This window comes from Periophthalmus magnuspinnatus, chromosome 2 (genome assembly GCF_009829125.3).
Source record: "Periophthalmus magnuspinnatus isolate fPerMag1 chromosome 2, fPerMag1.2.pri, whole genome shotgun sequence".
Classification (NCBI taxonomy): domain Eukaryota; kingdom Metazoa; phylum Chordata; class Actinopteri; order Gobiiformes; family Gobiidae; genus Periophthalmus; species Periophthalmus magnuspinnatus.
In genome coordinates this window covers 2632459-2776637 of record NC_047127.1, presented here as the reverse complement: position 1 = coordinate 2776637, position 144179 = coordinate 2632459, and the positions used below count along the sequence as shown (strand labels likewise).

Below are 144179 nucleotides of genomic sequence, written 5' to 3'. Positions count from 1 at the left end.
ATGCGGCTGAAAAAAGAAACCCCACAGCATCCCACCCGCCGTTGCCGTGGTAACCGCCTCCAGTGCCCGTTCTGTGCCGCAACAGTGGAGCGTGTCCAAAGATAGGAGCATGAGTCGACAGATTGACTCAACACTTGATAAAAACACACATGGCACGATGCCCTCGTTCAATATTTAGTCCTGACGCTTCCACTCAGGATTCCAGCGCGAGAACGAGACGGTGTCACAGTCTCAGCTGGAGGTCAGAGGTCAGTATGAACGATAAACGAGGGATGCCACATAGAAAACAGACATATTGGGTCTCATATGTGTTAGGGATTAGGTCCACAGTCCTGCTATTTTTAATCAGTCAAAGGGCTTATAGTTAATAATAAAAAATAAAAATAAAAATAAAAATAAAAATAAAAATAAAAATAAATAAATAAATAAATAAATAAATAAATAAATAATAATTGTATTTATAAAGCACTTTTAATTCTATAAAATCTCAGAGTGCTACAATAAAACAAGAACTTTAAACCAATACTAATTGCTAAATACTAAAAAAAAACCCATCAACATCAAGCTTTTCTAAATAAAAAGGTCTTTAGATTAGCATAAAAAAAAAAAGTCCAAGCTCTGTGTGTCTGACCAGTGATGCATTTATGGGTCAGCAGAAGGAATTTTGTATTCAACCCGTGTTGAAACAGGGAGTCACTGCAGTGATTTGATAATAGTTTAATAGTTATTTCAGTTATTTCAACGACTGAACACTGCTTTGTGATACTTATATATATATGCCCATATTACACTGTTCTGATGTCGTTTCCTCGTCACAAACAGACCTGGAGTTGTGTTTTGTTTCACTCACACATGTTTAACGCACAAACCCTGCAGATTTAGGCTGAGTTCTTTCTTCTCTCAATCTGAAAACACTCTGTTCCAACTGATTTCACCCCTGGAATTGCCAGTCTCCACTGAACTGAAGGTAAAAGGAGCTCATCGTCATGACATCACAAGGTGGAACGGAGCGTTTTGAGCTTTGTAGATGTAGACAGACTAATAATAAAGGGTTTCTTAAACATGTGAATGAAACAAAACACAACTCCAGGTCTGTTTTTGAGGAGGTAACAGCATTAGAACATGGATTAAACCTCACATGAGTCAATTTTGCGTAATATAGGACCTTAAATGTGAGTTGCGGCAGTGATCACAGAGACTCCAACAGCAAATTCCAACATAGAAATTCCGCTTTTCCTCCCTGTCCACGCTCAATTTTAAGCTTGTAAGTATGTTATTATGGCTCTACATTGAGGTAGCCTGTTATTACGACCTGCAGAGACTCAGACAGACACAAAAATATTAGTAAGATTTCAGAGTTCTGGACACTGGAGGTGGTAGAGGAGACGCCGAGGTCACAAACTGAACCGTCCTTGTGTCCGCGATGGAGGTTAAAAACTGACGAAGGCTCTGGAGAAACAGTGAGGTCGATGGGAGTCTGCGTTCACACTCGCTCCATGTCATGTTGTAGACACATTGGAGTTTTATGAGAACATTGCGTAACCCTACTGTTTTTTGTCGTCAGGTTTTTCGGCGGCTTTGTTTTGGACATCAAGCGAAAGGCGCCGTTTTACCTGTCGGACTACACGGACGCCGTTAACCTGCAGTGTCTGGCCTCCTTCCTCTTTCTGTACTGCGCCTGTATGTCTCCTGTCATCACGTTCGGCGGTCTGCTGGGAGAGGCGACGGAGGGACGAGTGGTAAAAACAAATATATATAAATATGTATAACTCTGCTCATTTGGACCATACCATTTTTATTTAAAACAGTTACTAAGGATGCACCAATTCGGTTTTTCAGTTGCGATTCTGAAAAGTGAACCTAGAGCAGGGGTGTCAAACACATTTTCACTACTTTTTAAACATGTTAATTAACTGTTTCTGTATTTATTACTTATTCAAGTTACAAATATTACATGTGCATTTGCCTAGATGTAAAAATATGCCTGTGTAACTGCGTATCTCCTGATAAAATGACATTTTAAGACCATCATACCTTAAATTTACCCTGTCGAGGGCTACATAAAATGAAGTGGAGGGCCACATTTGGCACGCGGGCCTTAGTTTGACACATGTGCTCTAGAGATATTATAATCACTTCTGAAAAATTGTGACTCTGACTGTATATGTCAGTAGGGAAAAGTCCTCAAAATGTTGGTTATAACAGGAAGCTGACAGCCATGAATAAATAATGCTGTGTGATTCTTCTCCCGTGTGGATTAAACAAGTCGACCAGAAGGAGTTTTTAGCGTTAAATCTTTTTAAAGGGCCCGTATTACACTAGTTTCTAATGTTACAATGTTGTTTCCTCGCCACAAACAAACCTGGAGTTGTGTTTCGTTTCATTCACACATGTTTAACACACAAAAAACCCTGCAGATTTAGGCTGAGTTCTTCTGTCAAACTGAAAACAATCAATCTTAATCTGTACAGAACTAAAGGCAAAAGGAGCTACCACTTCATGACATCACAAGGTGGAACAGAGCATTTTGAGAGTTGGAGATATAGACAATAGTAATAAAGTGTTACTCCAATGTGTAAGTGAAACAAAACACAACTCCAGGTCTGTTTTTAAGAGGAAACACCACTATGACATGACTTAAACCTCACAAGAGTCAGTTTAATTGGTAATGCGGATGGCATGATGTTACAATAAAAGCAGTAATTTGATTGACTCTTCCATTAAAATCATTATGTAGTTCATTGCAAAGCAGCTAACAATGTTAAACTGACATAACAGAGAGACTTCCTGTGTTTTCAGAGCGCGATCGAGTCCCTGTTTGGAGCGTCCATGACTGGGATTGCCTACTCCTTATTCGCTGGACAACCCCTCACTATCCTGGGGAGCACAGGGCCTGTCCTTGTGTTTGAGAAAATCCTCTTTAAGTTCTGCAAGTAAGTCAGTATAACAGTTCTCTTGGGGCTAAAGATCAGATAATATTTTTGCAGTGTTTTTAAATTGGATTTATTCAGCAAAATTGACTTTTTAGGGCTTTTAACCATGTACTTGGAGCGATTCATGTTTGAGTTTAATCTTTAATCGACTACTTTCCTTTTGTACCAGTTTTCTTATCATAGATTTATAGATTTTTTACACTTGCAGACAGGATTTTGCCCTATTCTGATAAATATTCACCTTCATAAATGTGTTTTTTTCTCAAAGGGAGTACGGCTTGTCCTACCTGTCCCTCAGATCGTGCATTGGCTTGTGGACGGCCTTCTTCTGCCTGTTGTTAGTGGCGACCGATGCCAGTTCTCTGGTCTGTTACATCACGCGCTTCACTGAAGAAGCCTTCGCCGCTCTGATCTGCATCATCTTCATCTACGAGGCCCTGGAGAAGCTGATCCACCTGGGAGTGCACTACCCCATCAACAAGAACAACAACCTGCAGACGCTCACCATGTACTCGTGAGTGTCCCAGTGTGCGCCGGCTTTACTTCTGCGAGCGCAAAAACAAATATATGGGAGTTACATTTATTTCAGTTTCAATTTCCGACCATGAACACGCTCACTCACCCACACAGACTGTATAAAGAAGTGGATTAAGTGAGTGTGACGTCACCCACAGCGTTCAGCTCCGGTCAAATGAAGCTCATCGAGGCTAGAGCAGTTATAGCGGCTAATTTGGAGCCGACTGTTAGTGTCATAGCAACCAAAGAGCCAATCAGGAGCGAGGCTGTTGAAGGTAACGCTGCTTCTCACCCGCACCGCCCGTTTAGCAAGGTGCAGGCTCTTAGCAACGTGATAAATCAAACCAGTTGCTAACGCTAGCAGGAGCAACCTTGGGGAAAAAAGGCGCCTGATTTGTCTGTTATTAATGTTCATAATTTGATTCACAGACACAATAACAAAATAAAAACACCAGGATCATGTAGAGCAGGTTAATACGAACATTTAAGACCAAAATGATGAGTGTGACAGCAGCAGGTACAGAGAGAGGACACAGTTTTTGCATAGAAAGTGAACTGGAGCCAGAGTCGATGGAGCCAAATGATGGCGCACCCATGATCACTTCCTATTTGGAACACTAGGCCAGCACGTTAGCTATGTCCATTTATACATAGTCTGTGGTCACACGTCGCAGTCATACTTGGCGAGATGGAGGAAGGAACTTGCTCAAGTCCATGGCAACAGAACTTCAGTCTTCTAATCTTTGGGTTGATGAACTACCCAGCGACTTGCCTCTCAAATCCAGACTCATCTCTCTCTCTATATGTTTTATACAGATTGATCAGTCTGGTTTCCACATCCTCTGTTACATCTCAAGCCCGGTCAAACATGATCGTCCAATCAGCAATCACATCCGTTTTTTTCTTTCAGTGACACATGTGAAACGAAGGAGCTCATTTGTCTCCTCTGATTTACAAATATAATCACATTTCTCTCCCCTCAGATTAACAGAGTTTAGGCTTTGCTCATTTATTCCGCAGAAATCGCCATGTTTTTCAGCCCCTGTGAGATTTTTTCCCTTTATTATTCCTGATACAGATGGACCATGCGTGTCTCTGATTGGCTAATCCACCTGTCAGTCACATCCATTTGAAAACAGAGAGATGTGAATTCTGGACGACAGGCAACAAAACAACTGCCTTACCTTGTCTGACGTTTTATTTTTTGAACATTTTCCTTCTGTCAAACATACAGAGGTGTTGATAATGACTCTATGTTTTATATTTGAAATTATCTGAAAAGACCTGTGTATTTAAGTTAGTGATAATGTTCATTCTTAACAGGTGCGCCTGTGTGGAGCCCAGCCACCCGAGTAATGAGACCGTTCTATTGTGGGAACAGAGGAACATCACAGCCTCGGAGGTCAACTGGACGAGTCTGGAGGTCGCGGTGAGCCAGAGTAATTATGTCACTGAACGCTAGAACGCGGCGCACGGATGCCAAACGATGCTATTCTGTTTGTAGGTTTATTTATATAGACATAACTGTTATTGGATTTCCTATAAGCCTATTATCACATCACTTCATAACATTTGAACTGAGCTGAGTGGCTTTGCTGTCTCTAGGATCACATTTGTTTTATGCGGATTTTGTTGAGTCATCAGGCTCCGCGAGTAGAGGAGGGGGAGCTGAGCGGAAACAGCACCCCTAGGATACAGTGTGCAAACTTCATTCTGTCATCGTCAATACACATCTACAAAAAGCCCTACAGTTGATGATGATGATGTTTAAACAGGGCCCATTGCAGTTTTCCATGTACTGTACACACAAAAGGGTTGAAACTGGTTCTGTACTTTTGTTTGCTGTGGTCAGGAGTGTGAGAAGTTACACGGGGAGTTTGTGGGAGCCGCCTGTGGAGCACATGGGCCGTACATACCTGATGTTCTCTTCTGGTGTGTGATCCTCTTCTTCTCAACGGTCTCCATGTCTGCATTTCTCAAAGAGTTCAAATTCAGTCGCTATTTCCCCACCAAGGTATGGATTTTTATTTTTTATTATTTTTTATTATTATATTTTTATTTTATTTGTATTTTTTTAATTTAATTTTTATTCATTTATTTATTTTTATTTTTTATTTTATTTTAAATTTTTATTATTTTTATTTTACAGAAAAAATTAAATTTTTATTTATTTATTTATTTTCTTCCCTTTTTTTTTTTTTTTTTTTTCCAAATGTTTTTCAAAAATGTTCTTTATTATATTTCCTTCACAGCTCACTGACTTAAATTTCTTTGACTGCAGTGGCTTGTGTTTGTTTGGTGTTTGCTGCCATCTGCTGGTTGGAGACAGAATTCAAAAAGCCAGATGGCGTGTCTCTTTTTCCTGTTTCAATCTGTAATAACTCTAAATATGAAGCCTCCTCTGCAGACACCAGTGTGTGGTCCTCTGGCGCCACCCTCTGGATACAGTGAGATATGGTTGTAGTAGAGTTGACATATATTTTGATTTTCTTGCAGGTTCGGTCCATCATCAGTGACTTTGCCGTCTTCATCACGATCCTCACTATGGTTCTCGTGGATTATAGTTTAGGAATTCCATCGCCCAAGCTTCAAGTTCCCAGCAAGTTCAAAGTAAGTCAGACGAACTAGAACACAAAAAAGTACTACACAGACTAACTAGTACACAGCCTACTAAGTACACAGACTAAATAATACACAGCCTAGCATTGCCAGTGGTGGATGAAGTACTTGATTTTGTTACTTAAGTAAAAGTACAGTTAGAGAGGTAAAAAGTTACTCAAGAAAAAGTAAAAGTATCAGATGAAAAAATCTACTTAAGTAAAAGTATTTAAGTACCTGTTTAAAAATGTACTTTAAGAGTAACAAGTAAAAGTATTTCACATTTCAAGTGTCGTTCATTTGTTAAAGTGTAAATGTAATGATATTGATAAAAAAAATAAAATGTATTTTGGTCACAGTAACAACACGAATCTGTTTCTTAACTTTTCTTACGAATTTTGTGTATTTATTTTTGTTTTGCTCAAAGCCCAAGCTTGAACTCGAAAACTTTAGTCAGGATGTTTCCACAAACATGGTAAAAATAACCCCTCAAATCATATGAAAAATACTTTTTACTTTTCAGTCTTGTTCAAAAATGTAGTAGAGTAGAAAGTACAGATACTGCTCTCAAATGTACTGAAGTAAAAGTAAAAAGTATCCACTGTAGATACTTAAAAATTCTACTTAGGTACAGTACTTTACTCCTCGTACTTCATCACACCACTGACTACACTACGTTTAATACATTTAAATGTTTAATCCTCTGTTTCTTTGTGAACCACAGCCCACCCGGGACGACCGTGGCTGGCTCATAAACCCAGTGGGACCAAACCCCTGGTGGACGACCATCATCACCTTCATCCCTGCTCTGCTCTGCACCATCCTCATCTTCATGGACCAGCAGATCACAGCCGTCATCATCAACAGGAAGGAGCACAAGCTCAAGGTCTGTGACTCTGTGTGTTTATGTTCAGCTGCTAAAACACCTCCATTTGGAAATCAGAATCAGAATCATTAGACTTTTATTGCCATCGTTTGTGAACACAGTTTACAAACTAGGAACTTACTGCGGTGATAAAGTGCAACATAAAAACACACTGAATAAATACAAATACAAATAAGGCCACTTGATGACATCACAAGGTGGAACAGAGCATTTTGAGCTTTGTAGATGTTACAGACTAATAATAAACTGTAAGCAAGTGTGAATGAAACAAAACACAACTCCAGGTCTGTTTTTGAGGAGGTAACAGCTTTATAACACGGCTTACATCTCCCCAGAGTCCATTTCGTGTAATATCTGACCTTTAACCTTTACATTCGTTTGCATTGTGTTGTACAGAAAGGCTGTGGTTATCACCTGGACCTGTTTGTGGTGGGGGTCATGCTGGGGGTCTGCTCTGTGATGGGGTTGCCCTGGTTCGTCGCCGCCACGGTGCTGTCCATCTCCCACGTCAACAGTCTGAAGCTGGAGTCCGAGTGCTCCGCTCCGGGGGAACAGCCCAAGTTTCTGGGGATCAGGGAGCAGCGGTTCACCGGCCTCATGATCTTTACACTGATGGGCTGCTCCGTGTTCATGACCTCTGTCCTCAAGGTCAGACACCGCACACGCTGACCACACATCTCATACTCATACCGGGATGACATTTACTTCCATATTTGCAAGCCCACGTTGATTTTAGCGATCAACCAACCCAAAGTTTATGTTTCTAATGAGATAACTGGCTTGGGAACCAAAACAGAAAGAAAGTTAAAACATATACACTATGTAAACGTTTCACAGTTACATTATATAGTCTGTATAATCCTTCAGTCGTCCAGGTATGATCCATAGCAAAAGAAAAATTAATTATCAACTGGACAAAAGCTTTTAGAGTGAAGACATTTTGCATTTTGCTCACAAACAAGGTAATGTGGTCCACTCCGTCCAGTGAGCGTTACACTGCAGAAACAAAACAGTTACTTTATAAGAAAATGTACCAACACCATCGCAAGAGCAGCTCAGGACTCCAATCGGCTGTACATCTCCAACTCAAAGACACTAACCGCTCCTTTGAAGATAGTGAGGTACAGATCTGAGCCGAAGTAAAGAAATCTATGTATTTGAACCAGAATGGGGGCCTCAGACGTCTCCTATTTATCTAACGCCATCCTCAGACCTAAATCTAAACAAGGAAAACACTAATGCTAATGCTAATAGCCAGTATGCTAATATGTGTGAGAGCAGCTAAACGTCTTCACTCTGAAAACCTTTTGTCCCGTGACCGTGACAGAATTATTTTTTGTCATTCTTATTGAAAAAGTAATTTTAACAGTGTAATAGTAACTCAAAGTTCTGTTTCTATTATATCGTTTTCAGTTCATTCCTATCCTCCTCCTCTTCTCGCTCTCTCCTCCTCCTCTGTCTCCAGTCCTCCTCCTCCTCTCTCTCACTCTGCTCTCTCTCCTCCTCCACTCCTCCTCTCTCTCTCTCCTCCTCTCTGTTCCCTCTGCTCATGACGTTCTTTTTCAGAAAGTTCTTTAAACTGTATAAAAGTAACTCACACTCTTTCTATTCTATTGTTTTCAGTTCATCCCTTTTCTCCTCTTCCCCTCTCTCTCCAGCTTCTCTGCTCCTCCTCCTCTTTTCTCTCTCTCCTCCTCCTCTCTCTCTCCTCTGATCTTCCTCCTGTCTCCTCCTCCTCCTTCTTTCTCCTCCTCTCATATCATTCATATTCACAAAGTTCTTTAAACAGTGTGATCTCTGTTCCCTCTGCTCATCCTATTCCTCCTCCCTCTCTCTCCTCCTCTGTCCAGCTTTCTGCTCCTCCTCCTCCCCCTCCTCTTTCTCTCCTCCTCTCTGTTCCCTCAGCTCATGTCATTCTTAATCAAAAACGTCTTTAAACAGTGTAACAGTACCTCACTTTTCTCTTTCTGTTCTGTCGTTCCAGTTCATTCCCATGCCTGTGCTGTACGGCGTGTTCTTGTACATGGGGGCGTCTTCACTCCGGGGCATCCAGGTGAATCTCGTGTCCTTCTACACATGTTCATTTAAATAAAAGCTCTCGTTTAAACCGTCTCTTGTGTGAGTGCAGTTCTTCGATCGTCTGAGGTTGTTCGGGATGCCAGCCAAGCACCAGCCGGACTTCATCTACCTCCGCCACGTCCCGTTACGTAAAGTTCACCTGTTCACCATCATCCAGCTGAGCTGTTTGATCCTGCTGTGGGTCATCAAGACGTCCAGAGCCGCCATCGTGTTCCCCATGATGGTAAATAAACTATAAACGTATAAAGAGGGATATGAAAACCTGCTGCTCACGTTCAACGCCCTCCACACCAAGCTCCTCCATCTCTATGAGCTCCTCCACACTGCCACAGCGGCCTGCTCCCTCTGCTCCTCCTCCTCTCTTTAGCTCTGTACTCTCTGCTCCTCCTCTCTCTCTCTCTCTCTCTCTCTCCCCTCTGCTCCTCCTCCTCTCTTTAGCTCTGTACTCTCTGCTCCTCCTCTCTCTCTCTCTCTCTCTCTCTCCCCTCTGCTCCTCCTCCTCTCTTTAACTCTGTACTCTCTGCTCCTCCTCTGCTCCTCCTCTGCTCTTCCTCTGCTCCTCCTCTCTCTCTCTCTCTCTCTCTCTCTCTCTCTCTCTCCCCTCTGCTCCTCCTCCTTTCTTTAGCTCTGTACTCTCTGCTCCTCCTCTCCTCCTCCTCTGCTCCTCCTCTCTCTCTCTCTCTCCCCTCTGCTCCTCCTCCTCTCTCCAGCTCTCTGTTCCCTCTCCATCTCTCTCCCTCTGCTCCTCCTCCTCTCTCTCCTCTTCTTTCCAGCTCTCTGTCTCTGTTCCCCTGCCCCTCCTCTCTCCTCTTCTTCTTTTCAGCTCTCTTTTCCCTCTGCTCCTCTTCTCCCTCTCCTCCTCATCCTCCCTCTCTCTCTCCTTTTCTTCTCTCCAGCTCTGTTTCCTCTCCCCCCCTCTCTCTTTCTCTCTCCTCTTCCTCCTCTCTCTGCTCCTCCTCTCTTCAACTCTCTGTTCCCTCTGCTCTGCCTTGCCCTCCTCCTCCACCTCCTCTCTTTCTCCCCTCCTTCTCTTCATCTCTCTGTTTTCTCTGCTCCTCCTCTCCCTCTTCCTGCTCTTCCTCCTCTCTCTCCTCCTCTTCTTCTCTCCAGCTCTTTGTTTCCTCTGCTATCCTCCCCCCCTTTCTCTCCTCACCTCTCGCTCTCCTCCCCTTCTCCCTTTTCTTCCTCCTCTTCTCTTCAGCTCTCTGTTCCCTCTGCTCCCCCTCATCCTTCTCCTCCTCCACCTCCTCTATTTCTCTCCTCCTTCTCTTCATCTCTCTGTTCCCTCTGCTCCTTCTCCTCTCTCTCCTCCTCCTGTCTTCTTCTCTCAGCTCTGTTTCCTCTGCTCTCCTCCCCTCCTCTCTCTTCTCTTCCTCCTCTTCTCTTCAGCTCTCTGTTCCCTCTGCTCCCCCTCGTCCTTCTCCTCCTCCACCTCCTCTCTTTTCTCTCCTCCTTCTCTTCATCTCTCTGTTCCCTCTGCTCCTTCTCCTCTCTCTCCTCCTCCTCTGTCTCATCTTCTTCTCTCAGCTCTGTTTCCTCTGCTCTCCTCCCCTCCTCTCTCTTCTGTTCCTCCTCTTCTCTTCAGCTCTCTGTTCCCTCCTCCTCCTCCCCCCCCCTCCTCCTCCTCCTCTTTACACGGTGCAGTTTGAGTCTGTGCTTTATTCCTTTGCTTTTACAAGAGTAACAGTACCACATTACAGTTACTCCAGATCAGTATTCAGGACATGTACTTTTACTACCAGTATTCCGTTACTCCTCACACTCATACACTTGTGTTATATTTACATTTCACTGTCCTGTCCCTGTGTCTCAGGTCTTGGCTCTGGTGTTTATAAGGAAACTGCTGGATTTCATCTTCTCCAAACGAGAGCTGAGCTGGTTGGACGACCTGATGCCAGAGTGGAAGAAGAAGAAACTGGAAGATGCTGCACAGGAGGTAAAACACTTTCACGTTCACTTTCGGCTTGAGATGCTTCCACTGCTCTAAATATTCTGGAGTTTGCCTCATTGGACAGTTTAGCGTTTCAAAACTGCCCATAATTTAACGTTCAGACACAGGGCGGAATTCTACAGTGAAGTTGTCAGTTGAAAACACACTTTAAGCTTAATATGGCAATTTTAGTAATGTCTGGGTTCAATATATTGAGTTTTCTTCAGTTTAATCTTTACTAAAGGTCCTATATTACACAAAATTGACTAATCTATCTAATTATCTGTTTGATTTTAGGAGGAGCACAGTATTATCGCGGAAGAAGGCATTGTCCAGGTCCCACTTGAATGTCACTTCAAGTACGTTTTTCCATCTTTTTTAATTTTACTCTGACAAGTTTTAAATCCAACTCTCTCCGTGCGTTTGAACTTGACACATCTCGTTCTCGTAGGAGCGATCCTTCCACTGTGAACATCACCGACGAAATGTCCAAAGGATCTTTCGGAAACGTGTGGAAGAACGTGAACCCAGAGACCGCCAAAAAAGAGAAGGAGCCCGGGTCAAAAAGGTGAGCGTCTTCCACCTCACGACTCGAGATTGACACGCCGCTGTGTTAGATTTAACTGGAGCAAAGATCAAACCAGCACAGATATATATTTGTTTTCAAAATGCTATGGAGTTCTCTGCCTTTCATCCCGTTTTTTTCCCGGAAAACGATGGAAACTACTAGCGTTGAGATGATCTTCAAACATTTGCGTCCTCCCTGACTTCCCACAGTGTAGACTAACATCTCCCGCCTGCTTCTCTCATTCCACTCCTCCCTCAGCTCCCCCTCTTAACCTTTCAGCAGCTCTCATCCCAAAGGTGAGTTTTTCCCGTTCCCTTTGGCACGAACTGGTTGTTGTACTGATATTAGCTGGAGTACTTTTGCACGGAGTAGTCTCGAAACAGGGAAATAATTAACGTTGCATGTTTGGGAGCGACCATGGACTGTGTAAAGAAGTGGACGAAGTGAGAAAACGCCAAGATCAGGAACATTTTAAGACCAAAATAACAAGTCTGACAGCAGCGGTTACACAGAGAGAGGCCACAGTTTTTCAATAGAAAGTGAATTGGAGCCAGAGTCGATGAAGCCAGACACACGCTCATGCTGTCCATTTATATAAACAGTCTATGGGAGCAATAGAAATGTTTGCATGCTAACAGTTTGAGGTTAAATATAAGTTATTTAGTTATTGTCTGTCTGAGGGGTGTAACAACAACATGATAGATTTTTACACTGTGTTGCATTAAATTAAAAGCTTCTTCATGTTAATTTCCTGCAGCAGAACCTTAAAAATCTTCAGAGAACCACATAGACATGGTCCTACATTTCAAATTATCTTCAGTACCAGCACGTTTATTCAGTCGATATCCTGGTTGGACATAGAAACTGGTGTAACAAGACTATTTCCTGGAACGTCTTTTAATTATTTATACAAAGTTGTTTTGTCGTTACTTGATAGTTAAGTAACAGTTACATAACACATTTTGATCTGTTTTGTCTTATTTTAGGAAATAAATGCAGTTTTAAATATTGAAATTGGTATCGGAAATGAAAAAAATCAGATCGGGGCATCTTTGATTAAGTTTATATTCTATTAAAAGCTGTTTCTTCTCAATCTGATGAAAATAATGTAGTTATTATCTTTCATTTGACACCGTTAACTTTCTAGAACTTTCCCAGGTCCCATCAGGAATCAAAACTGGAGGTGCGAGGTTCTAAAGGGCTTTGGATGTAGCTACTAGCCATGCTGTTCCAGTGTGTTTTTAACTACAAATTAACTTAATCTAACCTAGCCAGACCTACAGACAAAATACACAATATGACACAATGAGATCCAGACGTTGTTACACCCCTCATGTGTTTGTATGTCTAATGATGCATGCAAATGTGAAATAGTTATGTTTTCTTACTGTGTGCTCACTTTAAAGTATTTTCTAATCTGTTTTAATGCTGTTTCCTCATCACAAACAGACCTGGAGTTGTGTTTTTTGTTTCATTCACACACGTTTAACACACAAAAAAAACTGCATATTTAGGCTGAGTTCTTCTTTCAAACAGAAAACACTCTGTTCCACCTTCATTTCTAGAATCATTTGGATCATTTCACCCCTTGGAATTGACAATTTTCACTGAACTAAATGTAAACGGAGCTGTTAACTTGAAAACTACCACTTCATGACATCACAAGGTGGAACAAAACACAACTCCGGGTCTGTTTTTGAAGAGGAAACAACGTTAGAACATGACTTAACGCTCACAAGAGTTCATTTTGTGTCATATAGAACCTTTAAAATTCACTCTGTTTTGTCCCGGAGCAGTTCCAGTAGCGGTGGGAAGCGCCACAAGCGGCGGAGACATAACAAGAGCTTGGACAGAGAGACGAGTTTGTGAGGAAGAGGTGGAAGAGGAGGAAGAGGAGGAGGAGGGTTTGCTGGTGGTGCCACTGTGCTGTCTGCCACATTTAAAACAATTCCGTGCCACTCACCTTTGTACTGTGCTACACTGTGTATCGTCATGTCTGTCTGTGTGCTGCTTACGTGTAAAATCTTATTATATATTACATACATGACCAAAAGGAGCATTATAACTGTTTCTTTTAACTATATCAAAGTTTAATCGAACCAGCAGCGGAAGAGAAGGCCAAAACGGAGCCGCTGGATAAACGGGCCAGTACTTTCAAATATCAAAATTTTACACATTGTTTGTACTATGTATGTTTTTTATATTTATATTCTAACTCCTGCCACAGAGACACCACGGACGAGTGGACATCGCACGCAGTATTTGACCTTTTGACCTTTTGCACCTCACACACACACACAAAAAAAAAAACTTTTGCCAATACAATTCCACTGATATCCTCTATAGTCAAAATTGTTAGCGTTTTGGACGTATATTTATATATTCTGTATATTTCAATGTTTTTGTGATAGTGAGCGCTCATATCATTCCAGTATTCCCCAACGCTCCGAGTGTCCGTTCTCCTCAAAAGTCCCTCGTGGTGTTTTCGGGGGATGCACTTGGAACGCTAGCACTTCACAGCTCCAGCATGGCGGCATAGTTCGGGTACCTCCGAGTATCTCCAGCTACTTTTAAGTCTTGTAGGGTGAACGTCAAAAGCTCAGTGTTTTCTGCCTGCGTATACTCTTTTTTGTCATCTATGGACTTTAAATCTCCTTTTCCTCCCCCCATGAATCCTAGTCTGTTAGCATCGGAAGCTAATCGCTAAAGACCCGCGCAACATCGGCCATGTCCGTCTTTGCAGGAACTTCTTCTGTAGATGCAATAATACTTGTTTCTGGGAAGGGTTTGACATGTAAAAAAAAACAAAAGACTTAAAAATGTACAATATATAGTCTATTTTATTCATGTAAAATGTAAAACTAATATGTTACTAACTGTCATGTCGGGGCAGGTTTTGTTATAGACATAGATTTCCATTGTCTAACTGATTGCTTAGTTGATTAGATTGGGTCAAAATACCTATAATATACATTTTTGGACCACTTCTGTGTGGAATTTTGCCTTAAAATATTTAGTGCAAGCTGTAGAATTCTGTTGAATACTTAAAATCACCTGTATAGAAAGCTACGAGTCCAAGACCTGTTGTTGAAGTGTGGGGTGTTTATGGAGAGAGTGAGCGGCTGAGAGCTTCAATAAAGACATGATGATGATGATGAAGATGATGAGGTGATGTCGTGTTGTGATATTATTGTGTGACAGATAAACAAAACAATACATTTAATTTATTTTATTAAGCAAACATCAGTATTTACAACGTGAAAGGTAGATATTTGCAGTTAGGTGCTAGAAGTAATAATGATGATTTACAGGGGCGTCGCACTCGAGGGGGGTAAAGTGTACTGTTAACCCGGGGCCCAGTGCACAAAGGGGGCCCCTCACAAAGTCTGTAATGTGTATTTTTCATTAGACGACACGTAGAGCGGGCCCCCCTAGATGATTTGTACCCAGGGCCCAGAATTTGGCGCTACACCCCTGGATAATAATAATGTAAAAAAAAAAAATTGATTAGTTTGATAAGTTTGTTGTGTTCATGTGTGAAAACATTGGGTTTTGTCATATAAATAAGTAGTAAAAAAAAAAACAGTCTTCTGAACGGCTCTTTGAAATTAACGGGTCTAAAAGATTCATATCCTGTAAAACTCAAATTCACACTGGGCCAAAATGTAAAACTGAGACAAATTCACGGGACAAACTCGATTTGTCGATTTGAATTTTATTGAAAAATAGACTGTACGTGATATGTGATGTTTAACCTTTTCATATGAAGTTTAGTTTTGCTTAAACACAAAATCTGGAACAGCTCAAGCTTGATATTACAAACAATTATTAAATTTGAAATAAAAGACACATCAGTAGTCATTTCTTATTTAGATAAATAAAATAAATTATGTCTCTCTCTGTAGCCTTTTTCCTTTTTAAAGTAAACCTTTTTTTTTTTTTTTACAAGCCAACAAATAAATAAATAAATAAATGAATGAATAATGTCACTCACTGAAAATCCAACTTTCAAACTATTAAACTATTATTAGTCCAGGCCTTGGAGTAGAAAAATGCATAGAGAAAACATATATTCAAGCTCAATTTGCTAAACTAAAATTTACTCTGTCATTGGTCTCAACTGAGCACCAGCGAACTAACAAAGCATTCTGGGATTTGTAGTATTAGTGGTGCATGTGCTCTATACCAGCGGGCCAGCTCTAATGCACATTTGATATGATCTCATAGGACAAATATAATTACACCGCGGGCCAGATTTAGCCCCCAGGCCTGAGATTGACATATGTGCTGTAAAAGAACCAAAGCAATAAACACAAACACGTATATATCCACAGAACAGTGAATAATCTATATATGTTCCACTGACTTGTGGGTCGCAGGGCAAAGCCAATGCCAGCCGGACCCAGAACCCCCGCCCCCCTCGACCCAATACACCCGCCGGGACGACACTCCACTCTGTCCATCTCGCACTTTGTCCCATTTCCCAAGTGTTTCCCTAAGAAAGTGTGTATAGCATTAAAATAAGCACTCTGCTCAGTCTAGCCTTGTCTGTGTACATAACTGTATTTATTGTTTTTACATTTTTTCCCCATTTCTGCCTAAACTTGAGTGATGCATTAAAAAGATGGTTAAATCTGTTTTGTTTTTGTTTTTTGTTTTTTTAATTGTTTTTTGCATGAGCGCACATAAAAAAAACAAATAAAAAAAACAAATGCTTTTCAGTTTCTTAGAAGTCGCACAATATTTCCACTGGAGGGCGTGGGTGAGCAGTTTGTATCTTGAAAACCTTTGGAGGAATTTCAGCCAATGTCCTTGAAGAATATCATTAAATTACGACACCAAACGCCTGATAAAAATGTCTTTGATGCTGATGCTGAACACTGTTGAGTCAAGAGGATGTGACACGTCTGATGGAGTTATCGTCGTGTTATTACGTGAGGATTTTCGAGTAAAAGTTTTGACAAAGCTTTGACTTGACAGTGTTACATGTAAACGTTTCCAAAATTATCTTTCAAACAGAACCCAGGCAGTACAAGCTGATGGGTTTTAATAATTTTTTTTTTACTTTAAGGTAGCAAAGGGGTACCCCAAGGCTCAATGTCAGGCCCGCTAGTTTTTACAATATTTATTAATTTGATTGGCTGCAATTTAAGAGAAAACCTCATACGTTTATATGCAGATGATGCTGTTTTTGTTTGCAAGTGCTCCCTCTGCAGCAAGTTTTTAATGAAATCCAAAATTTCCTCATAAATCTTAAATTATCATTGACAAAAAAAAGTAATGTGCAAGCTACAAATCTTATGGAGCACTGATTGAAAGAGTCACCACCTGTAAATATCTTGGGAAGAGAATAACATTGTATAAAAATGTATTTAAAAGAGAATATTTGATAAACTGTCTGAATATCTCACTTGTTTAACTTTAACACGGGAACTTTTAATACAAGATCTCATGATTATCCAAACAAAGTGAGAGACAGAACATTAATAGTTGTGTTTTTTTGCTAACTACATCATAAAACAAACTGAAGAGTGACAGATTCTCCATACACAAGAACTGAATGAAAAACATGTTTAATGCAGAGCAAATAATCAGTAAACCTTGTGTTTCCTGAGTAAGCGATTTGTGTTTTAGTTCCCATTTCATGCGTAGAAAATAATTTAAAAATTGTAGAAAAAACATTCAATTTCAACTTACACACTATGGAAGAGTTCCTGTGTTTTTGCATTTTAAAATATAAAATAAAAATTGCAAAACGTTATGGCTTTAATTCATAGTGTATGGCTTTTTCCAGGGGTTTTTCCTCCAGCTCGTTCATTGGATCTCTTGGCTCTTCTTGCTGAAACAGGGAAAACGTCGGTGTTATTGACCTGGTTGGACTAATAAGAGTTACGCAATCTCTGGACGTTACCTTTCGCCTGATGGATTGGATGTCATGACCCATAACAGATACTCTTTGGCTGCCATGGAGTCCAGTACCTTGTTCACGTCACTGGTGAAGCTGCCGTCCACGTGCCTCCTGCTGAGCTCGCTGCTGCCCCCTTCAGATCTATGTGTACACAGCCACAAAGTCAACATCATGGGCCCCTTAACTCAGCCCACGATGTTCCAAAACTGCATTCCCGCGTTAATATTCGATCGCTCTCATTTCACCCATTTTGGATTTTTTTTTAACGATTTATTTCAAATGATTAGAAAGGCAATCAGAGGAAAGTTTAGTTGATTTATTTCAGAACAAGCACAATAAAGAGATAAAGCAGAGGATTGGCAGGAAAATGGCACAAAAAGCAAAGGTTTTTCCACACAGAATCACAGTCTGTTCTCGCTGGTCATTGGCCGGTATTAGTGAAGTTTAGAAGGGAGCGAGAGAGAGGGCCTACTCTCTTTGGATCTGTCCCGACTTGAGCCGAGCCACGAAGTCCTTGATGGCCTGGTCCTTGAGGTACGAGCTGACGTCGCTGGTGAAAGTTCCATCTGCGTGTCGCTTCTCTACAAAACTAAAAACAAACAATATAGTCCATTATCAGCTTCTACTAATGCGTTTTAGATGGGAATCAATTCAATTTTATCACAATAATGGATATCTGCAGGGCCGTTGGCAGAAATTTTAGGGCCCGGGGCAAGAAAAATGACATGAGGCCCCCCAATTCTGTTATTTGGTTCAATGAAAGAGAGAGAAACATTTTTACATTTTACACATTACACTAGTGGAACTTTTTCTTATATTTATACTTTTTGAGCAATTCTGTTAACTGGACCAAACGTTGTAGACTCTTATCTTTCAATTTTTTGTCCAGTTTACAGATTTTTATTTTTATTTTACAATGGATAATACCTGGACGATATTAAGGGATTACACAGACGTTTTGAGCTAATTCTGAACCCTTCTCTACAATCACAAAACTATCCATTTAAACACTATAATGCACTTTAGATTATAATGGAATAAGTCTATAAAAATAAATAAATAAATACAATTAAAAATAAAATAAAATAAAATTAAATAAAATTAAATTAAATTAAATTAAATTAAATTAAATTAAATTAAATTAAATTAAATTAAATTAAATTAAATTAAATTAAATTAAATTAAAATACAATAAATAATGAAATGATGCACCAATCCAGCTTTTTCAATTCCAATACCAATTTCGATACTTTATACCTGATATCAACTGATACCAGTGCAGAGACTAAAAACAGCATTTATTTTAAACTTTAAACTAAAATAAAATGAGACAAAACTGATCCAAACGTGTTATGTAGCTGTTACTTATCTCTCAAGTAACGACAGAACAGCTTTGTATAAAAAAAAAGTTCATATTATGAGACTTTCTGGGCCGACTTCGATCAGTAAATAGTCTTATATTATACTCAGAATATCGACTGGACCGATATTTGGAAGTCGATATCTGACCCAGCAATTTTTCCAGTATCAGATCAGTGCTACACTAAAAATAATTACCATGTGGTTCAATAAATGTCAGATTAATCATATGTTTTTTTCTCAAATTCTAAGCTATGGACATTTTTGTTGCGTTAGTTTTGTTGTTTTCAAACTTGTGTGCGATATTCTGGGTTTTTTTTGTACACTCATGTCTTATTTAAGGTTAATTTAGAAGAAAATGTTTACTGGAGCTGTTATGATGATTCTGTGTTTCTATAGCAACAGAACTCGATTAGCAGACGTACGTAGCAGGTCTGCGGAGGAGGCGGACGCACTCACCCGCTGCGCTTGTTGTTCATGAGCCACCTGACAAAGTCCTGGGCCTTTCTGTCCTCCAGGTATTTGCTGTAGTCGTTGGAAAAAGTCCCCTCTGAATGTCTCTTCATGTCCGACACCTCCTTCGGCTCCTCCCCCAAACTCTCCTCCGCTTCAAAACTAGAAACAGAACGGAAAGAGAAAGAGAAAGAGTTTAATCTGCCGTTTCTGTCCTGGATCATGGAGATTTAATAAAAACGCAGACTTCAGACTCGATTTTGAAACTTTAGATTGACTCTTTGAGCGACAGAGAGGAGGAGAGAGGGAAAGAGAAAGAGGGAGGGGGAGAGAAAGAGGAGAAAGGGAAAGGAAGGAAGAGAGGAGGAGGGATGGGGAAGAGAAGAGACGGAGAAGAATTTTAATACAAGATCTCATGATTGTCTACGAATAAAAAGAGGATAATAGAGAGGAGGAGGAGAGGAGAGAGGGAGGAGGAGGTAGGGAGGAGAAGAGGAGAGAGGGTGAGAAAGAGAGAGAAAAAGGAGAGGAGGGGAGACAGGGAAGAGAAGAGGTGGAGAAGAACTTTTAATACAAGATCTTATGATTGTCTACGGCTAAAAACTGAACGATAGAGAGGAGGAGAGAGGGAGAGAGAGGAGAGAGAAAGAGGAGAAGATGAGAGACAGGGAAGAGAAGAAACGGAGAAGGGCTTTTAATACAAGATCTCATGATTGTCTATGGCTAAAAACTAAACAATAGAGAGGAGGAGAGAGATAGAGGAGAGGGGGAGAGAGAAAGTGGAGAGGAGGAGAAGAACTTTGAATACAAGATCTCATGGCTGTCTATGGCTAAAAACTGAACAAAAGAGAGGAGGAGAGAGAGAGCAAGGGAGAGGAAGGAGGAGAGAGAAAAAGGAGAGAGGGAGAGAGAAGAGGAGGGAGAAAGAGGAGAGGGTGAGAGACGGAGAAGAGAAGAGAACTTTGAATACAAGATCTCATGATTGTCTACGTCTAAAAACTGGACAATAGAGAGGAGGAGAGAGGGAGTGAGAGGAGGAGAGAGAGAGAGAGGAGGAGAGATCTAAAGGAGAGAAGGAGAGAGAAAGAGAAGAGGATGAGAGGGGGAAGAGAAGAGGTGGAGAAGAACTTTTAATACAAGATCTTATGATAGTCTACGGCAAAAAATTGAACAATAGAGAGGAGGAGAAAGAGAGGGAGAGAGAAAAAGGAGAGGGTGAGAGAGGGTGTGAGGGAGGAGGCGAGAGAAAGAGGGGAGAGGGAGAAAGATGAGAGACGGGGAAGAGAAGAGACAGACAAGGACTTTGAATATAAGATCTCATGATTGTCAATGTATAAAAACTGAACAATAGAGAGGGAGTGAGAGAGAGGGAGGCGGAGAGAGAAAAAGGAGAGAGGGAGAGAGAAGAGGAGGGAGAAAGAGGAGAGGGTGAGAGACGGGGAAGAGAAGAAGCACTTTGAATACAAGATCTCATGATTGTCTACGGCTAAAAACTGGACAATAGAGAGGAGGAGAAGAGGAGAGAGGGAGGAGGAGAAACAGCGTGAGGAGGAGTGATAGAAGAGAGAGGAGGGGAGTTGGGGAAGAGGTGAAGAAGAACTTTTAAAATATAAGATCTCCTGATTGCCTACAGCTAAAAACTGAACAATAGAGAGGAGGAGAGAGGGAAAAAGAGGGGAGGGTGAGAGAGAAAGATGAGAGACGGGGAAGAGAAGAGACGCAGAAGGACTTTGAACGCAAGATCGCATGATTGTCTATGGCTAAAAATGGAACGATGGAGAGGAGGAGAGAGGGAGGAGGAGAGAGAAAGAGGAGAGACGGGTAAGAAAAGAAACGGAGAAGATCTTTTTAATCCAAAATCTCATGATCGTCTCCGTCTAAAAACTGTCCGCGCTAAAACTGAAATGAGAAACTTCAGCTCTAGTTTTTTTTTTTTTATTTTACTTCCCAAAAACGTCGCACATTTGAATCACATTTAAACTCTCTCCACTTTAATAACGTGAGATAAACATTTACAATCAACCTGCTCCTGTTTTTAACGTTTTAAACAGACTTGTGCAGGTGTTTGTTCGGTTTTGTTTTGTCGATAAAAAAAAGATTATAAGCTGATACAAGTTTAAACAACCCTAACGCCTTATTTACATATTTCTTTAACTATAACGTCTTTTAACCTCTCCACAATCCAACTGATTTTCCACGCGTTTATGTTTTTTATCGCGTAATTTAAAGTCTAAACTTGAAGGCCGCTTTTCCAATAAATATGATTGCATTATCGGGGAGGAAATTCAGCGTCGTAAAGCAACAGCGGCGATAAGATAAAGCGAACAATATAACACACAAAGGCTGGTTTAATAGCCGTAAAATCTAAAGAATAAACAGCAGGTGTGATAAGGACGACAAAGGAGAGTTTAAGATGGCAGTTTACGGTAAAGTTTTAAATCTCTTTCGTGTTTTTTCTTCCGACAGTGCTGCGTTTGTACCTCATGGAGTTGTCCGGTTCCTGTAGAGCGGCTTCCCAGCTCCTCTGGACTAAACACAGGACGAGGACGATCCCGGCGAGGAGACAGCTGCTTTTCATCTTGAACCTGCGCCGGGAAAAACAACAACAACGTGTATTTAAGTCAGAACGAAGTCAAAATCAACATAAACTCTACGCGAAATCCCCTAGTCTTACCTGTTTGCGTTAGACTTGAGTGGATCCTCGGGTTGACGCCGGCGTTTCTAGTCATTCGTGGTTAATGGCGTCTTTTAAATAGTACGGGGCAGGGGCGGGGGGCGAGGGGGGGGCCGATCCCACCTGTTACCTCTCAGGGCATTAGTGCGCTCGGGCTTAAAGTGAAGGTGGTGGCGTTCAGGCGTGATGGCCACTGTTACCGAGGTGTTAAGATATCAAACAGCGGCTCATCCTGGCAAATACGAGGCTACGGAAACCGGTCCATCGGCGACTGTCATCTCTGCGTCATATGTGGACTCTGCCCGTTCAGCTCTAAAATGTGGGAAAAACACCCAGTTATCGCCGTTTTTTTACGAGCGCCAATAAAGGCCGATCAATTCCCTTCGCTCGCGTCCGCTTTTACGCGGGCCGACGCTGAGGAATAATCCGGCGACGGCGAGGAACTGGGCCGAGCTGATCTCCGCTAACGGCCCAGAGTCGCCGCTTGAGGAGAAGATTGAAAGTTAGCAAGACATAAACATGACTGGTAGTGTGTTTATATAAATGGACAGAGCTAACGTGCTAGCCGCCGCGTTTCAAATAAGAAGTGATCATGTGCGCGCTTCCAGCTCCATCAACTCTGGCTCCAATTCACTTTCTATTGAAAAACTGTGGCCGATTTCTCTGTACCTGCTGCTGTCAGACTCGTCGTTTTGGTGTTAAATGTTCGTATTAACTCGCTCTACATGATTCTGGGGTTTTTATTTCACTATTGTGTTTGTAAATCAAGATATGAACATTAATAACAGACAAATCACGCGTCTCATTTGTCAAAACGTACATATATCTAATTCCAAGTCTGATTTATTCAAGTTTTAACTCTGAAAAATGAGGCAAAATTTGAATTTTTGGCAAGTTTTTACTCAAATACTAAATAAAATATCTTAAAATGGTCTTAAATGTTCGTATTAACCCTCTACATGATCCTGCGTTTTTTATTTCACTATTGTGTCTGTAAATCAAAATACGAACATTAATAACAGACAAATCAGGCGCCTTCTTTTCCTGACGTCGCTCCTGCTAGCGTTAGCAACAGGTTTGATTGACAGCGTTGCTAAGCGCCCGCTCCCTGCTAAACTAGCGGTGTGACTGGGAAGGGGCGTTACCTTCAACAGCCTCGCTCCGGATTGGCTCTTTGGTTGCTATGATACTCGCGGTCCAAATTCCAAATACGAAACTCGACTCCAAATTAGCCGCTATAACTGCTAGCCTCGATTAGCTTCATTTGACTGGAGCCGAACGCCACTTCTTTATACCGTCTGTGGTTCAGATCCAGTGATCCTCAGGTTGACGGTGCGATTCCAGCTCCCACAGGTGAATGCTGCCGTTGTGTCCTTGGGCAAGACACATAAACTGGTGTGTGAATGTGTGAGTGTTTCCTTGATATAAAACGCTTTGAACCATGAAGGTGTAAAAATCGCTGCATAAAAAAGTGACTATTTACCATCGAGCACAGCATTACAAGTTTATTAACAGCAAAAAACACAATTACCGCATATTTAACAGAATAAATTATATATTTTAGGCTTAATTTACACAGTAGTAAACATGTACAGTGTCAGGTAGGATTCAAGTTATAGTATTTAATTTTAACAAATGCAAAAAATATATATATAAAACAAGGTTGGAACTTTATGCCGTGACAAATTTTGGAACTAATTAATTTATAAAAGAAAAAAAAAAAGAAAAATTATGCGAAACACCTGAGTAGGAAGTGGCTCATGTGCGTGTAGACGTGTTGATAGGCTGCTCCTCCGAGGCCGTGGTCTTTGTCCGTGTACCACTAAAAAAAATACACAAATCAAACAGTCAGGCTACAGTTTCATCGTCGCTGCAGTTTATGAAGTCTTGCACAAACAAAGTAATAGCTCCTTCTGACTCACCATGGAGTCAAAGTCCACCTGCTCCTCCACTAAAGCCTCGGAGATCTCCGCGGCCTGCTGGAAGTGGACGTTGTCTAAAGAAACAAGTCAGACGAGTTAGTTTAATGAAGGTCAGATGCTGCAGGTGAATAGGAAAAAAAACTTAAACTTAGACGTATCACTTTGAAACTCGACCTGTAGTTTACTTATATAAACGTAAGAAACAAATGTATTACAAGTTTTTCATCATGTAACGTTTTCATATAAAAATGCAGCGTTTTATGTGTAAAAATGGACAAAATGGAAGATTTTTTGGGACATTCAAAACAGAAACATGAAAAGAGCAGGTTTGAATTTTTTGTTGACATAAAATATTTAAGAGAGTTTTTTTTAGATATTTTATTTAGTATCTGAGTAAACTAGATTGAAAAATTGCCCAAAAATATTAAAATTTTACTTTTTGACATAAAATATTTAATGACAAAAAATATACAGAGAGTTTTTTTGATATTTTGTTTAGTATTTGAGTAAACTAGATTGAAAAATTGCCAAAAAAAAGAAGAAAAAAAATCGAAATTTACTATTTGACATATAATATTTAATGACAAAAATATACAGAGAGTTTTTTTTAGATATTTTATTTAGTATCTGAGTAAACTAGATTGAAAAATTGCCCAAAAATATTAAAATTTTACTTTTTGACATAAAATATCTAATGACAAAAAATATACAGAGAGTTTTTTTGATATTTTGTTTAGTATTTGAGTAAACTAGATTGAAAAATTGCCAAAAAAAAGAAGAAAAAAAATCGAAATTTACTATTTGACATATAATATTTAATGACAAAAATATACAGAGAGTTTTTTTTAGATATTTTATTTAGTATTTGAGTAAACTAGATTGAAAAATTGCCAAAAAAAATTCAAATTTTGCTGCAGTTTTTGGAGTTAAAACTTGATTTATTCAAGTTTTAACTCCAAAAACTGCAGCAAAATTTGAATTTTGAAGATGTGGAATTAGATATTTTAAAAAATCCTTCTGTATGTTCTGTCAGAACCTTATTAAGTTTAAAATTTGGTGGTTTATGTGCTACTTTAAAAGCTGAACTTTATGTCTCTTTGGGGAAGTTATAAGGCCCCAAATTCAGTAACTCTATGGCTATAAGTTGATTAAATTAAATATTAAAACATGTTTGGGTGCAGAGTGGACCGTTCTGTTGTTTCCACGTGAAAACCTGTTGCTAAGAGTCCAAACTAACCAAAAATGTAAAAAGTAGTGTCTCTCTTTAAGGTTCAAGAGCAGAAATAATCCACATTTGAGGCTTTATTACCGTCTGCCGTCCCGTGAACCAGCAAATATTCAACAGAGTGGAAGTTTTTCGCTCTGGCTGTGACCGTCGAGTTCTAAAAATGAAGCAGAGTGACGTCGATTTAGCACTTTTTCATTTTTTTACAAAAGCCTTAACAGTCTGACTTACATTATAGGCGTCTTGGTTCATGTGAGGAGGGTTCATGTAGCGCTCAGTGTAGATCGAGTCTGAAAAATAAACATTTAAAACATCAAAAATAACACACTCCCAATGCTACTATAACAGCTATTTGTCTATTTGTGTTATTCGTTTTGTTCTAAGATTATATTATTATTTTTGTTTATTGAAAATCTGTTTATTTTTGCAGATTTAATACATATTTTTAACGGTCATCTTTTTTATTTACGTTGAGAGCGGGATTTGAACCGCCAACCTTCAGTTCTAAGCCATTATCGCCCCTGTGTTAGCATTTCTTATGTTTCGCTAATTTGTTTTGACTAATTTCTTATTGCGTACCTTAGTATCTTTTCTCTTTCTGGGGCTTAGGTCGACCCACAGACTGTATGAAGAAGCGGCGTTCGGCTCCAGTCAAATTAAGCTAATCGAGGCTAACAGTTATAGCGGCGAATTTGGAGCCGAGTTTCATATTTGGAATTCCGACCGCGAGTATCATAGCAACCAAAGAGCCAATCAGGAGCGAGGCTGTTGAAGGTAACGCCTCTTCCTGCTCACATCGCTGGTTTAGAAGGGAGCGGGCGCTTAGCAACGCTGTCAATCAAACCTGTTGCTAACGCTGATGTTCTTATATCTTGATTTACGGACACAATAGTGAAATAAAAGCCCCAGGATCATGTAGAGCGGGTTAATACGAACATTTTAAGTAGTTACAGAGCAAGAGGTGATAGTTTTACACGATCACTTCCTGTTTGGAGCACGGCGGCTAGCAGGTTAGCTATGTCCATTCATATATACAGTCTAAGGAATAAACCAGAGTGCGCCTGGATGGATCTATGGTTTTTCCCCTTGTCTGTTTGCTGCTCACCTGGAAATAAATCTACGGAAATGCATCTTTGGACCTGGACATTGATTTTGTAAAGTTGTACGGCGTAAAAGCACGTTTCCACGGCGACTATAAAGTGATTATTTGAGTTTGTAAGTTCGTTTTTCGTTGACAAATGGTCACTACAACTAAAGAAGGACTGTTTTTCCTCACAAAAATGGCCTCTTTGGATGAGTCTGGGGAATTCAACAGACACCAGAACGAATTCTTACCATAGAATTTCCATTTGGAGACGGGAGCTACGGCCATTCCACATTTGAAAACCCCACTTCCTGCTCCCAGCGCCATCGAGGTGACGTAGCCTCCATAGGACTGCAAAAACAAACACTTTAGCGTGTGTTATTTTTCATTTTAAATCATGTTTTCTTTCTGTCTTACCCAGCCCCAAATGGCCACTCTGTCCTTGTCAATGAACCCCATTTTGATGAATTCCCTAAAACGCAAAACACTGTTAGCTCCGCGCGTAATTAGCCACGACTTCCTGCTTCCCACAAAAACAACAGAGCGAGGGAGCGTTTCCTTTCCTTACTTGGCTGCTGTTATCTGATCTTCCACCTCATAGGTTCCTAAACGTTGATAGAGTTTATGCATTATCTCGTCTCCTTGGTAACCACTTCCTCTCCCGTCGAAACTGGCCACTATGATTTTTTCGGTGCTGGCCAAGTACGTGGCCCAGTTGACTCTGTAGAGGTAGTCCACCTTCTGACTGCACGGACCTGCGTATCTGCAAACACGACGCAGAGGAGTGTGTTAATATTCTAGTTTTTATTGTAATCTTAACTTTATGATTTACTTTTTGGACTGTTTATATAAATGGACATAGCTAACCCACTAGCCGCCACGTTCCAAACAGGAAGTGAGCGTTTCCGGTTCCATCGACTCTGGATCCGCGCCACATGATCCTGGTGTTTTTATTTCACTTTTCAGTCCGTAAATCAACATGTGAACATTAAAAACAGACGAATCAGGCGCCTTCTTTCCCCGAGGTCGCTCCTGTTAGCGTTAGCAACAGGTTTGACTGACAGCGTTGTTCTCTGTACAGTCGGTGGCGATATATCGGTATCAGTATCGGCCAATGTCAATACAAAACATTTGCAAGGACTAAACCAGGACTGAACCAGGACTAAACATGGACTAAACCAGGACTAAACCAGGACAAAATCAGGACTAAACCTGAACTAAACATGGACTAAATCAGAACTAAACCAAGATTAAACCAGGACTAAAGCAGGACTAAATCAGGACTAAACCAGGACTAAACAGAGACTAAACCAGGACTGAACCAGGACTGAAACAGGATTAAACCAGAACTAAACCAGGACTGAACCAGGACTAAAACAGGATTAAACCAGGACTAAACCAGGACTAAATCAGGACTAAACCAAGATTAAACCAGGACTGAACCAGGACTAAACCAGGACTAAAATCAGGATTAAACCAGGACTGAACCAAGACTAAAACAGGATTAAACCAGGACTAAACAGGGACTAAACCAGGACTAAACCAGGACTAAACCAGGACTAAACAGAGACTAAACCAGGACTGAACCAGGACTAAACCAGAACTAAACCAAGATTAAACCAGGAGTAACATGGACTAAACCAGGACTAAACCAGGTCTAAACCAGGACTGAACCAGGACTAAACCAGGACTAAACAAGGACTAAATCAGGACTAAACCAGGACTAAACCAGGACTGAACCAGGACTAAAACAGGATTAAACCAGGACTGAACCAAGACTAAACCAAGATTAAACCAGGACTGAACCAGGACTAAACCAGGACTAAACCAGGAGTAAACATGGATTAAACCAGGACTAAACCAGGACTAAACCAGGACTGAACCAGGACTAAACCAGGACTAAACCAGGACTAAACACGTTGAATCACTGTTTGAGTTTTGTTCAGTTAAAACCTAAACATTCTTCCTGAAGATGTGACTCAGACCTCGACTTTGACGATGTTTAAATCCAAACTCAAACTGTTCTGTTTATCTGCTGTGACTGAAAGGGGTTTATTCTGCACTTTTCTCTTTTAATGTTACTTTTATGATGATTATTTATATTTTAATTTGTTGTATTGTGATTTTAATGTCCTTCTTATTTCATAAAGCTCTTTAAATTACTTTGTGCACTGTCTGGTTCTACTTTAATCTTTCTACTTCAACTTTCCACTGCATTATAAACCCAGGTGTTTTCCATGATGCAACTGGAAACGTTCCGATATATTGTCCGATCAAATTCCAAAGCTATTCCCAGTGCATCCCAGTACAAGTGCGGTTTTATGGTCTTATCTTATCTTACACGTCGATGAGAAGAGGATACTTCTTGGACTCAGCGAAACCTGGAGGTAACACCATCTGGTACCACAGATCTGCAACAAACACAACATTTTATCATCTTTTATTCAGTCAAACCAGTTCATCGTCTCGTCGTCTCTATAATTAGTCGTCACTTACCAAATCCGTCAATTTTAATAGTTGCTCTTTTCACTGTCGGCATCTGAATGGTGGAAATTAGGTTTGCAAATTCTGTGTTATCCTCCAGAGACTTCGCTACGAAATTAAAACATTTTTAGAACAAGCACCACTGGAAATGTTGAATTCAGTTTTTATTTGACTTACTAACTCCTTTGGTCACGAGAGAATGTTGCGGGATCCCAGGTCCTGCATTATGAGCAACAGTATTTTTAAATTATATATAAACTGTCAATCAAAAGTTGGACATTCAATGTTTTGGGGTTGTTTTTTTCCTTTTTTTCCCCTACTTTCTACATTTTATATCCACACAGGAGGTATCAGATATATGAAGTAAAATATATGGAATAATAATAATAATAATAATAATAATAATAATAATAATAATAATAATAATAATAATAATAATAATAATACACTTAAAAATAAAATAATAAAAAAATAAATTTAATTAATTAAAATAAAATAAAAATGGCACATATGTGTATATTATTATTATTATTATTATTATTATTATTATTAAATTAATACATGTATTTATTTATTTTTATATATATTTTTGTATTATATTTTATATTCAAATCCTCAAAATATCCACCCCCAGAGTTATTTAATTTTTTTTCTTTACTACATAATTACATATATCTCACTTCATATATTTGATGCATTCTGTCATTCTCATTCAGTGTTTTATTTTTTAATTTTTACCACTTTCTATGTTTTATACACATATAGAAGATATCAAATATGTGAAGTAAGATATATGAAATTAAAGAAAAAAAGTTAAATATTTCTACTAAATATTTTCAACAAAGCAAAGGGTGGATACTTTGAGGATTTGAGTATAAAATATAATTTTAAAAAATATTTAGTAGAGTTATTTAAAATGTAGAAAGTAGTAAAAATAAAGAAAATTTTTTGAAAAAAATAGAACAAAAATTTGAAAAAAAATGAAAAAAATTCAGAGAAATTGAAAAAAATAGAAAACTCATGTTTATAATATTAAAAATTCTAAATGAGCACATATAAACACTGACCGTTGCAGCTGAGCCGATACGAGGAGCCGTTTGAGCTCAAGTAGACAGAGTTATACAGACAGTCTGGATGACAGGTCAGACACGACTTTGAATCGGCGCCTCCGCTCCAACTGAAACAGACGGGATAGGGGAAAATGAAAATACAAGGTTAAAAAAATAATAATAAAAAATAAAGAAAGAAATTATTAATAATAATAATAATAATAATAATAATAATAATAATAATAATAATAATAATAATAATAATAATACACTTAAAAATAAAATAATAAAAAATAAATAAATTAAAATAAAATAAAATAAAAATGGTACATACGTGTATCTGTAGACGTTCCTTCCTCCAGGCTTGCCCTCATACTCATTACTGACGTAGTATCTGTCAAAATCCCATGTCACTTTGAGAAGTTCTTACATTAAATAATCATTAATAATATTGACACTTACACACTGTCTTCATTCACCAACAAAATACTGACGACCTCCCACTTTCCAGACGTGACTGGCTCAACAACGCCCTGAAAAAGAACAAACACTTCAGCAAATTTGGATGAATTACGACTGCGAGCGCCTGATTTGTCCGTTATTAATGTTCACATCTTGATTAAATAGTGAAATAAAAACACCAGGATCATGTAGAGCGGGTTAATATGAACATTTAAGACCAAAGTTCTCACAGCTCACCCCTCTAACACGATGGATGTGTTTGTATTTGTTCTTGTCGCTCATGATCAGGTAGTAGGTCGTCTTGTCTGCAGCAAACACCGGCTCTGAGGGGGAGAACTGCACACGGCAAATACATGAGATCAGAGACTCAAAACACGGAAACCGCACACGTGAAGCCTACCGTACCCGTCCGACCCAGCCCGTGGAACTGCTGATCTCCAGGCCCTGAGGAGAAGAGAAGGTGAGAACATAAGTAAAACTGTTCAGCTTGAAAGAGAACAAAAATGGAATTAATTTAGCCTCATCTGATCAAAACACATCTGTTATAGTCTATGATGTTCTGGAGTAAAGACGCAACGATCCGAGGTGTTCCGATCTGATTCTGATGCCAAAGCTTTGGATTTAAGTCTCTGCCGATGCTTGATATCAACCGATACCAGAGCAGAGACTGAAAACATATATTTATTTCCTTTAAACACACACAAGATGAGGTTAAATTGATCTGGAAGTGTTTTGTAACTGTTGTTTATCGTTTAAAGCGGGGGTGTCAAACTCAGTCCAAGGGCGACATCGGCAAAATGGTTGCCCTCAAATTTGCATAGATGTAAAAAATATGACTGTGTAACTGCGTATCTCTTGATAAACTGACATTTTAAGACTGTCATACATTTTAATTTACCTTCTTACGGGCCACATAAAATGACGTGGCGGGTCAGATTTCGCCCCAGGGCCTTGAGTTTGACACATGTGGTTTAAAGTCACTACAGAACAGCTTTGTAAATGATTATGAGGAGTTTTAAGACAATATTGGCCAGTAAAATGACTCATTACACCAGATTATCAGCCAAAATGAGATATAGATGGAACTGATATCTTTGAACCGATATCCAGCCACTCGAAATGTTTAATATCAGCCGGTATCACACTGACGCATCCCTCGTCTTGATGCCGTATCTTTTGGCTTATCTCAGTCGATTTGCTGCACGAGGATCTGTTTGGTTTTCACAAACAAAACGTTAAAGACGATCACGTACTGTATCGCCACTTCGTTCATATCACCCACAGACTGTGTAAAGACGTGGACTGAGTGAGTGTGACGTCACCCACAGCGTTCAGCTCCAAATGAAGCTCATCGAGGCTAGAGCGGTTATAGCGGCAAATTTGGAGTCGAGTTCCATTTTTGGAATTCCGACTGCGAGTATCATAGTGACCAAAGAGCCAATCAGGAGTGAGGATGTTGAAGGTAACGCCGCATGGGCACTTCACAATCCTGTCAATCAAACCTGTTGCTAACGCTAACGGGCGCGACCTCGGGGAAAGAAGACGTCTGATTTGTTTGTTATTAATGCTCATATCTTGATTTACAGACACAATAGTGAAATAAAAACCCCAGGATCATGTAGAGGGTTAATACGAACATTTAAGACCAAAATGAAGAGTCTGAAGCAGCAGTTAGTCCTGGTTTGATCCTGGTTCAGTCCTGGTATAGTCCTGGTTTAGTCCTGCTTTAGTCCTGGTTCAGCCCACGTTTAGTCCTGGTTTAGTCCTGGTTTAGTCCTGGTTTAGTCCTGCTTTAGTCCTGGTTTAGTCCTGCTTTAGTCCTGGTTTACTCCTGCTTTAGTCCTTGTTTTGTCCTGGTTTAGTCCTGGTTTAGTCCTGGTTTAGTCCTGGTTTAGTCCTGCTTTAGTCCTGCTTTAGTCCTGGTTTAGTCCTGCTTTAGTCCTGCTTTAGTCCTGGTTTTGTCCTGGTTTAGTCCTGCTTTAGTCCTGCTTTAGTCCTGGTTTAGTCCTGCTTTAGTCCTGGTTTAGTCCTGGTTTAGTCCTGCTTTAGTCCTGCTTTAGTCCTGCTTTAGTCCTGCTTTAGTCCTGGTTTAGTCCTGGTTTAGTCCTGCTTTAGTCCTGCTTTAGTCCTGCTTTAGTCCTGCTTTAGTCCTGCTTTAGTCCTGGTTTAGTCCTGGTTTAGTCCTTGTTTTGTCCTGGTTTAGTCCTGCTTTAGTCCTTCTTTAGTCCTGGTTTAGTCCTGGTTTAGTCCTGGTTTAGGCCTTCTTTAGTCCTGCTTTAGTCCTGCTTTAGTCCTGCTTTAGTCCTGCTTTAGTCCTTCTTTAGTCCTGCTTTAGTCCTGCTTTAGTCCTGCTTTAGTCCTGCTTTAGTCCTGGTCTGACAGCAGCAGTTACAGAGAGCGGAGCCACAGTTTTCTAATATAAACTGAAGTGGAGCCGAAGTGGATGGATCCGGGCGCGTGCACATGTTCACTTCCTGTTTGGAGCGTAGCGGCTAGCAGGTTAGCCACGTCCATTTATATAAACAGTCCTTCCTTCACATCACCACTTCCTCCATATCTCCACTTCCTCGTTCTGTTGTCGAGATAATGACGATACAGGGACCGTCCCCGTCTTATCTGTCCTCTGTGACCTGCAGTTTAAGCTCCACGTAAACCAACAGTCATCAGGAGAACAAACCTCAAACCTCAAACTGATCTTTTTTTTTTTTTTTTGCGTAGAATTATGAACATGTTTTTAGTAAAGAACAAAAGAAACGTCTGTAACATCTCCTGATCTTTTCTTCCGCCGTAAAATCCCCAGTTCCTGCAGCTGTCTGTGTGATTTGTGTCGACTGTAAAACGGCATAAATCTTGAGTCTCTTTAAAGTACTTTTACTGTGGAGTCCATCTTCCTCCTGCCCGCTCACAGTGAAGTACCACAAATACACGTTCAGAATACTTTTACTTTACTAATTTAAAAGAAATATATTTGGCTTTGAACTGCACAGGATTAGTGAGAATAAACAACAGCATCTTGCATAATTTAAAGTGGCCGTATCACGCTGTTTTCCGATCTGAGTTCTTCTCTCAAACTGAAAACGCTCTGTTCCACCTTGTGATGTCATCATGTGGTGATACAGGAAGTGCTCCGCTGTGTTTTTAAACTCCACACACCTTCATTTCTATAAGCATTTGGATCATTTCAGCTCTGGAACCACCACTTATCTCGACCGAGCTAAAGGTAAAACCCTGCATATTTAGGCTGAAAACGCTCTGTTCCACCTTGTGATGTCATCATGTGGTAATACAGGAAGTGCTTTGTTGCGTTTTTAAGCTCCGCCCACCTTCGCTAGAATCATTTGGATCATTTCAGCTAATCTGGAATTGCCACTTATCTGTACTGAACGAAAGGTAAAAGGAGCTGTTCACTTGAAAACTACCACTTCGTGACATCACAAGGTGGAACGGAGCGTTTTGAGCTCTGAAGATGTTCCTCAAACATGTGTGAATGAAACAAAACGCAACTCCAGATGTGTTTTTGAGATTATAACAGCATTAGAACATGACTTAAACCTGACAAGAGTATATTTTGTGTAATATAGAACCTTTAATCCTTAACAAATAAAGCATTTTGTCACTATTTGTTTTGTTTTTTACACTTTAATATAACGCAACTCGATGTAAAACTATTCTAAGTGATCAGACTACAGTACTCTGATTGGCTCATGCGTGAAAATACGTTACTAAACACATTTTACTTCTGGTATTCAGTATTCTGTAACTAAATACATACATAAATGAACATGAAGTCTCACTTTACACTTTAAAATATCTGCACTAAACTGGACACTTTATAACACCGGTCACTTTCTGATGCTGCTGTTGTTTATATTGTCTACCTCTAAGTATTTTATTTTTAAACATATCTTTTTTAAACTTTGTGCATGCCCTTATTTGTATTTATTCACTGTTTTTATGTTGAACTTTAGAGGTTCCTACTTTGTGACCTGTATCACTGACAATGCCAATAAAACTCTTCTAATTCTGATTCTGATAAATACATTTTCACAGTATTTTCCCATCCCTGTCACAGACTCTTACCTCGAAAGGCTCCCAGCTGCCTCCGCTCTGGTTGTAAATCTGCAGCAGGACGTGGGACTGGACTCTCTTTTGCCACTGAACGGCTATTCTCTCGTCCGTGGCCCATGTGACGGTGGCTAAATAATGCTCGCTACGGGGTTAAAGCACAATCAGACACAGCTAATGTCGTTTCCTCGTCACAAACGGACCTGGAGTTGCGTTTTTGTTTCATTCGCACATGTTTAACACAAAAAACCCTGCGTATTTAGGCTGAAAACGCTCCGTTCCACCTTGTGATGTCATCATGTGGTGATACAGGAAGTGATTTGTTGCGTTTTTAATCTCCCCACACCTTCATTTCTAGAATCATTCGGATCATTTCAGCTAATCTGGAATTACCAATCGCTACTAAACTAAAAGGTAAAAGGTAGCAGTTAGCTTGAAAGCTACCACTTCATGACATCACAAGGTGGAACGGAGCGTTTGGAGATAATAAAGCGTTACTCAAACATGTGTGAATGAAACGAAACACAACTCCAGGTCTGTTTTTGAGGAGGTAACAGCGTTATAACTCGGCTTTAGCGGGACTTTGGCGTACCTCGAAGCGTACGCAGCCGGGACCATCACTTCGCTGATTTTCGTTACATTATTGACGTCGACGACAAACAGCTTCACCGTCGGGTTGGTGGCACCTGCCTGAAAAAAACAAAACAATCACAGACAAAGTTTAATCATCACAAGTCTCAAAAAAACACCTGAAATATCCCCAAACGGTCAGCTAGCTTACTTTAGGATATGGAATGCTAACAGTCTTTGGGTACTGTCCGTCTCCAAACCACGTGTACTCGATGTGCGGGACCAGGGAGTCGTTGAAATGGGCGTAAGCGACAAACGCTCCTCCGGGAGACCACCACAGGCCCTGATGGGACGAGAACATCTCCTCTGCACAAGAAAACACGTTTGGATGATTTGGCTATTCGAAGAAATACGTAGGACTGGAATTCCCCTTCAAAATGTTGGGAAATATACTCGAGAAACAGGAAGTTAACAGTGTCCTCGACCTTTTCACCATCCTGGAGTGTTCTAGTTTGTTATAGATCATAGCATAAGTAATGTTTGTGTAATTTCCCCAATGTTTTAAGAAAGAAAAGTGCTCCAAGATCGCCTGAAATCCAGAAGTCTGTCCAAGAAGGAGTGAAACCACAGATATTCAGTGGAAGTAAATGAGTCGCTTAGGAACTGTACATGGACGCACACTTTCTATACGACCTGTTTGGCTCCAGAACGCACATTTTGTCAATGCTTTATGGTGTGATTGACAGGTGGATTAGCCAATTGAGGACATGAGTGATTCATCCGTATCGAAAAAGATGAAGATGAAACAAATGGGGGATGAAAAACATGGCGGAATCACTAAATTCTGTTAATCTGAGGTGAGATAAATGTGGCTTTTTTGGTAAATTATAGGCGACCAGTGAGCTTCTTTGTTTCACGTGTGTCACAGAAAAAAACGAATTCGATTGGACGATCACATTTTCAAGAGACCAAAAATAAACTCAAAAGAACAAACAAAAAACAAAAAAACAAAAACCCCAAAAACTCAAAATAACAAAAAATACATATAAATAAATAAACTCAAAATAAGGAGGAAAAACAAACTCAAAATAACAAAAAAATACACATAAATAAATAAACTCAAAATAAGGAGGGAAAAAAATCTAAATAAGGAAAAAAAAAACGAAAAAAACAAAAAACAAAATAACAAAAACAAAATACATATAAATAAATAAAATCAAAATAAGGGGAAAAAAACTCATAACAAGGAAAAACAAACAAAAAAAAAAAACAACAAAAAAAAATCAAAATAACCAAAAAAATACATATAAATTAATAAACTCAAAATTAGGAGAAAAAAAATAAAAATAAGGAAAAAGAAACCCACTCAAAATAACAAAAATAAATAACAATAAACTCAAAATAACTCAAAAAAAAAAAAAAAAAAAAGAACCCCAGGATCATGTAGAGGGTTAATACAAACATTTAAGACCAAAACGACGAGTCTCACAGCAGCAGGTACAGAGAGAGGATTGACAAGTTTTCAATAGAAAGTGAACTGGAGCCAGATTCAGTGGAGCAGGACGCGCAAACATGATCTCACTTCCTGTTTGATTAGCTACGTCCATTTATATAAACAGTCTATGGATGGAGATTTAAAGCCAGTAGCTGATTGGCTAAAAACCGGCCTAAGTGTAAATTTTTTGTGAAGTAATTCCGATAAACATATTTCGCAGGGACACTGGACATCGCAGAACTGACCACACCCTGTTAAAATATTAAAACAATGATGATAACACTGTGGGGAGTTAACCATGTCCTGTTTTGCAATGATCGAGTCGTCCGTTAGTCACAAAGTAAGATAAACCCACTTATGAAACTTGTGAAATACTGTATATTTGAAGTAAGTTTGGTGCAGTTCATACAGATTTTAGTGGGAATTTTACCTTCATACACCCAGTCCGGAACACCATTGAAAATCTCATTCTCTTTCCCATTGTACGTGACTCTCTCTGAAGGCACCTCGGGGCTAGTCTTTACGTACACGTCATTGTTCCACACGTAGGCCTGAGAATTACAACAAAAACATGCGTATCTGAAGAGGTCTGTGGATGGTGAAACCCACTCCAAACCTTTCACTTATTAATTCTGACTTGAGACGTACGAGTTTGTGTCCCTGCGGAGACCAGGCGAAGAACTGGACTTGGTGGTTAACGGACACGACTTGTCTGGAGAGGAGTAAAAATGCAAAAATTCAGTATGAGTCGGTGATGTTTGCGTGAGTTTAGACCATAGACTGTAGAAAAAAGTGGACTGAGTGCGTTCGGCTCCAGTCAAATGAAGCTAATCGAGGCTAGCAGTTACAGCGGCTAATTCGGAGCCATATTTCCAGTTCCGAGAGCGAGTATCATAGCAACCAAAGAGCCAATCCGAAGCGAGGGACTTTCTGCAACCATAGTTTAGCAGGGATTGCACGATTAGCGACGCTGTCAATCAAACTTGTTACTAACGCTAACGGGAGCAACTTCAGGGAAAGAAGGCGCCGGATTCGTCTCTTATTAATGTTCATATCTTGATTTTACAGACACAATCGCGAAATAAAACCCCCAGGATCATGTAGAGCGGGTTAATACGAACATTTAAGACCAAAATTTCAATAGAAAGTGAATTGGAGCCAGAGTCAATGGAGCAGGAAGCGCGCACACGATCACTTCCTGTTTGTAACGCGGCGGCTAGCAGGTTAGCTACGTCCATTTATATAAACAGTCTACGGTTTAGACGCACTTACTTTTTCGCCAGATCGTATAAAGAATATGTCGCAGTGAAGGAGTGTCTCCATAACTGTAAAGACAAAACAAAATATTAAAATTAAGGAGATTTGTGAGGAGAATTTTGACATTTTGAGGAAGTACCTTGGTGTAGTTGCTCATAAGTGCCACATATTTGCGATCTGCAGACAGCTGGTAATCGTAAGCCTTGAATTCTTGCTGCGTTGAAAAGAACATACACATTTGCTGAGTGAGGGGATCCACAGACGTTGGTCATGTTTTGGGATTACTCACAAATATCTCTGTACTCAAGAACAGAGTGTTTTCAGACGTGCTGGGGTTGTGCAGATAGACGGAACCGTTGGCTTTGTGGAGGTATTCGGTATCTACAGGTGACAGAGGAGTATTTTTACACTACAAACATGAGCAAAAGCAGCACTTTAGATGTTGTGTGTTGTGTTTTCACAGAGCAGACCTGAGATCCACCTCATGTTGTAGGACTTGGGTTTGAGGGAATTGTTGAAGACGTCATCCAGGGAGAAGAACCTCTGATCTTCACCTTTCCCATTGTCTTTGAAAAAAAAAAAAAACAGGTTAAATATTCCACTGTGGCTCTGTTACCAGCTCATCACAGTCATAAAACAGACAGATAAAGCGCGCGCATCAAGACAAGTGGAACATTCTTTGCGTCATCGTGCGTAAAAAGAGCACATCAGCGCGCTGCGTAAAAACTCACCAAAAATAACTACTTTACAATTCTCCTTTAGGATAGTGACGTAAACACAGTGATACGAGCCATAAAAGGACTTCCACCTTTGTTTTTTTCAGTGGTTTTTTTGATTGGTTCCTGTCTTAAAGGCGCGTGTGACCCCGGCTGTGCGCTAAAGTGCCGTGCGTAATTACGCAGACCAGGTACTCACCGTTTAAGAACACAACCGTGGGCACTACAATTAAGATGGTAACTACAGCCACACTCGCAACTCCCAGCAGGATTTTACAGAGGGAAACCTGACAAAACAAAAGCAGAATGTTACCAAAGCGCAGGATGAGGCACAATCAGGCAAAAGGAAACGGCAGAACACAGAACAAACCATTCTGCTGCTGCGCGTCCCGAGTCCAGAGCGCGTCCGATTGACAACTGTACGACACTGGAGTTATGCGGCTCTCGGGCTTTTCCAGTTAAATATTATCTCAGCTCAAGTTTCAAAGGTGGCACAATAAAGGAGCTGGGGCTGGAGTAAAGTTCACCGACCTTTAGCGCGTAGCCGAGCTGTGAAACTTAAGGAAGTGTGAGGTTCCCCAAACTGCGCCTCGCCACGGGCTGAGTCTCATTCATCCCAGAGGCACACGCGCCCTGACACGCGCCCTGACACGCGCCCTGACACGCGCTTTGGGCAGAGTGTGGGTCAGAAACACCAGAGCACAGTCCTACCAGTTTAATTTACATGTAGGGCTTAATGAACATGTAGGTCAATCTTCACCTGATCACATCATCTCAATGAATCTAGAGCTTAAAATGTAAATCTGTGCAATTCTATAGAATCACCGGGTTTATTAATGTTACCCACCTGGTTCTTCCTACTTCCTACCTACTCTTTCTTTCCTCTTCCTTCCTTCCTTCCTTCCTTCCTTCCTTCCTTCCTCCCTTTCTTTCTTGCTTGCTTTATTTCTTCTCTTTCTTCCTTTCTTTCTTTGTTTCTTCTTTCCTTCCTTCTGTCCTTTATTGCTTGCTTTTCTTTCTTTTCTTGCTTTCTTTCTTGGTTGCTTTCTTTTTTCTCTTTCTTTTTTTCTTTCTTTCTTTCTTTCTTTCTTTCTTTCTTCCTCCCTTCCTTCCTTTCTTTTCTTGCTTTCTCTCTTGCTTGCTTTATTGTCTTTCTTTTTTGTCTTTCTTCTTTCCTTCCTTACTTGCTTTCTTTCTTTGTTTCTTTTCTTCCTTCCCTCCTTCCTTCCTTCCTTCCTTCCTTCCTTTCTTCTTCCTTTCTTCCTCCCTTCCTTCCTTCCTTTCTTGCTTGCTTTTCATGCTTTCTTTCTTCCTTAATTCCTGCCTTCCTTCTTTCTTTCTTTCTTTCTTTCTTTCTTTTTTTCTTCATTTATCAGGGACCTTGTACAAATTCATTAATCTCACAAAAGAAAAGATCATTTGTACCAGATTTAGCTACTGCTGCTTTCAATGTGTCGTCCCTGGGCGGGCGCAGGTCCTGGGCGGGCGCAGGTCCTGGGCGGGCCCAGGTCCTGGGCGGGCGCAGGTCCTGGGCGGGCGCAGGTCCTGGACGGGCGCAGGTCCTGGACGGGCGCAGGTCCTGGTCGGGTGAACACACATTAAAATACACATTTGATTATAAAAATTACATTACAGTTACATTATAAAAGTTCATCATCAGCTCATCATTAACATTAACAGTAAAATACAATAAACGTCTCCATGTCCAGTGCAGTGTTTCCTACAGTCCAAACAAACGCACGAGAGGAAAAAATGACAAAAGTTCACATAATTGTCGACTAAAAGAACATATTTCTCAGTCTGAGTCAGTGGCAGCGTTACACACAAACAATAAATAGGATTATTAGCAGATTTTTGGAGTTTTAGGACAGTTAAAACACCCTATAAACAGCAAAGCAAAAGCGTTTGTTTTATTTCTGCTTTCCCCACACTTTGAGGTTTTATTTAATTTAAATGGCAAAAGACGAAGTTTAAATCTGTCAACTGGACAAATCGTTGTAGGAGTGAAGACGTTTCGCTGCTTCTTCACTGCTGGACACTGATTTATATCTGTCTGAAGGGAGCCTCAACAACCCTATCCAACCTTTAATGGCCCTCCTATTTTGCTCTCTTTTTTCTTTTTGTTTGCTTTGGGTCTGAGGATAGAGTTATTGATGGGGGGAAAGATGATGTCTAAGGCCCCCATTCCTGTTTAAATGATTGTCTTTCTAACAAAAACTGCATCTTCAGAGGAGTGTTTAGTCTCTTTGAGATGGAGATGAACGGCAGACTGTGGCCCTGAGCTGCTCTTGTGATGGTGTTGGTTCATTCTTTTATGGAGTAGCTGTTTAGGTTCTCCAGTTTCTCTTCTCTACACTGAATGGAGTAGACCACATTACTTTGTTTGTAGCTCGGGGTTTTGTCCTTTGGGTGAACCAGATTCTGTCTTAAAGCGTTTGTAAGTTTGAAATCGAGCAGAACCTCAAACTGTCTGAAAGTTCTCTGAAGTTTTTCGCTGTGTATGGAACAATTACACCTTTCCTTTTCGGTTCAGACTCCCTTTTGTCCCGTTTTTTTGCTCTTTTAGATCTACTGAAGACCCATTTTGGATCTCCAGAAGCAGAGAGGTCTTTCTCCACGTGTTCTTCCTCCTCCGGTCCTCTCGTATCGTCAGATTTAACCTTCGTTTTTTGCTATAATTTTTAAATCTTCTCCAAAAAAACAGATGCTGATAATCATATTGTGGCGTCAGCGTGAACGTAACCATCGGAACCAACGAAAAAGAACAGCAAAAAGCCATTCAAAAAGCTGTTATACACGTTTAGTCCGTGCGTAACGACACAACCCCCCCACGCCAATCACACCACGACCCCGACCCCCCGCTGTGAGAACTGTGTCATGTGTCATCGACAGGAATAGCAGCGTGTGTTGGTTCAGGAATAGTTTGGAGAAGAAGAAGAAGAAGAAGAAGAGGATGAGTCTGGTGTATTTTGGTCCGTGCCCGCCTGTTCACACACACATGTCCAGTGATGTGTGGCGTTAAAAGCCCATTAAAAGCTGGACAAATACCGCACACTCACTGTTTATGGCGAATACTGCGCACTCCGGACATCCTCAGCAAACACACAGACAGTGAACATCTTCCCTAATGCAGCACAGTCTGTTTGAAGAAAAAAAAATCTACTACTTTACTATTTTCATCCAATATTTCTGCTACAGTCATGTGTTTCATGTGGGAATGCATGGATCTAATACTTAATATGTGATTATATGTGTTTGTTTCAGCGGTGGAAGGCAGCGAAGTACAAGTAGTAAAGTACTTTTACACTGAATTCTTTTTACTTTTACTTCAGTACGTTTGAGAGCGGCGTCTGTTCTCTCTACTACACTACATTTCTGAACAGGACTGCGAAGTAAAAAGTACTTTTCGTATGATTTTAGTGGTTATTTTTACCATGTTCGTGGAAAAATCTTGACTAAAGTTTTCGATTTCAAGCAAAAACATAAATAAATACAGAAAATTCATGAGAAAAGTTTTTAAAAAATTGTTACTGTTGACCAAAATATGTGTCATTTTGAATCAATATCACTACAAAACTTAGCAATACTTCTACTTTTTACTCTTAAAGTACATTTTTAAGCAGGTACTTAAACACTTTCTCATGTGATACTTTTATCTGAGTGACTTTTTGCTTCTATATCTGCACTTTTAAGTAACAAAATTGACAATTTAATCCACCGTTGATTAGTTTCACAGTGAGATTTACCTGATCAAATTAAATTAACAGATTAAAAGTAACAGAACAGCAGATCCCGCAAGGAATTCTGGGTATGTGAGGATCCTGTGATGTCACTTCCTCTCAGCGTTTCCTCGTTTGATCATAATCTTAAACAAAGATCGAGGGTCAAATGCTGCGGTTAAACGCCTCTGGAATATAAAAATACTCAAGTAAAAGTAAAAGTATCACATGAAAAATCTACTTGAGTAAAAATATTAAAGCGCCTGTTTAAAAATGTACTTAAAGAGTGAAAAGTAAAAGTATTTCCTGCAGACTATGACGTTTATTCAAACTTCAAATGTAGTGATTTTTATACAGATTTGTACTGAGTTTATGTATTTATGTCACTTTACTACTTTTACTTTATTCTGTTTAAAAACAGTGAATGAAACTGATCTGATGCAAAACTCAGGGTTAATTAATGACTCAATTTTTACAGCTATTGTTGTTAAAATTGTGTTTTTTTTTACCTTTTATTTCACCAAATTAAAACTTATTCAGATAAACATTTTTACAAGAATGACCAGACAAACTGCTGGACTATGAAACCATCCCATGATGCACCTCTGGGTCCCGGTCACTGGGAGTAAAAAGTATTTAAGAAGTGTATTTTAGTTGGTTTGATTTACATTGAAGCTAAATAGATACACATAGATGTAAATATAGACATGAATATGTGAGTCAAATCTGTGATCTCTGACAGAATGAAATCCAGACTCAGCACTTACAGTTTACAGACACGGGCCACAGGCCTCTCCTCTGGGACCGTCTCCTCTGGGACCGTCTCCTCTGGGACAGTCTCCTCTGGGACAGTCTCCTCTGGGCCAGGCCTCTCCTCTGGGCCAGTCCTCTCGACTGGGTCAGTCCTGTCCTGTGTGTTAGCCCTCTTCTTTTCTCTGGGTCAGTCTCCTGTGGGTCAGTCTCGTCTGGGTCAGTCTCCTGTGGGACAAGCTCTTGTGGGACAGTCTCTTGTGGGACAGTCTCTTGTGGGACAGTGTTCTGTGGGACAGTCTCTTGTGGGACAGTGTTCTGTAGGACAGTCTCTGGTGGGACAGTCTCTTGTGGGACAGTCACTTGTGGGACAGTCTTCTCTGGGACAGTCTTCTCTGGGACAGTCTCTTGTGGGACAGTCTCTTGTGGGACAGTGTTCTGTGGGACAGTGTTCTGTGGGACAGTCTCTTGTGGGACAGTGTTCTGTGGGACAGTCTCTTGTGGGACAGTCTCTTGTGGGACAGTGTTCTGTGGGACAGTGTTCTCTGGGACAGTCTCTTGTGGGACAGTGTTCTGTGGGACAGTCTCTTGTGGGACAGTCTTCTCTGGGACAGTCTCTTGTGGGACAGTCTCTTGTGGGACAGTCTCCTGTGGGACAGTCTCTTGTGGGACAGTCTCTTGTGGGACAGTCACTTGTGGGACAGTCTTCTCTGGGACAGTCTCTTGTGGGACAGTCTCTTGTGGGACAGTCTCCTGTGGGACAGTCTCTTGTGGGACAGTCTCCTCTCTCGTTTAAACTAAAGCGTCTCGTCCTGCGCAGACAGAAGTGAAATAGCGGCATCTAGCGGTGAGAAGGCGCCAGTGACTGTCTCAGATTAATGACGCTCGTGACTCACCTGGACCAGTTTAAACATGATTAAATAAAACACATTTACATTTACACATCCCACACGATCTGTTTCACTTTTTCATCTCTGTCAAAGCGTCATCTGCGGCTAATAGTTTCTCTGTCTTCTGATTGGCTGAACCTTACCCTCAGGGGGCGGGTCAGTCCTCATGGCGGCCTCTCATTGGTCACCTTCAGCGTCACTCTGCGGACTTCCGGGTGACGTCAGCAGCTCGGATGTGATGTAGGAAATACTCGCACTTATCGGAAGTTACTACAGTTGAAGCAGTTTAGTTTATCTTCTGTCAGTTCTTTTATATCATCTTATCACAGATTATCACAGTTTATCACAGTCTGTCCGCGGTTTGTCGTGTTTCTCGATGGCATATCCAGGATACGGCGGGGTGAGTTTAGACACAGACTGTACCGCGGGGAAGGAGCCTGTTCTTACATAAGAGTTTAATCAAGATCTGTGTCTGTTTAGTCTCTGCTTTAAAGCTAAAAATGTGTTTGCTGCTTGTGCGTAAACTGGAGGTTAAACAGCGGAAATCTAAATATTCCACATTATGTTTTTACTGCCACTTCCGGGAATTTAGTTTAGAAGAGAAAAGAGAAAGTAGAGCAGGACATGACTGTTCCTGTATCTACATGTCTGTACATACTCATATACATACTCATATACATACTTATATACATACTTATATATATACTTTAGTTATGTACAGAGCATAAAGGATCATCTGCGGTGAAAAAATGAAATGTTTAAATACACTGTGGTCACATTATTCAGCCTGTCTTCTGTCATTTACCTCCTGAATCCCCCTTTACTCCACTTTGGGGTCAGAGGTCACCCGCATTGCACTGCGCATGTGCAGGACATGTGTGTAACAATTCCTTTTGAATCACACTTCATCTTCTTGTTTCAGTATGGAGCCCCAATGCCCGGAATGCCAGCTCAGGGGATGCCGGGTGGTCCCATGGGGGGCCCTCAGATGGGGGGCCCTCAGATGGGGGGCCCTCAGATGGGGGGCCACATGGGGGGGCACATGGGAGGCCCCATGCCTATGGGCGCATCCATGGGAGGCATGGCTCCTCAGGGAGGATATGCCCCGTACGGAGGAGGGTTCCCAGGATATGGTGGCGCTCCAGCTGCCAATGATCCCATGTGGGGGTACTTCACGTCCATAGCGGGACAGGTATCTGGAGCTGGGGGGGGGGGGGCTGTTCTGTAAAGAGTGTGTGGTGATAGTTGTGTGTGTACAGGACGGTGAGGTGGACGCAGAGGAGCTCCAGAGGTGTCTGACTCAAGCCAACTTCACAGGGAGTTACTCTCGTATGTGATACTCTTTAATCAGAAGATCACACTGTTGTTTTGTTGTGTATTAAAACGTCCAAATGAACTGTTCACAGCCTTCAGCCTGGAGACGTGTCGGATCATGATCGCCATGTTGGACGTATCCTTTTGACCTCTGAGGTCAGTCTGTTTAAGAGCTTTGTCTCATTCAGTGACTCAGTGCAGTTCTACGGGTGTGGCTCCAGAAAACTGGACTGGTCCAGGTTCCTTTTTAGTGACATAACACGGGCATCTGTCATTACCATTTGTACTTTATAATCAGGTATTTGTGTAGTGTTTGTCCCTTAATCCAGACGTCACCAGAAAGACTTCACAGGTAAAATGGGGTTCAGTGAGTTCAAAGAGCTGTTGGCCGCCATGAACGGCTGGAAGCAGAACTTCATAATGTTTGACCGGGACCGCAGTGGGACGGTGGAGCCTCATGAGATGTCCCAAGCCATTACCACTATGGGTGAGTGTCATTACATTAAACCAGCTGTAGACACTGAACACACCATTTACTCCACTTGTTTTACTTAATGAACTCTCACTAATCTATATTTAATTCAAAGACGTTGCTATTATCTTCTCTTATGATGTGTGATGATGGAACATTTGTTTTGACCCGTCCATTAACCTTCAGTGTTCTTTCTCTTCGTCAGGGTACCGCCTCAGTCCTCCGGCTTTGAACGGCATCTTGAAACGCTACAGCAAAAACGGTCGGATCTTTTTTGACGACTACGTGGCGTGTTGTGTGAAGCTGCGCGCGCTCACAGGTAACACATACACGGATGTGGTCTGACGTGTTCACTGGGCCTCTGCTGTTTTGGGGTAAATTTGGACTGGCGTTTCGAGACGGCGGATTAGTTTCCCTGCACCTGCCCCCTCGGACTCTTACTACACTTGGTCGTTATTTTACATGGATTTTTAGTAAGAGTGCAGGATTAGAACACAGTTTGACACAATTGGCAAACGGCAAAAGATGGATTTTTAAAGTAAAACTAATTTCTCTACAAAGATCCTCCAAGGGCTGTCTGCAAATATGTTTGAAAATACATGAGTCTGGTGTTAATTTAGCTCTTAAAGGTCCTATATTACGCAAAACTGACTCTTGTGAGCTTTAAACCATGTTATAATGTTTGTTTCCTCCTCAAAAACAGACCTGAAGTTGTGTTTTGTTTCATTCACACACGTTTGAGTAACACTTTACTATCTCCAAACGCTCTGTTCCACCTTGTGATGTCATAAAGTGATAGTTTTCAAGTTAACTCCTCTTTTGACCTTTAGTGCAGTAGAGATTAGCAATTCCAGGTCTGAAATTATCATCCAAACGATTCTAGAAATGAAGCTGTGTGGAGTTTAAAAACACAGTGGAGCACTTCCTGTATCACCACATGATGACATCACAAGGTGGAACAGAGTGTTTGAGAGAAGAACTAGCCTATGGTATGTTTGGTATGAAGAAACAACATTACATACATCAGAAAATGGCGTAATCTGGGCTCTTTAGCGTCGCAGCTTGACTCAAATGTTACTTCCTGTGGTCGTGTATTTGCAAAATTTGTGCTTTTAAACATAAACATAAATGTAATTATATTTTCTCTCCCCCATATTATTAAAATTTGAGTTTTGTAAGTTGCCAATATTAGGATTATCCATTCTAAATCTTTATCTGTTACTGGTTTTACAGAGAACTTCAGGCGGAGGGACCAGATGCAGCAGGGGGCAGTCACCTTCCAATACGACGACGTAAGTTTCCATCTTTTTTTTTTCCATTTCTTCTTCTTCGTCTTGTATATTGAGAGCGATGTCATTGGCTGCGGTCACATACACGCTTAAACTGTCATTATTATCAGATCTTTGGAGTTTTAAGACTATTAAAGTGGTCCCTCTGATCAGATTTTGGGGATTTTTTTACTATTTAAAGTCACATAAAGTCCAATATTACACAAAATTTACTCTTGTGGGATTGAAAGTGCGTTATAATGTTGTTTCCTCCTCAAAAACAGACCTGGAATCGTGACTTTATGATTTCTGTCTACATTTCCAAAGCTCAAAAAGCTCTGTTCCACCTTGTGATGTCATGAAGTGGTAGTTTTCAAGTTTTAACAGCTCCTTTTTACCTTTTTAGTTCGGTAGATATTGACAATTCCAGGGCGGAAATGATCCAAATGATTCTAGAAATGAAGGTGTGTGGAGTTTAAAAACACAGCGGAGCACTTCCTGTATTACCACATGATGACATCACAAGGTGGAACAGAGTGTTTCCAGTTTGTGAGAAGAGCTCAGTCTAAATACGCAGTTTTTTGTGTGTTAAACATGCCAGAAAATAGTGTAATCTGGGCTCCTTTAATGTGGCGTTACGTGCGTTTAAGTGTTTTTAAACGGCAGAAAAAGGTAAAACAAGAGTGTATTTGTAGCACCAAAACGCTAACGACGCAGCCTAGCATAAAAAGTGCGATGTTAAGGTTTTTAAAGCAGTGAACAAACTCTGAAACGGCATCAACTAAAACAATTTGAAATTATTATGAATCTATTTAAACGTGAAACATTTTTCAGATGTGATTTGTCATTTTTGGGGTTAAAATGTCGTATCGTTAAAGTGAGATAAACCTTTATTTGTCCCACAATGGAGAAATTACTACATTTTTATAGACTTTCAACTCTTCTGTTTTCAGTTGGAGAGAAAAACTCGGCCTAAATATGTAGAGTTTGTGTGTTAAACGTGTGTGAATGAAACAAAACACAACAGAGATCAGAAAACGGTGTCATCCAGGCTCTTTAAAGGTCCAGAAATCTGATTATAACCGGATTATAATCAGATTTTGGTGTGTGTGTGTGAACAAGGCCACTGTCTGTCCAGTGTATCCAAACAAATGAAGTAACTTTGCATTCTCATTTCCACTTTTTCCAGTTTATCCTGTGCACGATGGCCATCTGAGTGTTGTGCTGTTGACCGCTGACCACAGAGGTTTAAAGGGAGGCCAGTATTTCCGACTGAGGGCCCGGACTCTCTGACAGGTCCATATAAACCGCTTGCTGCAACTCTTAATTTCCACAGAAACACAGAGCAGGCTTTTCCCCAGACGTTTCTGTGCTGACGCTATTGGAAAGTCTTTTAATTCGAGCTGGAACAACCATAGAATCGAGAAAATATGTGGATTGATTATTGACAAAATGAACTTTAGACTACTGTTTGTAAAAGATGCTCTGATGTTCTGTTCTTCTATTGTGCCATAAAACATTACTAAACAGCTATATATTAAACTAACTAAAGCTTTATATAGTGAACACTCCTTTTTAATGTAGCTTTACTGAAATGTACAGTGAGACGTTTAAAATATCTGTGCCTTTTCTACTTCTGCATCTGTTTGCTCTGTGCCAGACCCACAGACTGTATATAAACCCTCTTCATACAGTCTATGGCCCACGTGCCTGACCCATAGACCGTATATACAGTATACGTGTTCTTTATACAGTCTATGGCCTAACCTCATATTAGCTCCATGTACAATGTGACAGATATACCCGGGTGACTGTGTATGCATGAACTCTAGAGTTTGTACTGTATGTATCTTTGTTATTCACAATAAACACTGTGCCAGTATGCATTCACTTTATTATTCTATACAATTGTGTATTCAGTCTACACAATAGAGTAGATTTCTTTAAATATAGTTTGGAACAAAAACATTCAAATTAGCTGTTAAGTGTTGCTTTGTATAAAATACAGTGGCAAACATTTAAAAAATGCATAAAAACAATAGATTTAAAAAGTGACATTATCCAGTACAGCACGTTTTCTATCTGTGCAAAAGTTTGCATTTCCATGAAGGTTCAGGAGCCGTTCAGACTCTGTTCAGACTCTGTTCAGACTCTGTTCAGACTCTGTTCAGACTCTGTTCAGACTGTTCAGACTCCGTTCAGGAGCTGGACAGGTTGGGTTGAACTGAATCGTTCTACATCTGTGCTTGAAAATCAAAGATATGTTCTGAAAACATCCCCCCGTGTGATGTTGAGACTCTACATCTGTTTGTCGCTCTGAATCCTCAGGTTTAACAGTTTTAACAGGTCTGAACGCCCTTCACTTCTCCATGTGACGATAAAGTCGACCTGCGTGACTCTGCAGACACAGTAACACTGAAAACTCACAGCGGCAAACAGCAGCTCTGTCTAACGCTCCATCTGACCGAATGATGCAACAGAAATCCAATGGCAGAGTCAACAGGAAGTGTTCTGTCTGTGGAGCCGTGCTACATTAAGAGGCTATGATTTGCATTCATTATTGTCCATCGTCAGCCCACACCATTCGAACGTCAGGGCTTTAAAAACACTTAAACCAAGTACATTATAAAAATAATGGCAAACAAAATTTTCTGTTTTAGAAAAATAGGTTAAACCATTAATCGTCTCTGCTGAGTTCCTACAGTGACACTTCAGTTCTCGTTTACTTGAGTCAGTGTTGTCTCCATGCACTACGAGCTCACAGTTCCTTTCGAGCAGGTATAAAATTTAAAGGACTTACTCTTATCATGCAGTTTAATCGTCAAAGTTTAAATAACTGGAGGAATTTACATTTTTATGGAGAAAAGCGTCGGTCGTCTTTAGGATATATGATTTATAAAGGCTAGAGCAGGCGAATCCAGCTAAGGCTAATGGAGGCTGGACATCGGCCCTGCACGTGGATCTTTTTGGTGAATATTTATGATGTTTTTAGAAATATAATGGAAGACCTTAACATGCTTTGTGAACAGTGTGAAAGCACAGAAGTCTCTTGGTCTGGTCGGTCTGAAATGCCCTTCGTCACCATGTTCTACACAGACGTTTATAGACACGTGTACGGCTAACGACTCCAGGTTTAAGCGCTAAAATAACCTAATGTTTTATGATAATATTTCCACAGTTAAAAAACGTTCAAATCTGTCAACTGGACAAAAAGTTGCTTCGTCAGTTGTGGTCAGACCTACAACTTTTCGCCCGTTTCACAGATTTGTTTTGTTCTTCCACCGCGGACCAGACCTTGACGACTGAGGGATTACACAGACATAATATTCCCGTGTCGTTCTTATTGCTCTAACAACAGAAGCGTCTTGTGCTCTGGGCTGTTTTCCGTGTCGTACAGATACAGTGCGTGTGATTTTAAAGTGGCTAAACTTCATAAAAAGGTGGCGTTGTGGTGTAGGCACGCTAAACATACTCGGGTTTCTTCCGTGATTGTGGCGGAAAAGGGGTTAAAGGAGCAGACTGCGGTGCTATGGGAGTTTTTCAAGTAGCTTTTGTCCCAGCGCTGGGTCGAACCTGTTGGCTACAATAGACTTTACACATGCAGAGAACACGCCTAGCGCCCCCTGTGAGTGAAACATGCAACCCGGAGGAGAGGGAGGACGCAAACACATGCATATCTGTTAGAAAAAGCACGTTGGGTTGCTGGCAGTGTTCTAATCGACCTATGTACAAGGAGATGATGACTTTACATGTTAATAATATAGATTATAAATACCTCTGTATAAATGGGCTTTGTACATCTAAACCAGCCAAGGGGTTTGTGGGTAAGGGCTTTCCAAAAGGACTGGAAGAAAAGTTTATAGAGTTGTTTCCTTTGCATATTCAGTCTCTTTCTTTAGACCCTGAGTCGTGCTTGGGAGAAGAACGTCAGACTAAGGTTGGGGCAGCCCCGGATCGGACAGGGGCCTTTGGAGTCCCGTGATCCCTGAGCTGCTGGGGACGTCGGGGAGTGAGGCCGGTCTGCCTGAAGAGGGTCCCGCCGCCGCCGTGTCCGTGTCCGCTGTGTTGTCCACGTGGTTGTGTCTGTGCCTCTGCTCTGAGTCGGATTCGTTTTCCAACAGTCCAGCAAAGTCCCCGTTTGGAAGAGTCTCCGCACCCAGGATCGGAGACGGTTCTTTGGATTTGCCCTGGGAGTTTTCTGGGCTCTGTGGGGGGGGAAAAAGCAGCGACACGTGTTTGAATTGTGTAGTGGACAGCGTCTCCGTCTGGGTTCTATTCCCAGATGAGGAGCCGTTAATTTGCAAACAGCTACTACAGGTTGAAGATGGACAGAAGTCTTTAAACGCATGTGTCTTCCAAAGCACCAAAAGGAGCAGTTAGTAGTTCAAATTCATTTATTTGGCTCATATTTGCCAAAAAACACAAAAATCATATGCCTCTGCTTCTTCTAACACCTGAGGCCAGTTACCTGACGCCTTTATTGACCTTATTTAGCCACGCCCACTTTTTCAGTAAGTGCGGAATCCCAGGAAAGGGGGAAAAGTTTTGCCGCTAAAATCTGTTGTAAAGTAGACTGTTCTGTGTCAAATGTTCAATGTTTATGTTCAAAACAAGCCAATACTGCTCTGATTCTCTAGGAGGCGTTAAAACGGCTCTGGAGTCCAAATAGAACTTATTTTTTGCCCATTTCGACCCCGTGGAAAATAATACAACTCAAATGACGATGGCGGCGCTCACGGCAACTTCTGGAATAAGGTGAATAGACACGGTTTTAAATCATTTGGTTCTGCTCCTTCTAACACCTGGTACGAATTACCTGCCTCCTTTAGACCTGTGATTTCCACTCCAAACATCTAAACCACAGCGCCCCATAGTGGCTGGAGGTGCACAAACAAAAGGCAGTTAAAATGGCTCCTACACTGAACTCGTGGTGAGTCTGACCTGAGGCTGAGGAGGTGCAGGGTCCAGCTCGCCCTGCAGAGACACGGGCTGCACGAGGATGGCTGCTTTGTCGTATTCGGGGCTGGAGGTGGCGCCCTTGTGGTACTCGGGGCTGGAGGTGACCGTGCTGTAGGCTGGAGGCCCGGCCGCGCTCTGCCTCTGCAGCAGGTGCAGGATGGCTTGGATGTCTGTGGTCATCTGTGACTCCAGTCTGAGGGACACAGTAAATACAGTCTCTGTTAAACTGCACCCACCCATTTTATCTGAACAAAACAGAACATACTCCTGCTCTCACTATGGGCACATTACTGTCCCAGGCTCATTAACGCCCATCTGTTCCACACTGGTTTAGTTGTAATACTCAAAGCAAACACAAGGGGGACCCCAAAGCCAGTTTATATGAAACTGATGCTTCAGTTTCTTTCCAGCTCTGTCTTTGCTAATGGACTTTTGACAGTTAAAACTCAATTATGTTACACTGACACACTCGAGATGTCGAGTGTGCATCAGCCGAGCATAAAGAGAGCAGAGTAAAAAAGTGGAGCTGTGTGGAGGTGTGTGTGGAGGTGTGTGTGGAGCTGTGTGTGGAGGTGTGTGTGGAGCTGTGTGTGGAGCTGTGTGTGGAGCTGTGTGTGGAGCTGTGTGTGGAGCTGTGTGTGGAGCTGTGTGTGGAGCTGTGTGTGGAGCTGGGTGGAGCTGTGTGGAGCTGTTAAACACTCAGGTCTGTGGGGTCTGGTCATCGTGGCCTCACAGAGGAGCTGCACTCGGCCTCACACTGAACATAAACTCACTCTTCTCCAAAACCTTCTCAAACTCAAACCCCGTCTCCTGAACGGAGGAGTGAGGAGTGTGGAGTGTGGAGTGTGGAGTGTGGAGTGAGGAGTGAGGAGTGTGGAGTGTGGAGTGTGGAGTGTGGAGACACTTGTGTCTGTGTTTCGTGCTGTGGGATATAAATAGCTGCTGCTGCTGCTCCTCTGTATCTGCACCAGTCGACACCAAACGAGCCGCTCACTCAGAGCCTCACATTTCCATGTGCCACTTATCACGGCCAAACTGGTGGAGCGAGGAGGAACAGGCCTATTAGGGCTCGGTCCAGCGTCAGCGAAAGGTCAGTCCCTCCATTTCACACTAACACTTTTATCAGGTTGTGTGAAGCTGCTGGAGTGGAGAAGTAATAGTGTGTGTTTCAGAAGTGTTTCAAAGTGTTTGTCTCTGGGGTTATATCCTTCATATCTGTGATGAGCAAAGCACTGGACACACATCTCCCACGAAGCACCGCCCAAGCACCGCCCAAAGCACCGCCCAAAGCACCGCCCAAAGCACCGCCCAAAGCACCGCCCAAACACACCAGCTCTGACACTGTAGACTCAGGACATTTAAACTGTTCTACACAGAATATGACACATTATGATCCAGCAGAGGGCGCTGAGCTCAGACCTGTTGAGGTGCTGCTGGAGCAGGTCCAGGCGTTGCTCCACCTCTCCATAGGTGAGGTCTGAGTCGCTGTCCTCGGCGGCCGCGGGGCCCTCACAGGGGGCCGGCTCCTCTGCTGTCTCACTGGAACGCTGAGGGACCCAATCCTGCGCATCCAGCTCTGAACAGACGAGGAAAAAGGAACAAATAAGACACGGCCTCTGGGACAAAACCTCCTGTGTTAAACCTGTCACTGTTTAACACAATACAGCAAGACTGGAGCCACTGGCATGCACACACACACACACACCCCCACACACACACACCCACACACAGTGTGGTTTGGTGGTAGACTTCGCTGATCATTAAAAATGAAATCATCATTTCCTGTATGGTCTGTGCAGATGTTTATAGAAATCAATATGACTTGGTCTGTGGCTGATGCTTTTGTGAGAGCGGATCAGACACACACACACAAACACAAACACACACAAACACACACACCTCCACACACAAACACAAACGCACACACAAACACACACATCCACACACAAACACAAACGCACACACAAATCCACACACACACACACACCACACGTTCTACTTGTTCTATGCCTGACAGAGAAAATGAGGATCTCACTCAAGACTTCATCTGTCTCTCCCCTCTCTCCCGTCTCTCCCGTCTCACCCGTCTCACCCGACTCTCCTGTCTCCCCTGTCTCACCCGTCTCTCCTGTCTCTCCTGTCTCTCCCGTCTCTCCCGTCTCTCCTGTCTCACCCGTCTCTCCTGTCTCACCCGTCTCACCCGTCTATCCTGTCTCTCCTGTCTCACCTGTCTCACCCGTCTCACCCGTCTCTCCTGTCTCTCCTGTCTCACCCGTCTCACCCGTCTATCCTGTCTCTCCCGTCTCTCCTGTCTCTCCTGTCTCTCCCATCTCACCTGTCTCTCCCATCTCACCTGTCTCTCCCGTCTCTCCTGTCTCACCCGTCTCTCCCGTCTCTCCTGTCTCACCTGTCCACACAGAGTCTTTAGTTGTATAAAAGTGTCTGTCTCTCCTGTCTCTCCTGTCTCTCCTGTCTCACCCGTCTATCCTGTCTCTCCTGTCTCACCTGTCCACACAGAGTCTTTAGTTGTATAAAAGTGTCTCTGCTGTGCGTTCGTTACATAAGTTGACGGTTGGACGGGGCAGTGTCCTCACATCGGGCGTGTTTACTGTCGATCGCTGGTTTGGGCGTGACCTACGATCCAGAGTTTGACCCCGGCTGCTGCGTATAATCCTCTTACATTTCATCGCCGTGCGGGTTTAGGGTTGTATCCCTATTACACATAAGCCTCGTTTGATTTTTAATAGGTGTGACTTTGCTCTCGGGGGCTTAGGCGTCTCTGGAGCCGCACGGCCGCTTTGTTTGTTTTGCATCTAGAAGAATCTAACGACAGCGTGTGTGTGTGTTCACCTTTAAACGGCTGGCCCTGGGCGGCGCCTCCGGTCTCGCCTGGCGCAGAGCTAAGTCCCAGCCCCAGAGGATGGTCCCGGACGACGGGGTAACCCAGCACCCCTGAACACAGAGGCCTCTGCTCCTCCTCCTCTTCCTCCTCTTCCTCTTCCTCCTCCCCCTCCTCCGCAGACCCTCCTCCGTCGTCGGCGGCGGACGAGGCGTACGCGTGGCGCTGATTCCGGCCGCCGCAGTATGTGGCCAGTGGCGTCTTGTTGTTGGAGCCTGTGGGAGACACGGTAATGAGGCGGAGGCAGCGAGCGCTTCCTACGGGACGCTGGGCCGGATCAGTGTTGACAACAGGTGAAGTGTGTTTGTCTTTAGGGTGAAATGAGGACGTGTGAATGACACTTTTACACATGGCTTTGATTGTAAACAGATAATGGGCCTGTGCTGTGTCACTGAGCAAACGGCAGATCTGCTTTTCCTCTTGAATCACACAGAGCTCAGTGACACATGGCAGGTGGTGCCAGCTGCAGATGGAGATAGAGAGAGTGGTACATCCTCTGTTCTTCTCGTGTTATATTGGGAGATGTGCTCCGAGGCCCTGTAACCATGGCGACCAATTAGATTTGCCTAAATCGAAGCCAAACTGCTGAGTACTGCTGTGCGGCGGCGCTACATCCCGTCCCAAGGCTCCCGGCTGTTAGAAGTCAAATTACAAAAGCTCCCACAGTGCACTGCTCTGCGGTCCGAGCGGCTCATCGTGTCATTGGCTCAGCTCTGAGGGCGGCTCTGTGTTTGTGTGTGTGGACGTGTGTCGAGCTCAGGTGTGACGCTGCTGTCACAGATAAAACAGGCCGCACTTTAAAGAGGAGCAGGGTTTCAACTACATTTACACTGTCACATGTAACACAGATATTCAACCTTTAAAAATGGAATCAAATAAATGTGGGTTTGTGTCTGACCTGTGGAAAACTTCCTTCTGTACGAAATCCGCCGCCGACACCTGATTTCATCTGTGCTGCTGCGTTTGGGATAAGTCTGAAAGTGAAGAAGAAAAACCATGAGCACAAAACACAACACACTGCACAAACAGGACTGTGCGTCTCTGCGGGTTTTGGGTTTTTGATTATAACTTTACCGCTGCGTCTCGTACTTATCCCTCTGTTTGTCATTCTGGTCCTCACACTGCAGCAAATACAAGACAAAAGAGCTGTCTTTTTATAGACGTACACATGCCTCTAGCTAACATGCTGCCACGGGCTCTGCGCATATGTCCACTGCACAAATGATGTGACAGCCGTTGTTCTAAGTTCTTCACACACACCAGCTTTGACCGGAGTTCTGTTACATATCCCATAATGCCTCATGCTCCGTGATAAAGACGAGCAGCAGAACGACTGAATAAAAACATTTCGACTCAAGTGAAGGCGAGTTATTTCACTTAAAGGACGTGTTTAAAGCTCATATGGGACCTTCACGACCGCACACACACACACACACACAATGATTATACGCAGCTAGAGACGGTTATTACTTTAGCGTTCTCATCTCGGAGGTCGAAGGTCAGCTCCAGATTGGTGAAAAAGTGATCAGCAAACTCCGGGTACATGTCCAGCACCTCCAGGATCTCCTCCCTCTGGATGGTGTGGAGGTCGCAGTAGCTCAGGGCTCGCACGTCCGCGCACGATTTCCCAGGTTTGGCAAAGAGGTGGATCATCTCTCCAAAAATGTCGTTCTTCCCTAAAAAAAAGAGACGAATTACAATAAACAAAACCACGAGAAGCTTTAGTTAAGTGTTAAATCAGATCTTTGGGTAAAAAACGCTCTACCAACTGAGTCTTGTGTTAGTTTAGTAGTTTATGTTTCAATCTAAAGATGCTTCCTGAACAGAATTTAGATTTTAAAATTAAAATCACGCAGCTCATCGCAACCACAATCCCGTCGAGGAAAATGTAACCCAACGTTTTTCCAATTTTTTTCCGACTTAAGTTAAGAGTAATCCAGGTCCGTGAACACAAAATAGTATAAATGTTCACGTAACGACAGGGAGACACAGTTGGGTTAAGTGTCTTGCGCAAGGACACAACGGCAGTATTGATTTGTGCGAGCTGGAATCGCACCGTCAATCTGCGGGTCAGTGATTGTGACGCTGGACCAATGATATTTATGTAAATCCCCCCCAAAAAACCTTCGTTCACCACAGTCATATCCTGAGTAAATGTAAAATATCCAGTTACGACAATTTAATTTTGTCTTAAAATCTAAGAAATTTATTCAAAATGATTAATAATTCAGCTCCACCTACACTGGAAAAAAGGATTAAACTCCTAAGACTCGGGCTCTTTCATGAGTTTCTTAATTTCTCTTTGTTTTTTGAGCTGATTTGAACCTGATGAGTGTAAAAATAAACAATTATCTCTTTACATTATGAGAAAAATGATGTCCACATATGAGGACATTGGTTTTACGTTTGAATAATTTTGATAGAACATTTGATTCATGATTTGCAAAAATTATTTATTTATTAAGAACCTGAACACGGCGACATTTGTCCTGAGTAAAAACAACAATTGTGCCTTTAACAAAGTCCATGCTGAATCTAAACTATAAAGTGTTAAACTTTTCTGTCGTCTTTCAGTGTCAGTTTAATGTTCTCATATGTGGACACCAGGATAATCTGACTAGAAATTTGAAAAAGTACATTTTAGATCATCAAAAACGTGTCCACATCCACGTCTAGTTCATTTGTTCTGTTCTGTTCAACTGTAAAAACCTGCACAGAATCATTTTTATATTGGTTTGGACTGAAGGAAACATCATGTACTGGACACGGGGGCATTTTATTATATTTAACTGCTAATATTAATAATGAACTAATTGTTTTATAATGTAATTGTGATGAAATGTGTATTTTAAATGTGAGTTCAGCTGCTCAGGGTCTGCAGATGGAAAGCAGCAGCCATCATTTTTTGTTTTGTGAGAGTAATGAAATTGTGCACGGTCCCTGACAAATAAATAAATAAATAAATGAATGAATAAATAAAGACATACACATAAAATAATAAATAAAAAAATAAAAGAATAATAAATAAAGAAAGAAATAAAGAAATAAATCAATAAAAATAAAATAATAATACATAAATAAATACATAAACATAAAATAAATAAAGGAATAAATAAAGACATAAAAATAAAATAATACATACAAAAAATAAATACAAATAAAATAATAATACATAAATAAATGAATAAAGAAATAAATACATATAAATAAAAATTAAATAAATAAATAAGAAAGAAAGAAAATCACACAGCTCATCGCAACCACAATCCAAACCGGAAAAACTAAACCCAAAATATTTCCTAATTTCTTCAGACTTGGCGTGAGGGTGATTCCAGGTCAGTCAGCAAACACAAAATAGAATAAAATTAAAGTAACTACAGCAGGACTGGACGCGGTGTAGTACAGTACACGGTGACAGCGTGACCATGTGAAAAAGCCCAGAGGAAAAACCGCTGTCTGAAAACACAAGCCTCACACGGACCAGTTTAGTCACAAATGACCTACACTGGCGGCCGCGGGGCGGAGCAGAGCGTGCTCAGTTTGGCGTTATGGGTCCGACGCCAGGACGAGGAACACGACGGATACGCTACGAGGAATATGTGAGCGACTGTACTACATGAGCACGACATAATCACGTTTATTTTACCTTCAGAATAAAATAAATATAATAGTTTGAGTGGAAGGTAATGAAGTACAAATACAAGTAGTAAAGTTGAATTTTTAGGTACTCTTTACTTACTTTTTACTACAACAAATAAAAATAGACAGAAAAAAATGGAAATTCTGCTCAAATCTTTATCAAAATCACCACATTTGAAACTTTATAAGACCTAAAAAATCTGCGTGAAATACTTTTACTTTTTACACTTTAAGTACTTTTTAAATAAGCGCTTTAATACTTTTACGCAACTATTTTTTGCTCCAGTATCTGTAACAAAATGCAGTACTTCTTCGACCACTGTGTGTATATTGTTAAAAGTCTCTTGTTGTCATGGAAACACTTTTATTACATTACATTTACATTTTATCAAGATCAAATATATATATATATATATTTATCATAAAAGTCGACGGTTTATTGTGTAAAAGGAGCATTCAGAACCAGAGGAAGAAGGTAATGAAGTACAAGTAGTAAAGTCATGTACTTAAGTTGAATTTTTAGGTATTTGTACATTTTTCCATGGATACTTTTTACTTTTACTCGAGTACATTTGAGAGCAGTATCTGTACTTCCTACTCCAATACATTTTTGAACTAGCCTAGAAAGTAAAAAGTACTTTTCATCTGATTTGAGGATTTATTTTTACCAAGTTCGTGGTAAAATCCTGACTAAAATTTTCGAGTTGAAGCTTCGGCTTTGAGCGAAACAAAAATAAATACACAAAAATAAACAAAAAATAAAATAAATATGCCAAAAAACGCAAGAATAAACAAAAAAACAACAACAAATAAATACTCAAAAATAAACAAACAAAAATAAATACACAAAATTCAAAAGAAAAATTAAAAACATTGATTTGCATTGTTATTGTGACCAAAATATGTCTCATTTTTGATCAATATCACGACATTTACACTTTACTTTTTACTCCTGAAGCACATTTTTAACTAGGTACTTTAATACTTTTACTTAAGTATATTTTTTCATGTGATACTTTTACTTCAGTAACTAATCTGAGTACTTCTTCCACCTCTGAACATCATCTTTACATCTCATTTTTATAACTTGCGTAATATCTCGCACAAATCCGCTAACACAGACTGGATTTCAACAGTATTTGCTAAAAATATAAACGAACAAATGAAATGAAATAAAAAATCGTCTGCTGAGCTCCTCCATCTTACCCCGCGGCTCCTTTTAGCTAAACTTCAGTGCGTTTCCGAGTCTTTTATGTGGAGTACGACTGTGAGGCAGCATTGATTTGAAGTTAGTTATTACAACACACCCAACAGGGCTCTGAGCCGCAGCCCGGGCCGTGACAAAGCAGAACACGGACCCCCCCCGCCGCGTCTGCTCCGAGCGCGCTTTAATGAGAACACGCCGTTTAAACACGCCTTTAAACTCGACAACGCTCCGGACTAACGCGAAACCCTTATAAATCTGTGTTACGACGTGATTTCTTTACTCAAACCGGTAAAAACCTTCACACCGACAACAAAATGCACTCATTAAATATCATCAAGACTTTAAACGCGTCATTATTCAGCCCCGCCCACTTTTTAAAATTTAAATTCAAGAAGTTTCGGTGCTAAAATATGACCGTATTTTCCTGATTATAAGTCGCGCTTCGGTTCATTGCTGTCCAAGGGTGCGACTTATACTCAGACGCGACTTATATGTGAAATTATTCAAATATATAACTTCACGTTTTCGTTATTGTCACAGTGACGACCACACGAGGGCGCTCTAGGCCTGTGCACCCGTATCTACTCCTCTTGTACCGCTGAACATTTAAAATTTCAACATTGCGGTGATTTAAAAGACGTCTGAGAAACACTGAACGAAAGAAAATGTTATTCAGCGCTTCATCTTCCTCCAGAGTTGGTGGATTTGTTCAGAAGTGACACCGACGATGAAGAACTTAACCGATTTATCGATTTGGAGTGAGATCCAGAGTAAACTTGTTGTTGTTTTTTCTGCTTTATTTATGTGATTAACTGTTAATATTTTACGTTAACAAACCAGACACGTGTTCAGTTCTGTCTGTGCTTCATGTCGCTGAGTAAATATAATGTGTTGCGTTAGCGTGATGTACTGATATTCAGACTGCTGTTCGACGTTTTATTCTCATTATTATAACTTGTCTTTAAAGATAAAATGTTTATTCTTGGTCTCGGATTTTGTAAAATAAATTTCCCCCAAAAAATGCGACTTATACATGTGTTTTTCTTCTTTATTATGCATTTTTTGGCTGGTGCGACTTATACTCCAGAAAATACGGTAAATAAAGTAGGTTGTTTTTTGTCAAATGTTCAATGTTCAACACTGCGCTGATTCTCTGTGAAGCTTTAAAACTGCTCTGTCCGTGTAGATCGGCAGCTCCACACAAAATTATACAACCCGAATGGCGATGGCGGCGAATACTCACCCAATATGGCCACGACCACGTCTTCCTTGAGGATCTCGATGGAGCCGCGGGACACGAAGTAGAGCGCGGTGAGCACGTCCCCGCTGTGGACCAGGGTGTCTCCGGGGGGGGCGTGCGTGGTCTTGAAGCGCATGGCCAGAGCGCGCAGACAGCCCTTAGACGCTCCTCTGAACGCCTTACAGTCGTGGAGCAGCGTCTTGTTCAGGTGGAGGCAGATGTCCGCCTGAAGGCACTCGGGAAACCCCTTTAGGACCTGCAGCAGAGTGAGCAGAGTGAGACGGAGTGTGTGTGTGTGTGTGTGTGAGCAGAGTGAGACGGAGGGTGTGTGTGTGTGTGTGTGTGTGCGTGAGCAGAGTGAGACGGAGGGGGTGTGTGTGGGTGTGCGTGAGCAGAGTGAGACGGAGGGTGTGTGTGTGTGTGTGTGTGTGAGCAGAGTGAGACGGGGTGTGTGTGCAGAGTGAGACGGGGTGTGTGTGTGTGTGTGTGTGTGCAGAGTGAGACTGTGTGTGTGAGCAGAGTGAGACGGAGTGTGTGTGTGTGCAGAGTGAGACGGAGTGTGTGAGCAGAGTGAGACGGAGTGTGTGTGTGTGTGCAGAGTGAGACTGTGAGGGTCTGTGTGTGTCTGTGTGTGTCTGTCTGTCTGTCTGTGTGTGTGTGTGTGTGTGTGTGTGTGTGTGTGTGTGTGTGTGTGTTTGTCCTGAGTTCACGATGCACTTTCACTTTCACATTGACATTACTCAATCGTTTGGTTGCCATCTGTGTTCTTTCCTTCTTCTCAAAACCTTCTGTAGCAGAAATAATCTGCAATAATCTGCATCTTTTTACAGCAAAGACACAACATGGAGGAACAGGACACACTCAGTGCAAACTGTAGGAGTTTCCTACTTTTACGTTGCATCGGGACATGCTCTTTGTCACAGCTCCAACACCAAACACCCAGAGTAAAGACTTAAACACTTACCCTTTTGAGACAAAGATACAAGGACAAAATGAGAGCTCTGTGGACTTAAATCAGGACATTTTGGATATTTGACACAAAAACGATACACACTGGAGACAGGAGAGGGGCTCAGAACACAAGGGACGAAGAAACAAGAAAACACATCCTGCGTTTCCACAATAGTTCACAGAAGAAGTTCAGTGTGAACTGGTTTGGGCTCTGACAGGCTCTTTGTTTCTCAGAACAAAAACTGATCAGGAGATTTGGAAAGGAAAGACTGAACAACATTTGGCAAGCACAGGTGCTGTCGCTGAGGCAGCAGCCAAACCTCCCACAGAGGGAGGAGAAGCTGGCAGCGCCCGGCACGGCGGCCCACTCGCGCGGGCGTGATTCACTCTACCACACAGACCAGGCCTTAAACACACTCGTTTCATGCAGAAGGACCCGGAGGCACAGCACACACTGGTGTATCAGTCACACACGAGTGTGGCCTGGAGGGAAGCCTCAGTGTTTCTGTTTTCTCATTGACATGCACGCGACGGGGAACTCATTCATAATGTGGCACCACGGGAACCATTTACATCAAGTTATTGTGATCCCAGCGGAACGCAGGAACGTGCCCTTCACTCACATGCAAAGTACACTGGGCTTGGGGAGTGTTCATGTACATAAAACTACTGCATTCCACTATGAAAATGAAGCACAGCAGATGAAGTGTGAACACAGCTGTACCTCCTGCTCTTACCGGAGTGTGGGCCGTTCCATTGGACATGAGGCAGACATGCAAAAGACAAACTCATATAAGAAACACAGACACAATCAGCTCGACGCAGCCACAGTTAGAGCAGGAAACTCTGACTCCGACTTGGAGTAAAGTCATATAGAACAGAATACTGTGCCTACGGAGGAGCTTCGTGGTGGTGTTGTTGTGGTAAGAGCGTTACAGGGGACAAGATAATCAGAAATGAAAAGCAGAAAAAGATCCAGGTAGCACAAAAAGATCAGGTAGAACATTGTTTTAAAACAGCCGCGCCACGTTCACGCACCATGTTCATGTCGATGCCGTTGGTGTAGGTCCAGGCGTGTTGGAAATACTCCTCCAGCCTCTGCCTCAGCGGGTTTGGGATCTGATGGAAGCGAATGAACTCTTTGACCCTCAGCATCTGGAGGTGATACCTGGCCGTGCCCGAGTATAACCTCTGGATGATCGCCGACACGTTACCGAAGATGCTAGCGTACATTAAAGCTGCAAAAAAAAAAACACGAAGGACATTCAGACGTGTATTTTCGCCACACTAAATGCGATCAAAGCACAAAAATCGCCCTTGAAATTGGCATAAATAAACAGAGAGTGAAACAGTGTGATTCATAACTGGGCTGTCACTCACATCCAATGAGCATGACACAGATGGAGAAGATCTTTTCGGAGTTGGTGTTGGGGGAGACGTTTCCGAAGCCCACGCTCGTCAGACTGCTGAAGGTGAAATACAGCGCCGTGACGTACTTGTCTTTGATGGACGGGCCCGAGCTGGGGTCACTGTAGTTGTATTTTTTACCTTTGCAGAAAAACAAACGGGTAAAAAGTTGTATTCAAGAGTTTATAGTTTTGTTGTTTTGAGGTTGGTCTGTGTAACTGATATTGAATCATTTATTATTATAGTAATTTCTCGTCTGATTTACAGCTTAAACTGGTTATTAATGTTCATATCTTGAGTTACAGACATAATAACGAAATAACCCCCCCCCCAAAAAAAAAAAAACCAAACAAAAACAACCAAACAAAAAACAAAACAAAACTCAAAATAACAAAAATACATATAAATAAATAAATAAATTAAAAATAAGGGAAACAACCCCAACTCAAAATAACTCTTTAAAAAAAAAAAAAAAAAAAAAAAAAAAACCCAAAAAAAACACCTCAAAATAGCAAAAAATCCAATAACATATAAATAAATAAACTAAAAATAAGAGGAAAAAACCTCAAAATAACTAAAAAAAAACAAAAAAACTCCAACTCAAAATAACAAAAGTAAATAAATAACAAAAAACTCCAAATAACTAAAAAAAAATAAAAAATCATAATAACAAAAAAATACATATAAATAAATAAACTAAAAATAAGGGGAAAAAAAACTCAAAATAACAAAAAAAAACCCATAAATAAACCAAAAATAAGAAAAAAACAAATCAACTCAAAATAACTCAAAAAACAACTTAAATAAATAACAATAAATTCCAAATAACCCAAAAAAATGAATCCCAGGATCATGTAGAGGGTTAATACGAACATTTAAGACCAAAATGAAGGGACACAGGAAGTGCGCACATGATCATTTCCTGTTTGGAGCGCAGCAGCTAGCAGGTTAGCTACGTCCGTTTAAATATATATACACACTACCAATATATGGCTGCACTTCTTGGTGGAAGCTTCTGCAACGTCACAAGATTTATTTCCATCCAGTGTTAAAATAAATAAATAAAACATGAACTTACCAATGGACACGCCCAAATTGTCCAACCATCCGATTTTATGCTCTAAGTACGGCTTCTCCACGTTGCCGATGGCGTACCAAATGCAGGCTAACCAGTGCGCGATGAGGGCGAAGATGCACATGAGCAGCATGAGCACAGCGGCGCCGTACTCCGAGTATCGGTCCAGTTTGCGGGCCACACGTACCAGCCGAAGGAGCCGCGCCGTCTTGAGCAAACCGATCAGAGTGGTCGTCTAGAAGAAGAGGAAATACACGACAAAGTTAAAAACGAGCTCAAAACGTCTCACGGTTTTCAAATACTATCGGTCTCTTGGGTTTTCTTGGGGTTCTTGGGTTCTCTTCTGGGGTCCACACCATTTGCTCGTCTAGATGTTGCTGCTTTACCTGGAATGTTCCACACTATGGCATTATCGGCCTTAAATCTCCAGCAAAGACAGATGTTTTGTTTTGGTCGATCTTCTGCCTAAACCAGTTTCATAAAGCAGCGTTTGAACATTTTAGCGCGAAGAGGAAGGCGACTCGCAGCTCTCTTATCCGATTTGTAGTTAACAGCGCGGTAAATGAGTTTGTAATCGGTTAAATATCAAAAATATCAAAAATCCGTGTTACATATTTGCCCACATTTGCCCAAAAACGTATCGCTCTGGATTCTAATCAATCAGGATCGGCATCTGTCATGAGAAAACACATTAAAACAGTCGATCTTTAGCATTAAACTTATCGTATCTGTATGAAAAACAAGCAAGAGCTACCAACAGACCTAGTCACAAGCCAGATCTGTGGAGAGCTGCCCCACTCCTGGTAAGATTGTGGTTTTTTTTTGCAAGTTTAAGCCATACCGTGGATCATCGTCTATAGATCGCCCAGCGGAGTTGACAGGTTAAGGTTAAGGTTAAGGTTAAGGTTGAGGTGCACTTTATTGTCCCCGCAGCAAAATGAGTCCTCTGCATTTGACCCGTTCCTCGATACCACCCAGGAACCTCGTCAGGAGCAGTGATCTCGCTGCTAAGTTTGGTCAGGACTACCCTAGATGAAGGATTTGATTTATGGTGCATGTTCTGGGTTGCAAAACGCTCTGTTGTCCAGGTCCCCAAGGTCTTAGAGGTCCAGAATTGGAACTTCTACCTATTAATTTACATTAAAGGGGGGCCCATTTACGTCGTCTTTCCCCGGGCCCCAAAATTTCTGTGGACAGGCCTGAGATCGACAGTTGAGTTATGGAACTGGAGAAGACACAGGAGACTCGTTCTGCTTCATTTTCAAGGCTCTATTTCACAAACTCTTTGAAATATTGACGATAAAAATGTTTTGGGTGTTTTTATAGAGTATTCAAAGGTCAGGGTTACGAGTTTTACGCTGGGATTATTCACTTTGGGGGGTCTGTAGCTCCGAGTGCTTCAATCACAGGCCAGTGGGTCAGCGGACTTGCGCAGACATCGTCCAAGGACCAAGAATCTCTCACTGTCAAAACAACTCGACCGACTCAGCGCTACGACACTAAAGATGAACGGACTGGACTCGGGGACGCTCGTGGTGGCAGTTCAGCGCGCGAGGGAAAAGGTGGCCAACGTAGTGACTCATTTACTGGCTGCATTTGTGGAAAACTGGCCAGATTTTAACAACAGAACCAAAAATACTTTGCTTTGTAAAAGGAATAGAAAAACAAAACAAAGGTTTTTGTTTCTGGCAGGGGCGGAGCCAGAGATATTTGTTTGGACGAGCAATGGAGGTGAGTAAACCAGGACTAAAGCAGGACTAGACCAGGACTAAACCAGGAATAAAGCAGGACTAAAGCAGGACTAAAGCAGGACTAAAGCAGGACTAAAGCAGGACTAGACCAGGACTAAACCAGGACTAAAGCAGGACTAAAGCAGGACTAAACAAGGACTAAACAAGGACTAAAGCAGGACTAAACCAGGACTAAACCAGGACTAAAGCAGGACTAAAGCAGGACTAAACCAGGACTAGACCAGGACTAGACCAGGACTAGACCAGGACTAAACCAGGACTAAAGCAGGACTAAAGCAGGACTAAACCAGGACTATACCAGGACTAGACCAGGACTAGACCAGGACTAAACCAGGACTAAACCAGGACTAGACCAGGACTAGACCAGGACTAAACCAGGACTAAACCAGGACTAAAGCAGGACTAAAGCAGGACTAAAGCAGGACTAAAGCAGGACTAAAGCAGGACTAAACCAGGACTAGACCAGGACTAGACCAGGACTAGACCAGGACTAAACCAGGACTAAAGCAGGACTAAACCAGGACTATACCAGGACTAGACCAGGACTAGACCAGGACTAAAGCAGGACTAAAGCAGGACTAGACCAGGACTAGACCAGGACTAAACCAGGACTAAAGCAGGACTAAACCAGGACTAAACCAGGACTAGACCAGGACTAAACCAGGACTAAACCAGGACTAAAGCAGGACTAAAGCAGGACTAGACCAGGACTAGACCAGGACTAAACCAGGACTAAAGCAGGACTAAACCAGGACTAAACCAGGACTAGACCAGGACTAAACCAGGACTAAACCAGGACTAAAGCAGGACTAAAGCAGGACTAAAGCAGGACTAAACCAGGACTAGACCAGGACTAAAGCAGGACTAAACCAGGACTAGACCAGGACTAAACCAGGACTAGACCGAGGACTGGCCAGTCTAGGAGAGGCTATTACCCCCTGAACCCCCCCCCCCCCCCCCCTGGCACCGCCCCTGACTCCTCGTATGAAAAACTACATTTAGACGGGGCCAGTACACGATACACACGGCTATTTAGCGCCGCACAATTTGTAAACAAAAGAAGTAGAGTTGAAGAAGAAGCTAATGGGTCTTTCCTCTCCCTATTGTGTGAGACAATTAGAGTTAATATCCCAGGGGAAGACATCACTCGCTGCCTCCTTTAGCAACAGCAGCCTCGCATGTGCTCGGTAACAACATGTGTGTAAGTAAACACAAAGAGGGAGAAGTATTGGATTTGAGGTTTAAAAAAGGGGCTCGTCATCCATCACGGTGAGGAAGTGCGGCGTAGCTGTGTTTGATGGCTTCATTAAAAAAGCCTTCGTCCTCCCAAACTCTGCACCTAAATAACGGCTATCACTCACTCCGCTGCGTCCGGTCTGCTCGCTCTTTCACTGACAAGCGAGCGGCGCAAGTGAGAAGAATTATACGAAGAAACAGGTGAGGTGGAAGTGATCTGGTCTCTACTTTGGACCAGGAAGAACTGCAGAACACGCTGACCACACGGAGTAAAGATAAGCACCAATATTTAATCATATTTAATTTATCTTGAGGTCAGTGAAAGTACCACAGTCTCTTTCCTCCAATACAAACAAAAACACACACGATTTAAAACATTAAAAACAGGAGCAGGTGTGATTATAAACCAGGACTAAACCAGGACTAAAGCAGAGCTAAAGCAGGACTAAACCAGGACTAAACCAGGACTAAACCAGGACTAAAGCAGGACTAAAGCAGGACTAAAGCAGGACTAAAGCAGGACTAAACCAGGACTAAACCAGGGCTAAACCAGGACTAAAGCAGGACTAAAGCAGGGCTAAACCAGGGCTAAACCAGGGCTAAACCAGGACTAAAGCAGGACTAAACCAGGGCTAAACCAGGGCTAAACCAGGACTAAAGCAGGACTAAAGCAGGACTAAAGCAGGACTAAACCAGGGCTAAACCAGGGCTAAACCAGGACTAAAGCAGGACTAAAGCAGGACTAAAGCAGGACTAAACCAGGACTAAACCAGGGCTAAACCAGGACTAAAGCAGGACTAAAGCAGGACTAAAGCAGGACTAAACCAGGGCTAAACCAGGACTAAAGCAGGACTAAACCAGGGCTAAAGCAGGACTAAAGCAGGACTAAACCAGGGCTAAACCAGGACTAAAGCAGGACTAAACCAGGACTAAACCAGGAGTAAACCAGGACTAAAGCAGGACTAAACCAGGGCTAAAGCAGGACTAAACCAGGGCTAAACCAGGACTAAAGCAGGACTAAACCAGGACTAAACCAGGAGTAAACCAGGACTAAATGTTTTTTCTCCACATTATTAAAGTGCTGCAGCGGCTCCAGTTTTAATGTGCTTCAAATCTGTTCCATTTTTGGGAAGCATGGCTTTTTTATCCCATTTCAGTTCGAGCGCGGACAGTTTTTAGACGGAAACAGTCATGAGATCTTGGATTAAAAGTTCTTCTATACCTCTCCTCTTTCTCCACACACATGTATTTTAAAACGACTTAATAAAAGAAACAAATCCGCTCACTTCCGCTTTAGAAAACTGCGGTGTCCAGTGGGAGCTGACGTCGGCGTAATCGTCATCACGACAAAGATGGATAACTGCGCGTCACATGAGAGCGGCACATTTTAAAAATTTGTACCAAAATGACGATGCGACGCTGCCAAATCCTATGAGTATCAACGATTAAGAAAATAAAACTGGAGAAGGAAGTGTGGACGTCACAGTGGGCGTGTCACAGGTGGAGGTGAAAACGGGGGCAGATTTGCAAGATGGCGTCTTGAAAATAAGCGATTAAAGATTACACTCAAACATGAATCACTCCAAATACAACTTCAGAGTGAAATAAGAAGAAACGACTAGAACACAGGTGTCAAACACATTTTAAGACCATCATATCTTTTAATTTACCCTGTCGAGGGCCACGTAAAATGATGCGGAGGGCCACATTTTGCCCACGGGCCTTGAGTTTGACACATGTGGACAAGAACATGGATAAAAAATCTGAAAATTCCAGTCTGTAGAATAGGTCTGATTTAATATTAACCAAAAATAATTGGTCTTACACCCACAGACGACTACGGATAGGTCCAATTCTGTGTCGTGTTTTTCCAGTATCAACAAACGCAGCTTTAATACTAGTTTCTTCATCGACTCGACATTATATCATCATCACTCATACCTTCAATTCAAATGATTCCAAGCCAGAGTTGTGAAATATTTAGTTAGCAAAGTGGTGTAAACACATCCAAGTCCACAGACAACAAAACTCCAACCTGCTCTCAGGCAAAACACACTATTAAATAAAAGACACGAGCAGCAGACGCACTGCCCTGGTAAATGTTGTTCACTTCTCCGTATGCTTTGAGAAGGGAAAGTGAGACTTGAGGGGGCTGTGTGTTACAATGAAAGTACTGCCTTATCTTTGTTTAGCTCCGCCGCCGAAGTAGTTTGAACAACAAGCCTAGAAATCGCACTATCTTTGAATATTACGGAAAAAAACCTTTGAATAAATCAGCTGGAATTTGCATCAAAGTGTGCGTGAAAAACTCCCGTAGAATTATCTTTACGTAATGCACAAACGCGACGACACAATAAATCCCGCGCTAACTAACGAGTCTTATCTCACCTGCCACCTTTCTGACGACATCAGCACAAAAGCCAAACATATTGTCGGAGATGGTTTCCAGGCAACAAAGGTGCAGACTGTGAAGCCTAAAAATAGCAGCTGTCTCTGTTCCTTTGAGTTAAAACATCGTGCGAAGACGAGCGCTAAAAATGGACTTGGGTGTTATTTTGAGATGCACAGCAGTAATTGGGATGTGTGTGGGGGGGGGGGGGGCGGAGCTAAAAATAGAAAGATTTTGTCACACGGGACACGGGAGCTTGGACACGAGCTGTAACCGAACACCGATCCTGCCAGAGCTGCCGTCATCTGGTTGGGCGACGAGGGGCATACATTGTGCCGAAGCATCGCTCAACTGTCGCCTCTGCCTCTGCACCTGCCACTCAGCCGCCCGCCGCCAGCCAGCCAGCCCCGCGCGCACCCGGCACACCTAATAGTAAATAATGACTCCGCAAACCGAGGTAGTGTGGGGCTGTCACGAGACTACAACGCCCGGCCCCTGTTTGATATTAAAGGAAAAAGGCTTCAAAGTCAATTTCGAGAGCATGTTTTTAGTAGTCGTCTTTATTTTCCAACGTTTTTTGGCACAAAATTAGCAGAGAATAAGAATCGCTTACGTTTTTTTGTAGTCGTTTATTTAACTTCTTTAGCGTGTGGATAAAGATTCAGACCATTCTAAGATCTTTAAAAGGTCTTATAACACGCAAAACTGACTCTTGTGAGCTTTAAGTCATGTTATAATGCTGTTACCGCCTCAAAAACAGACCTGGAGTTGTGTTTTGTGTTGCGTTAACCCTTTATTATTAGTCTGTCTGCATTTCCAAATCTCAAAACACTCCGTTCCACCTTGTGATGTCATGAATTGGTAGTTTTCAAGTTTTAACAGCTACGTTTTATGCTTTAGTTCAGTTAAAATTGGAAATTCCAGAGCTGAAATGATCCAAAATGATTCTAGAAATGAAGGTGTGTGGAGTTTAAAAACACAGTGGAGCACTTCCTGTATCACCACATGATGACATCACAAGGTGGAACGGAGTGTTTTCTGTTTGAGAGAAGAACTCAGTTTAAATATGCAGGGTTTTTGTGTTGAGCTGCGTTATGTTTCATTCATACGTGTTCGAGTAACCCTTTATTAGTCTGTCTACATCTCCATGACTCAAAACGCTCTGTTCCACCTTGTGATGTCATCGAGTGGTGGTTTTCAAGTTTTAATAGCTATGTTTTAACCTTTAGTTCAGTGGAGATTGGAAATTCCAGAGCTGCAACCATCCAAAATTAATCTAATAAAGCTGTATGGAGTTTAAAAACGCAATGAAGCACTTCCTGTATCGCCACTTCATGACATCACAAGGTGGAACAGAGCGTTTTCTCTTAGTACGAACATTTTAAGACCAAAATGAGGAACCTGACAGCAGGAGTTATGGAGCTTGGGGCGGGTTAATGGAGCCGGAAGCGCGCACATGCTCACTTCCTGTTTGGAACGTAGCGGCTAGCGGGTTAGCTACGTCTGTTTATAGAATCAAGACTAGATTTAGTAACTGGGAAACACTATTAGCGTCACCTTGCTAACACGATCACGATTTCATTTTAAGCACATCCCGTAAACAGAATCGTTTCTTCCTTTCGTTGTACGGCGTTCCGATTGGCGTACATGGAATAAGTCGTCAGGCAAAATGGCTGGGGAAGCGGAGACCTTTTGGAGTGATTTGTACAGCTTCGGGCGGTTCAGTCTGGCTCTCGTGAAAAGAGATCAGAGCGAACCAGATGTGACAGTCAGGAGTCAGATAAGCGAAGTCCATGAATCCAAGAAAACAGCTCGTAAACATGGATCGCTGCGGGCTGTGGGAGCGCACACTTTTAACAACGTCTTACATACACAGATCTTTGGCGTTGTGTCTTCAAAAGAGCAACAATGAAAAAGCGCTACCATCAGTGAGAGTGACATTTAATATTTTGCTGAACTAACAAATCGCACCATCCGCATAATGTTTTTTAACATTTGCTGTGTATAAGCAGGGCCAGTTCAGCGTATAAGCAGATTGGGCAGCTGCTTAGGGCCCCGACACCAGCAGGGGGCCCCCAAGAGTGCATATATTTACACTGAAAATAATATATGTAAAGTTTTATTTATAAGAGACAGGGCTTGTGTGTTTACAGCAGCCGAAACATCCCTCTAAAAATGATTATATTTGTTTTTTTGTTTTTTTATCTATAGTAGTAAAATATCTGCTGCTGCTACATTTGTTGTTTTTTTACGTAAAGTCTTGGGCGATGCATCAAAAACACAAGACGATGATTGTTTTGGGGGGAAAAAAACGTGAGAGGAATCGAAAAAGTCTATTATTTTGTTATTATTTAGTCATTACACTAACGGACGATAAAACAGTGAATCGGGATGTTTGTGTAATACTAAAGGATATATTTCTGAGCCACATGGTGAGTCAGATTATTTAGTTGTCTCCTGTGAACGTTTAAGCTCCTCTGTGAACGTTTAAGCTCCTCTGTGAACGGTTAAGCTCCTCTGTGAACGTTTAGGCTCCTTGTGAACGTTTAAGCTCCTCTGCAAACGTTTAAGCTCCTCTGCGAACATTTACACTACTCTGTGTACGTTTAGCCTCCTCTGTGAACGTTTAGCCTCCTCTGTGAATGTTTAAGCTCCTCTGTGAATGTTTAGACTCCCCTGTGAACGTTTAGACTCCTCTGTGAACGTTTAAGCTCCTCTGTGAACCTTTAGCCTCCTCTGTGAACATTTAGGCTATTCTCTGTGAACGTTTAGTCTCCTCTGTGAACGTTTAGTCTCCTCTGTGAATGTTTAGTCTCCTCTGTGAATGTTTAGTCTCCTCTGTGAATGTTTAGTCTCCTCTGTGAACGTTTAAGCTCCTCTGTGAACGTTTAGCCTCCGCTGTGAACGTTTAGGCTATTCTCTGTGAACGTTTAGCCTCTTCTGTGAACGTTTAGCCTCCTCTGTGAACGTTTAGTCTCCTCTGTGAACGTTTAGCCTCCTCTGTGAATGTTTAAACTCCTCTGTGAACATTTAGGCTCCTCTGTGAACGTTTAGGCTATTCTCTGTGAACGTTTAGCCTCTTCTGTGAACGTTTAGCCTCCTCTGTGAACGTTTACGCTCCTCTGTGAACCTTTAGACTCCTCTGTGAACGTTTAGTCTCCTCTGTGAACGTTTAGTCTCCTCTGTGAACGTTTAGTCTCCTCTGTGAACGTTTACGCTCCTCTGTGAACGTTTACGCTCCTCTGTGAACGTTTAGCCTCCTCTGTGAACGTTTAGGCTATTCTCTGTGAACGTTTAGCCTCCTGTGAATGTTTCAGCTGCTGCAGGTTGCTCGTGTATCACATTAGTAGCGTTGATAAACCACTGTCACATTTGCTCGATGACTGAACGGCCTGTGAACGACCCGTGAGTGCATGTTGTAATGTCGGCTAATTTATGCTAATTGTCCACTAATTATGTAAAGCAAAAGACGAAGTTTAAATCTGTCAACGGGACAAATCGTTGTAGGAGTGAAGACGTTTTGTTGCTTCTGTCAGTTCAGTTCTGGTCAGATTCCTGCTGGACGCTGCCTTAAATCTTTCTGAAGGGAGGAGCTAACGACACTGAAACTACACTATTCAACCTTTAATGGCCCTACTATTGTGGTTGTATTGTTAAAGGCTGAATGGGGCAGTTTCAGCTGAAATTGGAGACAAAAGCTGTTTACAGTTTCAGTTAATCTGACCAGAACTGAAGAAGTGTCTTGGACGAGCAGCGAAATGTCTTCACTTCTACAAAACGATTTGCCCATTTGACAGATTTAAACTTCGTCTTTTGCTCCGGATCAGATCTGGACGACTGAAGGTTCACACAGACACTATTTACCGGTATTTATTTAATTTTAATGTTTTAATTTAATATTTATTTAATTTTAATGTTTTAATTTGATATTTATTTAATTTTAATGTATCATTTTGATATTTATTTCATTTTCATTAATTCATTTGATGTGTATTTAATTTTATTTTTGTATTTGATATTTAATTAAATTTAATTATATTTTGTTTTATTTTTTCAGTATCAAATGGTTCAATCAGTTGTTCAAAAAATGTGTATAGTTTAAAAAAGGATAAAATAAAAAAAATAATAATCATTTTTTTAATGAATGTCAGGGAAACATGCATTTTACATTTAACTGTTACAGATAAAAAAAACCAATGTTATTAAAGTATTTTTTGTTGTAAGTTGATCTATATTGCCATATTGGGATGTAAAATTAAGGAAAAGCACTAGAAACATTGATATATCAGATCAATTATTAGCATTTACAGTTATTAAAATTAAAAAAATGTAGTTTCCATCTCACCTCATCTGATCCGGACCCAAAAATAAGCAGATCGAACGGAATAGCCGCCACCATGTCTATAAGGAACCAGCCTTTGAAATAGTGAATCGCGATCTTCGCCGGGTGACTCACGACCTCCTCGTTACAGTTGACGTACGTGGTCCTGAAGTTTATAAGAATGTCAACTATGAACATGATGTCCACCATGAGGTCCACCACATTGAGGGGGGAGCAGGAGTAACCGCACTCCCGCCGTTTCTGCTCCTCGATGTCGTTGAGGAGGAAGGCGGCGGAGTACGGCGTGAATATGGCGGTGTAGATGACCAGGAGGAGGATGAGCCAGTCCCACACGGCTTTGAACGGGCTGTAGTGAAGTATAGTCCAACGGTGGATACGAGGGGTTTGGAGTTTGTACTCGGGAAGAACATCTGCGCCCAGAGACAGGACCTAGAAACAAAACAACAATAGTGTATTTTATTATCGCCATTTTTCATTTTAAAAGACTCATATTACGCCGTTTTTTTAAAATCTATGTTCTAATGTCGTTTCCTCGTCACAAACAGACCCGGAGTCGAGTTTTGCTTCATTCACACATGTGTAAACGCACAGATCCCACATATTTAGGCTGCGTTCTTTTCTCAAACACCAAAAAACACTCTGTTCCACCTTGTGATGTCATCATGTGGCGATACAGGAAGTGCTCCACTGTGTTTTTAAACTCCACACGCCTTCATTTCTAGAATCATCTGGATCGTTTCAGTCCTAAAATTGTCAATCTCTACTAAACAAAAGGTAAAAACTAGCTGTTAAAACTTGAAAACTACCACTTCATGACATCACAAGTGGAAAAGAGCATTTTTTTAAATATTATTATTCATAGTTTTTATTGCATTTTAACATTTTACAGCCTATATGCTCACATATATACATATATCCATACACATATGAATAAAAAAATAAATAAAGTATAAATAAAATAAAGCAAAATATATAAAATAAGAATAATAGCCGTAGCTAAGTGTGGTAAGCGTAATAAGTGATAATGGAAAGCAGTAACACGGGCACAGAAGTCGACCAGGAAAAAACACAAACCACAGAATATGCAACAAAAATAGATAAATAAATAAATTAATAAAAATAAATAAATAAATAAATAACAGTAGTAAAATAAAATAAAATAAATAAACAATCAAATAAAAAATAAATAAATAACAGTAGTAAAATCAAATAAAATAAATAAACAATCAAATATAAAATAAATAAATAACAGTAGTAAAATAAAATTAAATAAATAAATAAATAAACAATCAAATAAAAAATAAGTAAATAGCAGTAGTAAAATAAAACAAAATAACATAAATTAATAAATAAATAACAGAGCATTTTGAGCTTTGGAAAACACAAAACACAACTCCAGGTCTGTTTTTGAGGAGCATTATAATATGGATTAAACCTCACACGGGTCCATTTTGTGTAATACAGTTTAGGACCTTTAAACATTAGATTTTTGTTTACTCCTAAAAGGTTTTGGAGGTGGTTAATCTCCATTATGTCCATTATTCACCCAGTTGACATTTGCAAATATCACAGTAAAAAGGGTTTCCCGTCAAGCGTTACATAAAACAGCATTAGCTCAGTCGGTTGGTCCAGTGTTTTTCCACTGATCTGAAGGTTGACGGTTTGAATCCCGCTGTTAACGTAAACATCAATGGTCGGCTCTCCCCCTCTTTTCTGTCTCCCCCACTCTGTCCTTCATCTGTCGTCTGTTTTCCTCTTCTCTCCTCCTCATTCTTCCAGTTTTCTCCCCTCCCATTTCTCTGTTCTCTCTAATCTTTTGTCGCTCCATCTCTTCCTCGTTTTTTCCTCGTCTCTATCTCTCCTGACTCACACGTTGGCGGTGCAATCCCAGCTTCCCACAGATGAATTAATGCTGTTGTTGTGTCCTTGGGCAAGACACTTAACCCACCTCACCCAGTGTCTGCGTACACTGTTATAAATTAGACTTTTTTAACATATATAGCACAAAAAGTACACATTTTTTATGAATAGAAGGATATTTATTTTGTATTTGTTTATATTTACAGTGGTCTCTCGTTTATCGCGGGGATCACGTTCTAAAAATAACCCGCAATAGTCGAAATCCATGAAGTAGTCGGCTTTATTTTATGTTTTTGTCTGTAAAACCCCTCACCACACACTTTATACACTTTTCTCACACAGGCGTTAACATTTTCTCACATTTCTCTCTCGTTTAAACTCTCTCAAAGTTCAAACCTTCGTAGGCGTCTTTGCCGGTGCGGAACGTTTCATCGACATTGTGGGTTTTGTCGGGGAGAAAACAAATTGCAAACGTACAGCACTTCAGAGTCACACCGCGATCCAACGTTTATGTAAATTCGTGCTTTGTGTTCAGCCTAACTACACAATCGCTCCGGGTCTGTGCGATTCCAGATGAACAGTAGAACAGATTCTCTTTCTCCGTCCTTTGAGTCCTGATCGATTCCAAAGGTTATTCCGGATCAGGAGGTGAACGCGTTTGACCTCGGCTGCTGCGGACACAGCTTGGTTCTGATAACCAGTTCAATTATTAAGACGCGGGTCCTTATGTCTTTTCAGTTGCGGCGCTGATGGAGGTGACACGGGTTCAAAAGGTCAGGGGGGAAATTGTTGACAGGTGCAGAAAAAAATCTATTTAAAGGTTCCATGTTACACAAAATTGACTCTTGTGCGGTTTAAGTCATGTTATAATGCTGTTAACTCATCAAAAACAGACCTGGAGTTGTGTTTTCTCACATCTCCAACGCTCAAAATGCTCCGTTCCACCTTGTGATGTCATGAAGTGGTAGTTTTCAAGTTAACAGCTCCTTTTACCTTTAGTTCAGTAGAAATCGGCAACTCCAGATTGTCTGAAATGATCCAAATGATTCTAGAAATGAAGGTGTGCAGAGTTTAAAAACACAGTGGAGCACTTCCTGTATTACCACATGATGACATCACAAGGTGGAACGGAGTGTTTTCAGTTTGAGAGAAGAGCTCAGTTTAAATATGCCGATTTGTTTTGTTTTTTTGGGGTGTTAAACATGCGTGAATGAAACAAAAACAAAAAAAACAACACTTCCAGGTCTGTTTGTGACGAGAAAACCTTTAAAGCCCGTTTCTCGTTGCTAACGGTAACGCTGCCCTTGCGAGTCCTACCTGCGTCTTTGCTCTCTCGCCGCGAAACCGAAATAATCACAGGGATTTGCGCAACGGTCCAGAAAGTCCAGACTGTGGAGTTTGTCAGACACTCGAGTGGAGAAGTGGCATCCTCCACGCGGGGTCTATAATTACCCATAAGTCATTGAGAAGCTGCTCCGAAATGGGGCATAACGCGACGGTAATATCGATGTTAAAAATCTATTCAGGTATATATGGGAAGTGCTCTGACTGGGATAATGATAGTGACATTCGGCCTTCCAAGAAACATTACAGTGCGGAACAGTGTTATGATCAAACCGAAGCCGCCCTCTCCGATCGTTTCCATTCAAATTTATGCTCCGAAGTTCCAGACGCTGGTTTCAAAGGTTATGTAGCGAACGGGGTTTAGTAGTCTGAAGTCTATAAATGTTTGATCTGCCGAGGTCACAAAACGAACAGAAGTGGAAGCTTGAATAACGGTGAAGAAAGTCGGATGTTATTGCGAAATTAAACAGACTAATCAAACCCCGGGCCGATGTATAATGTGATATTTAGCAGTTTTTATTAAGAACACTCGGCCTTGCAAGCGGAAAGTGTTGGTTTCCGTGGCGATGAGTAAGTTTAGTGCTGTGTGGTGGAGCGTTTTAGGGAAAGGAGATACAACCGGATGGAGACGAGCAGCTGCTAGATCCTCCGACAGCGAAGTAACGTAAATAAAGTTGTCCGTCGCTATATCACGGTTCACCTTTTGCTGTTTTGCTGATTTTTTTAACGCAATTTTTCATGCTTTTTTACATCGTATGAGCGTGCATTGTGTTGTGCGTCCTGATTGGCTGTTGGACTGACACATTTACATAAACGTTTGATCGCGGTGTGACTCTGAAGTGCTGTACGTTTGCAATTTGTTTTCTCCACCGACAAAACCCACAATGTCGATGAAACGTTCTGCACCGACAAAGACGCTTACGAAGGTTTGAACTTTGAGAGAGTTTAAACGAGAGAGAAACGTGAGAAAATGTTAACGCCTGTGTGAGAAAAGTGTATAAAGTGTGTGGTGAGGGGTTTTACGGACAAAAAACATATAGAATAATCCCACTTTCTATTGAAAAACTGCGTCAGACTCGTCGTTTTGGTGTTAAATGTCCTTATTAACCCGCTCTACATGATCCTGGTGCTTTAATTTCGCTATAGCTAAACCAAACTCTGTCCGGATTGGCTCTTTGGTTGCTACGATACTCGCGGTCGGACTTCCTAACATGCAACTCGTAACCGTTCACTTGGAGCCGAACGCCGCGGGTGACGTCACACTCGCTCACGCACAATCTACGGCTTTTCCGCGTCTCTTTTTATCCATACGAGACTCCACTATCTGAAGGTTAATTCTGGATTAACACGTCAGGGCCGATCTCTCGCTAAATAAAAGATCACAACTTAATTAATCTACCTACTGTCGCTACACGCGCGCCGCAAATGAACCCTCACGTGGGATAATGGAGGCTGCTTGGCTCGGCTCCAGGAGCACTAAATCAAAACCGTCCTTTGTCTTCCCTGTAATTCTTTTTGGACCGGACAAAAGAGTGAAGCGTTATGTCATGTCTGTGTAAATTATGCTTCTTAATTCACAGCGTCTGCCTCGGTGTTTTCACATAATAACGACTCTGTGTGTGTGTGTGTGTGTGTGCGTACGTGTCTTTTTTCTTTCGTGTGACCGGCCTCGCGGTCCAAGTCTCCATCTGCCTGTGGTTCTGAGCGGTTGCCAGGGACAGCGGCGAACGAGTCTGCTCCGGTGCGTCGATGGAGGCTTCAAATGAGCTCCCAGAGATACACCAGACGATATCACGAGTGTACGGAAAAGAAATGACGGCACAAAACGCTTTCCTCCCTGGCATTTAATACTAGCTAGACTTGGGATGCGTCTGAATGTCCCCACTGCTGCCAACAGGGGGCGCTATTCACGTGTCACGCCATTTTCACCGCTGTTCGAATGAGAAAATAGTGCACCCGGAATGTACGATGACGACTCGGGCGGATCAAACGTATTAAAGAGCACACGGGAGTCAAACGGGTTTACGAAAACTTCATTTTAATTTACTTTAAAACGTCCAAAAACGCCTCCCGTGCTTCCCAAAACAAACAGAAACATGGACCCGACGAGCCAAACGGAGCGAAAAGACGCGACGTCGCTAACCGAAAACTGAAAACGTCCCCAAACAAACGGCGAAAACGGTCAAACGTCAAACGCAAAAAAGGCTAACTGCGGCTAACGGGTACGGTCGCACGATGACGACGCGAGAGCAAGAACGTAAGAGAGCGCGACATGGATAGACGGCGTGTTTATACTGCGACCAGCCACGCCCCAAAACAAGCATAAATATAAAATGCACGTAAGATAATGGAGTAAAAGGGCACCGCGACGTAGCATGTAGCTTCAAAAGTAGCGAGCATCCGTCGGTGGTCACTAGAGCGCTCGATATAAACCACAAGAATTTGGGAAGAGTTGGAAAAACAAACACGACTGAAAGCAGCAGATAGACGCGCCGGTTTAGTGTTTTATTGCACAGATGTTCAAGCTAGAAATGCACAAATCCAGACTTTTTAGTTCAGATCCGTTCACTGGATTTAAGAACTTAAACTACCTGTGAAAAGTTTGGACACGCCCTCTCATTTGTGTTTTTTTTGTCTTTATTTTTACAACATTCTGCATTTTATACACACAAAAGACGTCAAATATATGAAGTAAAACATATGGAATTATTTAGTAAAGACAAAAAGTGAAATAACTGTTCCAAATATTTATCTTTTTAAGTAGTAGTAGTAAGTAGAAATGTGCTTTTTTTGACTGGTAGTGTAGATTTAAACAACGGCAGTCAAAAGTTTGGACGGATGGAAGATATATGGAATGAATATATGGAAGAAAGAAATAAAAAACGAAACGGAAAGGGTGAATACGTTGAGAATTTGAATATAAAATATATTTAAAAAAAATATTTAGTAGAGTTATTTAATTTTTCTTTCTTTACTACATAATTCCATATATCTTGCTTCATATATTAGATTTTTTCTGTTTGCAAATAAAATGTAGAAAGTAGTAAATATAAAGAAAAAAAAAACATTGAATAATCTGTCCAAACTTTACACGGGTAGCGTTTGTAACAGTCATTTTGAGATTTTTTTAACTATATAATAAAAAAAACTTAAATTTCTCATTAGATATTCTGTACAAACCTTGGTCTGTCTCATCATTTTAATTTAGTGATCTCACCCTAAATAATATCGTCCTTGCTGTTATGGCCCTAAGCCTTAAGTTCTTTTTATTTGTTCGTATTTTCCTGTGTGACTGAATCTGACAGTCTATCATTTTGTCATTTTGTCTGTGACTCATTTAGTTCGTTCGTCTCTTGTTTGTCCTCGTCTCTAATTCTGTGTGTTTGAGACACTAGTTTAGTTTTGTTTTTGTGTCTCTTTTTATTTTGTGACTCGACTCTGTTTGGAGGCTGTGTCCTGTGTTTGTTTTTGGACACTCGTGGTTTTGTTTCCGTGTTATTCCCTTAAGTTTTATCACTCGTTTTTATAGACCTACGTACGGAGCCCGACATAGGACATTTGCAAAATATAATATTAATGTGTGGCCATGAGATAATATCACGTTCCCACACGATATTATCTTGAAGGAACGACTTAATTATCACGACGGAACGAGATATTATTTTTATTTTTTAAGTTAAATATCTTGTGAGCTTGTGAAAATGTATGAATAGAAATTATTATATTCCCTCAAGATATTATCTCATTCCCTCAAGATAATATGTCGTTCCTTCAAGATGGTATATATTTTTGATTTTGAAAACATTCTTCTTCTTTCCATCATCTCCATACCTACGTGACCAGTTTTCCGAGACACTTGTTATTTGTTCGACGTGTTATATTTGTTTTCTTAGTTTAGGTTCTTTTGTGTTATACATTTACGTAAATACTTTAGTTTACTTTTGTTACTTTGCCTTTTACAACCCTGTGCATCAAATTACTACTTTATTTCACCATTTTTACATCTGTTTTTTGTTACTTCCTTGACCCTAGACACACAGTCCGGTGTAACATTTCATCATTAAAAAAACGTAATAGTGACTTGATACAGACACACGACGACTTCCTGCTTTTTACATAGCAGTATTTCTCTATATAAATAAACTGTAATCCTGCCCGTGTCTCCCTCCGTCTCCGTCTTTGACTTTGAACCGGGGTCAATTTCCATGGCCTCTCTCCATTACACCATTAGGGGGTGATATGCAAAAGTGAGACCCAATCGCTGTTTCCCCACTGTCTTTCTCTTTCTGTCCTTCTCTCTCTCTCTCTCGGGACACTTTACAGCCCGTGTCTTTTCCGAGGGCGCTCCGGTCCTGACGGGGGAAGGTGAGAATGACCTCTAACCTTGTCCGTAACCCTAGAAACGTGTCCTTCGCCCTGGACGTTGTCTGGCAGGTGTAAGAGTATCCCCGCAGTGATAGACACCTAGTTTTACGTGTCCGAGTCTTGAGTTTGCACTAATTACCTCGAGTTCTCTGAGGCTAGATTGGCCTGTCACAACAACAGATTTCGACGTTATATCACCACGGAGAAATACCGCGATAAACGATAATATTTAAACTATTTTATGCCACTGACCCAAAGCAGGAGAGTCCCAGAAAAGCGATTTTTAAACAGAAAGTATCATATTACCTTATTACAGAAAAATGGCAAAAATCTCCCCAGTTTTCCAAAAAATATTGTTATAAAATACATTATTAATAACAAAAATGAAATGCCATACTGCGGAACATATCCAGAAAACACAATAATATCTCTACAGCTCTGTATATTTAGAAAAATGAAAGCAAAGAAAAAGGACCCACAATAAAAACTGAGCCCTGAAATATTACCATTCCAGCTTTAATGTACTGAACGTGGTCTCGCTGTTTCGCGGATTTTTTTGTGTGCAAATTTACATACTTTTTTTTACACCGTCTGAACGTGCATTGTGTCGTGCGTCCTGATTGGCTGTTGGACTGTAGACCATTGTGTCGTGCGTCCTGATTGGCTGTTGGACTGTAGACCATTGTGTTGTGCGTCCTGATTGGCTGTTGGACTGTAGACCATTGTCCATCAGTCTCCTCCGTGCCGTGTCTCCTGTCCAGTACAGAATGTGTTCAGACAAATTTACATAAACGTTGGATCTCAGTGTGACTCTGAAGTGCTGTACGTTTGCAATTTGTTTTCTCCACCGACAAAACCCACAATGTCGATGAAACGTTCTGCACCGACAAAGACGCCTACGAAGGTTTGAACTTTGAGAGAGTTTAAACAAGAGAGAAATGTGAGAAAATGTTAACGCCTGTGTGACAAAAGTGTATAAAGTGTGTGGTGAGGGGTTTTAGACAAAAACAGAGAATAATGTAAAAAATAAAGCTGATACTTCACGGATTTCGCCGATTGTGGGTTATTTTTAGAACGTGACCCCCGCGATAAACGAGGGACCACTGTTTATATAAATGGGCATAGCTAACCTGCTAGCCACCGCGTTCCAAACAGAAAGTGATCATAGGTGCACTCCAATTCACTTTCTATTGAAAAACTGTCCCCTCTCTCTGTACCTGCTGCTGTCAGACTCGTTGTTTTGGTCTTAAATGTTCGTATTAACCCTCTACATGATCCTGGGGTTTTTATTTCACTATTGTGTCTGTAAATCAAGATATGAATATTAAAAACAGACAAATCAGGCGCCTTCTTTCCTCCGAGGTCGCTCCTGTTACCGTTAGCAACAGGTTTGATTGACAGCGTTGCTAAGGAAGGGGCGTTACCTTCCTCAGCCTCGCTTCGGATTGGCTCTTTGGTTGCTATGATACTCGCGTTTAGAATTCCAAATATAAAACTCAACTCCAAATTAGCCGCTATAACTGCTAGCCTCGATTAGCTTCATTTGACTGAACGCTGTGGTCACGTCACACTCACTCAGTCCACGTCTTTACGCAGTCTGCGGTCGTTCCGGACGCGTTCTCCTCGGGCCTTTAAGCTCTTACCTGTGTGACCTTGTCGGTGACGTTGTGCGTGCGGTCTTTGACTTTCGGCGCGATGATGGTTTTCTCAGACGACGGAGGAGACGGGCACTTCTTCTCGTTGTTGGCCTCCGAGAAGTTTAACGTGATGAGGGGGATTTTGTTGATGGTGCTGTACTTGTTGAGGTTTGAATCCGACGTAGAGCCGAGTAAACTTGATTTGATTTGACTGAGAGGACCTGGAAACACAAATACGGCGTTAAGAAGTTGGAGTTTTTCATGTTTTTTTGTTTTTTTTTTCTGAAGATGTGAGCGTGTTTGATCGTATGAGTTGTGAGTATGGGGTGGCCCTGTGTTTTTGAGTTCAACCACAACACAACACCGTGATATCGAAACTCCCCAACCTCCGACTGACCCGTCTAGAATGAACAGCCTTTTCAACGTTTCTCATTAAAACATAATGAAAACACTGTTGGCGAAAGAAAAGAACGATCTCGCTTACAATCAAAGAACGCAACTTTACACCTCGTCAAAACCTCGATATAACTAATGTGATTAATGTCCCTCAAAAGGCTGGAAATCAGAAGCTTATATCTGGTTTTAAAGGCCCACTGTGGAACTTTTCTTGTGGCTAAATAGATTGTTCTGCAGAATGGCATTAAACGTGTCTACAAATCTGTGGAAAAGCAAGTCCGTTCACAAAAAAATCCCTAAAAAAACCTGTGAAATGCCTACAGTTGAATAAATACAGTGTCATATTATCACATTTTAAAGAAATAAATGGAAAATATTTTAAATAAAACATGGAATTTACAATTAATAACGTAATTTTGATGGAAACAATCTTTAAAAACTAATGAGTTGGTCTCCTGAAGTGATCATCTTAGTTTTTTTGACTTTTTGAGACTATTAATTTAAAAAAAAATAAACTAAAAATGAACGAATACCAGATTGATATGTTTAATGCCATACTGTGGAACATCCCAGACAACGCAATAATATCTCCGCGGTTCTCTAGATTTAGAAATTTTAAGAAAAACTAGTGTCTGAACCTAGATGTGCTGTTTTATTTGTTTTATTTGCGCAAAGACGTGTAGCTTTGTGCTGGAATCTAACGAAGAATAAAAATAATGTGCACCAAAGCAGGGCCGTCGACAGATATATGGGGCCCCGGGGCAAGACGCCTCAAATGGGCCCCCCTCAATGTAAATTAATAGGAAGAGGGTTCATTTCTGCGCCCCTAAGACCCGTTTGTCCGTCCCATAGGCTGTAAATACACTGCCTGGCCAAAAAAAAAAAAAAAAGCCACAACCTGGATTTAACTAAGCAAATATGTTGGGGTTTCTGCAATTGGATGGAAATAAATCTTGTGACATTGCAGAAGCGAAATCAAAATAATGCCACAACGAATCAAAGCTAAAGGCGGAACAACACAATATTAGAGTGTGCGACCCTTTTTTTGGGCCAGGCAGTGTATTTATACATAAACGGACATAGCTAACCTGCTAACCGCCGCGTTCCGCACAGGAAGTGATCATGGACGCGCTTCTAGCTCCATCGACTCTGGCTCCAATTCACTTTCTATTGAAAAACTGCGTCCTATCTATCGTCATTTTGGTCTTAAATGTTCGTATTAACCCGCTCTACTTGATCCTCGTGATTTTATTTCGCTATTTCGCTTTCCACGAGGCCGCACCCGCCACCGTTAGCAACAGGTTTGATTGACAGCGTTGCTAAGGGGCGTTACTTTCAACAGCCTTGCTCCCGATTGGCTCTTTGGTTGCTATGATACTTGCGGTCGTATTTCCAAATATGAAAGTCGGCTCCAAATTCGCCGCTATAACTGTTCTAGCCTCGATTAGCTTCATTTGACTGGCGCCGTACGCTGTGGGTGACGTCACGTTCGCTTCGCCCACGTCTTTACCCAGTCTATGCCCCGCCCCCCTGCCCCGATGGTATATATAAGACAATACACACTGATATGTAGCCCATGAATATGATTTGAAGGGAAAGTTTTGCTGGCTCAGCGCGTAAACCAGCAGAGGAAGCTACGGCCATTTTCCCCATTTTCACAAAGTACAGTGATTGAAAGTCAAGGACAAAGAAACAGACAGCTGAGGATGAGAGAATGCATGCGCAGCTTTGGTTCATGCCGTAGAGTCATCGGGGGTCGTAAAATAAAACAACAAAAATGGAGAAAAAAAAAATATACGGTGAAAAGCCGAAGCCATACCGCCAGCCATCCAGGAGCGAGACACTAGCGGTGAAGGAGAGAGTAAAAGGGGGAGAGGGGGGTTATGGAGGTTTTTATGTTTGCAGGGTCAGGGTAGAAACAACATCACTTCATATAACACAGTGAGTAAATACTGTTCTGTGGCAGGTCTGCGGAAAAAAAGCTTCACACAGGGACTTTATCTCCGTGTTATGGGTCTGTCTGTACAAAGACAAACGCACATGTTTCTTTAGAGTAGAAACAGAACGCATGCACCGGAAACACTGGGTTAAAGCAACTTGAATTCGAAAGATTTTTGTTGTATTTTTTGTACTTTTGCACAATTTTTTTTTAATATAGTTTAATTTTTTGTTTCTGGTTTTCTTATTATTTATTTATTATTTCTATATTATTTTATTTCTATATTATTATTATTATTATTTCTATATTCCTTAGTATTTATTTATTCTTCTTATTTATTTATTTCTGTTTTTTTATTTTTAAATGAAAGTTGTGTCATCTGAAATGAGGAAATTTGACAAAATAAAAACAGAAAAAAAACAAACTCCATGGACTAATAATGTGACTTGAGGTGAAATAAATGCATAAAATTATTCTTAAAAATTTTACAACTAATAAAAAAAAATAATATAAAAAAAAAAATAAATAAATAAAATTAAATAAAATGAAAATATATATAAATAAAAGTTTAAAGGGCACGTTTTACGGTGTTTTCTGATCTGTTCTGATGTTGTTTCCTTGTCACAAACAGACCTGGAGTTGTGTTTTGTTTCATTCACACTTCTCTCAAACTGAAAACACGCTGTTCCACCTTGTGATGTCATCAAGTGGTTATACAGGAAGTGCTCCACTGTGTTTTTAAACTCCACACCTTCATTTCTAGAATTATTTTGATGATTTCAGCCCTGGAATAATCGCCAATTTCTACTGAACTAAAGGTAAAACGCAGCTGTGAACTTGAACACTACCACTTCATGACATCACAAGGTGGAAGGGAGCATTTTGAGGTTCGGAGATGTACAGACTAATAATAAAAAGTTACTCAAACATGTGTGAATGAAAGAAAACACAACTCCATGTCTGTTTTTGATGAATTAACAGCATTATAACACAACTTAAGGCTCACAAAGAGTCAGTTTTGTGTGATATAGAACACGACAAAACACAATAATATGAACTCAAGTCACTTTAACGCACAGAAAAAAGTCTATTTTTGCAGTGTAAGCTTAAAGTGTTAGCTCATTAAAGGTAAAACAGGTTTGCGTTGCCTCCGTCACGGCAGCTGGGGCCAGAGGTTTCGCGGAGACAAGACTAAGACAGTGTGAGGAATCATCTGCTAAAGCCTCATTGATTTTTCTTCAATGAGCGAAAGTAGAGGAGAGTCTGAATGTGCAGCTTCATGCAAGCGCGTGCAGAGGTCAACGGGAGCTCCCCTGACCGCCCGGGATCCCACTGAGTCATCCGGATCGCGGCGGCTACTACTTCACATCATCCAGGCATTTGCATTCAGAGCAGGCCAGAGTCGTGGAAACACACATGCAGCAAACAGGTTTTTTTAAGTTTCCACTAAACATGGCTGACCGTGAGAGCCGGGGATGCACAGAGCTAGAATTACCTTTAATATTGCGCCCATTGTCTGGATTCCACGTCGGGGGAGAAGGAGAGAAGGGTTGGAGGTGAGAGCAGAACTTCTATGATGATAAATGGGGCTTGGCATTAAACCCACGCCGCTGTCCCCACACACAATGCATTACAGTGAAGTAGACGTATTACACTGTCAGCCACTGGGAGCCATTTGAATGAAAATACAGAGGGGGGGGGGGGCTCAAGAGGAGGCCGGCCCGGAGAAAACCAGCACGGTCTTGGCAACTTCTCCCTTTGACAAAATGAGGGCCACGAGGCTAATGAGGGATTTAGACTCTGGGGGAGATGGATCGCTCAGCAGACAAACTGAGACTGGTCATTACACTGATTAAGAGACTGACAGGTCACATCGAGCATCCCATCACTTCACACACACACAGCTATAAATATCATCTTTACACACACACTTTACACTACACGGCACACGCAGCTATAAATATCGTCTTTACTGATGAACTGATACGAGTCTGAAGTGTTTCTCTTCAGATGTAAATGCAGCGTGTACCTTCGCTGGCGTGTCTGTCTCTAAACACCATCTTGTGGGAGTTGGAGCCGAAGCCCTCAATGTCGTGCACGGAGGAGGCGCGGCGGATGCTACATACGCTCTCTCTGGAGGCGGTGGGGGTGAGGCCCGGGATGGAGGGGGCGGCCGTCAGGGTGTCGTCCTGACTGTTGGCCTGAGTGGGAGCCTCCTGGTCGGGGTATATCCGGTCCCAGGGGCCCTTGGGTGAGGAGTGGTCCAGAGGCCCGGACACGGGGGTGGAGCAGTGGCTGGGGGCGATGAGGGCGCGGGTGTCGTTGGCGTAGGATGGACTGCAGCTCTCTCGTGTGGTCGGGAGCTGATAATCACGCGTGGCCACGGAGCCGTCGCTGTGCTGAGGCGAGTCCACCATGACGGCGTCAGGGTCCTCCTGAGGAAGGGACTGTTTACTGATCCCGAGGAGCGGTAACGCCGGCAGACGGAAACGGAAGAATCTACCTTTACCTGGAAAAGCAAAAGATACAAGAACAATAATGAGAATGAAGAACAATGCAAAACATGTGTCTGCCTCTGACCTGTTTATGTGGCGTTCACGCTGGGATGAAACACATTTGCACGATTTGCAGAACTCAAAACTGAGGCAAATATCTTATAGTTGTTTGCCAACAGTGATGAAAAGCTGCCAATGCAGCTACTGTAAAAAGAGCCATGTAGATCAAAACAAATGCTTGTTCTGCCTGAGGCACTAGTTCAAACTTCAATTTCCTTCAATTATTCACGAAGGAGGACAGTCCCCGACAACGCTGCCAAATAACAGGGTGTAGAGCCCGTTTACTTCTACAGGAATCTGTGGGGTTTTAATGTGCGAGCTGCTCAATATGCAGCACACGACACCTGTTAATGGGCCTTAACTGGGACATCTACAACACGGGGAACATTCAAAATGACAAGCATCAAACCTCACCACACACAAACTGTCAGCTCCCAGACTCCTTTACAATAAAACGTCTTGTTTTTACAAAAGCCTGACTGTGACAATAGTAAAGTCATGTAAAGTGAAATGGCTCTGGAGGCTCTGTGTGTTTCTTTGGGTTGTCAGAGTTCACTGTATTGGACAGTTCTATTCATGTGTACAACAGCGGCCCGTCGGCGCGGCGCTGGACACAAAAGGAGCTAAAATACATTTCATTCTCTACGGGACAAACCCTGCATTTTTATGTGGCTGGCTGCTTGTTTAATTCGGATGAGAGCGACGCGGAGGAGACAGAAACTCATTTCAGACACAATGCTGCGGTCACTGTGTGTAAGCCGCCGCCTGCTGACAGAGCGCACATTATGAACTAATTGGTCGTTTAGAGCAGGATCTGAAGGCAGCGCATTTACACAGTTTGACGGTTCCAATGACATCTTATCAATGTAATGAATAGAGCTGGTGCGTTCACAGCCTCGGCCCTAATCTCTGCCTGGAGGATAAACATATAACGCACCAATCCCTTAATTAGCCTATAATTCAGTCACGCTTTAAAGAATGTGAGCGGGAACGAGCAGGTGAACATATTTCAAGCTGATTTTTAAAAAACTGCGGAGGGATACGGCGCCCCGGAGAGCTGTCGGTGTGGGGTATGCACCTGAACAGCTCTCCTTCTTTCCCAGCTCAAACTCAGCCTCGCCAACCAGCGGATCCGCACGCACTGGCCCTTGTTGCTATGATACCAGATAGCCATATTTGCATTGAATATTAATTGGGCCCTCAGATCCCGGTGTTGTGTCTTTTTCGTAACGTGGGCATGAATCAGACGTCAGGAGAATTAGGAGAGGAGAAAAACGGTTAACGCGGGGACCACCTTTGTGTCCGTTTGTTTTGCGGCTCGCGTTTGTTTGCGCAGACCCGACTCCAGTCCAACAATGTGTGCGGCTCATTTGCATTCAGGGAGACTTTACCTTTAGGACTGTTTACCTTCGCTCCCACTGCTCCTATTTCTAAACCGCTCCAGAGAATGACACGGAATATGCTGCGTGCGCACGTAAAGGTCCTGTATCACACAAAAAAATGTATGTTTATTAGCGTTTAGCCGCGTTGTAATGTTACCACCTCATCAAAAACAGACCTGGAGTTGTGTTTTGTTCAAAATAATTACGATTAACGATTATATCCGGATAATTATTAAACTTCCTGACAGTTTAAAATGTTCTGGATATGAATAATTATAATTTTATTAACTGTTATAGTCTTGTACTTTGTTATCAGTGAAAAACTACGATCTAAAGGAGAATATTCTGGATGAGCAGGGCCGTCAACAGGAATTTGGGGGGCCCGGGGCAAGACGTCGAGCATGGGCCCCCCTATAATACAAATTCATTAGAAGAGAGTCCAATTCTGGGCCCCTAACCCCCGGGACAACAGAGCCTTTTGTCCCCTCTTGTTTTGTACGTTTTGGTGATATAACGGCGATTATCTCCTTTGCCGATTATCACAATTACCGTATTTTCCAGACTATAACTCGCATTTTTATTATTTTGTTTATAGTTTAGCCCGGGGTGCGACTTATACTCAGATGTCACTTATATATGTGGAATATAAGTCACATTTGTGTATATAATTTCACATCTTTGTTACGACAACCTGACAATCGCGTTTTTTTTTCTTCATTGTTATGCTTTTTTTTTTTAGCTTTTTAAAAAATAAGCCAAATTTAAAACATTCATAATTAAGATTCTAGAAAATATTTACAATTTGGACATATTTTGAAAAGGAAACATAAAATCTAAGTGTCAGCTCTTTTTATCACGATATTATTGTTTATTGTCTCATCCCTAAACACCACACGATGACATCACAAGGTGGAACGGAGTGTTTTCAGTTCGAGAGAAGAACTCAGCCTAAATCTGCAGGGTTTGTTTGTGTGTTAAAAATGTGCGTTTGTTGCCGAGGAAACGACATTAAAACGCAGCTGCGAACTAACGACGCGGCTGTCTACAAGTCGACGCTAACAACGTGTCGCTACCAATTAGCGCGTTAACCCTTTGTTTATTAAATTCACCTTTGATAAACGAGCCGTTTTTCCGATTCTCTGGGTCGTAAAGAGTCACGGTTTGATTTGAAACTTTTCCAATACGTGAATTCTATGCACGTCTTCACACAGATTTACAGATTATGGTTTTAAACATAAGGTGAGACGCGGATAATCTGATGAATAGCTCCGCCTCACGCATCACTGCACGACGGCGCGACGTAATGGACCCATTGATCACCGGTTCGTACCAGCTGTTCTCCTGCGCAGACAGAACCGAGAAGAAAATGTATCTGTGGATTGTAATCAATACGAAAGCGTGAAAATAAATAGCTTTAAAAAGGTCTGGATCCATAGCAGAAAATATTTAAATCAAACTGGACTTTTCAGATTTTAACCGTGTTCTAGTCGTTTCTTCTCGTCGAGCGTCTGACGTTGTGTTTGGACTGATTCATGTTTGAGTTTAATCTTTAATCGACTATTTTCAAGACGCCATTTTGCCGTTCTGCCCCCGTTTGCAGTATCGAAATGTTGAGTAACAAGTATTTCCTCACAATCAAAATTAAGTTACACATTTTAATATCGTGACGTTGATTTATGTGGTTTTCACACACATCAGAGGCTCGGTGGAGCGCCCCCCTGTGGCTCTAGGTTTAGGTGTGTTTACTTCACTTTTGGGTCGGTCTTGTTCACGCAAATCGAGCATCGTTCAGCCCAAACACCATGAGACACGTGAGAGTCCATCAGCTGATCAGAGAACTTATCTCCATGACAACGAGCTTCAAGACACATACACACACACACACACACACACACCTACACTTACACACATACACACACACACACGCTCGCCTCACATGCACGCTGTGTTTTTTTCTTTCTCCTGTGGCTAAATACATTACAAAGACAGTGTGCGCTGGTGGAGGAGGAGAAAAACATTTTGGAACGACACTCAGGCCAACCCAGGCTCACCTGCGCAGTCAGAACTGAGCTCACCTGCGCAGACACTCGGGCTCATCTGCGCAGATAGACCCGAGCTCATCTGCGCAGTCAGACCTGAGCTCACCTGCGCAGACAGACCCAGGCTTATCTGCACAGACAGCACCAAGCTCATCTGCGCAGACAGACCTGGGCCCACCTGCGCAGACAGACTCAGACTCACCTGCGCAGACAGACTCAGACTCACCTGCGCAGACAGACGCAGGAGGAGACTGTCACTGATGTTAAGTTGGCAAATATACATGATCTGAACCATTTTTTTGCCAAATTCCAAAACCTTTTACTGTCACAGCGGACTACATAAGTCAGCCCGAGGTCAGTCCGAGGTCAGCCGCGTTTATACTACACTTGCCCCGCCCCAGAGTGTGATTGGAGCCGCTCCGTGACCTCCTGTTTGAATCGCTCCGTTTACTGCGTCCAGAATGCGACTGCCAGCTTTTACTTTGCCATAAAACATTTAGCAGAGTTATTTCATTTTTCGTTTCTTTCCTACATATTTCCATAAATCTCAAACCCTCTCGTTTGACATCGACTTGTTGCTAACCTGCGGCGGCGTGAAAACGACCTAAGAAGCTGTAAAGAATCGCAGAAAACAGGCGATAAATAACCGTTAGCATCTACCGTATAAAAGTTTTACAGGGGCCGTGTTTATATATTTATAGAAGGACGCTGTTTTGTGCCAACTACCGCGACAACTTTGATTTTGAAATAAATTTAAAGCCGAACGAGTCCGGCGTCCGGGTTCACCTCGCACACAGAGGTTGTTTATACACTCACCGCACGCCGCCTACGAGAGCGGGCGCGCCGTTAGCTCCTCATCCAATTACATCGCTCCTACGTGACCTCGAGTCCTTGTGCGACTGTTTTATATGTCACACGCTGAGAACGGAGAAAGGCTTTACACGACGGCGGCCTTTGAGCGATAATTGGGTCAGCCCTTTTGAGCGAACGCTGAAGTAACGTAAGTGTCTGCTAAACGGCGCCAAAGATGCGTCTCCTCCGCAGCTGCAGCCCGGCGTTTTTGTGCGAGCAGGAAGCGAGTGCTGGAGATGGAGAGGCCGGAGGAAAAGACAAAAGCACGAGGAAAGAAATCGACCCGTTTGGAGGTTTGGGGGGTTTGGCGGTGACGGATGACGATGACGATGAGTTTTTATAAAGTCGCTGAAGGATCATGAGCCACGTGGAGTTTTGTGGAGCTGATGTTTTAGATTTGTTTGGTTCATTTTGTCCAAATAATCTGAGGTGGAATTATTATCAGAACTGTGGGTGGGTTTATATGGGCAGTGGCTCAGTTGGTAGAGCGTTTGTCCAATGATGTGAACGTTGGCGGTGCCTGTATTACCACGTGATGACATCACCAGGAGGAACAGAGTGTTTTCAACTTGAGAGAAGAAGCTGTGTAATATGGGCCCTTTAAAACAGTGTAATATGGGCCCTTTAAAACAGTGTAATATGGGCCCTTTACAACAGTGTAATATGGGCCTTTAAAGCTGTGTAATATGGGCCCTTTACAACAGTGTAATATGGGCACTTTAAAACTTTGTAATATGGGCCCTTTAAAACAGTGTAATATGGGCCCTTTAAAGCTGTGTAATACGGGCCCTTTAAAACAGTGTAATATGGGCCCTTTAAAACAGTGTAATATGGGCCCTTTACAACAGTGTAATATGGGCCCTTTAAAGCTGTGTAATATGGGCCCTTTAAAACAGTGTAATATGGGCACTTTAAAACTTTGTAATATGGGCCTTTTAAATCAGTGTAATATGGGCCCTTTAAAGCAGTGTATTATGGGCCTTTTAAAACAGTGTAATATGGGCCCTTTAAAATAGTGTAATGTGGGCCCTTTAACACAATGTAACATGGGCCCATTAAAGCCTTGTAATGTGGGCCTTTTAAATCACTGTAACATGGGCCTTTTAAAACATCATAATATGGGCCTTTAAATCAGTCTATTATGGGCCGTTTAAACTCACGGTCGGCTTTAGACGGAGACGTGTGGTTGAGTCTCTCCAGAGAGTCGCTGCTGCCCTCCTCCATGATGTAGTCGAAGTTAAGGATGAACATCATGACCACGCCCTCCTCGTTCTTCACCGGGATGATGTGAGTGGCGCACAGGAACTTTGAACCTGCCACATAAAATTGAACAGGGGTCAGAAAACGGCGTCCGTTTAATGGACTCGCCGCAGTCGTTTAAGCCACTGAAATTATTAGAACCAGAGATAAAACCAATCCAGAGAAAATGAACGGGCCTCATTATGACAGACACTTTCTATTAACGGACTTCAAATTCAACATTTCAGACAAAGACGGGTGAGCGGAGAGGGTCAGAAACACAGGGTCAGAAACAGAGTCAGAGAAACAGGGTCAGAGAATCAGAGGGTCAGAGAAACACAGGGTCAGAGAATCAGAGGGTCAGAGAAACATGGGTCAGAGAATCACAGGGTCAGAGAATCAGAGGGTCAGAGAAACACAGGGTCAGAGAAACATGGGTCAGAAACACAGGGTCAGAGAAACACAGGGTCAGAGAATCAGAGGGTCAGAGAATCAGAGGGTCAGAGAATCAGAGGGTCAGAGAATCAGAGGGTCAGAGAAACACAGGGTCAGAGAATCAGAGGGTCAGAGAAACAGAGGGTCAGAGAAATAAGGTCAGAAACACAGGGTCAGAGAATCAGAGGGTCAGAGAATCACAGGGTCAGAGACATAGAGGGTCAGAGAAACAGGGTCAGAGAATCAGAGGGTCAGAGAAACACAGGGTCAGAGAATCAGAGGGTCAGAGAAACACAGGGTCAGAGAATCACAGGGTCAGAGAAACACAGGGTCAGAGAATCACAGGGTCAGAGACATAGAGGGTCAGAGATAAGGGAGCAGAGAGGCCTGACAGACAGAGGTCAGCAAAGGGTCAGAGACACGAGAGCAGAGGGTCAGAGACATGGGAGTAGACAGAGAATCAAAGGGTCAAAGACAGAAAATCAGAGGGTCAGAGACATGGGGCCAGAGGGTCAAAGACACGAGAGCATAGGGTCAGAGAATCAGAGGGTCAGAGGATCATGCAGTGTGCAGACCACCCACCAGGGGCATCGAGTTCACATGCATAGTCTACAGTGAACACGTGTCTAGGCCGTCAAATGTTTCTACAGCGCGTCTTGATCGTTCACGTGTCCAACGCATCAGACGCCAGAGTTGAAAAATGTGAACTTTTGGCCACGCTCCAGTGACGTAGCGACATCATCATCCAAAAGAAGTAGAAAAACATCAGCTACTTAATTATTCTGAGCACACCGGTGAGTCTAAAGGCAAATCACGGACCCAGACACGCCGCCGCAGAGCCGGTCGCCGCCGTTGATGAGTTTTTTACGTAATAAATACACTAAAGTCACTCTGTCAATCTGGTCTGCAGCGCTCACAGAGACACGGGGATTTTGACGTTGTGACCTGAAGCATCAAAAGGTCAGAGACAGGTCATGATAAGACCCTGACCCTCTGCCCTTCGCTCATTTTCAACCGACAAAAATCACACGTTTGGATTTGAATAACGTCGCCGCTCCAACTGGCAGTAATAATCGCAGATATTAACCATAAACTCGGTTAAAACTTCTGCAAACGGACAGAAATTCAGCACGTTCTCCCTTTGAACCGAGACCCGTCCTCCAGCTCAGGTTGAAACGGGATTCTGGGATATTTCGATGATGTCACATGACCTGTTAAACCAGACTGGAGGGGCATCCGACTTAAGTCTCTCGTGCTCCATTGTTTTGCTGAATGAAACGCGGCGTGTGAATGGGATTTAAGCCGAGGCAGATTAAAAATATGGGGATTTTTATTATAATTACTGAGCGTACACGCCTCACGTTTTACGCCTTAAGTCTGGTTCTATTTATAGCTCCCCCAGCAGGCAACCGGCGCAGCAAAGTCTTTTTTTGGGGAGAGCGAGACACACACAGCACGGCTCAAAACGTACGCCCGCATCCCCTCTGCATTTCACAACAACAAAATAATTGGAGAGACCTTTTTCTTACGGCGAGGCGGGATAATAAGCGCGGGGTTGTGCAGACGGCGCCGGGTTGGTATCGGACGGGGATGTGATGTATGTATTGGGAGCCCCGGTTCCATGGGCTAAGCACTACGTCGCCCCCAGTAGTCCATCAGTGTCACAGGGAGTGGATGGAGTCGTTAGTCCCAGTCACACGCGGCGGGGGCTTACAGCGGAACGCCATCCCCTCCACTCAACGCCAACAGTCGCCAAATTGCCTTCGGAATCTAACTACAAAGAGCCGTTTCGCTGTAATTCATAATCCACAGTGTTTAGGCCGTATAGACGGTGGGTATAAATGGACATAGCTAACACGCTAGCGGCCTTGTTACAAATCAAAATCGAGCATGTGCGCGCTTCTGGCTCCGTCAACTCTGGTTTCAATTCACTTTCTGTTGAAAAACTGTCCCCTCTCTGTGTACCTGCTGCTGTCAGACTCGTCTTTTTGGTCTTAAATGTTCGTATTAACCCTCTACATGATCCTGGGGTTTTTATTTCACTATTGTGTCTGTAAATCACATATGTCAAACTCAAGGCCCGGGGGCCAAATACGGCCCTCCACATCATTTCATGTGACCCTCGACAAGGTAAACTCAAAGGTATGATGGTCTTAAAATGTAATTTTATCAGGAGATACACAGTTATACAGCCACATTTTTACATCTAGGCTAATGCATATGTAATATTTGTAACTTGAACAAGTAATAAATACAGAAACAGTTGATTAACAAGTTAAAAACGTAGTTAGATTTATTTTATATCCAGCCCTTTGAAGGCAGCTATTTTGCTAATGTGGCCCCCGGTGAAAATTTGTTTGACACTCCTGCTGTAAATCAAGATATGAACATTAATAACAGACAAATCAAATTTTGTTGAGTTTATTGTTGTTTAGAATTTTTGTTATTTTGAGTTTTTTTTTCATTATGTTGAGTTTATTTATTTATTTTTTGTTATTTTTAGTTATTATTATTATTATTATTTATTTTATTTTTTTTTTAGTTTCTTTTTGTTTTTTTGAAAAGCTGTGTCCCCTCTCTCTGTACCTGCTGCTGTCAGACTCATTTTGGTCTTAAATGTTCGTATTAACCCTCTACATGATCCTGGTATTTTTATTTCACTATTTTGTCCATAAATCAAGATATGAATATTAATAACAGACAATCCAGGCGCCTGATTGGTCAAAACATGCACAAGGATTTTTTCATGTCTAATTCCAAGTCTGATTTATTCAAGTTTTAACTCCAAAAAATGAGGCGAAATTTAAATTTTTAGGCAAATTTTTACTCAAATACTAAATAAAATATCTTAAAATGGTCTTAAATGTTCATATTAACCCGCTCTACATGATCCTGGGGGTTTTATTTCGATATTTTGTCCGTAAATCAAGATATGAACATTAATAACAGACAAATCAGGCGCCTTCTTTCCCCAAGGTCGCTCCCGTTAGCATTAGCAACAGGTTTGATTGACAGCATTGCTAAGCGCCCATTCCCTGCTAAACCGTACAATGCAGGCAGAAAGGGGCGTTACCTCCAAAAACCTCGCTCTGGATTGGCTGTTTGGTTGCTATGATACTCGCGATCACGGCTCCAAATTAGCCGCTGTAACTGCTAGCCTTGATTAGCTTCATTTGAGCTTAATCCATTTCTTTACACAGTCTGCGCTTTAGACGCTTATTGCAAAGAACGAGGGACAAATGCGTTGAAGTCTTTGGACAATAAATTAACCTAAAATCCCCGCCGTTGCCGTGGCGACCATCTTCAAAGTTGGCAAACGCGGCCAGTTTTGAGTATTACAGTGCAGCGATTTGTTACCAGTTAAAACACAAGAAGTTTCTTACTATGAGTGGGATTATCTTTACTCCCCAAGACATCTGCTGCTTTGGACACGGCGAGAACGTGCGAAAGTCTTTTCTTTTCAACTTGGAAAGAATTTAATTTCAAAGTTAGGATGAAAATTTAATGAAAACGCCCAAAAAAGCGGAACATAATTAGAAATATAGCACATACACGCACACACAGGAGCTACTGAAAGAGCCTGGAGGAGTCAAGAGGCAAACTTTTGTATTTAAATGTGTATTTGTGTACGTGTATGTGCGTGTATGTGAGTGTATGTGCGTGTATGTGTGTGTATGTACGTGTATGTGTGTGTATGTGCGTGTATGTGTGTATGTGTGTCTATGTGTGTCTATGGGTGGAAACGAACACTAAAAATATGCTGCTTGGAATCTATAGGCATTTATAATTCATAAGGCTTAAGTATTATGTTCTAGAAAGTATAATGGCAACGCTTGTTTGGAATGTTTGCGTGTGAAGGGAAACCTCGGAGTCAAAGGAGGGCAAGACCGTTTTAAAACAGAGTGCAGGCGTAAAAGTCAAACGTAAAGTCCAAACGTAAAGTCTAAACGTAAAGTCCAAATGTAAAGTCTAAACGTAAAGTCCAAGCGTAAAGTCTAAACGTAAAGTCCAAGCGTAAAGTCTAAAGGTAAAGTCCAAACGTAAAGTCTAAACGTAAAGTCTAAACGTAAAGTCCAAATGTAAAGTCCAAATGTAAAGTCCAAATGTAAAGTCTAAACGTAAAGTCCAAATGTAAAGTCTAAACGTAAAGTCCAAATGTAAAGTCTAAACGTAAAGTCCAAGCGTAAAGTCTAAACGTAAAGTCCAAGCGTAAAGTCTAAAGGTAAAGTCCAAACGTAAAGTCTAAACGTAAAGTCTAAACGTAAAGTCCAAATGTAAAGTCTAAATGTAAAGTCCAAATGTAAAGTCCAAATTTAAAGTCTAAACGTAAAGTCTAAACGTAAAGTCCAAACGTAAAGTCTAAATGTAAAGTCCAAACGTAAAGTCTAAATGTAAAGTCTAAACGTTAAGTCCAAATGTAAAGTCTAAACATAAAGTCCAAGCGTAAAGTCTAAAGGTAAAGTCCAAACGTAAAGTCTTAACGTAAAGTCTTAACGTAAAGTCCAAGCGTAAAGTCCAAACGTAAAGTCTTAACATAAAGTCCAAGCGTAAAGTCCAAACGTAAAGTCTTAACGTAAAGTCTAAACGTAAAGTCCAAATGTAAAGTCCAAATGTAAAGTCCAAACGTAAAGTCATAATGATGTATAAAGGCAGATAATCATAAACTGCCTCATGTTTACAGATGTTATTCGAACAGAGAAAGAGTCAATATCATCTTAGACAAACACCTCGGAGTCAAAGGAGGGCAAGACCGTTTTAAAACAGAGTGCAGGCGTAAAAGTCAAACGTAAAGTCCAAACGTAAAGTCTAAACGTAAAGTCCAAATGTAAAGTCTAAACGTAAAGTCCAAGCGTAAAGTCTAAACGTAAAGTCCAAGCGTAAAGTCTAAAGGTAAAGTCCAAACGTAAAGTCTAAACGTAAAGTCTAAACGTAAAGTCCAAATGTAAAGTCCAAATGTAAAGTCCAAATGTAAAGTCTAAACGTAAAGTCCAAATGTAAAGTCTAAACGTAAAGTCCAAATGTAAAGTCTAAACGTAAAGTCCAAGCGTAAAGTCTAAACGTAAAGTCCAAGCGTAAAGTCTAAAGGTAAAGTCCAAACGTAAAGTCTAAACGTAAAGTCTAAACGTAAAGTCCAAATGTAAAGTCTAAATGTAAAGTCCAAATGTAAAGTCCAAATTTAAAGTCTAAACGTAAAGTCTAAACGTAAAGTCCAAACGTAAAGTCTAAATGTAAAGTCCAAACGTAAAGTCTAAATGTAAAGTCTAAACGTTAAGTCCAAATGTAAAGTCTAAACATAAAGTCCAAGCGTAAAGTCTAAAGGTAAAGTCCAAACGTAAAGTCTTAACGTAAAGTCTTAACGTAAAGTCCAAGCGTAAAGTCCAAACGTAAAGTCTTAACATAAAGTCCAAGCGTAAAGTCCAAACGTAAAGTCTTAACGTAAAGTCTAAACGTAAAGTCCAAATGTAAAGTCCAAATGTAAAGTCCAAACGTAAAGTCATAATGATGTATAAAGGCAGATAATCATAAACTGCCTCATGTTTACAGATGTTATTCGAACAGAGAAAGAGTCAATATCATCTTAGACAAACAGGTTTATTCACGAAAAGTAAGACTAGAACCAGTAAAAAACATCATTGTACTGCATTTCTGTTCGAGGGGTTAGTGTGTGGAACAACCTCGATGATAAATTAAAAAGCTCCTACACAACAGAAGTATTTAACAAGAGGTACAGTAAAAAACATTATTTATGTTAGAAAATTACAGGACTCAGGAATGATTCATGTGAACTGTCCTGGTTTGTAGTTTGTACTAATAAATTATAAATAAAAGACAATGAGGAAGAGCGGGCCAGACCAAAAATAATTAAATATAAATAAATACATAAACAGATACCACACAAACCCTTCACATTTAGGTGTTTTTTCGCTCTGTTCCACCTTGTGATGTCATCATGTGGTGATACAGGAAGTGCTCCACTGTGTTTTTAAACTCACCTTCACTACACTCACTTGAATCATTTCAGACCTGGAGTTTCTCTTTCTGTCCTTTCTCTCCTCCCTGTATTTTTCCCCTCTTTTTTATTAGCTATTTTCTTCCTTCTCTTTCCTTTTTATTACCCCCCCATTTCTCTTCCTCTGTCACCCTCTCCCTTTCTCTCACGTCCCTCCTTTCCTCTTTCTACCTCTCTCTGTCCTCTTCCATCCCTCTCTTTCTTTCTCTAGCTTTCTCTCGCCCCCTTTCTCTCTCTCTCCGCCGCTTTTTTTTCTGTCTTTCCCTCTCTTTCTCCCCCTCTCTTTCTCTCTCTTTACCCCCCTCTATCTCTCGCCCTTTCTCTTTTTCTCCCTCTCTCCCTCTCTTTCTTTTTCTCCCTCTCTTTCTCTCTCCCTCTCTCTTTCTCTCTCCCTCTTTCTCTTTTTCTCCCTCTCTCCTTGTCTTTCTCTCTTTTGCTCTCTCTTTCTCTATCTCTCTCCCTGTCTTTCTCTCCTTCTCACTCTTTTTCTCTCTTTCTCTATCTCTCTTCCTCTCCCTCTCGCTCCTTCTTTCTGTCTTTCATCACTCTTTCTTTCCTCTCTCTTTCTTCACTAGAATCATTTGGATCATTTCATCTGGATTTGCCTCTTATCTCTGCTAAACCAAAAGCTAAAACGTCGCTGTTAACTGTGAAAACCACCACTCGATGACATCACAAGGTGGAACTTCACATTTTGATCTTTGTAGAAGTTACAGACTAATAACAAAGTGCGACTCAAACACGTGAGAATGAAACAAAACACAACTCCGGGTCTGTTTTTTGACGCGCTAACATCATCATAACATGGATTAAAGCTACGAGAGCCCGTTAAAAACATGATCTTTGCTTTGTTTTTGAGGTTTTTCTGTTGTGTGCGTAACTGCGGGCTTCAGATTAAGCTTCGATTCTGCTTCACCGTGAAACCAGCTCGTTCCTGTCGCATATTTACTCCGGCAGCAGCGAGCCACAGCGACCCATCCATGCAAATCCACCCATTTGAATTCCAAACAGTGCAACCTGCCAGAGCGCACACAAACGCTTAAAAGATCCCTCTCTGGGGAAACAGCGTGAGCCGCTCGAGTGTACGACAACAAACGCTAATTCTGCCGCGCGTTGTAAATATACGGATAAAGCTCGGAGCACCCGACACGGCGACGCAATCGACTGGGGGGCGCCGCGGGAGGAGGAGGAGGAGGTGTGAGCGATGTCCGAGTACAGTTTGACAAAGCGACGCGCGATAACAGCCTCTTCAAACGCCCGGGCCCGTGTGAGCGAGCGCGGTAGACACAGACATGCCTCGAGTTCTAATGTATTGTATTTCACAGCTCATTTGCGTCGAAATGTGTGTTATCCGCTCTACGTGATCCTGGTGTTTTTATTTCGCTATTCAAGATATGAACATTAAAAAGAGACAAATCAGGCGCCTTATTTCCGCGAGGTCGCTCCTGTTAGCGTTAGCAACAGGTTTGATTGACAGCGTTGCTAAGCGCCCGTTCCCTGCTATAAACCAACGCTGCGCAAGGGAAGGAAGGGGCGTTACCTTCAACAACCTCGCTCCGGATTGGCTCTTCGGTTGCTATGACACTCGCGATCACGGCTCCAAATTAGCCGCTATAACTGCTAGCCTCAATTAGCTTCATTTCTTTACAAAGTTTACGCTTCAGACGTCTATTGGAAAGAACGGGGGACAAATGCATTGAAGTTTATGGACTACTTTAACCTAAAATCCTACGGTACAGCCCAATACAGTTTGACAAAGTGACATAACAGCCTCTTAGCGCACTTGTGTCCAAACGCCCGGGCCGTGTGAGCGCGGTAGACACAGCCATGCCTCGAGTTCTAATGTATTGTATTTCACAGCTCATTTGCGTCAAAATATGTGTTTTAGACGTGCTCCGAGTAGAATTTGATTTTTCCATTACCGTGAGACGCTCGGGAGTGTGTGATGAACCAGGGAAAAGGCTCATTTTCAAGTCAAATCAGTTAATACCACTCTCCTCCAGCGCTCGTGTTCTCCGCTCGTATATCAGGGTTTGGTTTTGTTTTTAAGAACTGGTTTTCAGATGGTAACATTTTGTCCCGCTCTCGGATCTGTCTGTCAGTTTTGTGTCGATGTCCGCGGTCTGTGCAGTGCAGTCTGTGCCCTGTTTATCTGCAGGACGCCACCTGACGTGTTGGACGTGGTAAACTGTCCGAAAAACTGCGAAACGTGTTGATAAAAAAAAAACGCAAAAACGCAAAAACTTGACGGTGGTAACTCTGCACTTTGGAGGAGAAGTTTGGAGTTCATTCATGTTTTGAGCAACAGTTTAATCAGATCCTCGTTATACTGAAAATCGATAAAAATATTGAGTCAAACCTACTTGTCTCCGTGAAGAATTTAGTTATAACTTTGCCTGGAATGTTCCACAGTACGGCATAAAGAGCTCTATCTCCACGGTTTTGGTCTTAAATGTTCGTATTAACCCGCTCTACATGATCCTGGGGTTTTTATTTCACTATTGTGTCTGTAAATCAAGATATGAACATTAAAAACAGACAAATCAGGCGCCGTCTTTCCCTGAGGTTGCTCCCAGCTAGCCTTAGCAACAGGTTTGATTGACAGATGATGATTGGTTGCTATGATACTCGCGTTCGCTATAACTGTACCTGGAAACCTCACTGTTAGCGTCACTACTTCCTGTCCAGTTTTATCTCTGAGGTTTTTGCTGAGTCACGCTAAAATGAATAAATGTTTAAAGATGAGACGGTGGACAGGGAGCTGCAGGTGGGTTAGGGGTCAGAGGTCAGAGGTTAGGGGGTTAGGGTCAGACAGTGGACAACGAGCTGCAGGTGGACGTCACTGACAACATGTTAAATACTACACAAATAAAATTAAATCATCGCCAGAGCACACAAGAGAGATGTTTGTGTCTCAATGCTAATGCTAACGCTAACTTTGAGGCAAACTGAAGTATTCCACATATAAAAATAATTGGGTAGTCTTTATTTTAATTAATTTGAATTTTATTTTTATTTTTTTCAGATAAAAAAAAAAGGCTGTTAGCTTTGTGCCTCAATGCTAATGCTAATGCTAACTTTAAAGCATAATAAATGTTAAAACTACACCACAAACTGTAGTATTTCACATTTAAAAATAATTGGATAGTTTTTATTTTAATTAATTTGAATTTTATTTTATCATTAATAAATTTTATTTTTATCATTTTTTCAGATTTAAAAAAAAGGCTGTTAGCTTTGTGCCTCAATGCTAACGCTAATACTAACTTTGAGCAATAAACATTAGAATAACACCACAAACTGTAGTATTCCACATATAAAAACAATTGGGTAGATTTATTTTAATTAATTTGAATTTGAAATTTTTTTTTTCAGATTTAAAACAAAAGGCTGTTAGCTTTGTGTCTCAATGCTAACGCTAATACTAACTTTGAGTAATAAACATTAAAATAACACCATAAACTGAAGCATTCTACATTACATCTACATTGATTTGTCTTCTTTTTTTTTTATTAATTTATGTTTAATAGATTGTTTATTTTATATTTTCTGATTTTGATAAAAGTGACTGTTAGCTTCAAGACAAAGCGAGTTAGCTAGCATGCTACAGTGCACAGAACCTACTGACTAAGTGTTAAATAGCTACGTTTAATGTCATATAGTGGATTTTTCCAAGCAAAGGCACAACAACTGCACAGAGACAAGCACCTGGTGGACGCATTTTTAAGTTTCTTGTAATAATAATGTTTTTTTTAATCATTATATCAATAATTCTGCTCCATATCTGCCAGCTCCACCAAACACTACTCTCATTTACCATTTGCCAGTTGCTCAGACTGATCCCGCCTCACGCGAAAACACAGAAGTTCACACTTAGCCTGCCGCTAGCATTAATTAGCGCGATGTCCTCTGTCCAAATAAATGTAATAGAGTGAAACGGAGCCTGTTTTACATGAGACAGAAAACCATCTCACACCTGAATATTCATGCGCAGAAGCGAAGGAGGAGGGCGTCATCTGAACCTGATACACGGAGGTGAAACTGCAGGCTCCACGGGGAAAAAAATGAGTCTGCACTTTTCTCCTTCCTGAACAACCGTCATGGATGGAGAGACTGAAACAGAACGAGTAATACGAGCTGTTCTTTTGGAGTGTCAGGTCCTAAGACGTCGAGGGAGTGCCGGGCGCAGATGCCAAAGCGGCTTTAAGATCATTCGATAAACACAGCTCTGCCAGTCAACGCGCCAAAGAACGCCCCTGTCCACGTTATAATCAGAGCCAGAGACACGACGGACGGTGTAAAGACGTGGATGGAGCGATCTCGGGGGAAGAAGGCGCCGAATGTGTCTGTTATTAATGTTCAAATCTTGATTTACAGACACAATAGAGAAATAAAAACACCAGGATCATGTAGATACAAACATTTAAGACCAAAATGACGAGTCTGACGGCAGCAGTTACAGCAAAACCGGCCACAGTTTTTCAATAGAAAGTGAATTGAAGCCAGAATCGATGGAGCTGGAAGCTGGAAAGTGGCGGCTAGCAGGTTAGCTATGCCCATTTATATTTACAGTCTATAATTTAGACTGAAAAAGTGGTTAAGAAGCCTTTATTCAGTTATTATTTTGTGTTGAAAATGACATTAAATTGTTTTTTTCTTGCAATCAGTCTTGCATCTGTCGATCTGTATAAAATGTATTTATAAGGGACTATGGTGACTTTGAATGAAACAAAAATATAAAAATAAAAACAGATAGATATGAAGCTTTACAAGACTCAAAATCTGTGCAAAATACTTTTATTTTTTACTCTTTAAGTCATGCCCAAACTGTGGTCTGGGGGCCAAATGCGGCCCGCAGACCAATTTTTCTTGGCCCCGAAGCTCCCTGGTGAATGGTCCTATATTACCTAAAACAGTACTTTTTACTATATATTTCTGAAAATCTACTTTAACAAGCCCATGTCAAATATTTAATGTGTCCTATTGAGGATGTAAATATGAATAAAGGTCTAGTTGTTCAGTCTAACTTGTAATAATAATGCAGATTTGAAGTATTCACCGTATTCGCGTCCAGTTTATGGTTCTCAGTCGACTTTGTCTGTGTTTTTATATGTGGCCCTTAATGAGAAAAGTTTGGACACGCCCGATTTAAGCACATTTTTAAACAGATACTTAAATACTTTTACTTAAGTAGACTTTTTATGCTTTTATTTTACTTTTACTTGAGTGTTTTCTTTACCCTGGTATCTGTACTTTTACTTAAATACTAAAACTGCATACTTCTTCCACCAGTACTTGGACTAATCAAAAGTACATTCTTATATGAGCAGGTATCAGTACTACAGAGCTGATAAATAGGACCATTTTGGATTAGCTTTTCTTCTATTATTTCCTTTGCTTTATCAAAAACGTCCTGAAGTTAAAATTCCGTTTGCCTGAGATAACGTTCAAACTCCGCACACTAAAGTCCGTCCTTCAGAGCCGACGTTACAGTGTCATGAGTCAAAGTCAGGCCTGAGCTTAAGCCTCGTGAGCATCGTCTTATCGAGAGTTTTTCCACTCCACTCCTCTTTCTCTTCCTCTTCCTCCCGCCCACCTGGATTAATAGAGCTACCTGGTAATCTGCTGCTGCACAGATGGTGAGACAGAACGACAGCGCCGTGAGCTCAGGGACAACGGGCCAAGGACCAGTGTGTCGCGATTCTCCATTCTCTCCAGGATAAAGCTGCTGTTTGGAAATGGTGGTTTTATTATTATTATTGATTTATTTATGTATTTACTTTATTTATTATTATTATTATTATTATTATTACTACTACTACTATTATATTATTATTATTAGTAGTATTATTTTATGTATGTATTTTATTTATTTATTATATTGTTATTATTATTAGTAGTATTATTTTATGTATGTATTTTATTTATTATTATTATTATTGTTATTATTGTTATTATTATTGTTATTATTGTTGTTGTTGTATGTATGTATTTTATTTATTTATTATTATTGTTATTGTTATTATTAGTAGTAGTATTATTTTATGTATGTATTTTATTTTATTTATTTATTTAATACAAGACAGACATGGAGGAAAAAATAAATAAATAAAAATAAATTAAAAAAATAATACATAAAATAATAAAGAAAGAAAGAAATTTAAAAATAAAATAAAAATAATGATGAGATCTGATTTTGGATTTGTTCATGTGCAAAAATATCAAAACTAAAACAAAAATACTTGGTGACGAGGATTTTTACAGTAGTAGTAGTAGTACTGTACTGTACTTGAGTATACATTTTAAGTATCTGTACTGCACTTAAGTACATTTTTAAAAGGACACATTTTACTTTTACTTCACTACATTTTCGAGCAGTATCTGTACTTTCTACTCCTTTTACTTTTTACTCTTTAAGTACATTTTTAAAGGGGTATTTTAAAGGTTCTATATTACATAAAATTGACCCCTCTGAGTGTTAAATCATGTTCTAATCCCGTTACCTCCTCAAAAACAGACCTGGAGTTGTGTTTTGTTTCATTTTATTATTAGTCTGTTACATCTCCAAAGCTCAAAACGCTCTGTTCCACCTTGTGATGTCATCAAGTGGTAATTTACAGCTCCTTTTTACCTTTAATTCAGAAGAGATTGACAGTCATTCCAGGGCTGAAATTAACCAAATAATTCTAGTGAAGGTGTGTGGAGTTTAAAAACACAGTGGAGCACTTCCTGTATTACCACTTGATGACATCACAAGGTGGAACAGAGTGTTTTTTTTCCAGTTTGAGAGAAGAACTCACTCTAAATCTGCCGGGTTTGTGTGTTAAACATGTGAGAATGAAACAAAACACAACTCCAGGTTTGTTTGTCTTTAATACTTTTACTCAAGTTGATTTTTTCATGTGATACTTTTACTTTTACTCGAGTATTTTTCCGCTCCAGTATCTGTACTTTTACTTAAGTAGCAAACTGGAGCCATTTCTTCCACAACTTGTACGAGGAAGTTTAATTAAAACTCCTTTTCAAATCTCTTACAAACATGTTCTCTTTCATTTTCACCTTTGCCAAAGTAGTTTCCGTGTTTTCGTCATGTTTTTTTCCTCGTCTAAACCGGCGCAGGTGTGACCGGTCAGAGGTGAACGAGTCGCGGCGTTTGAGTAATCTGAGCAAACCGAGTAAACTCCAGAAATCCGCTAAAGATCAGATCTGTGGCGCTCATGTTTACACACAGCCAGTGATTTGTTTTAAGACAGAATAAAGGAAAGATTACAAAAAGATTACAAAGTTTGTTTTAGAGCGTTTGATAGTCACAGAAAAACAACAGAAGCAGATGGAAACTCAGCGTCTCACCCAAAACAAAGAACAGTCCGGATAAAACGACGCTAAGTGCATTTCAGATTAGACCGTGGACTGTGTATGTAAACGGACGTAGCTAACCTGCAAGCCACTGCGTTCCGAACAGGAAATGAGCACGAGCGCACGTCCAGCTACATCAACTCTGGCTCCAATTCACTTTCTATTGAAAAACCTGCTGCTGTCAGACTCGTCGTTTTGGTTTTTAAATGTTCGTATTAACCCTCTACATGATCCTGGCGTTTTTATTTCACTTTTGTGTCTGTAAATCAAGATATAAACATTAAAAACAGACAAATCAGGCGTCTTCTTTCCCCGAGGTCGCTCCTGTTAACGTTAGCAACAGGTTTGATTGACAGCGTTGCTCATCGCCCGCTGCATGTTAAACCAGCGGTGCGGGCGGGAAGAGGCGTTACCGTAGCCTCGCTCCTGATTGGCTCTTTGGTTGCTATGATACTCGGTCAGGATTCTAAATATAAAACTCTGCTCCAAATTAGCCGCTATAACTGCTAGCCGCGCTGAGCTTCATTTGACTAGAGCTGAACGCTGTGGGTGACGTCTACGATCTAAACCTCGGGGATAAAATGATGCTCTTACGAATCCCCAGTGACGCATTCGATTTTTGGGCTGGTTTCGTTTAATAAAAGACGGAAGCTGCAGAGGGACACGTGCGCATGTTTGTGTCTTCATGTTCGCACCGTCGCGGCTCGGCTCAGTGGGAACAGTTGGTCGGAGTTGAATCACGAAACACAGGGTGAACTTTGCTACAAACTCCAGCAGTGTCTTGGGTCCGAGCCTCAAGGACGAAGAGTTAAAGCCAATTTTTTTATCTAATCCATAAACTGTAGAAGCGGAAAGGAGCGTGACGTCATCCGTGGCGTTAGTTAGCACCAGGTAGCATGAAGCTCATCGAGGCTAGCAGTTATAACGCCCGATTTAGAGCAGAGTTTCATATTTGAAGTTATGACAGTGAGTATCATAGCAACCAAAGAGCCAATCAGGAGCGAGGATGTTGAAGGTAACGCCCCTTCCCACCCGCACTGCTAGTTTAACAGGGACAATGTCAATGAAACGTTCTGCACCGACAAAGACGCCGACGAAGGTTTGAACTTTGAGAGAGTTTAAACGAAAAAGAAATGTGAGAAAATGTTAACGCCTGTGTGAGAAAAGTGTATAAAGTGTGTGGTGAGGGGTTTTACAGACAAAAAAACGTAAAATAAAGCTGATACTTCGCGGATTTTGCCTGTTGCGTGTTATTTTTAGTCCCAGAATAGTAAAAATAGCACAGTACCAGCCGTATAAACAGTGTCGCAGGGGGTTAAGACGACAAATAAAGACAAGTATCAGTTAGTTTTCACTCCTGACCTTTAAAACAGAGCGAACATGACCATTTTACACTTTATTCTTCCAGTTTGGTCTAACTCAAACTCGTATCATCGCGTCCCGCTGAGATCAAAAACATGAACTCTCCGTGAATGTGTAAAAAATAGAAAACTCCTCTGCTGCGATCTGAGGATATCCACACTCCCCCACGGAGACGGAGAAGTGAAACCAAGACACAAAATGGCCGCACCGAATTATAACAAATTAATGGCAGCGTCCAGCGGAGAAAGACCAAAGACCCCAAACCCCGGAGCAGCGGTGGGACGGGTTTGAATCCCGTCCCAAGTCCGTTTTACACACTCGAAGAGGATCTGAATAATTGAGCACTACAATCGCGGCTTGTTACTGTGCGGCGCTCTGTCAGGAGTTCTAGTTTCAAGAAGCTGGAAATTTCATTAGATTCTATTTCCACTATCAATAATTAAGACAATACAGCTGAACGGAGCCGAGACGCAGAGCGGCTCTCACCTCACAGTTTAACATCTGCTGACCCGGGACGGTGAAGAGGGTTAGAGACAGGGACGAGCCAGGACTGTGAAGAGGGGTAGGGACAGGGACGAGCCAGGACTGTGAAGAGGGGTAGGGACAGGGACGAGCTGGGACAGGGTTGACCCGGGGCTGGGAAGGGGGTTTGCTGTAGTCGACTCTGTGAATCTGGTTAATATGTGGTCCCTCTGTGTGTGTGTGTTTAGTTTATTATATATATATGTGTGTGTAGTTTATGTGTGTGTGTTTAGTGAGAACGAGGCTGGAACACTGACGTGAGGTGATGTGTTTAGTATATGTGTGTACGTGTGTGTGTGTTTAATGTGTCTTTATTATATAGGTGTGTGTGTGTGACACTGAAGTGAGCTGAGGCGGTGTGTTTAGTGCGTGTTTATTATATAGGTGTGTGGGTATGCCTGTGTGTGTTTAGTGTGTGTGTGTGTCGTGTGTTTAGTGTGTGTGTATCGTGTGTGTGTGTGTTTAGTGTGTGTGTTTAGTGTGTGTGTCGTGTGTGTGTGACACTGATGTGAGCTGAGGCGGTGTGTTTAGTGTGTTTAGTGTGTGTTTATTATATAGGTGTGTGGGTATGCCTGTGTGTGTTTAGTGTGTGTGTGTGTCGTGTGTGTGTGTGTGTTTAGTGTGTGTGTCGTGTGTGTGTGTCGTGTGTGTGTGACACTGATGTGAGCCGAGGCGGTGGCAGCAGGAGGCAGTTGGCTGGTGCTGCTCCTGGGACCACACTGACATCTTTTTCTTTCTCTCTTTCACTCACCTTCCCTCGTTCTCTCTCTCTCTCTCCTCGTTTCTCTGCCATTGTCTTTCTGTCTCTCGTCCTCCCACTCACCTCTCTCTCTCTCTTCCTGTCGTTCTCTGTCAGTTTCACTCTTCTCTCTCTTACTCTCTCTCCTGTCATTCTCTCTATTTACCCTGACTTATTTCTCTACTTCTCTTTTGCTCACTCTCTCTCTCTTTGTCTACTCTTCTCTGTCTCTCCCTTTTGCTGCTCTCCCCCTCTCTGTCTCTACTCTCTCTCCTCTCTCTTCTTTCCTCTCCCATCTCTCTCCAATCTCCCACTCTCTCTATCTCCACTCTCCCTTCTCTTTGTCTCTACTCTCTCTTCTCGCTTCTCTCCCTTTCTCTCCTCTCCTGTCCCTCCACTCCCTCTCTCTCCTCTTTCCTTCCCTCTCTGCACTCTCCCTCTCTTCTCTCTCCCTCCTCTCCCCTCTCTCCTTTCCTCTTCTCTTTCATCTCTCCTCTCTCTCCTCCCTCTCTCTCTCTCTGTCCTCTTTCATTTCTCCTCTCTCCTCCCTCTCTCCTCCCTCTCTCCTCTCTCCTCCCTCTCCCCTCTCTCCTCTCTCGTCTTTCCTCCTCTCTATCCTCTCTCCTCCCTCTCTCTCTCTCCTCCCTCCTCTCCTCACTCTCTCTCTCCTCTCTCTCATCTTTCCTTCTCTCTGCTCCTCCTTTCTCCCTCCCTCTCTCTCTCTCTCTCCTCTCTCTCTGGCACGTTTCTCATCTCCCTAATTGTCGTCAGATGAGCTGAATCGGGCCGTGACCTCTGTCAGGTGTTCTCTCCATCATGGTTCTTGTTGGTCTTACATCATAATCGTGCCGTAGGAGCAGGTCGGGCCTGAGCCTGTGACGGACAGAACTGACCAGAGTTTCCCAACGGGAGGCGCAGGGACGAGCTAAACACACGTCCTACTGTCCTGTAGTCTGACCCTAAAACAGGTCCAAAACTTGACCCAAACACTCAGGACGACGGGGTCAGAGCGAGTCCAGGCGTCGCCGTGTGCAGTGATCCATCAACAGCCAATCACAATATTCAAACTGAGCATTAGCATTTAGCTAACTGTGCACTCCAAGTATCACCAGGACAAGTGTGGCGACGCTAGTGTGAGACCATAGACTGTATATGTAAATGGACATAGCTAACCTGCTAGCCGCCACGTTCCAAACAGGAAGTGATCATGTTTGTGCGTCCAGCTCCATCGACTCTGGCTCCAATTCACTTTCTGTTGAAAAACCTCTCTCTGTCTCTGCTGCTTCAGACTCATTCTGGTCTTAAATGTTCGTATTAACCCTCTACATGATCCTGGAGGTTTGTATTTCACTTTTGTGTCTGTAAATCAAGATCTGAACATTCTTGAGAATTCTTTCCTTTACCGTTAGCAACAAGTTTGATTGACAGTGTTGCTAAGCGTTTTCTGCTAAACCAGGACTAAACCAGAACTAAACCAGAACTAAACCAGAACTAAACCAGGACTAAACCAGGACGAATCTAGAACTAAACCAGGACTAATCTAGAACTAAACCAGGACTAATCTAGAACTAAACCAGGACAAATCTAGAACTAAACCAGGACTAATCTAGAACTAAACCAGGACTAAAGCAGGACTAATCTAGAACTCAATCAGGACTAATCTAGAACTAAACCAGGACTAATCTAGAACTAAACCAGGACTAAACCAGAACTAAACCAGGACTTATCTAGAACTAAACCAGGACTAAACCAGAACTAATCTATAACTAAACCAGGACTAATCTAGAATTAAACCAGGACTAAACCAGAACTAATCTAGTACTAAACCAGGACTAAACCAGAACTAAACCAGGACTTATCTAGAACTAAACCAGGACTAAACCAGAACTAAACCAGGACTAATCTAGAACTAAACCAGGACTGAACCAGAACTAATCTAGAACTAAACCAGGACGAATCTAGAACTAAACCAGGACTAATCTAGAACTAAACCAGGACTAATCTAGAACTAAACCAGGACTAAACCAGAACTAAACCAGGACTAAACCAGGACTAAACAAGGAATAATCTAGAACTAAACCAGGACTAAACCAGGACTAAACCAGGACTAAAGCAGAACTAAACCAAGACGAAACCAGGACTACACCAGGACTACCTGCTGCTGTGAGACTCGTCGTTTTGGTCTTAAATGTTCGTATTAACCCTCTACATGATCCTGGGGTTTTTATTTCACTATTGTGTCTGTAAATCAAAATATAAACATTAATAACAGACAAATCAGACGCCTTCTTTCCCCGAGATCGCTCCCGTTAGCGTTAGCAACAAGATTGATTGACAGCGTCGCTAATCATCCACTCCCTGCTAAACCATTGTTGCAGGTGGGAAGGGGCGTTACCTCCAACAACTTCACTCCTGATTGGCTCTTCGGTTGCTATGATACTCGAGGTCCAAATTCGTCGCTATAACTGCTAGCCTGGATGAGCTAGTTCACCCAGTCGACGTCTTTATCCAGTCTGTGTGTGAGACGGAGCACAGCGTAGTCGTCTGTACATATTTAAACCTGCGTTGACCTTTCTTTTAGACAATTAAATTCTGTTTTGCGGCAGAAACGAGATCCCCGGGGCGCTATCTGTGCACGTATGGATGTATTACGAGCGGTTTAACTCCATTATAAGCCGTTTTATTCAAGTGGGACCATAAGACCTGGAGCTACAGCGGTTTATATCAACGAGCGGCGGACTGTAGCGCGACGGAAAGGTCAATGTAAACACTCCGTCACACACGCCTGTCGATCACTGTTACAGCAAGTGTCCACAGCGCAGGAACAACTCAACAAACACGCTAAAGCCGACGTCAGCTCGTTTATGCTGCGGCTTTGAAATATAAGAGGTGGAAAATGAAACTACTGAAGGTTGGACACATATCGATTTATTAAAGAGTCCATTATACTCAGATGTGTTTCAGATGTGATTTATATGGGAAACATGTTTTTTCTTCATTATTGTGCATTTTCTGGCTGGGGTGACTTATACTCCAGTGCGACTTATGCTACAGCGCGACTTATACTCTGACGCAACTTATACTCTGACGCGACTTATACTACGACGCGACTTATACTACGACGCGACTTATACTACGACGCGACTTATACTACGACGCGACTTATACTACGACGCGACTTATACTACGACGCGACTTATACTCCGGTGCGACTTATACTCCGGTGCGACTTATATTCCAACACGACTTATACTCCGGCGCAACTTATACTCCGGCGCGATTTATATTCCAACACGACTTATACTCCGGCGCGATTTATATTCCAACACGACTTATACTCCGGCGCGACTTATATTACGGTGCGACTTACACTCCGGTGCAATTTATACTCCAGTGCGACTTATATTGAGCAGCTAGCTTGAATGCTAGTTTGAATATCGTAGCTTGGTCAGACCCGTCAACAGAAATGTGGGGGCCCCGGGGCAGAAGTCTCACATGGGCCCCATGTTGTTGTTGTTTCTTCGTAAAAAAAAAAAAAAAAAAAAAAAAAAAAAGACCTGGAGTTGTGTTTTGCTTCATTCTCGCATGTTTAACACACAAAGTCCCTGCATATTTATGCTGAGTTCTTCTCTCAAACTGAAAACACTCTGTTCCACCTTGTGATGTCATCATGTGGTGATACAGGAAGTGCTCCACTGTGTTTTTAAACTCCACACACCTTCATTTCTAGAATCATCTGGATCATTTCAACCCTGGAATAGCCACTTAGCTCCTTTTAGCTTTAGCTTAGTAGAGATGTTAGCTTGAAAAGTACCACTTCATGACATCACAAGGTGGAACGTCACATTTTGTAGATATTACTCATTTTGATCCGATTTGCGATTAACTTGGCAGCCTTAATATAATCCCGTAAGAAAACCATCCAAAGCTGCAGAGTAAAGTTTTTACAGGGGGTGACAGTGGCTCAGTTAGTCGAGCGTTTACCCACTGACGGGAAGGTTGGTGGTTCAAATCCTGCTCACGATATAAACATCACAGTTTTTTGGGTGGGGTTTTTTGTAAGAAAAAGGGGGAGAATCTTGTGGATTTTTTTTTTGCAATTTGTATGATAATAAACTCATCATTGGTTGAGTGGTCAGATCCGAGGACCCACGGATTGGCGGTGCGATTCCAGCTCCCACAAATGAACGCTGTTGTTGTGTCGTTGGGCAAGACACTTAACCCCCCGATGTGTGTGTGAATGGATGTGTTTTTCCTTCATGTAAAGCGCTTAAAGGCGGAAAAACGCGACATGAAACTGTTACGCGAAACATTTTTGTCCCCAGCGCCCCCCCCCCCCCATCCCTTCCTCGCCGGCTGAAGTCGTTAAATGGTTAAATGGCTCCCGGCGTCTCTCTCCCCGTTCCCGCCTGACACGGGGTTCGTCGACTTAAATGATGAGGCCTGTGGGTGCGGGAGAGTATTGCAGTTCTCGCCTTTAAGTGTGAGGAGCCAGCCAATATTTCAGACGCCAGACAACTAGATAAAAGCGATCGATACGAAACAGCCCCTGACCATAACAATACAAAAGCACGACCACCGGGCTGACCACCGCGTTACACAACACAGAACAACCAACACGTGGACACATGTACGTGTAAATACGCCAATAGTACTTAGGATTCTCCAGAACTAAAACCGGCCTGGGAATATCTCTGGTCATGGTTCACGTAACAAGACAAAATGAGTCTGGAAAAAGAGTAGGGTCATTAAAAGAATCGATTCCCAGATACTCATCCAGGTACGGATCAATACTGAAACTAGGATTGAGTAAAAAAAAACAAAAAAGCAGGTGACGGCGTTTCTTACATCGAAAGTCTGACCTTTTCTCAGTAGAATGGCTGTCTTGATGTTTCGCAGAAAAAGACAATATTATGTTATTAAAAAGAATGTTGTTTTGTGTTGAAAATGCCAATTTAGAAAAAAAAACAAAAAACAAAATAGATCCAAACCGGTTTAAAACTATTCCGGAAAGGTCCAAGTTTATCCTATGGAATTATGGATATATTTTCCGTATTTTTTGGACTATAAATTGCACTTTTTTTCCTAATTTGGCCGGGGGTGCGACTTATACTCCAGTGCGACTTATATATGTTTTTTTTCTTCATTATTATCAATATTTTGGCTGGTGCGATTTATAATCCTGTGCCATTTATAATCCAGAACATACACACCCTGTTAATGTTCAAATGAGCAGCTAGCTTGAATGCTACTTTGAATATTGTACCTTGGTCAGGCCCGTCAACAGAAATTTGGGGGCCCGGGGTAAAAGTCTCACCTGGGCCCCCCCTTAAATGTAAATGAATAGGAAGAGCGCCTGATTCTGGGCCCCTGAGATGCTAACAGACCCTTTGTCCCCCCTGATCTGAGTATCTATATATTTTTTTATCACCGTCGGCGACACGGCAAAGAAGCGCTGAAAGTTCGTCTTAAACGTCACATTTTACTGCATTTTCTCATCACAAACAGACCTGGAGTTGTGTTTTTTTTTGTTTCATTCATACATTTTTAAACACACAAAAAACTGCAGATTTACCCTGAGTCAAACTGAAAACACTGTTCCACCTTGTGATGTCATCAAGTGGTAATACAGGAAGTGCTCCATTTTGTGTTTTTAAACTCCACACACCTTCGTTTCTAGAATCATTTGGGTCCATTTTATCAAGTCAAGTCCTCAAAACAGCGACTCAAGTCTGACTCGAGTCTAAGTCCGGATCTAAAAGTCTGAAACTCTGATCAAAACAGACATTTGAAATTTTAGTTTTGTTAGTCACTGTTACATCACTAGTAGCAAATAAAGGATTGGAGGAGAAGCATCGAGTCGTCTCAAGTCAAGTCGAGTCGTCTCAAGTCAAGTCGAGTCATTGGCCTCAATTCCAAGTCATTTCTACTGAACTAAAGGTAAAAGTTGTGTCTTCTGAAATGAGAAAATTGGACACAAAAAAACAAAAACATGGACTAATGATGTGACTTGATATGAAATAAATATATAAAAATAAACAAATAAATAAATCTAATATGAAATTTAAAAAAATATATATAAATAAAGTTTAAAGGGCCCATCTTATGTTGTTTTCTGATCTGTTCTAATGTTGTTTCCTCATCACAAACAGACCTGGAGTTGTGTTTTGTTTCATTCACACACGTTTAACACACAAGTTCTTCTCTCAAACTGAAAACGCTCTGTTCCACCTTGTGATGTCATCAAGTGCTGATACAGGAAGTGCTCCACTGTGTTTTTAAACCCCACACACCTTCATTTCTAGAATCATTTGGATCATTTTAGCCTCGGAATAATCGCCAATTTCTACTGTGAAAGGTAAAAGTTAGCTTGAAAACCACCACTTGATGACATCACAAGGTGGAACGGCGCATTTTGAGCTTTGCAGATGAAGACGGACAAATAATAAACATGTCAAAATGAAACAAAACTCAACTCCAGGTCTGTTTTTGAGGCGGTGACAGCGTTAGAACACGGCTAAACACGTGTCTTTTCTACTCGTCGTCTGATTTCAATATTCAAACGATCGCAAGCAAGGACAAGTATAATGCGAGCTTTATTCAAACTCGAGTCGTTTTTTACGGTAGTGAGGTTATAGCTGCACGTTTACACATCGTTTTGTGAGCAGGAGACGCTATAAGGTCACGGGACGCGGAGCACACATTTCATTTGGAGCGGAGCGGCGTTAGCGGGGTTAATCTGTCTGAAGGGCCGGACGCCGCGTGGGCTCGTTGCAAAAGGTTATCTGGGAGATCATGGTGCGTGATGGAAGGCTCGCGGACTCAGTCAAAGCGCGGGGACTGTGGCGCCAAAAATACACACGCCGTCTTCGCTAATGTGAACGAGGAAACGCAAATCCCGTAAAAAAGATCCCGTACGACGCAAAATGGACTCGTGTGAGCGTTAAGTCGCGCTTTAATGCTGCTACCGCCTCAAAAACAGACCTGGAGTTGAGTTTTGTTTCATTCACACATGTTTATTATTTGTCGGTCTACATCTCCAAAGCTCAAAATGCTCCGTTCCACCTTGTGATGTCATCAAGTGGTAGTTTTAACGCTCCTTTTAGCTTTTGTTCAGTCGAAATTGGCGATTCCAGAGCTGAAATCTAAATGCAAATGATTCTAGAAATGAAGGTGTGTGGAGTTTAAAAACACAGCGAAGCACTTCCTGTATTGCCACCTGATGACATCACAAGGTGGAACAGAGTGTTTTCAGTTTGAGAGAAAATCTCAGCCTAAATATGCAGGTTTGTTTGTGTGTTAAACGTGTGAAAGAAACAAAAAAACACAACTCCGGGTCTGTTTTTGACGAGGAAACATTATAAAAATAGCGTCATATTGGGCCTTTATGGGTAATATGGGTTTTACATTTAAAGATGCACTGTGTAACTTTTCTGGTGGAGCCTATGCGTTTGTATCTATAGAGACAAAGGTGAGGCGACCGAGCCAAGTTACAGGGCACATCTGTGGAGAGGCAACGCTGCTCACGCTGATGATGTGACATTTGTTTCAAGGGAATTTTGAGCAATAAAAAATAAAATAAAAACACCTGTAATTGAATAAATGTAAGTTGGATATGTTTAATGTAATACTGCGGAACATTACAGGCAAGGCCATAACATCTCCATGGAGACGAGTAGGTAGAGAAACCAGCACTAGAAAAGTTACACGGTGCAACTGAGAGGGAGAGTGAACAGATTTGTGTTTTACTCAGTGGTTTATTGTCTTACGACATGATGACATCACAAGGTGTTTCTGTGTTAAAGCGGCAATTTCGCGCTATTTTCTGATCTATGTCGTTTCCTCGTCACAAACAGACCTGGAGTTGTGTCTTGTTTCATTCACACATGTTTAACGCACAAACCCTGCATATTTACACCGAGCTGTTCTCTCAAAACTGAAAAAAACGCTCTGTTCCACCTTGTGATGTCATCATGTGGTGATACAGGAAGTGCTCCACTGTGTTTTTAAACTCCACACACCTTCATTTCTAGAATCATTTGGATCATTTCAGTCCTGGAACAATTGACAATCTCTACTGACATAAAAGGTAAAAGGCAATTATTAACTTAAAAACTCCCACTTCATGACATCACAAGGTGGAACGGAGCGTTTTGACGTTTGGAGATATAGACAGACTAATAATGAATGAAACAAAACACAACTCCAGGTCTGTTTTTGAGGAGGAAACAGCATTAGAACATGACAAAAAATCAGAAAACAGCGTAACACTTGCCCTTTAACTAAAACGCGACACAAAAATCCGCTGTTTTGGATGTTCTCATAAGATGCAGATCAAAACACATTTGGATAGCTAAGTTTTTCGATTGAGTTAGAAAAGAACACGCTGAGGTTGATTTAATTTCACACCGTGCTCACACTTGAAACTATTATGTCGACAAACAGCCGCAATCCAAAAATCCAATAGAAATGTAATGAACGCTCGGGTAAATGTGCAAACGACACGAGAGGAATTATGGGAGGATATGAGGTGGAGATAGCGACGACATCTGTTCCATACACTGTCAGCTCGCACCACTCAAACGCGGCTCTATAGAAACGGCGTGTTTATCTGATGGCACCGCGCAGACGCTCAAAATAACAGGGTATAATACGATCAGGGCGATAAAAGCGATTGTTTCTCCGTCAAACGCCGATAACCTGCAGAATTTTCACCACGGTCCCTGGGAATAAGGGACCGTGGTGAAAATTCTGACCTTTTGTGTTTAATTTTAATGGACTGTTCATTTTGTTTTGGCGACAGTGGCAGTGTTTTGGTAGAGCGTTTGTCCACAGATCTGAAGGTTGATGGTTCAAATCCCGCTCTCGACTTAAACGTCAGCGGTACAGCGAGCCGATTCCCGTCACATTCTTTAAAATATCGTCTGAATGTCGTTATCGACGTGATGCAAAAGAACTTATTTATTAGCTCGTTATTCCGTTTCTGTCAGTATCACCCATCTCAAGCAATGTTCAGAATGTATAAAAGTCCACTGCAGTTATCTGAAGAAGCTGTGATCAGTCCAGACTCTATAGCTCCCCCCTCAGGTCTCTATGCAAATGAATCTAACAACTCACTGTTTCCATTTCCATCAAAGTCACTCTGTACAAAGCTGCTGCTGCTGCCTGGAGTTTAGCATCGCTCTGATTAAACTGTGCGGAGTCGTGATGTGGGGTTTAGTAGAGCTGTGCTGGGACAGGCCCGGGTCTACAGAGGGGGTAAAGGGGGTAAAGGGGACAAAAGGGGTCTACGGGGGCAGAAGGGGCCTACGGGGGCAGAAGGGGGTAGAACAATCTCATTTATAAAGGTTTAGACCCTCATTTGACACTTAATGGAACTGTTAGACCTGGTTTAGTCCAAGATTAGACCTGTTATAGTCCAGTTATAGACCTGGTTTAGTCCTGGATTAGACCTGGAACAGCCCTGTTATAGACCTGGTTTAGATCTGGTTTAGTCCTAGATTAGATCGGGAATAGTCCTGTTATAGACCTGGTTTAGTCCTAGATTAGACCTTTTATAGACCAGTTATAGTTCTGGTTTAGACCTGGTTTAGTCCTAGATTAGATCTGGAATAGTCCTGTTATAGACCTGGTTTAGATCTGGTTTAGTCCTAGATTAGATCTGGAATAGTCCTGTTATAGACCTGGTTTAGATCTGGTTTAGTCCTAGATTAGATCTGGAATAGTCCTGTAATAGTCCTAGTTTAGATTTGATTTAGTCCTAGATTAGGCCAGGAATAATCCCTTTATAGTCCTGTTGTAGACCTGGTTTAGACCTGGAATAGTCCTGTTAATAGTCCTGTTATAGTCCTAGATTAGACCTGGAATAGTCCAGCTATAGTCCTGGTTTAGACCTGGTTTAGTCTTAGATTAGATCTGGAATAGTCCAGTTATAGTCCTCTTATGGTCCTGTTATAGTCCTGTTATAGTCCTGTTATAGTCCTGTTATAGTCCTGTTATAGTCCTTTTATAGTCCTTTTATAGTCCTGTTATAGTCCAGGTATAGTCCTGTTATTCAATTCAATTTTCAATTCATTAATTTTTGTAACGCCCAAAATCACAACAACAGTTGTCTCGAAGGGCGTTCATGTTTTGGTTGATGGGGGAAACCGGAGTACCCGGAGGAAACCCATCCAGACACGAGGAGAAACATGAAAAACTCCACACAGAAAGGCCTGGTGACCCGGGGATCAAACCAAACCCTCTGCTGTGAGACATGAGCCGCTCAGCCACTGTGCTGTTACAGATCTGCTGGTCCTCGAGTCACTTGTTCCATTAAAACCTCATCACACTTATTACATTATGGGCTTTTTGTTTTTCCATTATGTTTATTACATTTAAAATTATCATTATGACATCATCAGCTGCGACACGCCCCTTTAAGACTCAAACTCACCCCCCGTCCGCCCGCTCTGCCCCCTGCTGGCCGGGAGGAGCGTCCACTCGTCAGTTTGAGACCCTGTTGCCGTGGGAACACGTCTCCAGCGCGTAAACGACCTCACTGAACACCGAGCCGTGCCCGCTGACCGATCCTGTCACTATTATTTAAAGAAGCACTGCGTAACTTTTTAAGTGGAGCATCTGCCATCTGTTTGTCTCCATGGAGATGCTGATGTCACTTTTTGGCCGGAAGGTTCCGCAGTACGCTATAGAAATATCCATCTGTATATCCACTTGAGGCAACCATTTAGAACATGATTAGGCCAAGTTACAGGTCAGATCTGTGGGTGCGGCGAGTCCGATCACAGTAAGAATAGTGTTTTTTAAGGTTTTTGGGCTGGAGCAGGGCTAAAGGAGGATGGAGCAGGGCTGGAGGAGGATGGAGCAGGGCTGGAGGAGGATGGAGCAGGGCTGGAGGAGGGTGGAGCAGGGCTGGAGGAGGGTGGAGCAGGGCTAAAGCTAAAGGAGGGTGGAGCAGAGTGGGAGGAGTCTGGGAGACACTGGGGGACGTCCTGTCTGTCACTCAGGTGCTAACGTGCTAACATTTTCGATCAGCGTGTTAGGATTTAATCTACATCTCTCACATCACACGACCAGTCACGTCTGTGCAGAGCTAAGCGTAGCTGTGAGTCGGGTCAAATGCACGTTCTGGGCGCACACACTGCTCCTCGTATAAAGAGCGGAGGCTGAGGAGACGGGCATGGCTGCTTCTGTCACTTCCCATTTGACAGGGATTCAATCATTTCATCAGAGCTGGAAACATCAAAACCGCACTTAGATCCAGTATCAATGAGATTATCCCTGGATTTAAACACATTACTCCACTTTAATTCTAATTTTCGGTACTTTAGAGGTGGATTTTTGATCGTTAAAGGTCGTATTTTGCGCTAAACGGACTCTTCGTGAGCTTTAAGTCGTATTATCTTGTCGTTTCTTCGTCAAAAACAGACCTGGAGTTGTGTTTTTCTTTCTTTCAAAGCTGTATAAAGCTTAAAAACACTGTGGAGCACTTCCTGTATTACCACTCGATGACATCACAAGGTGGAACGGAGTGTTTTCTGTTTAAAAAAATCAGCCTAACACATGCACATAAACATCTTAGAACGACATTAGAACACATCAGAAACTTGCACAAAATGGCCGCTTTAACGCTTTTTTAAAAACGTAGAAATGTTGCTTATTCCTCCCAAAAGCGCCGTATCGACAAACGTCCTGGGATAAAGCCGGTCGCCTTCGGAATGGGATATTGATCGGAATGACCTTGTGATAAATTCTGAGTGTGGTTTGGAGAGTTACGGCTCGCGCAGGTGAAGATGGAGGAGGAGGAAGCCCATTAATGCAGCTGAGAACGCAGGCGCCGTTTGGATGTGCGGCGCCGCGGGTCGGTCTTAACGCTAAAACGTGACCTCGGCGGGACATTCCTCATTCAAACTCCTCTCCCTCAACGCTCGTTTATCCGCACGGAACGTTTATGTCACTTCTGTTATTTCATATAATCATGTGATGAGTTCACGCGCTGTCAATCAAAGCTTAGGACACGCCCCCTCGCTGTACGTTTTTTAAATTTCTTTATTTTTAAGATTTTAAATACACACAAACGACATCAAATAAGTAACATATATGAAGTTATGTAATGAAAAAAAGTTAAAGGGCCCAAATTCCAACACTCAAAATGCTCTGTTCCACCTTGTGATGTCATCAAGTGGTAGTTTTCAGCTTAACTTTTACCTTTTAACCTTGATTCTTTAGTAAATGTGTAATTAGTTTATCTCATAATGTCAAAATTTAAATAAAATTCAATGTTTTGGGATTTGTCAGGATTTATTTTTTATTTATTTATTTATATTAAAAAAATTCCACATAGTAACTTTTTTTTTCAATGCAGAAAGGCAGTAGTACTCCATTTTGTTACTTAAGTAAAAGTACAAATACAGGGGTAAAGATTACTCGAGTAAAAGTATTTATGTTTTCTGTTTAATGCACTTAAAGAGTAAAAAGAAAGTATTTACAGAGATTTTTAAAACTATTAAAGCGTCAAATGTAGAGATTCTGATAAAGAATTTTGGTGATTTTAAGTGATTCAATCCACCTGTTTCAATCTGTTCCACCTTGTGATGTCATCAAGTGGGAGTTTTCAAGTAAACCGCTCCTTTTACCTTTAGTTCAGTAGAGATTAGCAATTCCAGAGATGAAATTATTATCCAAAATGATTCTAGAAATGAAGGTGTGTGGAGTTTAAAAACACAGCGGAGCACTTCCTGTATTACCACATGATGACATCACAAGGTGGAACAGAGTGTTTTCAGAGCCCATATTACACTGTTTTCTGATCTATTATAATGTTTCCTCATCACGAACAGACCTGGAGTTGTGTTTTGTTGTTTCATTCACAAACCCTGCATATTTACACTGAGTTCTTCTCTCAAACTGAAAACACTCTGTTCCACCTTGTGATGTCATCATGTGGCAATACAGGAAGTGCTCCATTTTGTGTTTTTAAACTCCACACGCCTTCATTTCTAGAATCATTTTGGATCATTTCAGCGTTGGGAATTCCCATTTTGGACTGAACTAAAGGTAAAAAGGAGCTGTTAACTTGAAAAACCACCACTTCATGACATCACAAGGTGGAACAGAGCAATTTGAGCTTTAGAAATATAGACAGACTAATAATAAAATGTGATAAAAACATTAGCAGCTGAGTTCTGGGAGATAAACTGTGTCACTCTGTTAGTCAGTTGTGAATTACACCTGTAAATTTGTAAAAAAGACTAAATTTAATAACGTTATCGTCCAGAAAAAGGTGACATTTTGACGGTCTGAGGGGGTCTGTCGCCGGCCTGTTTCCATGGTTACGCCAGCGCTTTGCCTGGAATGTCCCAAAATGTGACATTAAATATTAAACGGTCACATTTTTATACAGCGCTTTTCCACCTTCGAGGCACTAAAAGCACTTTAAATCAAGGAACCGCTCACCCATTCACTCACATGTTCACACACACACACTGGGGCGAGGGGGGTTAAGTGTCTTGCCCAAGGACACAACAACAGTGTTCATCTGTGGGAGCTGGAATCGCACCGCCAACCTGTGAGTCGGTGAATCTGACTGCTCAACCGATGATGTTTATGTCTAAATCGATAAACATAATCAATTACTCAAAAATACCTTGAAAAAACATGTATTCTTACAGTGAGTGGGCTCGCCTCTTCCCAGATCTGACCTGTGACTCAGCCTGGTCTCGGTTTCTGATCTTTTCTAATGTTTTTTCCTCGTCACAAACAGACCTGGAGTTGTGTTTTGTTTCATTCACACATGTTTAAAACTAAAATCCTTCATATTTAGAATGAGTTCTTCTCTCAGACTGAAAAAAAACGCTCTGTTCCACCTTGTGATGTCATCAAGTGGTAATACAGGAAGTGCTCCACTGTGTTTTTAAACCCCACGCACCTTCACTGGAATCATTCGGATGCTTTCAGCTACGGAATCGCCATTTTCGTCTGAACAAAAGCTAAAAAAAGAACTGTTAACTTGAAAACAACCACTTGATGACATCACAAGGTGGAACAGCGCATTTTGAGCTTTGCAGATGTAACAGACGAATAATAAACATGTGTGAATGAAACAAAACACAACTCCAGGTCTGTTTTAGAGACGATAACAGTATTAGAACACGACTTAAACCTCACAAAAGTCAATTTCAGGACCTTTAATACGACGCACTGTGGAACATTCCGGGTTAAGCAGTAGCTCCATGGCAACAAGCTCCACCCAAACCTCAAAAGCTCCACCTATAGATGCTCAGGCCCTTTCTTTATTGGTATGTTCTTTCAAAACAAAAACAAAAAATGAGATAGCGTTACTGTAATCTGCGAGGCTGGTATGTGCCCGCCCCTGTGCCCGCCCCTGTACCCGCCCCTGTGCCCACCGTGTACCCGCCCCTGTACCCGCCCCTGTGCCCACCGTGTACCCGCCCCTGTACCCGCCCCTGTGCCCGCTCTCAGGTCGCCGCTTCCATCCGCGGTGCCCAGATGAATGCGAGAGCGGCGCCGGCACATCGCGGTCCTTTCATCAGTTGCCAGGACAACCCTATGTAGTAATGCATGGAGGCTTTTCAAAGGGAAAACGAGAGCGTGATGGGCAGATAGATCAGCCAGGATGAAAACAAAAGAGGCAGAGTCTGTGTCTGAGCATCTGTCCAGAGGAGACGCTTTAACCACGAGAGTTTAGAGCCGCGGAAAGAGACGACCGGAATCACAATCCAACGGAAATCACAGTTTAAATCCAGGAAAAACGAAAGACCAGAGTGAAACAACCAACTGAACTAGCGTCATGTCCTCCATAAACAACACAAAATCCAGCCTAAAAAAGTGATATCCTTCTTTTGAAATGTCTGTGTGTGTCAGATGCCCTCCCCTATGTCTCCATGGGGGTTTATTCTGCATAAAAACTGCTAATCCTGTTGTTTAGACCTGTATAAACATGTTCTGAAATGTCCCAGTGTGCCAGATACTGCTCCCTATGTGTCAGATGCCCTCCCTATGTGTATCAGATGCCCTCCTTGTGTCTCCATGGGGGTTTATTCTGCATAAAAACTGCTAACACTGTAGTTTAGACCTGTACAAACATGTTCTGAAATGTCCGTTTGTGTCAGAGGCCCTCCCTGTGTGTCAGATGTGCTCCCTCTGTGTATCAGATGCCTCCCCTGTGTCTCCAAGGGGGTTTATTCTGCATAAACAACTGCTAACCCTGTAGTCCAGATCTGTACAAACATGTTCTGAAATGTCCTAATGTGTCCGATGTCCTGCCTGTGTGTGTCAGATGCCCTCTCCTGTGTCTCCATGGGGGTTTATTCTGCATAAAATCTGCTAATCCTGTTGTTTAGACCTGTATAAACATGTTCTGAAATGTCCCTGTGTGTCAGATGCCCTCTCTCTGTGTCTCCATGGGGGTTTATTCTGCATAAAAACTGCTAACCCTGTAGTTTAGAAGTGTACAAACATGTTCTGAAATGTCTCCGTGTCAGATGCCCTTACTGTGTGTGTCAGATGCCCTCTCTTTGTCTCCATGGGGGTTTATTCTGCATAAATAACTGCTAACCCTGTAGTCCAGATCTGTACAAACATGTTCTGAAATGTCCCAATGTATCCGATGTCCTGCCTGCGTGTGTCAGATGCCCTCTCCTGTGTCTCCATGGGGGTTTATTCTGCATAAAATCTGCTAATCCTGTTGTTTAGACCTGTATAAACATGTTCTGAAATGTCCCAGTGTGCCAGATACTGCTCCCTATGTGTCAGATGCCCTCCCTTTGTGTATCAGATGCCCTCCTTGTGTCTCCATGGGGGTTTATTCTGCATAAAAACTGCTAACACTGTAGTTTAGACCTGTACAAACATGTTCTGAAATGTCCGTTTGCGTCAGAGGCCCTCCCTGTGTGTCAGATGTGCTCCCTCGGTGTGTCAGACGCCATCCCTATGTGTGTCAGATGCCCTCCCTGTGTCTCCATGGGGGTTTATTCTGCATAAAAACTGCTAACACCTTCCTGAAACATGATTCTCGTATTAGTTTATCAGCTCATATTTCAGTTCCAGGGCCGGGTCACAGGGGGCAGCAGTCTTCAGCAGGCACGCCCCGACTTCCCCCACCCCAGACACTTCCTCCAGCTCCTCCAGTGGGACCCTAAGGCGTTCCCAGGCCAGCGAGTATTTCAGTATAGTGATATTTTAAAACAAGATCTTTGAACATAATCTTATTTTTAAAAACCTAAACCACAAACAGAGAAATCCCGTGGATGTTTGTCCGTGTGCGTCTGCAGCCCTGGTCATTACAGCTGTCGGGATGATTCGGTTAATGATGTTTCAGGTCGATATAATCCACAGAAAACATTCATCTCGAGTCTAATGGAAACAAAATGAGCTCATTTCAATTCAATTTATACTCGAAAGTGAAAATCGTGCTAAGAGCGTTTCAATATGTCTCTTTATGGGTTCAGTTCTATTCAATTTTATTTCTATAGCCCATTTATAATACAATTTAAGAAAAAATGTCTTAATTAGTCTGAGTACATCGATCTCCAAAGCTCAAAATGCTCAGTTCCACCTTGTGATGTCATGAAGTGGGAGTTTACAGCTCCTTTTAGCTTAAGATCTTATCAAATTTATTATTTATTTATGTATTTATTATTATTATTACTATTATTATTACTACTACTATGTATTTTGTTTCCCCTCTGTTATATATTTACTTTTTCCTGAGTTTTCTTTGTTAAAAATGGCTCCTAAATTATTATTATTATTATTATTATTATTATTATTATTATTATTATTATTATTGTTACTGTTCTTATTATTATTATTATTATTTTTGTGTATATGTTTATAACTTAGATCACTCTTCATTTCTGCATAACTGACTATTTTTATCATTATTATTATTACTATTTTATTATTATTAAACCACAGTGGAGCACTTCCTGTATTACCACTTGATGACATCACAAGGTGCAACAGACCGTTTTCAGTTTCAGACAAAAACTCAAACTCAAAATATGCAGGTCCGTTTGTGACGAGGAAACAACATTAAAACATAAATCAGTTCGTTTGAGGCGTTTCATCTCACAGAAACCGACAAAATCGAACCAAATCTGCTTCCCTTGAGAATTACCAACGACAGTAATGCACAGCAGCCCACTCCCGAAGCCACGCAAAATGAGATCCAGAGCGAAGCAGAAGAGATCGAAGTGTTTGCGACTCCACAGATCAACTGAAGATCGAAAGGGTCCATTCAAAGTCACAGCCCATTTCCTCCACATGCAGCGGCGTTCCGAGCGCTCCCGACTCGGAAACGGGACAGATGACACTGGGAGAACACAATTTTCCGTCTGTCAGCTGAAAGTAATACTCAGGATCTGCGTATCGTTTAAGAATCACTGAGGAGGAAGACAAACGGAGCTCGCAAATCAAGATGGTGGATGGGGATTCAAAAGGAAGCTTCCGAAAACAGAGGCCATCTGATATCTGGATATTCCCTCCTGTTTTTAGACGAGAGCTTATTTACTGAAGCGCGGCTCGTTTCACTGGGCTCGAGATAACGAAGAAACCAAGTCGAACAGAACGATTCTTGAGCACGATACTGGCAACGTGGAGCTCTGGAGTTAAGGACGTTAAAGTTATAATTATGTGAAGCAATTTTCTACAGGGACAAATCGAAGAAAAGACGTCGAACTAAAAAAACGAGATATTTACTTCAAATTTACTTCAAAATCAAAGTCGCATCAGCCAAAAAATGCATAATAATGAATAAAAAAACATATATTCCACATATAAATTGCTTCTGAGTCACACCCCCGGCCAAACTATGAAAAAAAGTCCGGATAATATGGTAAACAAATGGACATAACTAACGTGCTAGCTGCCAACTCTGGCTCCAATTCACTTTCTATTGAAAAAATGCTGTCAGACTCGTCATTTTGGTCATAAATGTTCGTATTAACCCGTGAAATCAAGATTTGAACATTAACAACAGACAAATCAGGCGTTTTCTTTCCCTGAGGTTGCACCCGCTAGCGTTAGCAACAGGTTTGATTGACAGCGTTGCTAAGCGTCTGCTCCCTGCTAAACCAGTGGTGTGGGCGGGAAAGGGGCGTTTACATTCAACAGCCTCGCTCCGGATTGGCTCTGTGGTTGCTATGCTATGTTAACTAATGACAACAATTAAAGCCTGTTTCTGAAAGTTATAAAAACATTTAGCAGAATCTTGCATTTTTAGACTTTTGGACAACTGTGTTAAGGATTTGTTAGCACGTAGCTGGTTAGCACGTTGCAGAGGGGTGAGAACCGCCAACCTGTGGATCAGTGGGCAAACGCTCTACCAACTGAGCCACTGTCACCTTAAAACTGATTTCATCGCGTTAAAAACCTCATTAAAACTCAACGATCACCGAACCAATTCCCCAAAGTGTCGTCTACGCGTAAAATAAACCAGCTAGCTTACAAAACACAGCTGGTCAGGTGCGGCCCTGTCCTGTCACATGATCACGGCATGTTTCCAGACTAATAACTTAAGAGTAGTTTACAGCCTCGATGAATTATTGAAGAGCTCAGTATGTTCCCATTAGCGCCGGGCTCCCTTCTGGCCAGATATACACTATTTATACAAGAACTGTGCAGACGCGGCTAATCACGAGCAGCTGATTACAGTCACACAGAGGCAAGAAAAGAGGGCGTTTTAGAGGATTGTTAACGCAGAATCCAGTTTATTTTATTTATAACGTGACATTTGAGCTGCGTTTGTGCTTAGAACAGAACTTTCAAGAGTACTTCTTAGTAAATACTCCTTCTTAGCTTCTTTAATTTGCCGTATAATCTAATAATACAGACAGACTAAAGTATAAAAACTGCATGATCCTGGGGTTTTATTTCACTATTGTGTCTGTAAATCAAGATATGAACATTAATAACAGACAAATCAGCCGTTTTTCCCCGAGGTTGCGTCTGCTAGCGTTAGCAACAGGTTTGATTGACAGCGTTGCTCCATGCTAAGCCAGCATTGTGGGCAGGAAGGGGCGTTACCTCGCTCTGGATTGGCTCTTTGGTTGCTATGATACTCACAGTCGGAATTACAAATATGGGACTCGGCTCCAAATTAGCCGCTATAAGTGCTAGCCTCGATGAGCTTCATTTGAGCCGAACGCTGTGGTGACGTCACACTCACTTCAGTCTAGGGTAGTAACTATGACAGCAAGACCTATAATTTATTTTTTATTCAAATATGTATCTGAAACTTTATAAACCGTGAAGTTATTAAAACATTTAGCAGAATCTTACATTTTAAACGGCCTTTTTGGACTTAAAACAACCGCGTTATAGACATTACTTAGCACGTAGCTAGTTATCACGTATCTGGTAAGGACGTAGCTGGTTAGAACGCAGCTGGTTAGCACGTAGCTGGTGAGCACGTAGCTGGTTAGAACGCAGCTGGTTAGCACATAGTTGGTTAGAACGTAACTGGTTAGCATGTAGGTGGTTACGACGCAGCTGTTTAGCACGTAGCTGGTTAGTAAGCAGCTGATTGGGACGTAGCTGGTTAAGACGCAGCTGGTTGCCACGTTGCTGATTAGCATGTAGCTGGTTAGCCTCCGCGACGCCTTTAAACTCCTGCCTTTTACCTGACGTGACTTATTCCTAAAGATCGTTCCGTTGTGCAAAGTTGCGTTTCAAATCCACAGCTCTGAAAACCGAGAGTCCCACTGCGAGCCGCAAACGTCCATCTTTATTATTGCGACTCTTGTGTCTGATTTCTATTTTGGCTCCACAGACGCTCACTGATGTGTCCCATTATAGCTCCCATAGACTTTGATAGTGTTCGGATGAGACAGTATAAAGGACGTGTTTATACAGATGAAACGGAGAGAGACTGGGACACGATATTAGCTCAATGCTGCAGCCGTGAGCCGCGAGTTTAGCGTTTTACTTCAGGGAAAATAATAGTAAAAGGTTCTGATGATGATGAGTCGATGATGTTTGTTTATTCCGAGCGTTGGTCTAGGATAATTTTTCATACTTGTCCAAGAAAGAGACAAAATAAAAACGCATGACTACACTTTTTGCACGGTAAACGGCCACACAAAGCGATTTAAATTAAGGAACAACTCACCTATTCACACACACACATTCATACAAGAGCGTACATACACACTGGGGGTGAGGCGGGTCAAGTGTCTTGCCCAATGACACAACAACAGCGTTCATCTGTGGGAGCTGGAATCGCACCGACAACCTGTGGTCAGTGGATTGTACTGCTCTACCCATGATGTTTACATCATATTTTGCAGGTAAAGGCAAATATGAAGGAGGCGGGTATAAAATGTAAATAAGGTCTGTGCAATAAATGGAAACGTGCAATATTTTGTTCAGTGCAATAATGTGAACTGTGCAATGAATGTAATGTGCAATGAGTGGAATGTGCAATGAGTGGAATGTGCAATATTTTGGATGGTGCAATAATGGGAACTGTGCAATGAGTGTAATGTGCAATATGTGGAATGTGCAATGTGTGGAATGTGCAATGTGTGGGATGTGCAATGTGTGGGATGTGCAATGTGTGGGATGTGCAATATTTTGGATGGTGCAATAATGGGAACTGTGCAATGAATGTAATGTGCAATGAGTGTAATGTGCAATATGTGGAATGTGCAATGTGTGGAATGTGCAATGTGTGGAATGTGCAATATTTTGGATGGTGCAATAATGGGAACTGTGCAATGAGTGTAATGTGCAATGAGTGGAATGTGCAATGTGTGGAATGTGCAATGTGTGGGATGTGCAATGTGTGGGATGTGCAATATTTTGGATGGTGCAATAATGGGAACTGTGCAATGAATGTAATGTGCAATGAGCGTAATGTGCAATATGTGGGATGTGCAATGAGTGGAATGTGCAATGAGTGGAATGTGCAATATGTGGAATGTGCAATGAGTGGAATGTGCAATGAGTGGAATGTGCAATGTGTGGAATGTGCAATGTGTGGAATGTGCAATGTGTGGAATGTGCAATATGTGGAATGTGCAATGAGTGGAATGTGCAATGAGTGGAATGTGCAATGTGTGGGATGTGCAATGTGTGGGATGTGCAATATTTTGGATGGTGCAATAATGGGAACTGTGCAATGAATGTAATGTGCAATGAGTGTAATGTGCAATATGTGGGATGTGCAATGACTGGATTGTGCAACTATGGGAATTGTGCAATTTTTATTTTGAACCTTCTGTGACCCCCAGTGTATGGAAAAATGCTTTTGGCCATAATCCAGCGTGTTTAAGTTCATGTCTCTCAAGTCATGTCTGTCCATTAACATGTCCTGAATAAATAAATAAATAGAGAGACAGACAGACAGATAGATAGATAAATAAATGAATAGAGAGAGACAGATAGATAGATAGATAGATAGATAAATAGAGAGACAGATAGATAAATAAGTAAATAAATAAATAAATAAAGTTAAATTAAATGTCGAGAGTGGGATTCGAACCACCAACCTTCAGATCAGAGGAGCTACTGTTGCTGTTTTGTATAAGTCACATATGCAAAATGTCTTAGGTTTTGCCGTAAACTCTTTATACAAATCTACGGGTTTTACAGACAAAATAGTGCCTCAGGTTGTCAAGAAAAGTGTAATACGCATATAGTTATGTTTATTAAGTTTATTTATACACAGTGATGGAAGAATACTTTCAAAATGTATTTACAGAATACTGAATATCCAAATTAAAATGTATTTTGTAATCAGAGTACTGTATTCGGAGTACTTAGAATAATACTTTTACACAGCGTCGCATTATGTTCTAGGATAAAAACATGACGTATACTTATAAAAAGAAGTATTTTTGTTGCTCACACTCACACGTACAAACTGTCAGAGGTGTAGTTTATATTTTTCAAAGCCAAAATTACAGATGAAGTCCTTTGATTTTAGTAAAGTAGTTGTACTCTGAATACCACTTAATAAAAAAGTAACTGCACCTGAATACAGTTACTCTAAATGTGTATCCAGAATAAGTATTTCCAGTACATTTATTCAGTTACTTCCCGTCTCGGTTTCAAACGTGCCTATTTACAGACGTATTGAACTCAATCATGAAAACAAAATCTATGTTTGTAACTTCTGTGTCTTTTCCAAATCAAAAATAGAAACTAGTGTTGACAACAAAGCGGCGCAAAATAGCTCCGTGCGTCACAGCTAACATGCTAACACGGTAACAGAGATTAAACCAGGATCAAAACACAACACACTTTGACTTAACGGCGCCTAGAATGTTCCACAGCGCAGCATTAAACTTATCTACAAGCAGGTGACACCGCCAGGTCGGGTTACAGCTCAGATCTGTGTTGGCCTTGCCCTATTTGTGCTTGTGTCTCTACAGTTCTCATCTCTTATGTTATGATTTACACGTTTTAAATCAGAATATTGATCTAAAACGACTTAAAAGAAACAGTTCAAGCCGAGTTCACGTTAGAAAACTGCGGTGTCCAATGGAGCCGACGTCGCCGTAAACATCACAAATAAAGAGTCGTGTAGCTGAGAACGAGGAGATGAGAAAGGAAATGAGAGAGGAAAAGAGAGGAGAGAGAAGATGAGAGAGGAAATGAGAGAGAAGATGGGGAGATGAGAAAGGAAATGAGAGAGGAAAAGAGAGGAGAGAGAAGATGAGAGAGGAAATGAGAGAGAAGATGACAAAGGAGACAAAAAGGAAAGGAGAACGAGGAGACAAGAGAGGAAATGAGAACGAGGAGACGAGAGAGAAAATGAGAACGAGGAGACGGGGAGATGAGAGAGGAAATGAGAGAGGAGATGAGAGAGGAGATGGGAGAGGAGACAAGAGAGAAAACGAGGAGATGAGAGAGGAGACAAGAGGGGAAATGAGAGAGGAAATGAGAGAGGAGATGAGAGAGGAGATGGGAGAGGAGACAAGAGAGAAAACGAGGAGATGAGAGCAAAGACAAGAAAGGAGACGAGAGAGAAAACGAGAACGAGGGGATGAGGGAGGAAATGAGAGAGGAGACGAGAGAGAACATGAGAATGAGGAGACGGGGAGATGAGAGAGGAAATGAGAATGAGGAGATGAGAGAGGAAATGAGAGAGGAGATGAGAGAGGAAATGAGAGAGGAGACGAGAGAGGAGACGAGAGAGGAGACGAGAGAGGAGATGAGAGAGGAAATGAGAGAGAAAACGAGAACAAGGAGATGAGGGAGGAAATGAGAATGAGGAGACGGGGAGACAAGAGAGGAGATGAGAGAGGAGAGTGGGTGTGTACGTCACAGTGACGGTGAAAACGGGGGTAGACCAACAAAATGGCGTCTTGAAAATAGTCGACAATAAAGATTAAACTCAAACAAGAATCACTCCAAATACAACAAGCTCAATGAGAAAAAACAACTAGAACATGGTTAAAAACTCTGGAAAAAAAGGTCTGATGAATAAAATGAAATAAATACTAGAAAAATGTGTTTAATAATGACACACCAGGGAACATTCACCCACGGGAATAAACTGTATATACAAATGGACATAGCTAACGTGCTAACCGCCGCGCTCCAAACAGGAAGTGACCATGTGCACTCTTCCAGCTCCATCAACTCTGGCTTCAATTCACTTTCTATTGAAAAACTGTGTCCTCTCTCTCTGTACCTGCTGCTGTCAGACTCGTCGTTTTCGTCTTAAATATTCGTATTAACCCGCTCTACGTGATCCCGGTGCTTTTATTTCACTCTGAACATTAATAACAGACAAATGATGCGTCGTCTTTCCCCTCGAGGTCGCTCCCGCTGGCCCCGACGAGCTTCATTTGACTGTAGGGTGACGTCACACTCACTTAGTCCGCTTCTTTACGCAGTCTATTCCCTCGGGTACTTATAAAGAAACCTTGAACCTTTCCGGGCAAAAACTGTAATATCTCCATGGAAACGCGCAGTTAAACAGCTCGGACCAAAAGCCTTATTAAACACCAAGTCCTGTCCGTCAAAGCAATAACGCTGAACCTGGGGAAACGACAATAGCGCGAGTGATAAACGGCGTGAAGTTCTAATATGGAAACGCTGACAAGGTCGAGGGTAAAGCGTGGAGCGCGGAGGACTGAATGGATTTTAATGGCAGCGTTGGGGCCAGATACAGACTCTGCACCGTAAAGCACAAAGGCCACTTCTGTGACGCCGCAACTCAGAACGGATTATGAACGTGTCCGGGAATGTGCTGACCAAAACCTCTCCTTCACGCGCTGCAAAAGGACAGCGCCCAATGCGGTTATGCGGACCCGGGTCGGAGGATTAAACCGGAGAAGATTGGCTCGCGCAAACCCCCAGCGTCCGAGCCACCGGCCGACGAACCCAAAACGCCAACGCCGACGTTAAAGAGAGGTGCCGCGAGCTCGGGAAATCTGCGCCCACCAGATAGAACGATGACTCCGAGGATTACAGACGCTGTTCTTGGACTTAATAACTTCTCGAAATTTCATGTTTGTGCGGATTTGGTGGAAAATACAACGGCAACAACGACAACAACAACACAGAATAAGCAGGAGGAGTTTAGTTGTTCGGTAAAGCGTGTAAGAGCTTCCCGGCCAGCGAAAACAGTTGTCTGACCTTCCCTGGAGGTGCCGGGGTCTAGTAAGAGGAAAACACTGAGGTAATTAGAGGCGCGCAGACCGAGATGGTAATGAGGCCTTTTCTCGGGCTGCAGGTCTTTTTATCCTAGGCTCCAGTGGGCCGGGCGGCGCAGGGAGGGCGCAGGGGCCGACATCGATTCCCCCTCTCCAATGCACCAGTTTGAAGATCAATGCAACATCAAGGTATTTGTGTCCTCATTAATGCTGTTTGCTCAGCAGATCAATGTGGACCGAACCCCTGCTCCGGCTGACGGAGCGCAGCGGCCGAGAGGTTCCAGACCTGCTATGGCCCCGCTTCTGGAGCTTAACGACTCCATTCACTCGCCGTGTAATGTCCGCGAGATTACTGTACATCCTAAGGAGGCGTGCGGTCTGAAAACGGCGAGGTTAATTAGCTTAACAAACATTCCCATATGGCCTAAGAGGAGAGGAGGACCGCGTATCAGACAGAGGTGAACGAAAAGAGGCAAGAGCGCTCTCACAGCTGATCCCCGGGGGTCACGAGCTCAGCCCAGCCCCCCCCCCCCGCCGCCGCCGCCAATCAGAGCGCACATGTCCTCCTGCTCCCTCAAGCGCTTTCCTCAGCTCTGTCCTCCGCTTTGACCTCTGACCTCCTCAAACGTCCAGTCCTCCGAGGATGCTATCGTTTCAAAGTGCTGCGTAAACCGTCTCTACCCAATCTGTGTCACCTTTGTCCCGCCGGGCCCCTTTTCACCTGCTGCGCACGGGAGTCTCACTGTTCAAGCTCCACAAAGACACTCGATTTATGAAGCAATCTCGCCAAGTACGATTTAATACAACGATGAAATATAAAACTGGAATGGAAAAAGTGGGCCCCATGCATCATATGAAATGCTGTCGACATTTAAAGGCGCTATAGTACACAAAATGTACTCTAGTGAGGTTTAAGTCGTGTTTTAATGCTGTTACCTCCTTAAAAACACACCTGGAGTTGTGTTTTGTCTCATTCACACATGTTTAACACAAAAAACCTGCAGATTTAGGCTGAAAACACTCCTCTGTTCCTCTGTGTGGAGTTTAAAAACACAGTGGAGCACTTCCTGGATTACCACATGATGACATCACAAGGTGGAACAGAGCGTTTTTTCAGTTTGAGAGAAGAACTCAGCCTAAATATGCAGTTTTTTTGTGTGTTAAACATGCGTAAATGAAACAAAACACAACTCCAGGTCTGTTTATGATGAGAAAACGACATTATTACAGAGCGTTTTATCAGTTTATTTAAATTCACGCTTCTTCAAAACACATCCGCGAGCGTTTCATCTCTTCACCTGCTCGTGTATTTACTACTTTTGACATTTAAATACACACAGAAGACATCAAATATACGAAGTAAGAGATATGGAATTATGTAGTAAAGAAAAAACGTGAAATAACTCGCTAAATCTGGTACAAATCTTTTTTTTTTCTTTTGTAAGATTAATGAATTTGTGCACGGTCCCTAACAATAAAGAATAAATAAATAAAGGTTGTTGTTTTTTTATTTATTTATTAGCAGTAGTAGAGTATTTTATTTTCTTTACTGCATAATTCTATATATTTTTCTGAATATATTTGATGTCTTGTGTTTGTATATAAAATGTAGAAAGTTGTAAAAAAAAAAAGAATTAATCCTTTGCCGGTCAGTGTATATGTACAGTATAAGTAACATGTGGCGTGTGTAATGTCGCACTATATGAATCTCCGAGTATTATGCAAGTAAGCGTTATCCTATTACTTCCTGCTGTGTCATTGTCCGAGGTCGGTGCATAAACTCCGCGTGAACCCTGACATTAGAATCATCTGGTTTAAACTTTCACTTTAAAGCTCACCTTGTAACTCTTTAAATCAATAGAACACGCCCGGACGACATCCACTATTCATGAGCAGCGCAGACGCTCCGCACGCGCATCCAAAACGCCTTTTAAAGCGGCCACGTTCGCACACCGTGAACGCACGCTAACGTTAGAGCGGAGAGGGGTTGAAGAAAGAGAGAGGAGGAAGAGGAGGAAGAGGAGCGCACACCTGTCTCCGCACAAACCTACAGGGAAGTGAGCCACATCCACCACCACGGCCCGAGCAGCTAATGAAGCCGAGGCGCAGGAGCCGGGACCGAAAGAGCTGAGCGAAAGAGCGAACACAGCTGCTAGTCTACGCCTTGGGCCTCAAGATGAGAACGCACAAACACACACGTGACGCACACACACACGCACAAATTCACCGGCGCAAATAGAGCAGACACGGAACCAAAAACTACCACTGTCAGAGTCTCTGGGTTGGATTTCGTGAGCGCTCTGGACTCGTGCGCAGGTGCGATGTGGGTAATTTACATCTCTGTATCGAGCTTAACCAGCCCCGCCCACTTTTACAGCTAAATTATGAGTGTCCAAACTACGGCCCGGGGGCGAAATGCGGCCCGTAGAACAATTTCTAGCGGCCCTCAGGCTTTCAGTTGATCATAATCACTATTTTTTATGGCAAATTTGAGTTTATTTGGCCCCACCTACTTTTACAGCGGATTCGTGGGTGTCCAAACTAAGGCCCGAGAGCGAAATGCGGCCCGCAGATCAATTTTTAGCGGCCCTCAGGCTTTCAGTTGATCATAATCAGCACTTTTTTACAGCAAATTTGAGTAAATCTACCAAAATATAACCTAAATAACGTCACACTGCGTGGTTTTACAGACCTAATAATAACATTTCAAGCCTTATTTAAAGTATGTCTCGAATATTTTTTAAGATATGACCCTCGGTGAAAAGAGTTTGTGCACCTCTGCTCTAAATGCTGCTAAACCTTCCTCGTCGTGGCACTTCCGGTTAAACAGAATCCCGTTCTGTCATGATCCCTGTCGGTCCTGCCCCTTTTTTTTAAATACTTTCCTTCCTCCCTCTTGTGTCTGAGCCTGGAGGTGGGCGGAGATTTTGGCTCCTCCCACACACACCTGGGGTTAATCGACAATCAGCTGCACCTGGGCAGAATAAGAGGAGCCAGGACCTGACACTCGGCACCAGATCGTCCGTGTATCTCTGTGGTATTCCCTGCTCGGCTCTGTTCATGTTTTTTCGCTTTTTGACTTTGCTAAACTGGATATTTTGCTCCCTGGACCCGCTCAGCTCTCCCGCCTCCAACCCTGCTCTTCTCTACCTGTACAGTCCGTCCCGTCCCGTGCACGGACAAAGGCGCCTACGAAGGTTTGAACTTTGTGTTTAAACAAGAGAGAAATGTGAGAAAATGTTAACGCCTGTGTGAGAAAAGTGTATAAAGTGTGTGGTGAGGGGTTTTACAGACAAAAACATATAGAATAATGTCAAAATAAAGCTGATACTTCGCGGATTTCGTCTACTGTGGGTTATTTTTAGAACGTTGGACTCACCATCTTTGCGGTGGTACATGATCTCCACCTTCCGCTCCTCGGACCCCAGCAGAGCCTGAGCCACCTGAGCCACGGCGTGCCGACTGGTGAACTGACCGTGGAGGAAGTCGCACGTGCACGGACGCTGCATGACGTCGGGACGAGAGAAGCCCGTCATCTCACAGAAGCCATCGTTACAGTAGATGATCGCACAGTTCTGCACACGGGCGTTAGCGATGATGAACTTTTTATCTGGAACGCAAAGAGGAGCACAACATGTCAGAAACAACGCAAAGAGGAACACAACACGCAAAGAGGAACACAACATGTCAGAAACAACGCAAAGAGGAACACAACATGTCAGAAACAACGCAAAGAGGAACACAACACGCAAAGAGGAACACAACATGTCAGAAACAACGCAAAGAGGGACACAACATGTCAGAAACAACGCAAAGAGGAACACAACACAAAGAGACGCAATGTTAGACACAACGCAAAGACACAATATCAGACACAACAACAGACACAACACAAAGAGACAACACAATATCAAACAACACAAAGAGACACAACATCAGACACAACAAAAAGAGACAACATCAGACACAACGCAATATCAGACAACACAAAGACACACAACATCAGACACAACACAAAGAGACACAACACAGAGATACACATCACCAAAACACAACACAATATCAGACAAAACACAACATCAGACACAACACAATATCAGACACAACAACAGACACAACACAATATCAGACAAAACACAACATCAGACACAACACAATATCAGACACAACATCAGACACGACACAGAGACACAACCCAACATCAGACACAACACAATATCAGACACAACACAACAACAGACAAAACACAACATCTGACACAACACAAAGAGACACAACACAACATCAGACACACATCATACTAAACCCTCTGGTCCAAATCAAACACACAAACACAAACTCTGTGCCGCTGTGCATTGTGGGCCGTGCTCATTAAACCCTCACTGCGCATGTCACGTCTCTTGATTGAAGTTTAATCGCAGCTCACGCGCTCGCGGAGTCTCATTGTGTTAAAAAAACTCAAACTGTGTCAACTTAAAGTCACTTACGTCGCGCGTAACGGGCCTGGCGTGTGTGTGTGTTTTTATTAAAGACGTTTGTTTTTGGAGCCTGGAGCCGCGCAGCACCCACACACACACACACACACGCACACACACACCTCCATCCAAACACACACTTCTCCATCCAAACACACTCACTTTGTCCCTCGAATTTCCGAATAATCACTCCCAAAAACGTGTTCTGTGGCGCGACATGACCCCTCCGGACAGGCATGGTTCCCGGTTGAAAAAATCCAATCCCTGAAAAATCCCTCCCGTCAAGTTGTTGCTCCCGAATCCAGAGGGGCTCCCCGTTTTCTTTGTCACCAGTCAGTCATCCTCGTGAGAAAACAGCGACTCCTTTTTTTTTTTTTTTTTACTCCCTTATTTCAACTCCCCGGCTGCGCGCATCGCCGTGCCTCCTCTGCGCTTCTGGCCGAACGGGAGCTGGAACGAAGAGAGTCTTTAGCGCGTAGTTCCGCCAACATCTCCCCCCGTGTTCTGTTCTGAATCCCCCCTGCGCGCTTTTGAGTCTTTGTGTCGGGGATGGAGAGGCTGTGCGCGTCTGGCAGCGTGGGGGGCTTTTGTCGCGAGGCCAATGGCTGCTGCTTCTGCTTCTGCTTCTGCTTCTTCTGCTGCGGAGAGGCGCACTACAGACTGGAGGGAGAAGCCCACATGGATGCGTGCGTAGACGTAGACAAAGCGCAGGAGAGAGAGAGGGAGAGAGGGAGAGGAGGAGGAGGAGGAGGAGGAGGCTGCGCTGGGTGCACCATTACGCAGGCGTTACCTTAGACGAGGGTTTGGTGAGGCCGGGGAGATTTATGAGACAATTTGCATCCACTTAAAGCGCGGTTAAGTCAAGTCAGTGTCGAAAAAAATGACTATTATTTCATATTTCAGATAAAACTCGTGCGTAAAGTCGCTGTTGCGCGTTGGGTACAAACCACAAGTCGCGCAGAATTTACAAAAACAAAACAAAACTGTAAGACATAGTGTTTTTGCGCGTGAGACAATTTGCATCCTCTTAAAGCGCGGCTAAGTCAACTCAACCTGGAAAAAATGACTATTATTTCATGTTTCAGACGCTGCACATGCGTAAAGTCGCTGTTGAGCGTTGTAGTTTTTTGTGTGAGAGCCAATTTGAATCAACTTAAAGCGCGTTTAAATCAATTCAACCTGGAAAAAACGCGTATTTTTCATATTTAAGACGTGGCACACGCGTAAAGTCGCTGTTGCGCGTTGGATACAAACCACAAGCTGCACAGAACATACAAAAAAACTGCAAGAGAAGGTGTTTTTTGCGCATGAGACAATTTGCATCCACTTAAAGCGCGGTTAAGTCAATTCAACCTCGAAAAAACGACTATTATTTCATATTTTAGACGCTAAACATGCGTAAAGTCGCTGTTGCGCGTTGGATACACACCAAAAGCCGCACAGGACATGCGCAAAAACACTTTGTCTTGCAGTTTTTTTATTGTATGACCCAAATTGCATCCACTTAAAACACACTTAAGTAGATTCAACCATGAAAAAAGGACTATTATTTCATATTTCAGATCAAACACATGCGTAAAGTCGCTGTTACGAGTTGGACTCAAACAAAGGGCAGCTCAGCACATGCGCAAAAACACTTTGTCTGGCAGTTTTATTTTGTACGAGCCAATTTACCATCCACTTAAAGCACACTTAAGTCAGTTAAACCTCGAAAAAACGCGTATTATTTCATATTTCAGACGCTACACATGCGTAAAGTCGCTGTTGCGCGTTGGATACACACCAAAAGCAGCACAGAACACGCGTAAAAGCACTTTCTCTCGCAGTTTTTTAGCGTTTTTCACCGATTTATTCAGTCAGAACGCATCGCTTCTAACACTTTCCATGTCATACGTCACCTGGCGTGAAGCGCGGGGGTGACGTCAGGGCGCGGCACGCAGGTGGATCGTGTGGCTCGTTAAAGGAGAGCTCTCGGCGCGCGCGATTAAGGGGCCTGTTTTAAATGTCTTTACTCGCCTCCGGTTACCTCTTTACTTTCCAAGCGCGTGGTTTGCATAAAAAGCGCGCGGGCCTCTCCACTGTCACTCTCAGCCAAAGGGAAGAAAAAAAAAAAAAAAAAACAGGAGGAGGAGGAGGAGGAGGAGGAGGAGGAGGAGAAGGACAGGGTGGAGCTGTCCATGGTGCTGGAGAAACATCAGTCTGGTTTCTGAGCGTTTTGCAGAGATGATTCGTATATTTAGGCTCCTGAGAATGTCACAGGGTTCATTTTCCTGCTCAGTGGTGCCTTTAATTAAAACACCTGGCACTGAACTAGTTAAAGTCGTCCCTTTTCTGGAGCTAACTAATACAGACGTCCAGAGATAAACAGTCCGGACAGCGAGTTTAACACCTCCATGCTTCGTTCGTCCCAATTTATTTCCACTTTGCTCTTTACCTTTTCCTTTCACTTTCAATCTGCATCTTAAAGGTTCAATATTACAACTGCTCTGAAGTTTTAATCGTGTTATAATCCCGTTTCCTCCTCATTCACACATGCTTTAGACTGCGTTCTTCTCTTATAATGCAGAAAACGCTCTGTTCCACCTTGTGATGTCATCATGTGGTGATACAGGAAGTGCTCCACTGTGTTTTTAAACTCCATACAAGTGTGACTCAAACATGTGTGAATGAAACAAAACACAACTGCAGGTCTGTTTTTGAGGAGGGAGCGACATTATAACTTGGATTAAAGCTAAGAAGCGTCAGTTTCATGTAATAAACGACTTTTAAAAACACAGCGGAGCACTTCCTGTATTACCACATGATGACATCACAAGGTGGAACAGAGCGTTTTCAGTTTGATGCTTTGCTAAAGGTCCTGTATTACACTCCTCAAAAACAGACCTGGAGTTGTGTTTTGTTTCATTCACACATGTTTGAGTCACACTTTATTATTAGTCTGTTACATCTCCAAACCTCAAAACGCTCTGTTCCACCTTGTGATGTCATCAAGTGGTAGTTTTCAACAGTTTTTAACAGCTCCTTTTACCTTTAGTTCAGTAGAGATTGTGCGATTATTTCAGAGCTGAAATGATCCAAACGATTCTAGAAATGAAGGCGTGTGGAGTTTAAAAACACAGCGGAGCACTTCCTGGATTAGCACTTGATGACATCACAAGGTGGAACAGAGCGTTTTCGGTTTGAGAGAACTCAACGTAAATATGCAGTTTTTTGTGTGTTAAACATGTGTGAATGAAACAAAAAAAATATGAACCCTTTAAACTCTTTCACACACTGACTTTTTTGCGTGCACATCTAAAAAAAAAAAAAAAAAAAAAACAAGATCCAGGTAGAACATCTGTCCTCCGTCTCCTCCTTGCTCCTCACCATCTGCTCCATTGAAAAAAAAACCCGCCGCTCTTCAGATTGTGGAGATGGGTAAACGCGGCGTACGCTCTGAGTACTCATGACCTTTTAGTTTCACAAAGAGTCTTGCCTACAGTGAGTTTCACACAAAGACAACGCCGTGTTTCCGCCTTCTCACTCTGCGGCGGAAACACGGCGCCCGCGGCCCCATCTCTGCCTATTCCGCTCGTCCACGCCTGGTCGATTTTGAATATTTATAACCTTTAATCTGCATTTGTTGCCTGCTTGCAACTTTTTATAAACGGGAATGATATTAACGCGGCTGTTTCTGCGTCGCACTCGGGCTTGACTCACTGACTCAGAGCCGTACAGTCGGAGTTAAAGGGTAGGTCTGTCCTTAGGTTATACGCGCATTAAAGGGGAGTGACAGTATTAATTAACTGCGTACTGTAGACGGATAGGAGTAGGGGAACACCGATTTTACAGTGTTATTCATGAGAGCGTGAACGTTTTTTATTTTGGAATTAGAGGAAGATTTTAAACGGGACGGGCCTTCGCTAATTCGCTGACCTTTAAATTTGACCTTTTTAAAATTTGTTTGGCACAATTTTCACTGACGTAACACTTTATATTTTTAGCTGTGATTTAGTTGGAAGTTTAACACCGGAAAACGCTCCCTTTAAACGCACAGACTGTGTAAAGAAGTGACGTCACCACGAGCTCGTCGACGCTAGCAGTCATAGCGGCTAATTTGGAGCGGAGTGTCATGTTTGGAAATACGACCGCGCGTGTCTTAGCAACCAAAGAGCCAATCGGGAGCGAGGTTGTTGAAGTTAACGCCCCTTTCCGCTCGCATTGCTGGTTTAGCAGGGAGCGAGCGCTTAGCAACTCTGGTCGTGTCACAATTCGCTAAATGTACCATTCAAAGTACCCTTCGATGTACCGTTTGAAGTACCCGTCCGACGAAGTGTACTCCTCCGTGTAGCCGCCTTCGTGCTGAAATGCAACACGGCGCGTACTTCAACCGCCATCTGTGCGATTGCGGAGAATTTGTTGCCGGTGAATAAGTGCCGTCTGCTCGTCGCTCCCTAAAGACGAAAGAATATTCTTAAATAAGGACCAATATTAAACATCACAACAGCTACGCTAATATACAAGTGTAAGGGATAATTCCGCTCACCGTTTGGTCAGTTGCACGATTACTGTAAACCTGTCAGGATTTGGGTTTTTTTGTGTGTCCTGTGCCGTTTTCCCCCGTCTCTTCTGCGTTTGAGCCTGGAGGTGGGCGGAGACTCTGGCGCCGCCTCCACACACCTGCGTTCACCTGTGAGGACAAAAACGACTGAGGATCCAACACTCAGGGGCCAGATCGTCTTGTCACCTTCCAGTTTTCTTGTCATTTTCCGTTTTTTCTTCATGTCACGCTCCCGGTTTATTCGTCCGTGTATCCACCGCGATCCCGCACTTTGGAACCACTCTGCTCCTCCGTCTCCGACCCAGCTCTCCACGACCGGTAGGAACAAAACCCCGTCGGCCTTTACGACAAAACGCAAACGAACAGGACTTCACCGAGGTCGAGTCGCCTCAGACAGATCTTCACTCACATTTTAACAGTTTCATGTCGCACTGTTGTAGGTGACATAAACCAGTACTTACATTTGAACGTGTATTGCGTAGCATGCTCCATTTTCGTCTTTTTTTTGCGTAGGCGCGGCGCGTGAAGTCTGCTCGGATGCACGCTTCGTTTACAGTCGACATCCATAGAAATGGGAGAGGCCTTGTTGCGCCCGAAGTAACGTAAACCCTTAAATGCACAGTTCGAAGGGCGCATTTAAGGGACTTCGGCGAATTCTGTCTGTCAAACCTGTTGCTAACGCTAACGGGAGAAGCCTCGGGGAATGAAGGCATCTGATTTGTCTGTTATTAACGTTTATATCTTGATTTACAGACACAAAAA

At 42.0% G+C, this 144179-nt stretch overlaps 5 protein-coding genes across 7 annotated transcripts in view; 2 read left to right on the top strand and 3 right to left on the bottom strand.

Annotated features, from left to right (window-relative positions):
- The window catches only part of LOC117383945 (sodium-driven chloride bicarbonate exchanger-like), a 40424-nt gene extending 26810 nt beyond the window's left edge, over nt 1-13614 (top strand). For both annotated transcript variants that reach the window (XM_055227328.1, XM_033981198.2), the window contains exons 13-26: nt 1565-1739; nt 2800-2933; nt 3202-3447; nt 4773-4878; nt 5302-5463; nt 5946-6059; nt 6772-6933; nt 7330-7581; nt 8918-8986; nt 9062-9235; nt 10826-10948; nt 11240-11301; nt 11394-11510; nt 13307-13614. In XM_055227328.1, coding sequence (XP_055083303.1) covers nt 1565-1739; nt 2800-2933; nt 3202-3447; nt 4773-4878; nt 5302-5463; nt 5946-6059; nt 6772-6933; nt 7330-7581; nt 8918-8986; nt 9062-9235; nt 10826-10948; nt 11240-11301; nt 11394-11510; nt 13307-13379 — 1969 coding nt within the window. In that variant the 3' untranslated portion in view covers nt 13380-13614. The remainder of the gene's footprint in view (nt 1-1564; nt 1740-2799; nt 2934-3201; nt 3448-4772; nt 4879-5301; nt 5464-5945; nt 6060-6771; nt 6934-7329; nt 7582-8917; nt 8987-9061; nt 9236-10825; nt 10949-11239; nt 11302-11393; nt 11511-13306) is intronic.
- A 3497-nt stretch (nt 13615-17111) lies between these two features.
- Nucleotides 17112-21962, bottom strand: LOC117383966 (glucagon-1-like). Its single transcript, XM_033981221.2, has 6 exons — nt 21905-21962; nt 21711-21815; nt 19237-19392; nt 17891-18007; nt 17422-17559; nt 17112-17349 (listed from the first exon to the last, which is right to left on the bottom strand). The coding sequence occupies exons 2-6, from the start codon at nt 21806-21808 to the stop codon at nt 17325-17327; spliced, it is 534 nt and encodes a 177-aa protein (XP_033837112.1). The 5' UTR covers nt 21809-21815; nt 21905-21962; the 3' UTR covers nt 17112-17324.
- Nucleotides 21963-23394: 1432 nt separating this feature from the next.
- Nucleotides 23395-38808, bottom strand: LOC117382118 (dipeptidyl peptidase 4-like). Its single transcript, XM_033979163.2, has 26 exons — nt 38604-38808; nt 38433-38520; nt 37988-38083; nt 37807-37898; nt 37657-37731; nt 37533-37585; nt 36909-36972; nt 36691-36811; nt 34977-35131; nt 34788-34885; nt 34211-34340; nt 30536-30574; nt 30368-30466; nt 30131-30201; nt 30003-30062; nt 29687-29796; nt 28797-28838; nt 28632-28727; nt 28477-28546; nt 26704-26898; nt 26553-26607; nt 26387-26486; nt 25283-25341; nt 25136-25208; nt 23827-23900; nt 23395-23726 (listed from the first exon to the last, which is right to left on the bottom strand). Exons 1-26 carry the CDS (start codon nt 38604-38606, stop codon nt 23634-23636), a joined length of 2211 nt encoding a protein of 736 aa, XP_033835054.1. The 5' UTR covers nt 38607-38808; the 3' UTR covers nt 23395-23633.
- Nucleotides 38809-43812: 5004 nt separating this feature from the next.
- On the top strand, nt 43813-48541 carry gca (grancalcin). The gene is made up of 8 exons (XM_033981135.2): nt 43813-43992; nt 44515-44784; nt 44852-44921; nt 44999-45042; nt 45246-45393; nt 45584-45697; nt 46612-46670; nt 47836-48541. The coding sequence occupies exons 1-8, from the start codon at nt 43969-43971 to the stop codon at nt 47860-47862; spliced, it is 756 nt and encodes a 251-aa protein (XP_033837026.1). The 5' UTR covers nt 43813-43968; the 3' UTR covers nt 47863-48541.
- kcnh7 (potassium channel, voltage gated eag related subfamily H, member 7) lies at nt 48522-139141 on the bottom strand. Of its 2 annotated transcripts, XM_033980881.2 has the most exons (17): nt 139040-139141; nt 137782-138012; nt 93271-93423; nt 87312-87791; nt 86778-86798; nt 82954-83168; nt 73745-74170; nt 64027-64258; nt 62922-63089; nt 62580-62779; nt 60594-60846; nt 55975-56180; nt 55403-55478; nt 54456-54719; nt 53025-53181; nt 51588-51798; nt 48522-50851 (listed from the first exon to the last, which is right to left on the bottom strand). In XM_033980881.2, the coding sequence occupies exons 1-17, from the start codon at nt 139113-139115 to the stop codon at nt 50579-50581; spliced, it is 3642 nt and encodes a 1213-aa protein (XP_033836772.1). In that variant the 5' UTR covers nt 139116-139141; the 3' UTR covers nt 48522-50578. The 2 variants fall into 2 exon arrangements, with proteins under 2 accessions (XP_033836772.1, XP_055083290.1); XM_055227315.1 differs by lacking the exon at nt 86778-86798 and having other exon boundaries at nt 50228-50851.
- Between the last annotated feature and the right edge of the window lie 5038 nt (nt 139142-144179).

Bases quoted from the DNA above. Each gene is read 5' to 3' on its own strand.
- LOC117383966 (XM_033981221.2), bottom strand. From the start codon at position 21,808: ATGAAAAGCAGCTGTCTCCTCGCCGGGATCGTCCTCGTCCTGTGTTTA. The intron at 19,393-21,710 runs GTACAAACGCAG...TTCTGTTTCTAG, and splicing joins GAACCGGACAACTCCATGAG to TTTTGAAGCGGAGGAGAGTT. The intron at 17,560-17,890 runs GTAGGCCCTCTC...GTGTACACATAG, and splicing joins TCGGGACAGATCCAAAGAGA to ATCTGAAGGGGGCAGCAGCG.
- LOC117382118 (XM_033979163.2), bottom strand. The intron at 38,084-38,432 runs GTGAGTACCTGG...TTTTTTTCAAAG, and splicing joins CACGGTTGTGTTCTTAAACG to ACAATGGGAAAGGTGAAGAT. The intron at 25,342-26,386 runs GTAAGAATTCGT...TTTATTTTTCAG, and splicing joins CTCCAAATGGAAATTCTATG to ACTCGATCTACACTGAGCGC.
- gca (XM_033981135.2), top strand. From the start codon at position 43,969: ATGGCATATCCAGGATACGGCGGG. The intron at 44,785-44,851 runs GTATCTGGAGCT...GTGTGTGTACAG, and splicing joins TCACGTCCATAGCGGGACAG to GACGGTGAGGTGGACGCAGA. The intron at 45,698-46,611 runs GTAACACATACA...CTGGTTTTACAG, and splicing joins GAAGCTGCGCGCGCTCACAG to AGAACTTCAGGCGGAGGGAC.
- kcnh7 (XM_033980881.2), bottom strand. From the start codon at position 139,115: ATGCCTGTCCGGAGGGGTCATGTCGCGCCACAGAACACGTTTTTGGGA. The intron at 86,799-87,311 runs GTACACGCTGCA...CGTGGAATCCAG, and splicing joins AGACAGACACGCCAGCGAAG to ACAATGGGCGCAATATTAAA. The intron at 63,090-64,026 runs GTAAGTTCATGT...TTTTCTGCAAAG, and splicing joins CAATTTGGGCGTGTCCATTG to GTAAAAAATACAACTACAGT.